The 144,179-nt window shown below is 39.6% G+C and overlaps 1 long non-coding RNA gene across 1 annotated transcript; it reads right to left on the bottom strand.

Annotated features, from left to right (window-relative positions):
• Positions 1 to 21,755: 21,755 nt before the first annotated feature.
• Positions 21,756 to 60,887, bottom strand: LOC129736049 (uncharacterized). Its single transcript, XR_008732210.1, has 3 exons — positions 60,667 to 60,887; positions 32,542 to 32,712; positions 21,756 to 21,940 (listed from the first exon to the last, which is right to left on the bottom strand). It is a non-coding gene; the product is annotated as an uncharacterized LOC129736049 (long non-coding RNA).
• Positions 60,888 to 144,179: the final 83,292 nt, after the last annotated feature.

Raw genomic sequence — 144,179 nt, forward strand, 5'->3', positions numbered from 1 at the left:
ATCTATGCTGAATAAAGATTTTTTCACTGCTACTTGATCAAAAAGCAAATATATTATTTTCTCTGATAATATTTAATATCTTACTGTTGCATATAAGAAATATGAATAGATGTGTTATTAGAGTAACCTAAATACTGGTTTTCTGTGTTCATTTCTGTTACTGGATTTTAAATGTCCATTCAGTGTCTGTCCAGTAGATTCAGGAATCATAGCTGGTTTATTACTTGTTTCTGTTTAAGACCCAGGCTGCAAATCTCTCTCCTGCATTTTACAGAAACATTGCATTATGCTTCTTACTGCCAGTCTTCCACATGCAAGGGCAATTAATCTGTCCTGAGACAATCTAGGAAAAAAGCAAAGTATATTTTATATGTACTTGAATATCTAAATAAGTGTTTAGGAACTATTTTGTCAGAAAGAGCACTGCTTTTCTCAACAGAAAATGTAAATTATATCTTATTTCTCTAGGATTTACCACTTCTGAGGTATTTTTCAAATATTTTGTGAAGCATTAAATGTCTGCTCAGAGTGACCATCAAGTTACTCTGCACAGGATTGCTCATGTATTATGACACATTAAATGAGTGTCCAAGTCTTCAGATGCTTGGAAGGCTGCAGCTGCAACGGGGTGAAACAGTTCATCTTCAGTATTTGCATTGGCCAGGCTGCAGCTGTGTCTGGATCATCTTGCAGTCCTAGATGTTTTCATTCACAGTGTCAGAGTGATGCAAGAAACAATGGTATCTCTGCTTTGTGGGAGGAAAATAAAAGAATTAAAGTTTGATTAGGGGCATCTAAAAAAGAAGTAAGTGTATCTCTGAAAGAGGGCTTTAGGCAACATTTAGCCTTCAAATCCCAAACTGCAATCCTAAGAACCTCTCCACAGCTGCTTTCTCGAAATGCACACACCTAAACTTATAAGCCCCTCAGTCCTCCAGATTCTTAAGCCCTCCTGCATAAACCCAGAAGCATTTCTACTTGGTCAAGTCTGACCAGCTCAGCATCTTTCAATTCAGAGATGAGAGATGTAAGACTTTTGGTGCACACAGATACACACCCCTGCCTGGGATGTGCACAAAGGCTGTAGACCAATGCAGAAGTAGTGCTTCTTGGGTTTGGTTGGTTGGTTGGTTGGTTTGGTTTGTGGCTTTTTTTTTTTTTTTTTAATATATAAGATCCAATGAGTGAGAGCTTTCATCAAATAAAAGCAGAGAAAAATGTGGCTGGGGTAATATGCTTGGTATAAATTTCATTGGCCTTGCTTCACAGTTCTTGACCCTTATTTCCAAATCCACTTTGGACAAATCAGCACTGCTGTGGCCAGCATCAATAAGCTTTCTTCTATTTTTTCAAGCTTCAGGAGGTTAACTTAAACACAACTGAACTTCTTGTGCCTCACCATCATTTATTCCCCATTGATCAACAGCCATGAAAAACATGGAGAAAAAGGGCACATCTGGTTATGGGCTGTGAGATATGTATGCAGGAGCTGTACATGAGTTAGCCCGTGTGTGTATGTGCACTTTCATGACTGATACGTACTAAGGCCTGCAAAATCCTGACTTCTGAAAGACAGAGCAGACACTGAATAATAATTGCGGTTCTTCCTTCCTTCAGTGAAGCAGCAGAGTGACTCAGTTATTTGGTAGTTTCTTGTTACTGTTGTTCCATAACGGGATTTTATTTTTTTTTAATGTTTCATACTTTTTTTCCTATTTATGCTGGTGACTAGCAGCCAATACCCTGACCTACCTAGTTTTGTTGGTTGCTGTATGGAATACTTAATCTCATATTGCCACTCATAACTTTTATAGCAAGCCTAATTCCATTACTGATAATTTTTTTATCTCCTTCGTGTGTTTTTTACCTTGGAGTGATTTCTGGGGATGTTCACTGGTCACTCTGATTTCTTTACTAAAATATCATTGCTTCTTCAGTAGTTTAAAAACTTTAGATAATCAATGAGCTCATGAAAAGATTCCTTCCTCCCACTTTGTTCCAAGCAATTCTTGCTAATATGTACACAGTTTTTGCTCGTGGACTACGGGCATCATTTTTGGTATTCTGACTTTCAACAAGCTGAATAAAAAATCTGGAGCAATCATTACAGAGACAGCAGAGTTTAGTGATGAAAAACTGAGTTGCTAGAAGGGTGAAATCTTAGCCCCACTGAAGAAGTCTCTTAGATGTAGACGTCCCCTCTTATATATGCCTCATTCCAGTGTGGGGGATATACCAGTAACTCATTGTGATAAAAAATTTGGCTTTCTGTCTTGAATGTCTAAAGGCTTAAGAGATCATTTTTTAAAAAAATACATGCTATGAAGTATATAAGTAATGATACTCCGAAGTTTTTCAAATTTGACAGCTTTCTACAGTATGATCTTGAACACCCTCCAAAAATTTATTGGCAGATAGCAGATTTTAAGTCAAATCTTACTCAGGTTCTTTTCTCTGATAGATATATCTCTGGATAAGAAAAGTTCTGAGGGTATGACATTTGTTAAGAAGAAATAGGGGAAATAGCTACTAAAAATAAATCTTCATTGCTATTTTACAGTAGCTACATATTAAAAATATCGCTGTTTAGGCTACTATATGGGTAGCCTTCATTTTCAGAACAGATATCTTTAAGTTTCAGAAACAGAGAAGATATTGGAAAACCGTTTAGAGATAGCACTTTTGTTTTCTGTCAGATAACTGACTCTAAATGGATGATACTGTTATGGAAACATCCTCCTGTAGATCTGAGACATTGTAGAAATACCAGGTGAGCATAGGAGATGATTTTTATCTTTACAGGAAAAAATGGTGCGGTTTTTTCATGTAATTCAAATGAGAAACCATTAAATATATTCTAGCTGTTGAGAGTTTGGGATTTTTCTGTGTGTATGTTTTATGAATCTATAAAATAGCCTGTGCTTTTCCATGTATTATGGTCCATGTTTATGATTACTGAGCTTATTTACTTTCTAATCAATGTGCTAATCGCTTCCAAGGTGGGGGCTATTAGCAAGTCATTATGAGCTAGCAGCAAGTAAATTAAATAGATGTAAAGAGCCACATGGTTCCACATTTGCTTAGAACAGTAGCTCTGCAGGGAAAAGGTGCAAGGCTTGAAGAAGCGTTATCAAAAAGTAATTTTGTGTAATGCTGGACTGCTATGTTGCTAAACTTCTGTTTGGCTTCCTCAACAGCTCTGAATAGCAATGTTATCATAGGTAGCTATGTTGTGGTTATGTGGTGACTGTGCTATGATTGCATTTCTTTTGCAACAGGAATATGTGCAAAGTTAAGTGGTTAGTCTCCAGACCTTTTCTTAGTGTCTAGGACTGATACAGCTGGTTGTAGGTGGGGGTTTTCAGGGTTGAAGGGAAAGCCATATACAGCCTTTTCCCACCCTTGCTTCTTTTTTTTTCCCCTGGGAGTACTGCTTCCTTCTGTACCAGCAGGAAACAGTAAAGAACAAATGAGTTATTGCCAAAATTCATAACATTATAATGTCACACGGGAAAATAGATTCAAATCCAGAAATACTAAGTCCAGTATTTTATCAAATAAACTGAGTTGTTTGTGATTAGAGAAGAAGGAGACCTTAAAAACAGATACTTTTTTTTGATTGCTTTCTCATGTGCTGTCTTTAATTAAACCGAAAGATGTTATTTGTGTGTGCTTTCATATCTTAAAAATATCACTACAAACAGTAAAGGTGAATACTAGATATAGGACAAGCAGTTCAACTGAAAGCTTGCTAACGAGGCTTAACTCGGGGTACCCTGTTACCTGGATTTTCCTAAAGTCTTCTGTTCTTTTTGTCACTTAGCTGAGGATTTTCCTTTAATAACCTTGACTAGATATTAATAAAAAAATAAAACATGGCTTAGAAATATACACTACATGAAATTTCAAGCACAAAGAGATGTGCCTGCAGCCAGACAATGCCTTCAGCAAGCAAAAAGATCTGATTTCATTTGCTCTGATTAACAGTAGCTGTGAATCTACTGTGGTTTGGGGCCTAATTAGGTGATTGTTAGCTGCTTAATGTGTTAAGTAAAAGTTAGTGATACACAAGAGAAGCTTCTGTTGCTGATCTCAAAACCCATGAGTAATCCTCAAGATCAGCAGTGGGACCGTGGCTGACTCAGCTCTACGTAATAGCTATAAACCCATTAGCAATGCAAGAAGCTGATGAATTATTCTGGAGAGAACTCAAGGGGAAAGTGATTTCCTCTGTCATTAGTCAAGGCAGAATGATAAATATGGTCTTACTTTGATTTGATGTCCCTGGTAGACTGTAGGTTTTGTACAGAACTCTTTCACCTTCTCCTTCGATACCTGCTCTGTGCTTACCCTGCCATCGAGTTGCGAGCTAGAAAACGCATAGGCTCAGACTCTTGTGAAAGCAGAGAGCAATGACAATGCATTGGATAATTTGGCAAGGCAGCAGAAGGAACCAAATCAAAGGCCAGAGGAAGTCCAGCAGGTGTGGTAGAACCTTGTTTTAACTGGGAGTCTGAATGGAGGAAGGGCTGGGTTAAGGGAGCAGAACCACTGCGCTGGGCAGAAAACGGTTCTTAGCTGTCCTTGACTGAAGAGCAGTGTAGGATAAGCATTCTCAGTGGTGTTTAAGGAAGAAGAACAGAGTCTGTCATCAAGAGTGACATTTTTTTATCCTTTTTCTCATTTGGAGGTCAGGGGTGCATAAAGCTTTCCAGAACAGAGAGGCAGGAAGAAAATGAGTTGGCATCAAACAACTGTTACCTTATGTAATGCTTGACCTTTCTGCCTTGTATCTAAGTAGCCATTAAGTTCTAATTATCGTCTGACTTATGAACAACAAACTGTTCGAAACAGAAAAGAGCTGGGGTTTGGAAATATCAAAAATCATATGTTTGATGACCTCAGAACCTTTTCTTCTATGTTTTTGTTATTTTACTAGAATCAGATACTTTCTGCCAAGTGCATCAGTTTTGACGGATACGTTTTCCACTATAATAATACTTAAAATTAGAAATATATATCTATAAATCTCTCTAAGCATGTCAGAGCATGTTCTACATGTGAAGGACCATGTGTCTTTTTTTGCTATAGAGATGATAACAAAACACAGATGTGTTGTTTTTAAATCAAGAGGAGGCATACAGATGCTAGCATTCAAATCGTGCTACTTAAAATCAGTGTGCATTTAGATCAGCTGATTTATGCACTCTGCTGAAAATTAACTGTGTCTTAGCACCCTCACTGTAATTTTTTTGTAGGTACAAAACTGGTTTATATACCAGCGTTGGATGGTAGGGCCTGTTGATGGCCTCACAGAGCTGGTAATTGGAATGTTTTTATTTGACCAAAGAACAGTATGTAGTAGCCTACTGTGCTGATATAAAGGAAGTAATTTTCTGCATCTCCATAGTCAGTCTTTAGTAGTACTTATCTCAATTGTAAATGCAAAAGGTTTTGCTGTTTCTTCTGTGTAATTTCTTCCAGCAAGTATCAACTGAAAATTATAATGTAAGACTTCCTACTGCAAAAGTTATTAATTTTCATAATATTTGGTGTTCTGCCAAAAATGGTAGTCTCATCGTGAAGACTTTTACAATTAAGATAGTTATATCTGCAATTTACAATTCAGTCCAGCAAGTATTAGATAAATAATAACATATTTAGATATAAATTTCAATGCAGTATTAGTGCAGATACAAACTGCTCAGTGTGAATAAATGTTTTCCTTGCACTAGAATCAGATTGGAGAGAAATCTTTATCTTCAAGGGTAAGAAAGCTTTTTTTGGTGTGAAGCCCTTGCAATGAACTGTGTAGGCATGTAGGGTGAGCTCTGATGTCTCTTCACATGTGAAACTCTACCTTAACCACCCTGCCAGGGACTGGTGTGGTCACCTGGGCTGGTAAAATTTCTGGAACATGCTTCAGGAATATTCATGTGTTAAGTCCGTGACTTTTTTTTTTTTTTTTAACTAGAGCCCATCTTCTAGAAAAGGAACTCCTTTGTATTTAATGTCTGTAAGTAATGGAGAGTCCTCATGTCCGTAAGTCATTTCAGTGTATTTTTGACAGTGCTAGTCATACATTATTTCCAGTCTAATCTTGTTTGGATTTGGTGTACAGTATCTAGAGCTCACCTGTGTCTCAAAGATCCATCTACTTTTCTACATTGGTCCAGGTTACTTTCACTGAAATGAAATTACCTTCGCAGTATGTCTTCATGACTGTTAAGCCATCATTGCTGCTTCCCCCTCCCCACTGTTTCAAAGTAGTCATGCTGGCTCTCAGCCTGTTACTGCTTTCTTTCTAGTAATACATACCTTTGTGTTGGCTCTGCAATGAATGGCAGGCGAATGGGTGTAACTTAAAACCACTTGCTTTTTGATTTTAGCTATTGTCTTTCAACTAGCCTGCCTAAAAGTGCCTCACGCTGAAAACTTGTGCTGGACCAGAAATGATTGCTCAGCAACAGGCAGGAGGTCTTGTTTCAGAGGCAATATCAGCTCAAAAGAATGGGGAAGTAGCAGCACTGGTTTGCTGCTAGAAGGCATGCTTTTCAGGCATGGAAGATAGTGATTTTTTCTGAATGTAAGTTGGACAGGTCAAAAAAAAATCCACAAATCCGAATTCAAGACTTCCCACAGGCTCATGTGAGAGCAAAACTTCATCAGTTTGTACTTATCCGCTCTTTATTACTTTTAGTGGAGATAACCCTCTACTTGGGCAAATAACTTTTTGCTCGATGATCAGCACAGGTTACAGTGTAATCTGTTTTTCCTTACCCTTCCCTCTCCCATTCTGAAGTATGCATTGCTGTAAGTCATCATCTGGGTTTTCTAGCTTTCTAAAGGTGCCTTACTTGAAACCTACATGAAAGAAAGCTTTTTCATTGTGCTTACCATTCTGTAACACACGTAATCTTTGACCAAAAGCATTGGGTTGATTGTGCTCTCAGCAGCTGTTTCATCTGAACTGCACTTTCCCAGAGATCATTCGGGTCGGTTCTAGCAGCTGTGAGATAAAGAAGAGAGACGCTCAAGCAATAAAGTAGTTCAAATGTCAAAACATATTTTTGAAAGGCAATTAAAACTGATTATTTGCAGTGTTCGTGATCACACTGTGGCCAGCAGTGTAAAAAAGCTACTGAGGTTAATAGTTTTCTCCATACTGTACAAGCTAAGCAATTTGAACATCTCTGGGAAACAGTCCTTTGTGGCTGTTTTAATGAGCTTTCAAAACAATTGCCCAAGTCTCTATTTCAGACACCAGAAAGTCTTCAACTTTACTGCCAATTGAGGGAAATCCAATAACATCAGGTTAAAGTACCCTTGAGATTCTTTGCTGGCTGCCAAAGCTGTTAATATCTATTCAGAGTACAAACACCTGGGCTGTTTTTTTGGTGGGTTTTTTTTGTTCTTGGAGGTTTTTTGGGGGTTTTTTTTGGTGTTTTTTTTTTTTTTTTTTTTTTTTTTTAATGCAAAGCGCTGATAGCATAACTAAAAGAGCTGGGTGCTCAGTATGCCATTCTCATGGCAAAGTGTACAGAGTCATTAATAGCTTATTTTGAGTCACCAAACACCATTTTACAGTGAAATGACTTTTTTTCAGTAAACACCGACTAGATTTAAATGAATTCTATTCTGGTTGCGAAGTATGGAACTTGAAGAGAATGTCTTAGTAGTCACAAAACTTGATTCTTCAAAAAAGTTTAAAAAAACTTCCAAGTCTGGTAAATCAATCAAAAGATGAAAAGAGGATGGGCAACAGGGGAGATCAGTGCAGTCATGCAGCAAGAGAAATACCCATAAAGAGGATTTATACTGCAGACCTGCGTGTACAAAAGCAGTGCTCACTTTCCTAACCAAATTCTTTAACTGTATGTGATCACTGCCCATGAAAGTCGCTGCAGTATTTCTTTCCAGTTCTGCAGTTGCTTTATATGGATGTTAGCAAGGTAAGCGAGGCAAGCAGCGGCCATTTAAAAAAAGCAGTCTCTTTCTGTAGCTGCTTTAGACAGATATATACACCAAGTCCCATTGTCACGTGACCAAGAGCAGCATGAGCTGTGGACCTGACACAAATGCAGTGAGTTCTCTTGTGGGTGGGTGGGAGCTTTGTCCTCATCAGGAACTAGAAGGATATCCAGTGTCACTCTGCTAGTGGCTAAAAACCATGTCTAAGTCCCACTTTGCTTTACTGGGTCAGCTCTTTCTTGAATTTGAACAGCTGCATTCTTCCTAGCTGCACTGAAACAGCAAAATAGGCATGATGCCGTCTTTAAAGGCTAACCAAAGTAGTTTGTTTATACTGGAGCACTAGCGTAACCAAAGTAGTTTGTTTATACTGGAGCACTAGCGTATTTGTAAACCAGAACGTGTTAAATAGACAGCTACTCTGTTTCAGTCACATCCTGGAGAAGCTGTTTCTTGACTAATAAGTTAATTGCAAAGTCTTGCTCATTCAGCTCTTCAGTTGTGTGCTACAGGTGTCAGGATAGTGGATTTTTGTGATCTTGTTTGATGCTTTCTGACATATGCCTTCTGGTCATGTATTTCTAAGTTCTCACAACACTTCCCATGGTTCAGCATAACCTTCTAGGAAGGCAGTATTATAAAGCATATATGCAAGACCTTTTATTCAGAAATTATACTGGGGTATTAATGTTCGCATATCTGTCTTGAGTCCCAAAGTTTCTGTAGAAGTTGAACTGAAGGAAATGAGTCTGCATAAAAGGGGTTCTTCTGTCTTTCGGAGAAATCCTCTTTAATTTGAATGTTGGCTGTGGTTTGGTGCCAGTACATCAAGCTGTGTTGCAACGCAATGACGTATAAAATAGGACTTTAGCTGTATGAAATTGCTCTGACCCCTTCCTCCCACTGCATTGTTCTAAGAAAACTGAATGTGGAGGGAAACTAATTAGTATGAAGAAATGTTGGAGGCTGCTTCTCTGGTCTGTTAGAGCGTTTCAAGATGTGCTTCTCAGAGTAGGGGACAGCTGCTCCCGCTGCAGGTACCGCTTCCTTCCAGCAGAGAAAGGTAACCGAGGCCCATGCTCTTGGTTCTGTTGCAATGTTTTATCTTCCCAGGCACTTTGTGGTACAGCCAGCATAGTGAATAGCCTCAGGATAAAGAATACTTTACAATGTCTGCCTTGATTGAAAAACTGCTTTCTGTAACAACCAACAGCTTGGCACCCGTAGGCATGTAGAAGACCCCTGTTCAATTCTGCATCTGAAGGGCCTTGGTGACACGAATCAGTTCTAGGTGAATGACCCAATTTCTGGGCTATTTAGGAGGTATGTGGAAAGGTTGTTTTGGGGGCCTAAGGCTGAGCAATATTTGATGTCACTTCACATGGGGGAGAGGAGGAACACTCTGAAAGGAGCTCCTGTTCACTCTGAAGCAGAATAACTTCCAGATACCTACCTGCCTTTCACAGGACAGATTCTTCTTTGGTCTAATTTACCCAGTGTTTCTAAAATGCAGGATCTCTGTAGTGTAATTTTTGCCTGTTCACAATGATAAGAAATCTACTACTAGATCTTGGTAGCAGCTGTTTACATAAAGACTTGGAGTAAGTGAAAGTTTTCTTTGCCTTTGAGATAATATTTCTGACAGCTTACAATAAATCTCAGAGAAATGAATGCTTATGTTCCCACAGAGGTCTCATACTATTCATCTTAGGAAGCATGAGTTTGTCATTTTGAACTGTATAGCTTCTGCTTTACCCAGCCAGATTCTAGGGAGCTCTAGGGAATACAAAAGCATTTGCCAAGATATAGAAGTGACATACTGGGAAGATGAAATACCACAGATTTAATGGAGAAAAATATCTGAGTTGGACTTGTCCATATTTTAGATGCCGGACTTGATTTGTTACTGTGGCTTATTTTTAATGTTTCCTAAGTAATGTTTGCACTTGCCAATAAAGTTTATTAAGCCTCAAATGAAGTTACCAGTACAAAAAAATTCTAAGGATAGTTTTTCATTTTTAACCTTTATATTAATGTTTCATTGCTGCCAGATGAAAGTCACCATCCAGTGGAAAAAATATGCATGTAGCAATTCAAAATCAAATCCTGAATCATTATAGCAGGCCTAGAATCAGTGCACAGCTGGAATGTGAGCATCACTGCCATACACTGAAATGTGCAGAGGTGGAAGAGTGAGCCAGGAGGCGGTGTCTGGCTTCTTAGCAGCATACTTTGCATCCAGTGTGATCTGGGCATACCAGAAACCTGGGGGCTGCTCTCTGAATATGCTGCTTGCAAATGTATGAGCACTTGAGACAAAGTAATTAATGGGAGACTAGGATCCCTCTCTCTCTCAAACACTTAGCTTTAATGCACCACATTAACACTACTTAAATACTGGAGATTGGCACTTCATTTTTGCATCCTAGTAAAATGAATTGTTCCTGTGCTTGATTTTATTTTCTTGACTCCTTACCTCTAAGTAGCACAATTAAAACGTAGGGGGAAAAAAAGGGGGTTATGTGGGTGGCGAAAGCCTTGAAACAAGCTGCTATTGCCACTGTTTTGACAGAAAACAAAAAAACATTTTGACATGTCACATCAGCACCTTTCAAAAAAAATTCACTTTGGTAGTTTAGGAAATATTTACAAATATTGTGTTCAAATAAGTTTGTTGTAACAGTAGTAAAATATATCTTGACTATTAGACTCCTACTTAATTTCCTTGCATATTTGTTGAGTTGAACCATCCCAAACAAATCAGTATCAACTTCCCCACCCCAATATAACTTCCTTGTTTCCTTGCTACATTCCTTGTTTCATTTTATTAAAGAAAGAATAAGCAGGAGAATGGGAGGAGGCAGACTGAAATCTATCTTTTAATATTTTGGCCAGGGATATATATGCTACTGATAGAATTTGAACACAGATTAATTCATGAATTTGTCTATGCTAGCATGTAATTATTTTTTTCCTTGACTCACAAGGAAACTCACACTGTGATAAAATATACAGTAAATAACTGTGGTTGTTTTCTGGTTTTTTTTCTTTTTTTTTTTCCCCTCCTCCGCTTTTTTTTTTTTGTGTGTCTTCTTTTTCCTCCAGTACTGTTTCATTTGAAATAGGATTCTACTACTGATAACCTTGACTGCAAGCAAAACCTCCCACTTAGGCCTTTGCAAAGCGCGACTAGTGACATCAGCTTTTATTTAAAGTTTAATTGAGAAGACCAGTCTACTTCCTAGTGAAAACTGAAGGTAGCATCTGATTTTTCCTTGCTGTTAATAGCACCACAAACTGTGTTAGTCTAGTGTTTATATAGTAAAGTTTTGAGTTTTCCAGTAGCTGGAAGATGATGCTTTCATGCTCAGGTCATCTGTTTAATCTCAGCTTCGTTAAACTAGGCAAATGACATTGCAAAAATGTTTCTGTGATGAAAATTGGATTAATAGCTTCTACAACAACAATCCATTATGTAATTGTTGCTAAATGTCAACGTGCTTTGATAACACCTTGTCAGATGTGATGCAATGTTGTACACAATTACCAGCTTTCCACCTTTTCACCAGCTGGGAATGTAAGTTTTGCTACTGTTTTCCCAGCAAGAGAGACACCATCTTGCCATCATCATGGCTTTCTCTGACCTCTTCTCAGGAACTTGAGCATAGAAAGAGTTGCCTGATACTGCTAGTCTGAGTGAGGGAAAGCAACTTCTTACTGAAAATGCTGAGCCAGGAGATTATGACTCAAAATTAATAAACAGCTAGACGCAATTCTGTCAGCTTTGAATCTGGTCATACAATATCAATCAGCTTGTCCTTTACATAGCTTATAAATGCATGTTTTAAGGATATTTTCTGGGGTAGACTTGTGGAAACTCAATCAGTGGTGAATTAAGCCGCTACCTGAGTCTAATTAGCCGTATGAAGAGCAGGAAGAAACCAGATCCCACCAGACAGGTCTCACAGTGAGGTAACTGCTCCCCTCACAAATAGCACCACCCCTTCAACACTGAAAGAAAACACATGCAAATCAGCTGCAAAGTAAAGTCAAGGTCAATAACATGGACTAACTCGCATCAGTGCACAGCTGATGAGCAGTGTATGTCTGTTCCAGCTAGAAGTGGCTAAATAGAGAGTCTCACCAACAAAACACCAGGGGTGGGGGAAAATCCCAGCTTTGTCATTCTCAAGGCTGTAGGCTGAGATGCCACCTGGTCCACAGAAGAGGTATCCCATGCTAATATTTGGTGCAAGAAGATCACTCTGCTCTCTTTTCTTTTTCTTATTAGTAAAATGCTCTGTGTGTTAGGCTGCTGGCAAACACTGCCCCTTGGATGTTGGCCTATCATGTCAAATATTGCCTTGTGACAGTATTGAAAATATGGGTGTTGTGTACGATTTAGCAGGTACTATGGCCTCTCAGGTGGTAGGTTTGGAAGTAATGTGGCTAGATGGTGGGTTTGCCTTGAATCTTATTGCATTCAGCACTGGTGCTATACTCCCTTCCCTATGATGCAGTCTTCCCTTTCAGGTTTCAAATGCAATAATCAGATTATGAGTATTGTTTTTAACCTTAATTGGTTTAATTTAATTAGTTTATCATTAGCTCTAGATCAGGACCTTGCTTCAGTACTCTCTCTGCTATGCTACATTTAATTATATTTAATGCAATCTCTTTGCTTCCCCAGAGGCTAAATAAGCCTGCAGCCAAAGACTCACAATCAATGCAGAGGGCTATTTTCAGACCCTGTGTTTTCGGGTAGGTCTAGAAGAACCAGGCTTAAAACATGCATTTAATCTACTGTTTAGTTCCCCATTTCTCCATAGTACTGCATGACCCCTGAAACTGGCAGCAGGAACCCAACACAATTTAATATGAAGAAATGATTCTTTCTCTCTGTACAGCTAATAACATAGTCTTGTACCTGCTTTTGCTGTTTTTTCTCCCTTTGCACCACTTCTGCCTGCCTGGTCTTTTACATTCGAATGGTTATTTTAACTGAAGACTTTAGTTCTATTTGAAACATCTGCGGGTGACATGTATGGTATTGAGCAGCTCCGCAGAGCATGTGGGTACCCGTTCAGTTCAGTGCTGTAATTGTTGGCTTCCTAAAAGCACTTTCTAGAAGTATCCAGTTTATCAGTTTTCTTTCCATTGTCCAGCACAAGTGGAATTCTACCATTGCCAATGAGTTCCTGTGTTTACCACCATTGCTGTGGCTCCCTTTCTCTTACAAGAAAAGGTAGTTTTCATGCCCTGGGGGCTATCCTGCTGTTTCCTAGGATACTTTTCACAGAAGCCCAGAGATGCATCCTTCAGTAAAAGAAGTATTGCTGATTGCCTACGGGTAGGGTGAAAAGGGCAGAGAGTAACAGGTTTGAGCTGAAGACAGTGTGAGAAGCAAAACTGACAGAATCTGATGCTGGGGAAATTTGCACCCATCTTTCTTTCCATGTCTGCTTTTTTAGAGCAGCACCAGCCCCTATTTGCCTATTCTTACTACACACCCCCAACAACAAGAGAGTCCTGAATGGCAAAGTATTTCTTCAGGTTTCATGGCTGGGCATGTTGCAGGGTAAGGGGATCACTGTGAATCAAGCTTGTCAGGAGCAAAGCAATTATCAAGTGAACAAATTAACATTTCCTCAAAAACATGGAGACTCTACAAGCATGAGAGGTGTGAAGACTAATGGAATGTAACTGGAGGTGAAGGGAGAATATAGAACTTCTGTTCTTGCTGGGCCAGATGCTCAGAGGACAACTGAATTCTCTCTACTTTAGGGAGGTTCTGGCTTCCTAATACATCTTATGTGTCACTGTCCTCTAGTTTTGCAGGTGGGTTTGGTTCAGTAGTAAAAGGCAGCAATGGATTAGGTAAGAGTCTGGTTAATACTCCTCTCATACAGAAGAATGACATGTTCCTCTGAATGTTTCCGTAGTGGTACCAGGACATTTTGCCCAAGCTTGCATTAATATAACCCTGTAATAGCACATTTCACCCAGAAATACCAAAGGGTTTCATAAAATCAGCTCCACAGTCTTGCTGTGATGTATGTTAGGGATTTATTATAATTAAAGCTGATTAAAAATGTTGCATTCAAATTCTTTTTCATTAGATTATGTATACTGTGCAACATTGCAATGTTTCCTCTTATTTTGCCCCAGGAGCCTGGGGAGCCTTGAGGGAGAAGGCTGCTATGTGGTGTAGAGCTACACTTAAGCATTCATATAGCCCTTCTCCAAAGCAAAAATCTTAAATGGCAGCCCAGGAGGACTTGAACAAGACTGCCAAGGCTGTGAATGTTCTTGGCTGCATGGAAGGAAACCTGAAGGTAGAGTCTCCAGGAAAGAGAGATCACTGTCATTTTGAAAGGCTGAAATAAATCTTTTGCAAGTCTCATTTTGTCATGACAGATTACAGTGGCCTTTCTGAAGAACAACTCTTCTTTCGTTCTTCTGGAATTTCAGACTTGTTTATTCCAGCCTACCCTCCTCCGCTGCTCATACGCAGAGGAGTAGAGACGTTACAACTGTCTTTAGCCTTTCCAAAATCTCCTGGGAAACATAGGATATGACCAGCAATAAAGACCAGTAGTGTTATCTTTGCTTTCTGTTATAGTAAGAATACAACCCCTGACACTAATTTTCAAAAGGCTACCTCCCTTCCATGGTGTGCTTAGAAAGGTGCTTTTAATAAATAGATAAGATTATTCAGTAATGATTCTTGAACAGAATTTCCTTTGCACTAGCAAACCACTTACTCCTTTCTACTGGATTTTATTATAGGAATGAGGACTTTTAATTTGCTAATAGGTGACTAAAAATGCAATTTTTTTAGATGTTCACAGTTTGAGTGTATAGAATCATACTCTTCTCCTTTTTCAAAGAGACATTGTGTAATACTTGCCTTCTTCAACTTCAGTAGGGTCACTCATGACCTTACATCAGCTCTCAGAGTATGTTGTACTACTCTGCTGTAACTAATAGCATTAGTAATAATTATGACTCATAAACCCACAAATTTCTACTAGAAGCAAGGAACATTCATGCATTTGAAAGCCACTGTGCTCGGACATACTTTAATTATATTCACGTTTTTCGAAATCAGCACTTCACTAATATGTCAGTTTAAAAATACTAATCATCACGCTTTTATTTAAGACCTACAGCAAGCCAGAGTTATAATTGACTATTTTCAGGCGTCTGGGAGCAGCTATAATAATTATAAGGAACCAGAGCAGCAAGCCCTATTTATAGACATCAATTCAAAATAAATACAGAATAAGAAAGAATTATGACTTTGAGAACTGTTGCTTTTAAAACTATCTATGGAAGCATAGCCTACTGCTGAAATGATAAGATAGACTCATGAATATATTGCATGCTATATGGCTGAGCTGAAGTCAGTACTTGGAAATAATTATTTTTTTAAAAAATGCTACTTTTGGAAAGAGAAGTTGCCTGAACAGTCTTTAAAAACAGGCAACATTTTAATTCTTTTAAAACTTAGGAACAAAAATGTGTTTGACTGAATCCTCTTTTTCACTCTGTTTTCTTTAAAGACTTCTATGCCATCATAAGGAAAAATTTACTTTCTTGTATCTGAGAAAAGATTTGCAGGAAAAGATTGAAAAGACTTTACAAGTGTGGGAAGCGTGATACGGAAGTATAGAGGCAATAGTCAAAGTCATCCCAGTGTAGTAATCACGGTTAAATATATGCTGAATTTTAAGCAGTTAAATTAGTTGGATCAGGATGAAAAGTGGCACATGGAGTGAGTTTGGAATGAACAAAGGAATTCCAAACCTCCTCATACTGTTTGTACTCTAAGAGAAAGTCATAGTCCAATTCTCCAAAAACCAAAGGTGGAAAAGGAAACAATGGCAGAACTTTCTGCTTTGAGCATTACATGGCACAAAATGTTAGACATCCTCCACCAGTAGGGATATGGAAAACATTTGTTTCAGGTTTCCACAAAGCTCTGGAAACTAACTGCTGAAGAAGTTGCAGTGGAAGAAAAGCATGGTGAATGAAAGAAATCATGAGGGCAAAGCATGCTTAGCAGTATAAATCATTTAAAAGGTGGTGGTGTATATCATCATGCATTTAGCGAATAGGTTTTCTTACTAAAATATACTTTGCAGTGACAACTGCAGCATTGCTACAGGAATATATTAGCATTAGGCTGATGATTTAAAGGTGAAATGAACTTAAAACAATATGATTGGCTATTAAAGAGCAATGTACATAAGAGGAAGGAGTAGTAAATTGCCAGAATGGCATTCTCAGTCATCTCAAATGGAAGCTTGTTCAAAGAGAAGTTTACACAACTTTGGCTGTTATTACGAAAGGTAAGCAGAGAAGTCTGGATACCTTCCACGAAGTTAATTTACACGTTTGTGAGAGCTCAGGTAGAGCTGAGGATCTCCTCTCAGTAGATTATGTGCATGGCTGTAGAGAAGAGGAAGGCACATGGGCTTGAATCAAACAATATTGTCTTAAGCACACAATCAGCTGCCAGGCCTTTGGAGCTCTGAAACTAGCAGTGGCTTTCATCTTGCTTGACTTCAGATACAAGACTTGCCATGTAAGCTGGTCATGCCAAGCTCAGTTCAAAGACAGGGAAGACAGTTAGGCACAACTGAGCTGTGTTTCAGCTGAACTCTCTTGGCACCTGCTGTGAGATGAGAAAAGTTGAACCTTCTACTCCAGTGAGGAGGTTGCACTGTACTCTGCTCCCCGATGTCAGTTGGCTGTTTGGCTCAGATGCACGTAGTCCAACAAATCACAACCTCATTTGTGCCACCAAGTACAATTTGGCGTGTCCTCTTGCCCAAATTAAAGATGTAATTAATGAGTCATTAAAATAGCTGGCTCTCCTGTCTCAGGCTGGTGCCCTCCAAAGCCCTGCAAGACTATGCCTGAAAAACCTGATGTTTTGAGGACAGGATATCTGCAAAGAGCCTACCCTGCGGCTAGAGGGGGATGAGGGAGAGGGTCAGTCTGGAGCCTGGTGAGCTGCACACAGACACCTCTCTGCCAGCTTTCCCAGACATATGCACGGGTCAGCAGTGTAGTCTGAGCACATCAACAGGATGTCAGGAAGTTCACTGGACCAAAGATGAAGGCTCTGACAACAGCCAAATGCATACTCTAAGTGTACTTCTGTACTCTTGACTGAAATGTTTAAGATCTGAAATGCTCTCTTCCACCTTCCCTGAGACGTCTTGGGCTGCTTTGACATGTATTATTATTTACTTCAGTTGTATTTTACTTTGCTGCCTATTAAGGCCTTAGTTTATTACATAGCTGTTCTTGGTGAATTGCTGTGGCTCCTTTGTCATCACCTGTATCTGATAAGAACTCCTACACCTACTTTTCATTAGGAGGACAGTTTTTCCTAATTTTGAATATGCAAGTGTTGGGCATTCAATGAGACAATGATGAAAACTTGGAATAGAACATGATGAGGTGCGTGACTGTCTTTATTTTGTCTGGCAATCTTGGTATGTCACTTTAAAGCATTGTTTTATTATAAGATCACAGCAGAACACTTCAAACTTCTGTGTAACAGCAGTCATAGGACAAATCAGCATTAACTTCTTATACTAGTACATCTGCTGGAAAAATGTCTGACAGAATCGATCTTGTCTAATCTTGAATAATCTTCCCAGGCAGCTTGGGACCATTACAGACTTTTCATTCTCTTCTCTATCAAATTAAAAACATGAATAATTAGTTGAGAAGAAAAAAGAAAAATGAATTCTTGTCCCTCTGAGAAGAGCAAGAAAAGGCTGCAGAATGTCAAGACATATTGATATGAGTGCAGAAGAATGTCTATGGAATGCAAAAAAGTCGTATTTTTATTTATCAGAGGCTAAATTTTGTTGCTTGAAAGAGAAAACCCCTGTAAGGATTAAGGAAGGGTGGGAAGACAATACCTCTCTGGTTAGTTTATGTCAAAGAACTTAAAGGATGTGCAGTTGTCAGCTCTTTAAAAAAATGGCTTCAAGAGAGTTTTTAAGCATCTGTTTAAGAATATGCTAAGAGAAACACCTGTCATCAGATTAGTAGCCTAACTCACGTCCCATTTTTGGAGATTACAGTTTCTGGGTTATTTATAATCTTGAGTTTAAGGTATTCTTCAGCCAAAAGCAGGACATATTTTCAGAATTTCTAGTATATCTGTCAGTGTTTGCTGGGCAGAAAAACTTTTGTTCAGGAGAACGGTGGACAGACTTACTGCTAAGATTTGAATTAAAAGGCAAAGAAAACAGGAAGCAAGTGCTATGTGTCCTCAGATCACCAACCATTCACTCTTTGATTGCTGAAGAGAACCACACCTTTAGTTCTATAAAATCTGCTTTGAAGGCAAAAGTCATAGATTATAACTTTTAAGTTTAATCAAAGAGTTTGAAGTCATGAAGGACCTTGGCAGTCTGGAAGAAGGTTTGTCTTGACTGTAGTGACAAATGCCTTTTGGTTCCTATTGTGTCATATCCACAATTGAATGTAGTTTGATTTCTCTTTGTAAATTCCCAGAGTACTTTTTTTCAAATACATTTGCCACTGTCCGTGCTTGGACTGATTACATTCCAGTCCAAGACAAGTATATTCTCTGTCTTGGAGATCTAATTCTTCCTCTTATGGACAGTTCTGGTGCCTGGGGTTGTCTTGGGAAGAACTGATGATTTTTATTTCCATCTGTTAGTCCAGACATTGGTCTCCTGCTTATTATTCTTCTGTTTCTCTAGAGAAAAAAAGTGTCTCATGTATTTTGCCTTGAACAGTACACTTCTCTCAAATAAACCCACATTCATTGCTAGTCTTTGCAATTTTCTACTTGCCAATGTGTTGACTAGTCTTTTCCCTTGCATTTTCCTTCTTGTTGTTTACATCTTCTGCTGGGAATTTTTGAATAGCTTATCACTAGTATTTTCTTGATTGTCTGAGATATGGATTTGCGTCTTGAATGACTTGAAAATGACCTCATCTTCTAGAACTGGTACTATATAAGAACTCTAGATTTTCCTAGCTGTAGCAGATTTGTGTTTTCCTGACTGCTGCTCCACCTCTTATTTTTTATTTTGGAAAAGAAAAAATTAAAATGTCAGTGTCCCTTTAGGTAATTTCTTTCACTTTCTTTAATAATTAAACCTTATGTTGAAAATTATGCAATTTCTCCATCAGGCAGCTAGCTTTACCATAGAGCCCAAGAGGTGAGAAATGGTGACAACACCTCACACTTCACACTGACTGCATCGCTTGAATGTGTGGTGTCTCTTGCAGACAGCTCAGCTTCAGCAATTTTGCAGTAACACTTTTAATGCCAGACTGGATTTTCTCTTTCAGCTTTCCTACGAAGTCTTTCCATTCTGAAGTAGTACTCCTTGCTTCATTTTTTCTGACATCTGTTTTTAAGCTGAATGCCCCTTTGTGCTCTGGCTGTGACTGCAGCTCTCTAGCTGTCTGCTTCTCATTCCCTCATTTCTCCATGGATAGCTTCAGGCACAGTAGCTGAGTCTTGCAGGTCAGTAACTTTACTTCTTACCACAAGAATCCTGAATGTCAGATTGTTCTTCAAAGAATACAGAGCAGCTTGTCCCTAGTGCCTGCTTCAGGCCAGTTAATTTTATATTTCCCAGTACCATTGCTATTTGCCTCCATTTGGGCTGAGAGGCCTCTGTTCAGAGCAAGCTAAAACAGCCTCTTAGGTGAGATTTTGAGAATCGAGAATCAGTATTTACCTTTTAATTTGATAGCTGTTCTTCATTAACACAGTGCTCTGCTTTTTTTCTGCGCCCCCCCCCCCCCCCCCCCAAGCCCTGTGGAGTGTCATAGGGTCAGAAGGACCAGAAGGAATATTACATACATGAGGATGTTCATATATTTTATGCATTCCATTGTGTTACCTTTTTAATGGCAAATTACTGATGAAGTGAGGATGTGTGTCACATACATGTTCTTTAGGGTGTTACTATACCTATAATACCTATTATGGGTAATTTACATATACTGTAGGTAATATAAATATAGGTGAAACCTAGGGCGTTATTGATACCTGATACCTATTACTGAGCCCTTTCAGCATGATTGCTGAAGAAAAAGGTGAGAGAGCAGTAGTGGCCAGATGAGGGAGGGGAGCACCTTTGGGAAGGTGTCTCTCCATGCACCCTGGCTGCTGGGCACAAAAAAATGGGATGCCCCTGCTGTGCTTCTGACCAGAGCAGTCTGTGGGCCTGTAGAAAGGGAACGGTGGTGGGACTAGACCCCTTCCCCTTCCCTGCGCACAAGCTTCCCTTGCCCACAGTGCAGTGGCACAGAGCACCCATATAGTACGTGATCACTGCACTGGGTCAAGTCCAAGGTACAACTAGGCATCCTCTTTTCACTGCATCTGACAAGTCTCTGTCCAGCCTAAGGTAAACAACATACAGCAGATAGCTGCTTATTGAGTATGTATTATACTGCTTCCTTCTCTGCACATGAGTCCGTGGGCTGGTGCAGTGCTGTTTGGACTGAGGGAGAGTATCCCCAAAGTGGTACTAGCCTGGAAAGGAGAGAAAGGTCTCCTTTGCAGGGGTGTCCTTTCCAGTAACACACCTGGGGTCACACAAGCCAGATTTATTGGCAGCATCACAGCCCTTTTAAGATCTTACTAGTACAAAGCAGTCTAGGACAGAGATGGTAAGTCTTTATTACTTGCTGAACACAGTGGGGCCATTTTACAGCTGTAGGTGCTACTTTAGTCTAAGAAATGAATCAACCAGTTTCTTTTTTCTGATATCATTCAGCAGCCTCTCATTACAGAAGGTTCATAGTGCCGTTTGCACAGGTTGTCATCACTAATCTTTGCCTCAGTGTAATGATTCAGTGTCTAGCATTTCTTGGTCTTTTGTCACTAAATAAATCTTAGGCATGGGTGAAAAATTCAGTGATTAATTAAAAAAAAAGACTAATTGTACAACAGTTCCCAAAAAGCAGGTAAAATGTATACATGAAGTACCTTATAAAATTCTCAGATTATCTTGTAAAGACTTCTTTTATTCTTAGGAAAGCCCTTTACGTCACCTATGTAGAACATTTGGGTTCCTTGTTTCTACTTGAGCCCACCAATTTTTTTATTGTTGCTCTCTAGGGCAGGTTAGACAGAACAGAGAGAAATTTGATGATAATCTTGCCCTAAGCTTAGTCTGCTTCTGCAGTATTCGTAAGAACAAATGCATAAATGTGCATGAACATTCAGATTTTAAAAAAGAAAACCTATCCTAGAAATCTGATGAACTTTGAATTTTCATCTGATAAGTCATAAATAGACTATAGAAAATCCTTTATATTCCGATTTAGGCAACAGCTATCCTCCAGCTGATTAAAATTTATGGTTCTATCAGAGGAAAAACTATGCCATGTTCATAGAAATAATAGGTGGATGAAGTTCAAGAGCCACCCAGTGGTATAAATTGCCTGCATATACCATTCAGAGACCTGTATTAGGTTGGGAAAATCTGGATTTATGCATCAATGGGAAAAAGACCAAAAAAGAGTGTATAAAATATTCATAGTTAATAATTAATTAGACCCTACTCTTAATACCTTGAGAAAAAAATTATACTTTCTTTGGTTCTCAGTTAAAATGCAAGAAGCAAATCTGTTTTTCATACAAAGACACATGATGTATTAAGATGACATGTCAAGGACCAACCTACATACACAGTTTTGGGTTTGTTAGTTTTGGCTGGGTTTTATACTCTGTTTTATCTGTGAGTAACTGACTACAGCCACCCTTCAAATGAGTTTTATCACTTTTATGTCTATCATACTGTCTGTGAGGCAAGCGGAAGGGCTGCAGACTCTGCCCTGAGTTCTCCATAGGGAATGCCTGTTCAAGAATTTTGCTTCTCAGTGATCCATTCCTCTTCAGCTTCCTCTGAGGTGCTCAGACTTGCAGAAGGAAACAGACCCAAACCTGTTTCAGTAGGTAAGACAGAACAATTAAGCTGTAACTGTATAGAGGACATGAAAGAAGTCCATCAATCATTTATCCTAGTGAGCTAACACCAAACAGTATTAATCATAGTGCAAGGGCAATATATTTCATTAGTTACTCTTAAACAAAGGAGATTTCTAACCAAAATCAATTATGACAAATTTGTTAATATTCAAAGTTTTTAAGTGTCTCATCAAGGTCTTATTTTCTGTGGGGTTTAATTTGTGTAGATGTCACAATTGATAACCATATATTCTTGATCCTGCTATGATCTTGTTTTCATTTTTTCCTTTAAATGAACGGTATTTCACTGTACCACTAAGCTAAATTGGTGTCCCTATTAAAGCTTTTCTCTCTCCTCCTAAAAATAAGGTGGGAGGGAGATGTAGATTGTCTCCCTTCTGTTTCTTATAACCTCTGATGTTAGTTATGCAAAGATGAATATTCTGAATATTTAAATAGTCACATCTGATATCTGTCTTTCCATGGAAAGGATTTATTCTTTGATAAATCAACTTTTTTTTTCCTTACAAAAAAACAGGAAAGGAAAAGTATGACAGGGTAATTCTAGGACCAGCTGAAACCCTTTCAAAAAAAAAATATTGTTGTGTAGTCATCAGATTTTTCTTCCTTATTCTTTATGCAGTTTTATGAACCACATTAAACTTTCATATCCATTGCAGATATTGCAAAAGATCACAGCTATGTCCATGAATTCAGTAAACTTTGATAAGGACACTGAAACCTCAGGTGTTCTAGAAATATTGAAGTTCTATTAACTGCAAAGAATGTCATTCGTTTTGCATCTGTGATTCCAAGTAAGTACCAGTTTATTTCAGCAAGCTGCACCTCCTTATTCACTCAATGACAGAAATATCCAAATAATTAAGAAATTACAAAAATGGAGGAGTGGTGGGAGGAGTGGGAAAATTAAGGCCAGAGAAGAGAATAGGCAAGAATAATAATTCAAAATATGTATTTAAGTTAAAAAAATGACACAGTGCTTTCTCACTATAAACTAGTTGATGAGTTTGTCCTGCTTCTAGGAAGGGCTGTCTTTTCATAGATGCAATAATAATAAATACATTTTTTATTCACTTGAAGACGCCAAACATTTACAGATATCTTTTTCATTCTTCCTAGTTATTTAAATATTTTTAACAGAAGACCTTTAGTAACTGTATAGTGGCTCATTGTTTGCAAGATTGGTTTACCAAATGTTTCAAGTCTATGCAAAGCACTAAAACCTGGTTAGTAAGAGGATCATACTACTAAAGCAGGAAATAATCTGTAGGGACATGAAAAGTAGTCATTAAGAAAGGGCACTTCAGGGATAAATAGGTTAGTCATGTCAGAGAAAATACATTTTGAGGTAGTCCAGAGGATCTCTGTGGGACAATGAGGGCAAGGCAATAGCCAGAAGCCACAAAGACCCTTTATCCCATAGCTGGACCTTTCTGTCACTTACAGCCCTTTCTTGCTCCAAGAGCTCTGAAGTAGGAAGAAATGTATTTGGAAACAATTAGCTCCACAAGCACCAGAAGCCTGGTGCAGCCCGGCTATGGCTTGTCCCTTAATGTAAAATCTGGTGGGAACCTTGGCCAAAGGCTCTCGGTTCTGCCTTATATTTGTGTGGCATCATTCCCTAAAGCACAGATTGCTGCAGTTGCAAGAGATTGGCCAGCAAAATAACAGTGTTAATACGTACAAGGTGGTGGAGTGAATTTGCATATATTCACACATCGACCTTTTCTCTGCACCCTTTTATAACTTTTGTAGGCATTTAATTATCATTGAGACCTCTGCCCTTCTGATAAAGCTGGCCAACAAGCTCAATGAAATATTTATCTTTTTTTCTTTTCTTTAAGATACCTACAGAATATTAAAATTCTGGCTTTTAGCTGGCTGCAGTAAAATAAAAAAGAAGTAAAATGGTCTGTACTCTCTCTTCAGCTCCTGCATACCTGACCATGACAGATAGTCTTATCAGCAGGTTTGCTGTACATTCACTGGTCGTGTTTCACTCGTGCCTGAAGGCAGTCCCACTTCTGCATTGTAACAGATTATATAACTTCAATTTTCACTGGACATGCCCAAACATATTTCTCCTTTTTGAGAATAAATAGTTCATTTCTTCCATAACAAGGAGTGCAAATGTGATTATAGAAGTGCTGATATGGTCCCGAGAGCTACCAAGAGTAATAGCCTCCTATGATAGGAGGAGTTCTTTGCTGAAATGGCTAGATAAATGCTGGCATTTGGACAGATAGGTAGCTATACATTAATCAGTATAGGTGTGCATCTCTCCAGGAGCTGGGATTTAGCGCCCTCTTAAAATTCATTTTGCATAACACCTCGGATGAAAAACCTCACTTCTTTTTTCTTTCTGCATCACAGATGCACCACCAGATCCGAGGTGAAAATAAATACCATTTGCACATATGCCTTGCCCTGTCTGTTGGGGACAGCAGGCTGTACACTTGTAGGCCTGTTGTCAGCACAGCAAAGTGGCCAGTCTTGCAGACACCAGTGGAACTGGCTGGCTCTCCAGCAGTGAGTGACAAGCTTGAATTAGGAGTTCTGCTGCTGATTAAGCCTGTGGCTGTACTGCAAAGACAGAACGGGAACACTCATCCTTCCATACAAGGACTGGCAATGGCAAAGACTTCAGGTATAAATAACATCAACAAACAGTAGTAAAAAATCTGGGTTTTCTTTGATGCATAATTGCAAAAGGACAAAATGTAGTGAAAAACAGAAGTAAATATTTTGCCAAGAAAGGTCATTGTTATCATGATGACCAGGCTCTTTCAACACACTGATATGCCTGGTAAAGCGAGCTGTCTTCTGACTCCTATTATTCTGTTACCACCTGTTTTTGCTTTTTTCACCTTCATGCAAATGTTTATTTATCTCATAATCTCTTTTAGCCTAAAAAGAAAAAATCACAGCATGTCAGTGTATTAAGAGAGGGTCCATATGATTACCAGCATGGATGGGAAAGGTTCTGTGGACACTCAAGCACTCTTAGGAAAAATTATTTTACTTCCTTTTCTTTAGATCCAGGACAGACTCTTCACATCTGTTAACCTGTAGCAACAATTCTGTTAATTTCAGTGGGGTGAGATTAGCTTTTAGCTGTGCTGAACAATAAAATACTTGACCTTGTTTTGCTTAACGACCTTCTTCCTTTGTGTGCTTCACTATGTACAATCCCTCACACAGAAAACTGTGCTAGTAATACTGCAACACAATTAAATTTGTCATCTGCCACCTCTGATTACCAGAGTTTAACAATCAGTCTAAGGGGTTTAGGTTTGGATTTTTTTGAGATAGACTGCCCAAGGTCAGGTACAAGAAGGAATGAAAGTGCCGTGGAAAAAAAGCTGTTGTGAAGCGACAATTCCAGGGAATGCTTTTGTCAAAAATATAGTCTTATACAAAAGTTAAGACCTAGGGATTTGATCTAATCTTTTGAAATGAACCTGAAATCCTGAAAGGACTTTCTGATGATATTACACAATCATACACACTTCTGAACCTTTGATGGCAGGAAAACCTCAGAGAATCTGTAAAAATATTTAATATCAATTTTTTTATACATTGTCTGGATAATAAATTCCTTTTAATGGAAAGCATCAAGATTTAGAACACACAAAACAAAACTCTCTTCACATTAGATTTCAAATCTGATCTCTCAGAAACTGCAAAAATTGGAGCAAGCCTATCCAAGCCAGCAGTGGTCAGTGTGCTCGTTTGGAAGAGGCCCCATTTCAAATTGCTCTTTTGGACCACAGTGTTTGTTGTGGGTAAAGGAGCCTCAATATCCTGCCTACTTTCAGGTGTATGTATCTGGCTTATACCAGAACCCTATCCTAGAACTGAGAAGCATTCGTAAGGCAAATTAAGAGCTATTATTAAAAGCTATATTAAAAGGTAAATTAAAGCCAGACTTGAGCTGATAACATGCACTCACAGCCCAGAAAGCCAACTGTACCCTGGGCCACATCAAAGGAGCGTGGCCAGCAGGTCAGTGGAGGTGGTTCTGCCCCCATACTCCGCGCCGGTGGGGCCCCACCTGCAGCGCTGCACCCAGCTCTGGGTCCCCAGCACAGGGAGGACACGGACCTGTTGGAGCGGGTCCAGAGGAGGGTCACGGAGATGATCAGAGGGCTGGAGCCCTCTGTTGGGGTTGTTCAGCCTGGAGAGGAGAAGGCCCTGGGGACACCTTACTGCAGCCTTTCAGTACTTAAAGGGGGCTTAAAAGAGAGATGGGGACAGACACTTGTTGCAATAGGACAAGGGGTAATGGTTTTACACTTAAAAGAGAATTTTTTTACAATGAAGGTGATGAAACACTGGCACAGGTTGCCCAGAGAGGTGGTGGGTGGCCCATCTCTGGAAGCATTCAAGGTTAAGTTGGATGGGGCTCTGAGCAACCTGATCTAATTGAAGATGTCCCTGCTCATTGCAGGCAGCTTGGACTAGATGACCTTTAAAGGTCCCTTCCAACCAAACTATTCTATGGTTCTATGATTCTATGAAATGTCAGTGAACTAAATCTATTTTTATAAAAGAAAATCTGGTTGCAAAGAATTTTTGTCTTCTACCAAAATTCTCACAGCTCTAATTTCACTTTTGGAAGAGCTGAGTGCAGTTCCCGTTTACATTATCCATCAGTATTTCTGCCTTACAGCCTTCATTGTTCTGGGCTACCACATGCAACCAGCTATCATCACAGCCAGCCTGCCTTCTACAGAGCAGCAGTGAATAACGTAATTATTGTTCTGAATGACAAAATTACTGCCGCCTTATCTCTATCTTTAATGACTGTGTTAACTGTGGGCCCCTGTCACCCTTAAAGAGAGACAAATATATGAAGTGTCTGTATTTCATTAATAAAATTATATGAGACTTTCCAAAGCTTCATTAACACTGACATATCGTCTGTGTGGCATAACAGCACAGAGGTGCCTAATCCGCTTTTAAGTGAGACACCTGAAGTACTACAAGAAATTTGGTGCTGGACTCAGTATTTGGATAACATTCATGGCTAAGTCGACTTCAATGCTTGTAATACTCAAGCTGACGTCTCGTTTAGTGGATGCCATGCAGTTCAGCACAACTGAATGTATGCCTACCTTTACTGCAAACAGAAAATGAACATTCAACAAAAATCAGCAAGATTATATGAAAGACTATATGAAAGATATTGTACCCACAGTTCTTTTCAACAGGCACTGTATAAACAACTGGGAAACTCTTTGGGGAAATTGTTTTAAAAACTCCAGTATGATCTCCAGGAGTTAAAAAGTGCCCAAGATGGCAGATGGCAGATGCCGTGTCTGTAGCATAAATCTGGTGAAGGAATCGGTGGTGCTGCTCTGCCTGCAGAGCATGCAACTTTGCTGCAGTGCAGAGTCTACTCTTTGCCAAGTACAGACCTGTGACCGAGGGCATCTGATACATGCGACATGCTGTCCTGAACCCACAAGGAACTACTGTCCCAGGAGCACACAGTCCCTTCCCGACATGGCTCCTGCCACCACTGCATAGGAGCAAGCCCAAGAGATGGCAAAGTTGCTGCTGCCTCTGTAACTACTCAGCTGCCTCTTTGCAGCATAGACACAGGAGGCCGCCTCAGTGCACTGCTATGCCTACAGCTTGGTCCTTGCCTTCTCTTGCACCATGGTGCTTACTGGTTTTGCATTCTAGAAGTTAACTTTTCAAGCCCCCAGCACTGAGACTGCAGAGCTGAGTCTCAGGGAATCTTATCAGACTTCCTATTCTATGGATGATGCTGTGTAGGCTAGTTGGTCTTAGTGAAATACTGAAATACTCCGCTGATCTGGAAATACAGTATCCGACAAAAGTTTCATATTCTTCATTCATATGTGTTTTGCCAGCAGTTTCTGAATGACACTCATATCTCTCAACAGCGGCTGAACAAGAACAGGGTAGACAATTCCTAGATGCTTCAGAGGGACCTGAATTTTGGAGGGGTGCGTTGCAATTGGGGACGGAATGACTGGGGAGGCAAAAGTGACAAAAATAATAAATATGAATTTCTTTTTCTTCATTGATACCTGTAGCACACTAACATAGCTTTTAAACATTAGGTCTTAAACATAAATGTTTTGGTAGTGTTCTGTTCAGGAGGCTGCGATGACGACTGATAAACAGGATGCTTTATTCAGGAGAGGAGAATATTCCTTCTTGTCATATCAGATTGGTTTTACTATTAAGAACAAGCTTTGACATGATATGAATTCAATTTGGAGTAGAAATGGAGACTTTTAGTTTAGTTTTTCATTTGTGGAATTACAATTCCTTTGTATACCATAGCTTTCTCCTTATTCTGTTTCTCCCATTTTTCTAGTACCCTTAGTGTCTATACCTAAAACTGAGTGAACCTCAAACATTGATTTCTTCTTGAATTTTTCCTTTTCTTACAGCCTCTTTGTTGGGTCACAGCCCTTTAGGATCTAAGTCATGCAAAGGAACTGCTCAGAGAAGAGAAAAACTTATTGTAGCTTGTGTGAAGAAAAAACCAACTTTCTATTCCGTATCTTCCTGTCATAACCAGGTCACCAGGTGACACTGGGAGTAATTCATTTTCATTTCTGACCAGTGGCCTGGGGCAAAGTTGGTATTAGCCCGCTTGTCACAGCCACCCAGCACAGGAGGGATCTCTTATTTAGCTTGTTTAAAATAAATGCATAAATGAAAGCTTTGGGTTCAGTGCACCTTAAAACAAACAAAACACAGACCTGCAGGGATCAGCTTGGCTGTGAGCTGGGTGGGGAGGTAGATGTTTCCAGGAACCTCACCAGTGTGTTGGTTGTTGAAGCCTCAGCAGCCAGGTGCAGGGAAACAGTTACCAGATCTTCAGCAAATGAGGCTTCAGGGAAACTGAGCTTTCCCACAGCTCAAAGAGCCACCTGTACCTCAGTGCCAAGAATGTGGCAAGATGCTGAATATGACCATCTGAGTGGAAGTCTTTCTTTCAGCTACAGCACTTTTTGGAGAAGCTTCTGGGAAAAAATGCCAGAATGCAAATATTTGTACCCTTCCCCACTGCCTTTCAGTGCAAAGCACAGCATTTTCCAAGGCATGCATGCCTCTTGACTAAGCTATAATCCTGACTGATTCTTTCTTCTTTTCTGTAGTCATTAGTTGAAGTTTAAAAATGCAACTTATTCCTGTTCACGTTAGTCTTATTCCACTCAGAGTCCAAACTCCGGATGGTACTTGCAAGGGGATGAGGACATGAAGTGGCATTAGCTGTCTGTCTGCAACTGAATAACCTGAACCAGAAATCCTCTGTCTTATGCTCCTCTGCCCCATCCTCAAGCCCTGTCCCATTACAGCAATAGTACAGGTCGCTTTCTTCAGCTTTGCTGTGTAGTTTGGCCTTACTGGAGATACTTTTGTCCCAAGATATTCCATACGCTCTCCTTGCTTTACTCCCACTTCCATCACCTTCCGTAACTGGCTTCAGTTCAGACCGTGGCTTTGTGTACACCTCCCCAGGCACTGCTCCAGCACTGCAAGGCCATGCCATGGCACACTGAGATAACCACTGCTAGCTTGGCAGAAACTGGAGTGGGCTAGGAAAATTTTGGTGCTGGATAAACACTTAGTCTCACAGCTAGCTTCTTGATATCAGGAGTAAAAGGCAAGAGGTAGAAAGAACAGCAAACATGAGCCAGGGTATTCCCAGAGCAGGGCCGTGTGCCAGTCTCTACCTTGCAGCATGGAGGAGGCTGAGGAGGTGAGAAGTGCCCTTGGCAGAGTCCCAAAACCCAGGGACCCCACAAGGTGAGCTGGAAAAGAACACAGGAGCTGGGGCCAAACCCAGAGAGCCGGACCAGCTGACTGCTGAAGCATTTCTCTGCTACTGTAGCTGAATGCTGTAGAACAGATTTGTTAGAGAACAATAATGCCTCCTGCCACATTTTGAGAAGTTTGTTGTCCTTTACTATCTGTGCTAATCCAATCTATCTCATTTGGTCCTTACAATATCACCTGCAAATGTGTTTTTCTGCTGTTTCTATTTCATTCTCATTTATCACTAAAAAACCACCTCCTCAGTATTCAGTTCAGCCAACATGAATCACATCATATCCTCTGGCAGATATTATTTGGTTTGCTGTAGCAAAATAATGTTTTTGGAAGAATACAGAAGACTTAAATTATAAAGCATTTCTGTGGTATATATGTGTTGATACAAGATGACTGAGGACTCAGTATAAGAAATCGCAGCAATCAGTTAACCTGAGAACACCTCTGCCTTCTCTCAACATTTACAGTACTGATTTTTAGCTATACTGATGTATTTTGACATCAGAGTCCCAGAAAAAAGATCATTTTAAACAACAAAAAAACAATAAAACAAATTCTCCAAGATGCCTAATATGAATGATGTTCAGATAATAGAAATTTCCAAGTAGGCAAAGTACTGTTTTAATAGTATAAGGAAAAGGGATCTCTGCAGCAGCTTAGATGTAGCTCCAAGAGAGGGCTGTTGTTACATGCAGCTGCCTCGTAAACACCATGCTGAGTCAGCCAGGGTGTGTCCAGGCCCTTAAACAATGACATGACAAGATACAGAGAATTACACAGATAGAGGGCAGCTGGGCTGGGTTTTCTGCATTTCCACCTGGGATCTTGGAGCAAGAAGGGAAACCTTGCACAGAATGGCAACAATGCTAGTTAATTTTTAAGTTGTCTCATCTCAAGAACAACTGAAAAGAGATTTCAGCTCTGTTTTAACAAAATTGCCACATTGTACATATCCATGTACATTCTATTCATAAAGGAGCTGGAGACACACGGAACATTGTGACAATACAATGTATATAGTTTTAAATCTGGCTTATTCTAAGTGCTTCTTTTTCATACACATCGAGTTTTTTACTAGCTGACTAGATACATAGATGCAAGATGGAAAGAGCCTGTTTCAAAGTGGCAAGAATGTTTAAAAGACTGCTAAAACACAGGCAGGATTCTGTGCTGGAATCAGATATTCAGCATCTGAATGAGGCTCTTAGATTTCTAAGAGATGGTGGTCTTAGCACATGACTCTTAATAAAAATGTCTTATTAGGACAGACAAATCTGTCCCTACTAGGACAGACAAAAAGTGTACCAAAAACTTGAATAATATATTCATTTTGAAATGGGTGCTGTTTAGAAAATCCTTTCTAAATATTCAGCTTTAATGACAGTATGCATTAGCATTTAGAATAATGAGTTATTTTTAAGCAAGGTAGTATTTATTAATGTTTACAATAGCTTTTGGGGATCCCTTTACTGTATGAATATTCATAACTTTTATCACATAGGGACAGGAATCTCTGGCTTCTATGTATTAGGCAGATGTGGGTATGAAAAAACTGTGCTGAAACTTTTGAAATTCTTTTGGACTTCCAGTGATGTAAATTAGAGAACGATTCAGGAAAGAAAAAAATGACAGCCTCTAAACTTTTGCACAGTGTATGGTTTGGCTATTGATCAAAGCAACAGAGGTAAAAGAAGGAGCTGCAAGAATGCCAGTGGGCGGGCTAGGGACTGCGCCTTCTGTTGTGCTCTGACTACTGTTATGCACTCTTTCTGAACATGCTTACCAATATAACCTGTCTGCAATATTACTTAGGATTTGACTGACAAGGTCTGGCTGGAGCACATACAAAGAAAACGAGCTTCAAACCTATAAACATTCATACTGGAAACTTGACATACATCCAAAACAAAATAGAGGCTTGAATGGCTCATAGCTCAGACACAAACCAGCATTTTGGCTATCTGATAGAGGCCAGAATATAAACATTCATATCAACTACTGCATGACTATTTTTGAAAGTGAATGCTTGAGAAAATCGCGGCCTACTACCCATTTGTATTGAAGGAGTTCAAATTCCACAGTAAATGACTTATTGTGTACTATTCACCTAGATCTAAAAGGATCTAAGTGGATTAGAACTGCTTATAAAAGGAAATTCACACGATAGTACTTACATAATCTATTGGAATCTCATGAGAGCAGAGAAAGTTGCAGCTATATTAATATTGTATATTTATTAAATGGAAGGACAGGACTGACAGTCCTAGAGAGAAAGATTTGCAATGAATAATTCTTTCAGAGTTAAATGTGCAAATTAGAACAATTAAACTATAAACCATACAGACATATTTCCAGGCTAAATGTTAGCACCCTGTAGGAATAAGAACAGATCAGTCTGCTGAGAGTGCAACCAGTTTTACTTCAGAGTTTCTCAGTTCGTACATCACACAGGCTGCGACCTAAAGCTGATTCTCTTCCATGTGACTAGGTAGAGGCCTTTCCTTTACCCACCCCTGTTATAGCCTACATTAGTTCTATATAGGCTAGATAACTGTAAGAGAGGACTAAGACATTTCTTAAAGCAAGGTATAAAAAGATATAATCTCCTTTTGTTCTCCATTTCCTCCTCCCCCACCCTTATAGCCTATTGGATTACTCCCTATTGCCCTAGATGTTTCTCAAAGTAATTCAGTCAGCCTTTGCTCTGCTTTTCAGTCAGCCTTCACCCTGCTTACCTGCTTTCCAGTCTGCCTTCAACACTCACGTCTTACAGTATCCAGATTGTGGAGGCATCTCTTTGCCCTTACTGTCTGTATACCTGAAGTCATGAAGTGTAGTAGCACTTAAGAGGTCTGTTTCACAACTGAAGAGCTCAGATTGCTCACTGCAATGAAGAGCCTGATCTGCTGTGGAAGAAGTTGGAAATAAGAAAAGTTATGTAACACCTAACTCATTTTTCAAAAGCAAATACCAACAACTTAAAAATGATGGGATGCATATTGAAATAGCAAATAGGGGAAGTGAAATTTATGGTGATGTTCACTGATATTTCTCTTTAATGAAGTCATGGTTGCTACTTAGCATCACTGGCTGAAACTTGCACTGAAACACATTATTTATATAAAAGTCATGATGGTCTTAGTCACCTAGAAATTAGTTAGTGGTACCAGAAGTTTTAGTGATACGCTATTAATCAACATAAGTGGAATAATGAACTTTCTGACTTTCTGTTTTTTTCTGATTTTTTACGTTTGTAGAGGGCAAGTGGAACGTAGCAATACAGAATAATGCTTTATGAATTTCTTCACACTTTCATAGATTTTTCCATTACTTCTTGCTTGAAAAGAATGTACTATGCTCTGTTCTGGCCCAGGAAAATAAGACTGACAATGATTTTCTGTGTCATCCTACCAACCGCTTACCTGACCAATACAGCAATATGCAGAAAAGTAAAAACCACAAAACAACCAAACAACTTCTATATTTACAAATGGAAAACTGCCAGGTAAGTTTTAAATTGAGGAGCTAAAGTAAGAAGTGACTTCAACAGAATCACAATTTTTAAAGTTTTTTTTTCTAAATTTCAGACATTTTCCTGCCTATTTTTGTTGTGCATACTTCACTCAATATCAGTCGAGATGCTGGGGAAGGATCAGTGATCTTTTGTTCTGCACTTTACTATTGCTTGATGAATTACAGGTGTTAAACAAAGAATGGGAGCCATTATAAATACTATGGAGCATTCCAGGACATCATTTTCATAAGTGTTTTGAGTCAGATTAATGGAAAGACTAGGCGGACAACCTATATGGCCTATTGAAATACTGTGACTTAAATGGCCTTTGGATTAAAATAACATAAATAGGTGGTTTTGATTAAAACACATAAAATGGAGGTTTTTCTTTCCAGGACACATCCATAAGTCTGGAGATTCACCCATCCTCCACTAAGTTCAACAGAACGATTCCTATCTATGTCTCTGTATTCCTTACAGGCCTGATTTCATTATTGTGAGCTTAGAATTTTCAATATCCACATTTTCTGTGCCTTTTTTCCCATCCTGTCTTCTGCTTTTGAAATTGTATGTGCCATCACTTCTCCAGTTCTACTAGAAAGCCCTCTCTTGTTACACTCTAATATCATGTTTTATTTTTTCACACCACATCACATTTATGACTGTTGATTATCTTAGATTAGTGTAGCTTGATCTTTTTCTGTTTGGTGTTTCCAGCTAATGTGCTTATCCCACTTACAGGAAAAATTTTTACTCTTAAACTCATGACATTGCATGTAACATTCTTTACATTTCATTTCTATTATTTTTGCCTCTGGGTCATCTAGTTCTTGCAGCAGGACACTATGATGTTCATCCATGTTCCCAGTGTCTTCCACCTTGTGTCATCAGCCAGTTTTATTCCCTCATTTCTAATGAGGCCAGGGTCATTAATGAAAACAGTAAATGCGCTGGGTCACTATAGGATTCTGTATCACCATTATGCTCTAGATGAGCTCTTTTTTTTTTGCCAGTCTTGGCTTTTCCTCTGCTGTTAGTCTTAATTCTGTGAGAAATGCTGACAGCTACAATTTTCTTTTTGTGAGTGGAACTGTCTAGAAGGTAGCAGAGTCTTGGTCAGGGTGCTTTATCAGAACTGGATATCACAGAGACAAAACAGAGTCCAATTTGACTCTTAACAAGTTCTGCATTTTTTTAATTCAAGTGAAAGAGCGTTTGTACCTGTTTATTTCCTATCCCTTCCTTTTGATGCTAAATGATACAAGCCTTTTTTCTCTCTGACAGTCCAAGCACTTATAAAGATTGACCTTTACTTCGTTGCTGACAATAAACAAGCTCTGTTTATTTTCTTAGCTCATAGACACCCACAGGGACTTCATACAAAAAATAGACTGTGGCTCTGGAAATTGCACAGGAAGAAATGTCTAACTCAAGGTCTTTTGATTTTACTTGCTAATCTCCATGGGGAGGAACCCCTCTCATCTCTTCTGGACAGAGAATCAAAGACATTTCTTCACTTTGTATGTGAGATGGTCATAGAAGTTGATTATCCCAGCCTTAAAGCTCTAAAATATTTAGGAAAAAAAATAAGACTGGTTGGGAGTCTTAAGAAAGCACTTCAAAATGTACAATATAATTATATTTTGAAAAATGTCAGGTTTTACAAAATTAATTTCTGGTTGAATAAAAGAAAAAATACTCTTGAAGTACTCTGGGTTTTACCATTCCAGAATAGAATATTGATCTTTCCACTTTGAAACAGCTTTTGATATTTTTTTTGAAAATAAGTATATTGTAAAATGTTGACTACTTATTTTGACTGTTTTACAGCTCATCTCAATTTAGGAAGAAGTGATTTATGACAGACAGGTCATGTTTATCTATAGATACATACTAAATCTTTCTTGTGCACAGAAGGAACTGGTAGAGGGGAGTCTTTTTTTCTGCTTACGGCAGCAAATGCCTTTTGGTCATCATTCTACCCAAAAGCCACTCCCTGAATCATTTCTGAGGTCTGGATGCCAAGGCCGGCTCAGGCTGTCACCTGAAGCTGAGGCTGGAGATAGTTCTGGGTGCTACTGAGGTTTGGAGCCTGTGCTCTCCCTCTGGCTTGTCATCTGTACCCAGGAAACCAACTCTTTAGACCTCCTGCTATAACTGTACCCATAGGCACTCCTAATCTGCTTTCATAAGTGTTTGTTGGAGATTGGCAGTAAAGACAGAAAGGTCTGAATTTATCACGAAACTGAAGAGGTTATAGCATGTACCTCTCCCTCTTGTAGTGCGGTCAAGGCCCTGTTACTTAACAGCGACAGATAAAAGCATGTGCACAAGTTCATCTGCTCTTTAGCTTCAGAGCTCTCAGTACAAAGCACAAAGTCACTGCCTGATGCCATCGTGAACAGTGGGAATTGTGTACAGTCACACTTGGAGGAATTAAATTTAAAAATTGACATGCTGCAACCTTCTATGCAGCCAGTAGAAAATAGGCTGTTAGCAGAAAGGACAGGCTCAAGATGATCAAGTCAGTCAAAAGTGAAATGGTTTAAATGGAATTGAAATGTAGGGGCATCAGAGTACTGGCATTCATAAAAGGTAAACAATCCTTTCTGAGACTGGTGCTGCCATAAGGAGACACATAATGAGAGTTACCTGTCACGCTGAGTTAAGTGCTGGTCTGGTTTATTGCCATGCTAGGAACATGCATCTTTTTGCTTACTCGGAATCTAAACAGATATTTTATCTTAGTTATGTTTAAATGGTCCAAATCATTTAACTGAGAGATTAAGGTTTGAGACACAAACTGGTTTATGTTATCAGAAAGGGAAATCAGGGACTTGCAGTATTATGTTTGTTCTGGTTTTCCTTGAGGTCAAAAGCTACATCTGAAAAATACGCTTTTATTGAAGCACAGTTTTGGAGTGAAACATGAACTCCTTATTGGATTTCTGTAGCCTACAGTATGTAGGAAGTCAGATTAGATAATGGAAAAGGTCCATTTTGAGCTGTAAGAAGTTAAAACTGTCAGAATTGCTCTACAGTGCCACCCAATGACACAGAGAGGTTCATATGAGAGCCTTTCTCAACAGTGTTTTAGCTTGAAAGTCTGCAATACACCACAATCAATACTTTATGTATTTTACAAATATCTTTAAATTGTGTTTCTCCTCTAAAACGTATGAAACCATGCCCTTTTCATTCAAATAGCACTCAAGAAATACAAGCAAAATATATTTGCAAAAGGAAACCTTAGGCATCTGCTATGTGCACGCTAAACAAGCTATTAGTACTTTACCTTGCTGTTGCATACCTGCAAAAGCTATATAAGTTCTTTGGCAGCAAGAAAAACAGAAAACCTGCTATAAGACATAGATCACATTTCAGCATATTGAAAGGAAGTCTTTTGTAATAAAATACTAGTAAGAATACTCTGCAGGGAAGCAGAAGTTTTGTAACATTTCTCTGGGATGCTGCTGTTAGCTACATTCAGAGATGAATACTTTCCATTAAAAATCTGTCAGCCCTGGGGATTTCCCTTGTTAACCTTTCTGGGCAATGTGTCACGGTGCCTAAGAGACTACTTTCAAGCCATAGCAAATAGCCAGAGTAATTTTCAGGTGTTTGTGTTTGGTGTGGTACATCATCAACTATCAGTACTACCATCACCTAAGGACACCTAAGGAAAATAAATGACTTGAAAATGTTTTGGAGTGAAATCAGTTATTTATCTTGCTTCTTCTGGGTTCTGTACATTTCTTGACCACAAGAGAATATTTTTGTCACTGAAGTGGTCTTCCTGCGTAGTGTATGGTGTGCTGAACTGTGAACGTATCCTTTAGAAAAAAGTCTAGGAGTCGGTTCAAGCTTTCTGTAACATTCAGCTGTTTGAAACTGTTTCTGCTCACAAAGACGATGTCTAAGGAGCAGCTGCTGAGACAACTGTTGCACTGGCCGGCTCTTGTCACTACGCTGTTCTACAGTATTTATCATTTTCTGATTTGTGTGTGTGTGTCTTGATGTAGCCTCCTTGCATGGTCAGGGCTGTGGACCAGTGCCCCGGATGGACTCAGGTGGGCAGATTCTCCAGTACATGACAGCGGTGTTGGACACCCCTGAACTAGTTTCCAGATAACAGGTATGTCTGCATGACACAGCAGGGCATCCATTAAAGCCATCAGCAGCTGCCCTGAGGTTAGAACTGCAGTGTTATTGTGTAGCTCTGTATTGGGGCCACTTCCAGAGCAGCTTATTCAGTAGTAGTTGGTCTAGTTCCAGCATGACCTTGGGGACCCCTGTGTTTTAATCCATGCAGACAGCGATGTTTTGTTGGCATAATTAGATGCCACCTTGAAAACCTTTGAGAGCAAAATATTCTCTGCCAGCTCGCCTTATGATTAAATGGAATTGTTAAACAATCTAATTACAAGCACTTAGAGAATAATAAGATGGCAAATCAAGAGCTTAAATGTGTTTGTCAAACCCAAACTCCATCAAACCAGTTTCTTTCTTTACAGGGTAAATAGCTTAGCAGGAAAGGTGGCAGTAACAGACATTATACATTTGGACCTAAGAAGAGGTGCTGGCCATGCAGCAAAGAGGTCTGAACTGAACAGTTATAAAAGAGATGCACAGAGAGCTGTTTGTAACAAAGTGTGATGTCAAACGAGAAGATTCTTTCATGTGATGCCCCAGAAAGGTCCAAACTGGAGTCACATCTCATTGATATTTTCATCAGCAACTTGGACAATAGAACGCAGTCTGATTTATAAATGTTTTAATTGACACTAAGCCCTGAGAAGGGCTTGGAGAACAGGCTCAAAATTCACATGACAGGACGTGGCTCAAAAGCAGCTAGGTGAAATTCAATGAAGATATATGTGAAGTACTGCACTGAGAAATGAAATGCTAATAAAAATCAGCAAATGTTATAACCAGATGCATGGATCTAAGCAGATCCTCTGAAATCAGGAAAATTCTGCCCAAGTAACCTGTTCAGCTGGCTACACAGACTAAGTAAGTTCTGGCCAGTGGTAAGAGAGGCTGATGCTTGAATTACTGGACACACATGTGAGTACAGCATTTGGTATACCCCCAGATGAAGGAAGCAACAATAAAGCACTCATTCTCTGTGAAGAATGAGGTCATAGCCTGTGCTTAGATATCCTTCCAATATTTTGTTACCTCAGTTTTGACACAATCTGTGTGAGAATCAAAATCAAACTTCTCATCTGGTGCTAATTTCTTTTTGCTGTAGTTGTTGGAATGGCAATTCTTATTCACTTTATCAGCCTGATAATTGTTACAAAGAAAAAAGGAAGAAAAAGAATTAAAAAAATAATATTCACAGTCCTCTTTCCAGTGATTTTTTTCTATCGCTGTTCCTTCGGTTAAAGGTCTCATGGAAAGTGATTATGTAAATACCAAAATCTGTTACTCAACAGATTTGATCATTAGTAAGTTCAAAGTTACTTCTTAGTCACTTCTTATGAAGGTGAATGAACAGAACTTGTTACTTCTTATATATCAACAGAAGTGTTTCCCAAGTGCCAAGCACTTCCATAGGCACAGTACATACTGGGAGCATTATGATTACACAGGCTCGATCATGTATAAGTAGAATCAAAGGCTGAAGAGCCTGGATTAATTTCACTTTCTTTATGGCCTCATCATGTTGGTGCTTCTGGCTGAACTAGAAAAGAGATGAGGGTTTGATTCATGTGACCTAGTTTAGACACGCACTCACGGTCGAGGAGCACTGTACACTTGACACGAACGAGACCAGTTTGGTCTGTGTTGGCTTTAAAAGGATTCCAAGGCAGCTAGTTCAGATGTAGATACTTGAGGCTAGGTGGAGATGAACCCTACCCAGGCAGATGTGGGTTATCTGTGGAAGAGTCAGAACTCAACTGGAATTTTCAGGATTAACCAGTAGAATATTTAGTTATAAATGGAGAAACTTTTTAATTAAAATAATTTAGAATTATTAAATATGGCTCCTAGCCATAAACTTACAAGTCAACACAAACACATCACTATAAACACAATACCAGGAAGGGCACTGCATAATTTTGGTACATAGTATCTAAACAGACATCTTCATACATGCTTTGCTGACTACAATTGATCGGAAACTATTGCAGTAACATGAAATACATAGTTATAGTGAAATTTCAGAATTTCAACACTTGTGACAGAACTGTCACAGAGGTATCTGAAATAGTAATGCTGTGAGGGAGTGATCAGGTTTAGCCCAACAAGGCATTATAGATGAAAGATCTGTTGTCAAGCATTCCCCTTTCAACAGTGAGTGCCCTCTTCTAGGTCTCCAGTAAGATAATGGTGACTTTACTGGCAATAGTTCCCAATAGACTCAGACATTTGGTTAAATGTACTGATGACCTGTAAGAATGAAATTAAATTAAAGGAATAAGTAGCTAGGAATAGAAAGATATAGATACAAAACCCAACATGGTTGAAAAGACAACATTTCTGCATTTGGATAATTATTGTTTTGTCCACAGAAGCAGCCCTTTCATAAAATCTGTATCAAATGCCAGAAGTTGCCTCCCCACTGTAATTGATGATCTGTTGATGCATTGGTGAAAAGAGAATGGTCTTTCTAATGTTTATTCTTTAAAAAGCCCTTATTAGTAGTAAATCTTAAGACTTAGAGGATAGAATAGCTCCCAAAGCTTCAGTGGTCACTGAATGTGAAGTCATGGGAAGGAAACATTAAATATGATTTCACAGAAACTTAAACCACAGTATTTTTTTATGACCTCTGAATTCAGTGATCCTGTTAAGGAAAACCACCATATTTTATATTAGCCAGTTCCCATTTTGTATGGTAAATTGCTGCCTTTTATGTTGATTTGCATTTTAATGTAGCCAAATCCCTTTGGTGGTATAAGTTAAATAATAGTTTTGTTGATTATCTGAAAGCTGGTGTGTTTTCCATTGTTTTGTCTCACCTTCTGCTCCTTCTATGCTTATTTTTTAATAGATAATTCCAACAAAACCTTTTTAACCTCTCATTCCTCATTTTCCTTTGAACAGCAGCCAGTCATCATGAAGACTGATACTGTTTCATGAAACTGTGGGTGGTTATTAATTTGTAGATGATTTGTAAGACAAGTGGAAAGGTCAGAAAAGCTTTATTTTCTTTGGCGTATTGGGTTGTTTCACTGGCATATAAATGCTGCTAATCACCATTTAAAATTGTTCATGGTTTTCCATTCATGTGTAATTACCATTTTAAAAACTAGATGCTATGTCAATAAGATGCAATAAAACCTTATTACAATATTGTTTGGTGCCTTAGAGGACGTAAACTCAAGGAGTGAGAAGTCTAGTGGAGCTGTGGCATTTTGTACATTAAAAGGGGCAAGGACAATTTGTTTTAGGAACTTTTCTAGGAAAAGATCATTCTGAAAGGAATAAAAGTCATGTCTTTCATATAAACAAACAATTGTTTCAACCAAGCCATCCAACATCATATTAAGTGCCATAGAGTAGTATCTAATTAAAACATGTAATCTCACTAAATTGTGTTTATTTTGGAAACTGTATTGCTGCAGCACAACTTCCTAATTCAAGTTAAATTATTTTAATTAATGGGTTTAATTTTGGAAACATTCAAAGTGAGTGCTGAATCTTTTGAGATTTATGCCAGTTTACTGAATGAAATTTGGTTATTCAGAGCTGATGAGTCCAAACTTTAGGTATTTGTAATTGCCTTTTCCATGTTCTGGAATATATGAATATGTACACTGTTATTACAGTGGGCTCAAAAGAGAAGAATAGAAGGAGAAGATGAAGCTATCATTGTCCTGGAAATGGGACTGACTTTTCAGTAGATGGAAGCTATATTCTTCCCTGTAACCACTTGATGTAGGACCAGCAATTCTCTCACTCCCTTCTAGGGTGTGATCAACATCATTACCAGCTCCATGAAATAAACGTACTGAAACAAATTGCAAAGAGACTTTTTTAATGGGAAAGCAAGAGGTCTAAAGTAATAGCAATAAGATCACCACTGTTACATGCTTACTAATCAGGCTCCACAAAGAAAAAATAATTAAAATTACCTTTCTTGGAGTCCTACCGTTTGTGTTTCCTTTGGGCAAAGACAAGATGCAAGATCAAGGCTCAAACGTTTCTGCAATATTTTTGTCTTCACCCAGGAAGTATAAAAAGTTCATTATATGTTCAGAAATATAGGACATGGATTAGATTAAAAAAAAAAGTGTATATTTTTACATATAGTAAATGGCTCTGGATATTGCACTTTTTGTGAAGTTAAAAAAGAGCAAAAAACCAACATCAGAATTTCTCAAACGACAAAGGGGATAATGAGTGCACACATTATTAAATAAACTTGTCTGCATAGTTCGAGACTGGGAGGAAGCCACCAAGAAAGCTTTTTTCTGTTGCTTTTCTGACACAGACAGAAATGGCGAAGATGTCTCAAGAGGTATATTTCCTGGAGATTTCACCTCAGCATAGAGGAAAGAATGTAGTCTGATAAATCAATTATTTTTGGATTGTAAGTTCATAAGTTCAGACTTCATAAGTCTGTTCCATATCCTGCTTCCTTCCTAATTTCAGATTGGTGAACAAGTTGTTGATTTGCATGTTTTGAGTTTATTCTCCATATAGCCATGTGCTTAGAGTACACATAAAATGGTACCTTACCACACACAGCAGCACACGATCGTGGGTGTCCTTGCAAAACTTTAGCTCTATCATGAAAGCCACTTGCACTACATAATTTAAATTACAGCATATAAACCATTTTCCTAGCTTTCCTATCGTGGACCAGAAGAAGTTGGCATCCATCTTGTGATGTACAGTGGCTGCTATGCTTACAGGGGTGTCATGATTTTTCTGCATGTTCAGACACTATCTTGTTCTAATCCTCAGAACAGGAGGCTGTAGTTATCAAAATGGAGCAAACCCCTGGAGTAACGCACCTCACCAGCAACAACCTCAGAAACAACGCACACAGAAGAAACAGGCAAAAAAATCATGGAAAGAGACCTCACTCAGACACCAGATTTCAAATAATAAAAAAAAAAAATGTAGAATTTGAAGTTTTTTGTATAACTTGCCCAGCTTTAAAACTTATTGCCAAAATTTTAAATTCTGCCAGTTGTAAGTATAAAAGTAACTGATGTCTGCATTAACCCTGTCTACGTGTAACGTATTGGCCATCCAGAAAAAAACAAGTAGATTTAAAAGTAATAGGTTATTTTCCCAGTTTTGGACTTTCCTTTTGGCTAACTGAGCTCAGTTTTAGGGAGAAAGGAATCATTGGACTAGAGACCTGAATAATGCAAAAAGAAGCAGAAGTGGTTGTAAATCGGCAGCAAATAGATATGTCAGAAATCAAATTACTTCTGTACTGTGGAAAGCACAACAAACACCGACTAAAGGCCTCTGGTGCCTATTGCCGTCCAGTGAAAGAACTGACTGACACCACAACCCATCCATCTGTTGGGTTGCCAAGTGCATCATCAGGAACATAAAAGTATGCACAAGCATTGCCATTTCCAATGCAGTGTGTGCAACACATCTCAAAAACTTACTGACAGCAGGTATTGTTCTTACGTCACTGCAGCTTCAGAGTCTAGCTAAATGTCTGGCTAATGGGAGAAGCCCTCATCTGCTCTGATGTTTTATTATGAACTTGATGAGAAATCCTGATTGACCTGGCCACAATAAAAAAAATCCTTGACTTTGTGTAAAATTCAAATTCATCTATTTGCGTTAAATCTCCCAGTGTGTGATGATTTCTGACTTTTGAGGTTTGATCTTCAGGTTATTGTGATATTTAGTCATCAAGCAAATTTCATCCAAAAAGACTGGAAAGGGAAGAAAAGTTAACACAGAGGAGTAATAATAAGAAACCTAGCTAGTGAGGTTTACAGTCAAAACTCAGCCCCAACTTTTCTATAGATTATAATTGTGCCTCAAATTATTCTGTTAGTAACAAATTGAAAAATAAGGACAGTGGGTAAATGTAGAAAGTGAGGTTTTAATAAACTGATAGGAAAGGCTTTTTTTCCAGCAGAGTGATGGTGTAGTTACACATTTACATAGTTGTAACCCTAGGTGTTTCCATGGCATTTGTCCCATTCCTGTCTGCTCCTTCCTAAATTCCAGGCATGATAAATACCTCACAGAAACACGTATTTAGCGTCTTTGCCTGAGTCCCACATTCTTTTCTTTTGTATCTCATCAGAAGAATAAGAAAGATTTAGCTACATTTCCATATAATGCATCAAACAAAAAAGGAATACTAATTTAGTCCTGTTCTTCTGTCTAGTCAGTATAAATGCCAGGCAAAGATCTCATACAGATGTCCAGGGCATAAAAGATCTGGAACTAATAGACACTTAAAAGCATAGTGGAGACTTGGATCCATCTTTGTATCCTTTTTCTTTCCACAATTGAGCAAAAATTTGGTATTTCCACATGAGATGAAAAATAATTCCTTCAACATCACATACTGTTTTTCATAGTCAGTCACTGCTGATTATGCAAGTCTACAAAACATGCATTTATTTAGCTTTTTGCAATGTTTTCATATAACATGGGAACAACTTAAACTTCATGAGTGTTTCAATATGTTTAAAAGCATTAAGTTTGGAAACAAGAAAATAAAAGTAATTTAACTTGTACACCCTTAGCCAAAACTCTACTGAAGATCTCTAGCACTTGGACTACTTCAAGAGCAGCTGCCAGCCCGTTCTGCAGAAGAATCCCAAAGACAAGCCCCCAGAAGACCCAGTTTTAATAAGGACAATGGCGAAATGTGATTCAGGCAGGTGGAGTTAGGACAAGCTGGAGTGGAACAATCACAGTAATGAATATGGAGTAGACACCGTGTACCAGCTGCTTGCCAAGGTCTGGAATTATCAAGGAACTGAAGTGAGATACCCACTTTTATTACCCTAGGCTTATGTTATCGTTGCCTGTGGCAATATTAAAGTAAATAACTCTCTATGTTGATCACTTTTCTCTTCACTAATAGATAAAGGCAACCCAGTGTGACTAGTCTCCTAATTTAAATATTAATTATCCAAAGGTAAGCAGGATGAATTGGGGCCAAAATCTCTTCTCTTCCCCCCCCCCCCCCACTTTTTTCAGAGTTGAAGGGGAGATTTAAAGGTAAAAAGGTAAAAGTGTTCATGAAATTTTGTGGAAGAACCCTCCTGTACTTAAAAGACAACACACAAAAAAGATCAAAGTGTTTTTGTGGTAAAACCTGAATACAAGACAATTAGAGTTCAGAATCTTTGGCAAAATGAAGGTGGAAGTGGTCTGGAGAGAAGATTATTTACTCAGTTTCTAAGAGATGACAGCCCAGATGGGACTAAGTCTCCAAGAGAGGAATAAAAACCAGGAGACCGCTGCAGGAAGTTGAAGAGGTAGCCATGTAATTCAAGCAACCAGTTTGATTTGTGCAGCAACAGTTTGAAACTTTTCACAGGAGAAAGAGTTGGTTTATGCCAAAGCCAAAAAGAAGACTGTGGGACTGCAAAATTCAAGATGCAGATGTCTGGGCAAAGAAGTAGTGCTGGCTTTATGTTTTGAATAGGGAAAAAGATCTGTTGGATAGGGCTACAGTTCTGAAATATCTCTTAATTTTCACATAGAAAAAAACACCAAGAAATTATGTGTAAGAAACTTTCTGCACAGATAGACAGCTCGACAGGTACTAGACAACCTGACAGGTCTCAATTATAATCTTTTATTCAAACAAGTCTGTATTATCTCTACTCCAAAATAAAAGCAGCAGTGGTTTCCAAGCAATAAGGATTGCAACTTCTTAGGTCTACATAAGCCCTGGAGTTAAACTGAGGACAGCTTCCACAAAAGGTATACAAACAATTTCCTGTAGTTTCAGAATATGTTGGTGCCTTTGAGTCATTTTTTTGGAGTTCCACTCAGACAGCATTTTGATTTAGGGCTTATGGACTTTCCAGCTCTGCTGGTGGCAGGAGTCAGCAGGATGACCTAGCTCATCTGAAATAAATCCAAAGGAAACATTTGATCTTGAGACAGGTTTATTTAAAACATAGGCAGCTTTTACTGACAGGTATCATCCAAATTCATTACAGCAGCGTTTCAAATGAAGAAGCTAAAGAATCTGTCAGCTGCCATGGAAGAACTGTCAATCAGAGAAAGGTCAGGAGCCATATTAGTGAGAACTAAATGGCTACTGTTGAGTGTGTAAACACAGAAATCAATATTGTCCTTCTGAACTTATTGATAATATGACAGTTTGTGTATGAAATAACAGGCACTGTGTCGAAAGCGCAAGTGATCACACCACTCTGGTTTTGAGGAATGCTCTAACAACAGGAAATAATGCTATTTCTTTACCTATCTGTATCAACACCTCTATTTGACTACACTGCTTTAGCATGTGTATGACTATTTATGGTGACTAAGCCCTCATTTTCATGTTAATAGCATGGTAAATTGGGCTGAACATACTGCTGCAAATAGATACCAGAAGATACATCTTTACCCTACACCCTACTTGCCTGTTTATAACTGATCACCAAAAAAGATTAATCTAATGCAGCTTGACCACCTCTTTCTTTTTATGTCTTAGTGTCAAACTGGATTATTACTAGATTTGTTCCATCCAATCAAACTACATCAGTTAGCATTTACAGATCTTAAATCTGCAATACTTTAGTAAACAATATCTTGCTTAAATCTATTTTATAACACATGCTTTGTGACTTTATCTGTCACTCCTGATTATGTAAATGTAAGTTTTTGAAATTGTTGCAGTTAGCAAGAAAGATTTTGGGAAGGATTAACAGTACTAGAACAGCCGAGTTCTTCCCAAGTAGTAATGAAATGGAAAAAGGTCTGACAAGGGCTGACAAGTTTCTTTTCAAAATGTCCTTAATCTAAGGAAATAATATCAGAAAAGAAACTGGCTGTAGTTGTTATATTCTTGAAAACACAAGGTCCTGAAAATAATGTTTGACAAACTTCCTATGCATATAAGTCCATTTTAATAAGTCAGTAATTAATGATTATAGTAAAGGCTTTAATAATGCAAAAATCCAAGAAGAATCATTGCATTTTTTATTCAGTGAAAAAGCAGTGTGAATCAGAAATGACCTCTGGAGATCTATAATCCAGCCTCCCACTTGAAGAGAGCGTGCTGAAAACTAGATCAAGTCAGCCATGGCTTTCTGCACTTATTGCTAATAATAAGCATTTTTCTGTCCCCTTAAGTTTTTAACAGTAACCTAGCAGAAAATATCATTATGTCAAAGATCAGATCAGCTAAAGCTCTGCAAGATACAACAGACGTAAACTGCATGAGAATGGGTTTGTCCATTTAGACAAGCACCTCAAACACATGTACAGCTTTTACCAAAGAAGCAAATCTGTTCCTATTCCAATGTGAAAGATATGAATATAGTGTTTACCTTACCTTCTGTCTTTCACTGATGTAGGTCAAGATTAATCACACTATAAAATCGATATAATTGAATGTAGAATTATTGAGAATATGCCTAAAAATACTCTTTTTTGAAGACCACATATTTCAAGGTAGAAGCTCTTCTGGCCAAACTTTTGAGGTCTGTGATGGAGAGTGCCAGCATTTGCTGAATTAGCATTACGAATAAGCTCTCATATTCTTATGGCTTAGTGAAGCAAGAAATATTGACTTCAGCATTCAAAGCAGTTTAACCTTGTATTTATAGAATCATGCCTGAGTTTTTTTCTCCTTAAATGGCTTTCTGTTTCTGCCATGAATGTGTTCAAAATTAAATCATATACCTGTGACCTGTTCTGCAGCATAGACATGTGTCTTCACATCTTGGTGTTATGCTTCATCCAATTCTGTTTGAAAATTCACCTGCAAAGATGTATTTCTTCCAAAATAGAACATCTTATCATCCCTGCAGGTTAGCCTCTACTTAGAACAAAGATTTGATTCAACATTAAGGGAAGTCACAATATACTGACTGAATCATACTGAATCCTACTCTTGCGATATGAGTTCATGTTAATAAGCAACTGGCAGCTTCTCTAACCTCAGTGAATTCACACCTGTGTACTCCAAAAAACAACCCCCCTGAACAAATTAGAGGTTCCTTTTCATTTATATCCAATGCAGAGATGTATAATAGTTTTCCTAGTTTTCTAACAAAATAGATTAAATTGCTAAAATGCAAAGGAATAAAATGAAGGATGGCACAACCATGAGATAAAAAACCTCCTAGCTATAATGTAAACAGACCTGTTGGCTTCACAAAGCATAAGAAATTAATTTCATCATGCTGAAGCAAACATTTTTCATGTGAGCAAGTGAATCAGAGGAAACTATTATGGTCCTCTTCATCACCATAGAGAGGTAATTCTCACACTAGTATGGTGTTAACTCCCCCCACAATAGTTTGTGTTTTCATTGACTTTTATTACATGCTACACGTATTCCTTAAGTTCTGTCACATTTTAGAAAATCTGACATCTTCACAGTAATTTTATCCCCCTCTGTCAAATTAATGAGATTTCCAGGAGTGTCTAGGCTCTAAAGTGATATTTACAGCAGAAGAGTCAAAAGTTAAGCATTAACTGTTAGTCATGAATATTTAATGTAAGTGCTTTTTAAACAGTTTTTAATAATTGAATTCATTAAGGTGTGTGGATGGAAGACATTTTGTCAATCACAGGCCACATTTTAACTATTGCTTTTTTTTTCCTGAAATAATAAAAGTATGGCCAACTTGCATAAATCTTTCAGTATTCTATAGCTGCCTAGGGTCAGAAGAAAGAAGCTCAGAATAGTGTATGTGCCTGCTGCTTACAAAAAAATTTGTCTCAGATTTTTTTACCACTGTAAAGCAAAACCACCAAGTGGTTACAGTGCTATTTCCAGAGGTACCTTTGAGGTTACACTTCTGAAGATTGACTATGCCTGAATATGCTTATGCTGGAAGAACTAATAAAGAAGCATGCAAATAGCAGGCGAGCTTTAATTAAAACAGGGTAAAAAGGAAAAGTAAAATTTTAATCAGTGTTCCCATGGTATGGTAGTGAACAAAATTGATTATGTGAACTGTAACACAGTTGTTAAAGATTTCTTATATTTAAATGCTTTCCCAATTCTTTTTCAGTTAAAAAGTAAATTAATGTATTTTGGTTCGTTTGGAGTTTTAAGTACTATTCTTCTTTTTTCGGTGCTCCAAAGTGTGAAAGAGTAGATCATCAAAAGGACAGCCATGAAGAAGACAAAGATTTTTTTACCTAATTTTTCCTAAAAATGAATTTTTTCATGAAAATGCATTTCAATAAAAAGTTTTTTGTTTTTGAGGTTTTTTTTTCTTGGGAAAGTGGAACAGTTTCTAGACAGGAAACAGCTGTGAAAAGATTTGATTAGATGAAATAGTGTTTCTTTCAAGCCCATGGATTTTTCTCTATAACTTAAAAGACATTATAGTTCCATTGCTATGCAAATACTTCATGGGGTTTGTGTTAATGAGTTACTTCAGAGATATTTAGCAGGCGTATTTCTTCCTTGTGGGATAGCTGGTAATTTTGAGTTTACCTTTTATACCCAGTGATAACAATGACAATTTAAAGTGTAGATTAGAGGAGGCCCTGAAGAATAGTGTATGACTGCATAGGTGTGCTCGTTTTGGCTGGGACAGAACTAATATTCTCCATAGTAGCTAGTATGGGCTATGTTTTGGATTTGTGCTGGAAACAGAGTTGGTAATTCAGGGATGTTTTAGTTATTGCTGAACAGTGCTAACACAGAGTCAAGGACTTTTCTGCTCCTCACCTCACCCCACCAGTGAGTACACAGAAGGAATAGGAACAGTAGGTGTAGAAGGAGTTGGGAGGAGACACAGCTGGGACAGGTGACCCAACTGACCAAAGGGATATCCCATACCACATGGCATCACACTCAGCATATAAAGCTGGGGTAAGAAAAAGGAATGTGGGAGACATTTGGAACGATGGTGTTTTGTCTTCTCAAGTCACTGTTATGCATGATGGAGCCCGGCTTTCCTGGAGATGTCTGAATACCTGCTTGCCTAAGGGGAGCAGTGAATGAATTTCTTGCTTTGCTTGCATACATAGCTTTTGCTTTACTTAAACTGTCTTTATCTCAACCTACAAGTTTTCTCATTTTTACTGTTCTGATTCTCTTCCCCATCCCGCCAGGGTAGGGAGTTAGCAAGTGGCTCTGTGGGTCTTAGTTGCCAGCTGGGGTTTAACCACATCAATAGACAAGACTACAAACAAGTTTAAGAAGTTGATTTTCCCTTCTGTTCAGCACAGATGAGACCACATCTGGAGTATTGTGTCTAGTTTTGGGCTCCCCAGTACAAGAGAGACATGGACATATTTTTAGCAAGTCTGAGAGAGGGCCACCAAGATTATGAGGTGGAACATATGATATCTGAGAAGTTGAGAGAACTAGTTTCCTTCAGCCTTACAAGAAGAAATCTACAAGAGTATTTTATTGATGTAATCAACTACCTACTGGGAAATGATATAGAAGCTGAAGCCAGACTCCCCTTGCAAGTGCCCTTCAGAAAGGTAAGGGGCAACAGACACCAGGGTTATGTGTGTCACAGTTACTGGGCTTTGCGCTGAAAGTTAAACATGGAGATCCTCAAATGAGAAAGTCTAAATGACTTTTCATAAAGGCTGCTATACAAAAAGCAGAGCTGACCTGTAAGGGGCAGGTAGGAAATCTGCATTTTCTAACCTCAGCTAGTCAATTTGGGTCTTAGGAATCACAAAGCAGATACTAGAGGTTTATTCTTTTCAGACACTCCGGGTTTCTCCTTTCCCAGTTTCTGTCACACCAGGGGATTCTAACCATTTTGTATCAGTGGATGGTTGTTAACCCTTCAGACTTCTTCACTAATCCATATGAACCCTTTCCAGCCCTTTTGACTGAAGTCACTACAATGATATTAGAATCCACCATTTACCTTCGCTACAGTCTACCATCAAATCATGAACCAGAATATGCAAATCTCTGCCTACACAGTATTTAGGTAGTAGAGCTTTACTTAGTCCCAGTTTGTCAAATTGATTGAATAGAAAAAACCCACACCTATTTATTGAAACCAAAATGCAAATTTGCTTTCGCACTTGGAACTCTTTGCTCTTGTTTTCGAAAGTATTCATACCACTGGATATTTATTTGCATAAATGTTTCCCAAAAGGGTCATGAATATTCATGTGTGTCTGTGCTTTTCTCTTGAAAGTTCTTAGGAGTTTGGGGGAGAAGGAAAAACTATTCCGCCTGAAACAAAATAAAGTCATGTGGCTCTGGCAATTAGTCACAAACTTACTGACTACAAACAGCCAAAATGGTGGTGGGAGCTTGTTTGGGAAGCTAAAACTTCTCCTACATGTCATTTATCAGCTTCAGAAAAATGAAGTTTATCTGTGTTGTGGTTTAACCTTGGCCAGCGACTAACCACCATGCAGCTGCTTGCTCACTACCCCCTCACCCCGAGGGATGGGGAGAAGAATCATAAAGGAATGTAAAACTCAATGGTTGAGATAAGAATTTAATAATTGAAGTAAAATAAAAATACTAATAATAACCATAGCAAAACCACTAACAGTTATAATGAAAAGGAGGGAGAAGGGGAAAGGAATTAAATCCAAAGGGAAGGAAGAAAAGAAACCAAGTGATATAAAACACAATTGCTCACCACCCGCTGATAATGTCCAGCCAGCTCCCAAGCAGTGATCAGCAGGTCCTGGCCGACCTTGTCCCAGGTTTGTATACTGAGCATGAAGTCCCACAGTAAGGAATACCTCTTTGGCCAGTTTGGGTCAGCTGTCCTGGCTGTGTCCCCTCCCCATTTCTTGTGCCCCTCCAGCCCTCTCACTGGCAGGGCCTGAGCAACTAAAAAGTCCTTGACTTAGTATAAACATTACTAAGCAACAAATAAAAACATCAGTGTGTTATCAACACTGTTCTTACACCAAATCCAAAATACATCACTGCACCAGCTACTAAGAAGAAAATAAACGCTATCCCAGTTGAAACCAGGACAATCTGTAATCATAAACAAAGGTAACAGCTAAGTTAAAGCTATAAACTCACGACAATTTTCTTGCTCCTTTCTCTGTTAATTGGAAGAAGTGCCGAATACCCTCAGCAGGTTTAAAGCTGCCTTCCCCACCTGCGCATTTCAGCATGGCCACTCCAGAAGCCAAAGGAATATACCTGCGATCAGTCACCAGTCTTGGGCCTATTCACATACTCAGGCATGGACAGCCATGGGGCATGAGTAAGTCTTGGTTGGGAAACCATATGGCCATATACATGTCAGATTGTGTCTGATCAAGTCCATCTGAAAGACACAACTTAGTAGATGTCTACAGTTATGTGTAGACTTGTCCAGGTAGTGTTAAGCCTCTGGACATGCAGGGAAAGCCAGGACATGACCATCTGCAGCAGCTGGTCCCAACCTCCTGTATCTCTAATACAATGTTTTTATAATAGACATTAGTTTTCTAATGAGGTTATAGTATTCTGCTGCAACTAGTCAGGCTGAGCTGAACAAAGTAGTATCAAGCATGTATATACTTAATACATGAAAAATAGAGAGGAAATTGAATGTTGTTTATTGCTGACACTGCTCTCTGAGTTTTGACTTTTTCAGTTCAGCATCCTAGATAAAATTATGCCCGGAGCATTCAATTCTACTCCCATTAAGCAGGCAGCAAATGGGCCATTAAGTACAGAGCTGTATGAAAATCCTTAACGGAGAGAATTTTCCATGGGAAAAAAAAGTCATTCTCATGCAATCAGATTGCCATTTAGAAATCCCTGGTAAGCCAATTCCTTCCCATCTCCCATTTCTTGCACCAACACCTATCTTCTCTAGTTTATCCAAGAAGGTGTTCCATCTGAACATCTTAGCAAAAACTTTCCTCAGACAGGTAAGATGCCAACATATCTGTAATATAAGTTACCATATCAGTGACATCATTATCTTGGATCTTAATGCTTTTTTACTTTAACTCCATGTCTTCAATTAACCTTCCTTCCAAACTGTGTTTTAAAGCAATGTATGATATTGGAACTAGATAAAGGTGCCTAAATTGCTTTATCCTCTTAAAAACAGCTGCGGCATTTGCTCTTTACCAGATACGTGCTCCAGCTCTGACTTGGTAGATTTCTTTAAAATCTTTGCTGTCAAAGCTGTTTTTACTGTAGTCTTCCAAATTCTGGGCTGGAGGTCATCCAGTCACACCAGCATAGGCATAGTGAATTCCAGCACTTGTTCTTCCATCCTGTAAGTGCTTGTTCCCTTTCTTACTCCTAGCCTGTGTCTCACCCTTTGCCCTTCTGCCCACAGGAACTGAAGCAAAGCATTCACTTATTCTGGGTTCATATTTAGACTACTGTTTATCCTATACCATCCTACATGCAGAGAATTTCTCTATTTTTTGATCTAGATTGCTAAAGATCCTCTTGCTACTTGTTCTAATTCCATTCAAAAGCCTAGTACAGATTGATGTTTGGCAGCTTTCCCTGCATCCAAATACTTCTGCAACTATTATCTTCCTTACTTCATAAAACATAGTTTAAAAAATACCACTGAACATTGACTCAGTAACTGAAAATGGAATCTGTTGGTTATAATATTCAGAACATATCTGGAACTTAGCATTGTTAGTATTACTTTTTCCTCTAATTTGTGTCTGAAAGTTTAGAGCTTCCTATAATGAAATACTTTGCAGTGGCAGTTATATTTCTACTAGCATTATAGTTAGATCTATCTATATTCAGAACCAGACAACTCATACATCCCCAGGAGATCCTTTCTTAATGATCCTGCCCTAAACTGATTTTTGCACACACACAAAAAAATGTTATCTATGTAATACATTTTTCTAAATATGGTCTATTATAGCAGTAATATACAATGCTAATCTACCTTTAGCTTTGTTTTCTGAATGTTACTCTAATAACCATTCCTTAATTTTTCCTCTTCTTCCATGTCTGTTTTATCATTTACAATATCCATTTTCATGTCCTTCACCCCTCCAGCTCTTATCTATGTTCTTCAAATTTGTGTATGAATTTCTCAGCTGATACTTACTCATCTCATTCATCTTCCTAGCCAGATGGTGGTACAGTCCTATCTCTGTAAGTATAATTTATCTGATTTTTTCTTCTGCTATTAGCTTCTTTCTCATCCTTTCATCTTGTAGAGTTCCTTTATTTTTCCTTTATCTCCTTTCACTGGAGAGTTTTCTCTACTGTAAAAATGGGCTCAGAGACCAGTCTTTCATATTCTTCTTGTCTGAGTTTAAAACTCATTCAGTCACTTGTGTCAGCCTTGAGTTCAGAAAAACATTCTTCCTAATCAGGTGGAGTCAATCTACTGAGCTCTTCTTCTGAATGCCTCCACATGCACAAATATTGATGGATCTCTTACAGCACTAATTCATGAGCTGAGTGTCCATAAGTGTATTTGTGCCAAAACACATAATCACCCTTGATCTACTCAAGTGGTTAGTGTCATTTATCTTCTTGTGTATAATATTAGTTCACAACATTATAGTCTTTCAGATTGGAAATGGAGGGATCTAGGCGTGTCTGAAACGCTCCCACCTGATCATCAGCTGCTGTCCCCAAAGGTATCCTGTAAGTCCTTGGTCATATCTTCCAGCCTGTGTTCATGTCTCAGATTTCCTAGCATGTCTCAAATCAGTAGCAGTCACCTACATTCAGGTGACCAAATAGAGCCATCATGTTCAGTAAAAGTTGAATATCACACCTCGGTGTTGTAACCACGATACCGAAAAAACAGGAGGGGGGGAAGCCCTCTAAGACTTTACTTTGCAAGTTTAGAGGGAAGGCATCCTTTACTGCAGTGCTGGATGTATGGAGATTAACATCTCAAATCATCCACACCAATCTGACCAGCATTCCCCAATTTATTGCAAAAAAGCAGACATATTCATCATATTCCTCCCAAATCTAAAATCTAATACATATTATAACTAGTTCCCCAAAATTATTTACATATGCATAAGCCACTTGTGTATGCACACTACGCTCCTGGGAGTCTTTCTTGGGGTCTGTCAAGACCCCTGATGGTCAACAAGTAGGTGGACTTCAGTTGAACTTGAGGAACGTGCACACTACTTGCATTCTTACATAACTTCATTTGTTCTCTGCGCTATATGGTTTTGACTGCAACGCTCTGTTACCCCCACTTCCCTTGCCTGTTGTTATACCTCAGATGTCTCAAAAAGATTGTTACATCTTAGCAAGCTTATTCAATAGGTAGAGTTAATCACTGCTTCAGTTTCACCTGCTGTTACTGATTCTTTATATTTTAATTATATCAGCTCCCCCCCTTTTTCTTGAGGCTTTGGATATCAACCCAGAGCCTCAATAATCATATTTAATTTTGTACCAAAATTGGCTACAACACCTACAACATTGAATTGTCAGGCAAGCAATAACACAGATACAAACAGCAAGAATAATGATAATAAACATGTTCTTTAACCAGCTCAGATCCAGCAGCCATGAGGTAAAGTTGTTCCATATTTCTTTAAAACCCCAGGATGTATGTCTTTTGTACCCTGATACAAAATTTTTGTTTGTTCCCAAATCTCTTTTAAGTCAGTAGAAATTCTGCTGCTTTGGTCCACATACATATGACAACTGGTATTAATAATTTTGCAAACACCTCCTTGTGAAGCCAGAAGTCAGTCAAGGGCCATTCAATTTTGTAACACTACCAGAGATAAACTAGGTATTTATTTGAAGTGCATGCATAGCATCAGTGGTCTTGTTTTCAATATTCTCAATTACAGCTGATACATTTACAATCATCTTTTCTAGTTGGGCTACTCCTAACCATGGGATAAACCATCTAATAAAGCTGTGGAATCTTGTGGGTCTGTCTGCGATAACATTTTGGCTCTTTTGGGTTAATTTGAGGAAAGTTCTAATCCACCTGTTTTGTCGGTGTAGTTTAGCAATTATTGTCATATTGGGGATCAAAGCTCCTTTTCCAACCCAGGGGCAGTACTTTTGAAGTTTGATTATCACGTGACCAATACCAGTCTGTTCCTAATGGGACTAGGAGGCCAGTGCAACCACATTTGACAAAAACTACTCACATGGGTCATATTAGGGGAAATAGTTGCATCACACCCCTAATATTGTCCTAGAAATGTATGATTTCTGAAAGCTCTGTAAGCAAGGGCTGTAAGTACTGTCTTCTCTTAAGATGGTTATTTGCAATTCACTTTTCTATTCTGATCTAGGATTCTTATTCATGGTGGTGTTTGTCCAATATGCAGCATTTGTCCAGGAATTATTGGAGGAAAAGGGAACTCCTATTAAAGGCATACCTTCTCCTGAGGTTGGCATGTGGGTACAAATCCAACAATCATTCTTGTGAATTGAGTGATATTCTATGCCAAAACTAAATGTATATTTTGATCCAATCCTAGAACTAACCAAGCCTGACTCGTTGCCACCATAAATATTCATAACAAATCACCAAGTTTCATCACTATTTCCTTAACTTTAGCTTAAGGGGATACTGTTGTTCAACAGTCCAACTGGGAGCAAGGGCTTTCTTTATCCTGGAATAATGAATCCACAGTCCCTTGTTTTCCACCTATATTGCCATACAAGCGATCAGTAATATCTGAAATGGTCCTTTCCACTTCTCAGCCAAAGGTTCCAAGTCCAACGTTTTGACATACACCCTGTCTTCAGCCTGAAAAGAGTAAGCAAGAGTATCCAGTCCTAGGGATCTTTTACTATGCATCTCTGAAGTTTCTGTAAAATTTTCCCTAAAGAAATCAAATAATTGTTAATATCAATATTCTTTTTAATATGTGGATCTCCAGGAATGTGGGAAGCCTGATAAGGATGTCCGTAGTGCAACTTATATGGACTGAGCTGGTTTTTCTTGCAAGGCTGTATCCTAATTCTAAGTAACACTAGAGGGAATGCTTGCACCCATGTCATAGATGTTCTTGACAAACTCTGCTTAATTGCAGTTTGAGTATAATTCGTTTTCAACTTTGCCACTGGACTGTGGTCTCCATGGAGTATGCAAGTCCCAGGTTATAGCTAACATTTTTACTCAGCTGCTGTACTATCTTAGCAATAAAATGTGATCCTTGATCTGATGACATCCCTAAGGGAATACCAAATCTTGGAACAACTTCTTTCAACACCACCTGAACTACCTCTCTTGCTTTGTTGGTGCAACTGGGAGAGGCTTCTGGCCATCCAGTAAAGATATCTACTGATATCAGTGTATGTTTGTATCTCTTTTCTTGGCAGTTTAAATCTATTTGCCAATAATCTCTGGGTGCATTTTCTTCTTTAATAGTTCCTAATGCAATGTGGTTCCCCTTATTTGGATTGCTTTTCTAGCATGTTTTTTCATTTTTCAGTGATTGATCTGATTATTTGCCTGCTTATAATAATTTTACAGAGGTATTTAACCAAATTTTCTGAGTCCTGATGAGTTTTGTTATGTTCTCTTTCTGCAATCTCTCTCACTATTTGAGGGGGTGCTACTACTTGTGCAGTGGAGGTCACTGCCCATCCACTTATTTCCCTGTGTAATTTTAATTCATTAATTACAATGCATAATTGCAACTGACTGGTTCAGTCAACTTAGATCAACTTGGGATTCCACTAGCCATACCAGAGGGCCTACTGCATCTTCTACTTCAAGTGTTTCTTCCTTTGATCTCTGTATTCTTTAACCTAAAAATCTCTGCTTCCACAGCTTTAGATTCAAGTATCAACAATTATGCTTCTCCATTAGTAAAAACTATCTGTGCATCTAACTTATTCAAACTCTTCCCATCAAAGGCATCAGGCATTTGGGCATATATACAAATTGGTGAGTTATCCGTTGTTTTCCTAACTTAAAATTTAAGGGTTGCAGGAAGGGTCAATTCTCACTTTTCGCTGTGGCACCAACATTTACAGTTTCTTGGCCAAGAGATCCTTTACAAGTATTGAATACAGAGTAAGCATATCTTACTCTATCAAAAGTTCTATCTCATCACTCCCCAGCTTCAGTATAACCAGGGGTTCAGCTGTATTTCTCCTCTCTGTATGTCTTCTCAGAACCTCTACTCAGGCTCCAAATTGAAGGAAATATTAAGCTGTCACTGAATGAGCTGAGTTTTGATGGGGTTACCTGAGTGTTCGAATACTACCAAATGAAGACATACATATGTGTAATTTACTGACATTAATTAAGCTGAATGTTGACATTCTGGTTAGCCTCCTTATTAAAAATAACACTGATATTATTTCTGCATGTGATACAGGTGCAGCTTGTTTGTTTCTATAAACAGTAGTAGTGGGGACAGAAAAAGCCTGATTTTTGACCCATTTTCTATGAGCAGAAATGTGTTCTTAAATTGATCACTAGTAATATTTCTGCTTCTTATTATTTAAGCATCTCCTGAAAAAAATACTCAGAATTGGCCTCTTTATATTCCTGTTCCACAGAAAGAAAGAGCACACAAATTACAGCCAATGGAGAATTTTACAGTTTTACACTGAAGGGTTATAGCACTTGAAGAAAGTACCTTTACTTGTTAATTCATGTCAAATGTCTTGAACTGGTTTAGAAGACAGCAGACTTATCTTGAGCTTGTGATAAGCCAGATTTCTAGAGATCAGTAATTTATTGAAATACAGATTGTAACTTCAAAATAACAGCTTCTTGGATATCAATGGTGTGTGTGTGGACAGAATCACTAGCTGTCTATAATAAGATTATTCAAACATTTCAACCTCTATCTTCACTCTAATTCCATTCTGCAGCACTGGTATTTGGAGAGGGTTTTTTACTTCCTTCCAGGACAGATAATGTTCTTCACAAAGACCACTATTATATCTAATAATTTCATTTGTTTGGGTATTTGACTCCAGTGTTAGGGCACAGCAGAAAGAAAGCAAGCTGATATAACATGTATTTGATACAAGCTAAACTTCACTCCAAGAAAAGTCTCTTATTTCTCTTGCATTTTGGTGGTGGTAACAAAGTTAATATCCGGTACCACTAAATAATTTCTTAAGAGTTAACTGTTTATTTTTTTCAGATGCATGTACCATGAAAAAAATCATTTCAACATAGCTACATTTCAATTATGACTACATGTTATACTACTCCTAAATTTTCCACCCACTGCAGATTTTTCTCCTATTAAAATCAAACAGGTTTCATATTAGAAGTGTCATGAAGGGAGGTTTAAGCATGTTGGAAACTAACTTTGTCCACACTCAGGACTTTAGCATCCTGACACACACAAAAAAAGACATTTCAGGATTTGGCACACTAGAGATTTCTGTCAGTGGGAAGTGGCATAAATCCTCTGTTCACTCCTCTTGATATACTTTCAGGGATGTTACATGACTTTTTTCACCATTATGAGATCACTGTCCATTTCTGCCTTTAAAAACAAAAAATAATTACAAGGCTAATGTTCCTGTGGCATACCACTAGTTTCCAGAGTTAACAGACCCCTAAGGTAAACAGGAACTCTGAGTTGTTTCAGGCATTCTGTTCACACAGTGATGATGAAAAGACTGAATCAGTTTATCTTTGAGTAAAATTGGGGAGCCTTAATTTTGACACACATTTGAGCTATTAATGGTCAAAGAACTACTGAAAATATGGAGCATTAATGATTCCTCTACAATTTATCAGGCACATGTTAGAGCACACTGCATATGCTTCTAAGGCATATAATCTGTGAAGTAGATGAGTTTCAGTGCTTTCACTCAATTCAATTTTCTTCAAATTTATTTTCCACTAGATTAGTGAGAGTGTTATAAAACTAAAGTTATAAATACAAAAAAGGCTGTTCTACCATCTGAATACTTTCATATTCTAATGCTTTCCTAGTAAACATATTAGAATTGGAAATAAGCAACTTCTAAACCAGATTATTTCCTTTCCTTGCCATGAATTAAAACAAAACCAAAAAAAATACATTAACATATTACTGTTTTTTTTTAAAAAAAAATGAAGCTAAATGTCATTATATGCACTTTCCCTAACTTCTCATCAGGAAACTTAAAACTTACTTCCATGTAAACCTTTCCTCTAGGGAGAGTTTTGTACACTTTGAAGCTTATTAATCATAGATGTCATGGGGTGAAAGCAAAAAGGCATACAAGAGTCCTTCTTGCCTTAGCTGTGCTTGGCTTTCACCTTTTCACAAGCTGAGCCTCAAACTGAAAAAAGAAGGAAATTGAGTATAAAACTTTCATTTTACTTCTTCCCACACAAAAGCTCTGAAGGGAAGGTTTCTGTCAACAAAGCCTGTAAATCAGTTCATTCCTGGGCATTTATTGATCATAGGAGATAGTCTATTACCAGCTTTCATCCTTTGGATGTAAGAGTCACCATATTCAAGAATATTTGGTTATGGAGTGCCTTCTATTACTTTGGGTATTTTTTGCTTCATAATTTTCTCCATGACTGACTGAGAAACACAACTGAGAATTTATCTCAATTAATCTCGAGTCATTATTCTTTCCCTTTTCCAGTCTGATGAAAGGGAACATGTGTTCTTTTTCTTAGCACATTTGTCTTAGTTTGTAGCAGGGATCCTGCTATAGTTCTGTGGGTTTTGGGAAAGAAGAAAAAGATTACCAAGGACTTTATGCAATGGTGGCATATCACCATTTAGTTTATAAATAAAAACAGTTAACAATGACTTTGTTTCCTTCTTTATGTAAAAAATGAAAGTGTACTTTTTTCATCCCTATATATTTTACAGAGCACAGAGGAACTTTTTCAATAGCTTCAAAGACTCCAGAAGTCTGAAAATGCCTGAGGAGAAGATAAAATAACTGTGTAGGGCTTGGCTAAGTGGAAATCTACTCTGGATCTGCACATTTAAGATGCATGTGGCTTTCATTAGCCCATAAGCAGGCTCTAACATTTACTAGGATTGAAGGAGGCAGAACTAAGCACAAGGGACTGAACATCCTCTGTCCCCTTAGATTTAGAAGAACAGAGCAGCATGGGATTATACTAATACTAAACTCTCACATAGCTCTTTACTTTTGCACAGACTAATAGGCTTTACAAATGAAGTGTGTAGAAGTATCCCATTTTTATACGGCAGAAATGAGATGCTGAAGTAGCAGGCCCTAAAACAGCACCCAGATTTCCTGACTCTCAGCACTTTGATCCCAGTTTGTAGTTAAGAGCTTAGAAAATGCAGTTAAATGAGAGAGAAGCTACTGAAATTGTCCAGATTTGCTGTAGGTGAGCAGAATTTATGAACTTACCAGAGAAATCCTCATCTCTCCTATGGCACGCTGGAGGAAAAGCCCATGACAGGTTCCCTGGGGGCATGCCTGCAGCTGATTTTTCTAAGGTTACAAAGTCTCGCACACTCTTGTAGTCCAACTCAGTCAGCCTCACACTGGGCACCAATTGTTGTAGCACAAACTAGTAGGCTATAATAAGGCTTTACCATTGGTCATATTCCACTCTGTGCTGTAGCTCCTTCCTCCAGAGGCCAAACCACACTGATCCTCTTACATCTGACACCCCCTTCTACAATCCTCAGGGCTATTTAACCACTTAGCAGGAACGAGCTACAGCTGCACATCATCCATGTTAATCAACCCCCTGCCTCTCAGGCAAGGCCACAGCTGCATGTTATCAATGCTAATCAACCCACTGCCTCCATTCCTCTACAACACACCAACTGTTTTTCTCTCCATGTGCATTTATCTTGTTCCTTTGAGTGCACATGTCAGGGCTCCGCATGGGCTGGTGGCTCTGTGGGCTTATGGCTCGCTCTATGGGGCCTCCCTGGAGGGCAGGGCAGGGCCTTGCAGCCAGACCCCATCCCACCACCCCAGCTGAGGAGCCAGGAGGTGGGAAGGCAGTCAGGGCTGCCACAGCCGCCACAGCCCTCAACATCGGGCACCTCCCTGGGGATGGGCCGAGGCTAGGCTGGGACATCAGCCCATGGGTGTGCCTGAGTCTGGTTCAGTGGGGCCCATGATGGACCCAGGCCTGACTGCAATGTGGTGGGGCTGGAGTTCAGGGATGTCGCCAGTGGGGACTCAGCCGAGAGCAGCCCTCATGGACTGGGGGTTGGACCTGGCCAAAACCTCCTCATCACCTGTCCAGGAGCTTCTCCCCAGGTCACAAGAAGAACAGGGCCACCCTGGGCTGCCTCAGCGCTGAACAGGCCCTGCCCTGCAGCCAGCCCCAGCAGGGGATGCGCTCAGGGTGCTGACAGCACATTGCCAAAAAATTCCTGACAACAAGCTCGCTTTGGACGCCAAAGAACAATTTTGTAACAAATCTGAGACAGGGTTGAAACAATCCAGGGCAGCAAAGACCCTGCAAGCTGTGCAGTACCAACGGCTGGGCAGGGCAGGGAGATCTCTGTGTCCCCAGGGCCCTCAGCAGGGAAGGGCCAAACAGTCTTATGGCTATCTCCTGTGGAGAAAAGTCTTGTCAACCTTGGAAATACATTATAAAACTGTGAATTAAAACTGATAAAAATACAGCTTAGGTACCACTTTCATAGGTGTTCCATCCTAGGTCACACTGAAATTACGAGAGCATAGTGACAGTAAAACCTGCTCAAGAACTCAAGAACAGCTTCCTCACAGAAACATTTCGTTAAGCATTTGCAATATATTGTGGTCCCCACAGTAGGGGACAGTACAAATTATGGCATTGATTTGTGTGAATTTTCACTGAACACAGTAAAAAAACCCCTAAATTACTTGTCTTACAGATTCCTGTTGTGCCTTGGGGAGAGCGTAGGCAGTTGTACACAAGTTACGTGGGTCTCTCTGTGCTTGATAGAAGACTGACATTTATACTTTAAGCAGCTTTAAACTGTTGTACTCATGGGTTAGAATTGTGTTGATATTCAATGAAACCTGTTTCTGCATCAGTACAGATTAACAGCCAGGGCTCAGTCACTGCCTGAAAGGAGAAAGCTCATGCAAGGGCCATGCAGTTATTCATGTTTTCTGTACAAGCTTAATCTTGATTTTTTTTCCAGGATCCTACAAAACTTCTGCTGGTGTTATCATTGCAAAGGACAGGATTTGTGCCCACATACACACAGGGGAAGAAATAGTCTGTTTTGTTCATGCCTCATAATCCTGCCAAGGCACCTAAAGAGCCTGGTAAACAAAAGACTAGTGAAAGACAGACCAGTTCCTTGCTTTGGCTCTGAAGTACTCTACCATGTCCTTCTGCTTCCTGACAGCACGTCTCCAATAAGATCTGCTGCCAAAATTGACTTAGTTATGTGATTTCTAGTGTCCTTCCTCAGCCATGCAAATGGGTTTGTAAAGCTAACAGAACCTGAAGATGATAACTTTACTGAAGATTTTCCTTATGGTTGGTAAATAACAGGTTCGTGAGGCCAGAAAAAAGTAAGGACCTTAACTCTAGTTAGAGTACTAAGCCAAGAATAGAGAGGCTTCGATTTTTATCTCTACTTTCAGGATAATTTCAAGTAGTTTTACATTTTGTCCAAAGATTTTTGAAGCTGAAATCAGTTTTGTGAGTATTTATAAGTATTACAAGCTTGTACAACTGGTACTTCTCAAGGGCCATTTTGCCTTTGGAAGGCAGGTCACTGATAATATCCAGGAAATGTTACAGTGGTTAATTAATTATTATAAAGACTGCAGTCCCTTGAGTAAACTGCACCAATAAGAAAAAAGAAACAGTCCATTAAATGTGCTTTTCTTGCAGCATTTGGAAAATCCTGCTCCTTTTTTCAAGTAAAAAGTTCAGTGTAGGCGTGCATTCATGTAAACTAGCCACTTCTTTCTCTCAGAGATATTTTGAGACTTAGCTCGGTTAACTATTTTTGTTCTTGTTTTTGCAGGCTACTTAAGAATAAACTACTGCTTTAAAATATAATTAATCAGCAGTAGGAAATGGTGATGCCCTAGGGGTATATGAACACAGGAGGGAAAGATCCGGAGCCTCTACCACAGACACAATGTGTGGTCATGGATAATGTTTTTGTTTCCTGTTCTTAACACTGGGAGAATGCTTATCTCCTCACAAGAATGTCCTTTAGCAAAAATTACTTTATTTTAATAGTTTATGCAATGTTAGGCTTGCTTTCAGACATTATGATTGATAATGCTGTTTTTCTATCACAAGTGTCTTTAAACCACTGCAGTGAAAAATCACCTTATTCTGGTTTTATGGTGGGATAGCTGGGTAGCTAGCAAATAGCGTAAGATAACAAAGTAATCCAGTCAAAACACTTTCAAAGAGATTAAAATTTCTGTAGAAAGAAATTAATTTTAAAGTTTCAGTAATAGAAGGAGGGTTTGCCATTATAAAGAGCTATGGATACATCAGTGAAGATGCTAGTGCTTTTGGTGAGAATGTTACTGTGGTCATGCACGAAAGCTGTTGTGTGTATATTGGGTTAAGATTAGAGGGAAAAAGAGACACAGAAAACTAATCTCCCGGTTAAACATGCCAAAAGAAAGAAATAAGTATTCAAGCAAAGCCAAGCAGGCCACATGGTGCAGTAATTTAAAACATAACTAAAAAGAGCAAAACCACTGTTTCAACAGTTACTTATGAAGGCAGAAAGAATCCACTGGCAAGATAACATGGAAATACTGCTGGAAGTTTTGGGCTGTAGGAGAACAGAGAGGAGATCAGCAAAGGGAAGAGTTTAGTGTGGAGCTACTCCTGGTTTGGTCAGGTCTCTGCTCAATATAAACAGCAGGCCAATTGCAACTGTCATTCCTAGTTTAAATGAGCCTCTCTAAGCCCTCTGACAGAAAAGTGATAACTGTATTCATAAGGTAGACACAGAAGGGATCAATAGCAGAACCGGCAGTAAAAACAGAAAATCCTTATTTCCAGAATTTTTGTTCAGTGCCCTTTAAGTAATAAACTCTGTATACTGTTGCCCACTTTTTGGGTTGAGAACATTTGGCTATTCCACAGAAAATTTGTCTTAGTTCTTATAAATAATATGTGAAAAGGTCTGCAGATCCAGGTAACAATATTAGGAGTTGCTGAAGATTTTAGATAACTGATTTAATACCCATTTTATACTATCAGATCAACTCATTAGTCTTGTTCCTGCATTCTGAGTATCAATTGTAGTTAAATCATTCAGTAATCATTAGAAAAATCAGCTGATACATTTTAAAAATATCACCACCTATTTTATTGTAAATTTCATCTTTGTCAACGTCAACTGCATTCTAAATTGGGATAAAATGAAGCAGCTTAGTTCTCAAGACTTGATCAGAATCTAACCTTAGAGATACCTAACCTAAATCTTCCTCCTTGAAGCTAAATTTCAAAATGAAGCCTTAAAATTACTTTCCATCAAAACATCTGTTTACATATCTGGCTGGAGCTATGCAGATGATGAGGAGCTGCAGCAGAGATGTGTCCCCTTCCAAAAAGCTGCTCTGGGTAAGAATACCATGTGAGGCCAACTAGCTGCTACTGCCATGGAGGTCTTTGCCAAGACACATATCTTCAGCGTAATCCTGCCATCTGTAGACAAATGTCTCTTGTGCTCTGTGTAATAACCCTTCTCTGGACCCCAACAAAGCAATTAAGCCATGGATAGGAATAAAAAGTTCTTTGTAAATATTCTGCTTCTCAGCATTTATAAACCAGGAACTGCAGGTAAAAATCTAAGAATTGTCAACAATCTAATATAAAACACAGAATAAAACATCTGGGTTGGAAGGAACATAAGATGATTACACATATTTTGAAGTAATCCAACCTCAGACAGGCTTTCTACTCCTGAAGCTACCCTCACAACAATGTACATGGCTCAACTGCTGACCTTTCTCCCACATTTTCCATGTTGCAATCTTTTCATGTTGTTCTTCACTCCATGATTTTAATTTTTTTCTTTGTAGGACAGATTTTAGGTGCATTTAAAACTAAAAAGCAATTCCTTCAGGCACATTTCTTAGAGGAATTGTAGATATTTTTACAGAATCACATTACTTAGCATGCTCTAAAAATAAGAAAGTTGAGTAGTATTCTGTTCAGTAAGTACAACGGTTTCCCCAGTTACATATTCTTTGAATGCAATGAGTTGACCAAAATTGGAATGATTTCTCTGTTGTTGTTGTTGTTATTTCTTCTTCTTTTGATGAGAGTTAGTTTGAAAATTTCCAGAATGGTTACTTTCCTTTAGACGGTTTGTTGAACACTTCTTACTCTTATACTCTAGATTCATATAAGGTTTGCAGGCAGTTTTATTGTGCATTTCTTCCTTACAGTTTTGAGTGAAACCAAAGCCTTTCTTGAAGGCATTTACTGTGATCTGTTCAAGGGTGCAAGTATCTATCTGGGAAATCTACATTTAAATAACATTTTTTTAAAACCTCAACCTTAATAAAGTTTATACATTTTTGAAGTTCATAAATATATAAGCTTAATAAATTTTTAAAATTTTCAGTCTACTCGGTACTGCAGAGATGGTGGTGTATCAGTTCCAGATATTCCATACAGCCTTAAGTTGTCATTTCCATTGCTGTGGAAAGTTCAAAACAAAACCACTGTAGCTATCTGGTGGGGGAAAAAAGGAAAAAAAAAAAAAAAGAACAACATCAGCCACTTGGTATTTTTTACTATTAAAATTAAAGATTAGAATTATTCTCTGTTTCAGCATCTCCAGATATCTAGCCTTCTGGGAAATGAGGCAAGTACTATGACCTTTCTACTTCGGAATTGTGTCAGAGAATTTATCTTCGAAAGCCTTCATCTTGATTTCTTGATTAAAGCCAGAGAGCAACATCTTGGGAACACTTTTCCCCTGGCAAATGCTGAGATGACACATTTAAAACTGTCAGCTGAGAGCTCAGCTGGTGGAGGCTGATCCAGGAGTGTCCCAGGGAAGGAGCATTTGGAGGCACCTGCCATACGGATGCAGGAGACTGAGGCCACGGAGATCTGTGTACTGGTGGAGGAGAGCTATAGCTGACAAAAGTGCTTTCCCTCACTGCATGAAAAATGCCAAGAGGGAAAATTGCTTCAGATGAGGGGTTTGGATGTGGAACAGATCTGAGTGGGATTGTTTAGACAGAAAACTTGAGAGCAAATTCAGAGTTCTGTAAAACATCCAAGAGTCAATATAGCGTCTGCTGTCTGTAGCTGCCCTCCATAGAGACAGAAAGAATTTGCAGGCCAGAAGGGGAGGCACCCGTGTCCCTTGAGACTTGACTCTGTCATTTAGGTATCAATGGTGCCCATGTGCCTTGTGACACATTACAGCCCCCTTCCCTAATCTTTGCTGCTCACAAGTTCTGTGAATGCTCTTTGCTACCCATGAAGTCAGTCTCACCTTTGGAAATTAAGTTAATTTTGTGCCAGGGTATGAGCAACTAAAAAGATGTTTTCATGAATCATGTCAAGTTAATATGATCTAGAAGGCATCTCAAAGGCCTGCAGACTGGTGCCTTCCAGATGGTTTGAACTGTTCATATGTCCAAAGAGATCACTGAAAAGATCTTTTAGACAGGATATTGTGGAAGGAATATCCAGGACTCTTATTTCCTGTTGGTTTAACACAGTTTCGGTCAGTAAGACCAAGTTCAGAAGTTTTCATTTAGAAAAGGAAATCCAGATGCAGACACAGACATGTAGATGTACATGGACATGTAATTTAGCAGCTTTGCAAGTCGTTACTGTTCTAAGGCAGGAGTATTCTAAAGCTATTCATTCTGTTAAAGCTATTTGACATTTTAGGGGCTCTTTTTCACCATTTTGTCATTTAGTTATAGCTGTGGTTTAACCCCAGTCAGTAATTAAGTACCATGTAGCCACTCGCTCACACCCCTCTCACCCAGAGGGATGGGGAGAAGAATTGGAAAAGAATGTAAAACTCGAGGGTTGAGATAAGAACAATTTAATAACTGACATAAATAAAAACAAAAGTACAATAGTAATGATAACAATAACAGTTATAATGAAAAGGAGGGAGAAGGGGAGAGGAATGAAATCCGAAGGGAAGAGAAAAAAGAAAACTAATGATGCACAATGCAATTGCTCACCACTCGCTGACTAATGCCCAGCCAGCTCCCAAGCAATGATCGGCCGGTCCCAGCCAACCTTGTCCCAGGTTTGTATACTGAGCATGAAGTCCCACAGTACAGAATACCTCTTGGGCCAGTTCAGGTCAGCTGTCCTGGCTGTGTCCCCTCCCCATTTCCTGTACTTCTCTAGCCTTCCTGCTGGCAAGGCCTAAGAAACCAAAAAGTCCCCAACTACACTGTTCCTGCACCAAATCCAAAACACAGCACTGCACTAGCCACCAAGAAGAAAATTAACTCTATCCCAGCCTAAATCAGGGCAGATATGAAAATCACTGTCAGAAAATTCATTGGTTTATAGCAGCTAAAGTGTATAAAGTACAGGGGGTGCCATTACACATTGATAAACAGTATTGTAAATAAGTGTATTTTTCATAAAACTGTCCTTCTTTTCTTATGGCAATATTAGGGATCCTGGATAATTTTATTAGATTTTTTTAATTATGTGTTATTTTTTTAATTAGAAAATCATGAAAGAACAATATCAATATTTGTTTAAAACAAAAGAATAAGTCATGGGAAGAATTTTTGAAATTTAAGAGCTTAGACTTTGATAGTAACCTGTTAGACAACAGTACCAAATGCTTTATAACAGCAGCAGTTTCTCTTATGAAGACTATCTTTTTTGATGCCATACAACTGATTCAGGGGACATATAAATGTTGCAGATCCATTATGCTTTCTTCATAGCCTAAATACAGAAACGTGTTTCCAAATCTACCTTTGTGAAATTCTGTGGGAAAGGTAATTTATACCAGTAATCACATACAAACTACCCTGACATCATAAAAATTAGGTAAAAGATATCTTCAAAGAAATTTTTAAAAAATATGTATCCTTTATATTTGTCATATGATTGCTCATACTCATATTTGTGTCTAACTGCAATGTTTAAATTTAGATTCAAATGTTATATTTAAAGAAGGTATTAGCATTGATATTTTTTAATTGCTTCGAAATATTTGCCAAAGAAAATAGTTATTTAAAATGTACTGTTGTGCTGCTTGCTGCACAAAAGCAGCATCTCAGCATTGCTCTAACCTTTCTTCAAAACTCTAATTAGAGTTATTTCCTGCAGACTACTCAGCATGCTGAGCTTTCCTTGTAGCTCATTAGGCACAGAGGCTTTTAGGGTGTATAAATGGGAAATCAATGGAAGCTCCTGACCTAATTATCTTTTAAGATACGGACCTCAGAGTTTTCTGTTGGGTCCGTGACAGGATGTTCATTCTCAGATCTCTCTGTTGTGAATGCCAGTTTGAGAGGCAACACTTCCATTTACAAACTGCAGCTACTTCAGAATGGTGATCTTTAAGCTGATTTGCCTTGAAAAGTTTAAGAGTGGATACATGCTTCCCATCTATGGCTATGCACAGTGCAAACTGGCATTTGGCCCTACGGAAATAAAAGTGTGGCTTCTGAAATTCATTGCATTAAAAGCAAATGATAGCATGTAGACTAATGACAAGTTGTTAGCGATTAGGTCACCTCCAGAATACATTGTTTGTACATAGAAATGGTTTCTGGGCTGTTCCCTTGACAAGAGGCATATAACAGAAAATGTGACATAAAAATTTATTTGAAGGACTAATTTCAATAAAAGTTATGGATATGGACAAAGCTAATTGTTATTTTGCCTTGGGCTTTAACTTCATTCACCTATTAATGAAAAATTATCTGGGTAGCTGTTAAAATCTACTGGATTATAACAGTAGTAAAAAAATACCAGTGAGGGGCAAAATTCAACTGTTTTTCTGAAGCTAACTATTTCATCGTGGTTGCTACAGCTTTGGACATCTGTGGAGAAGAAGCAGAGGGTAAAAGCCAATTCAGTTACTCACAGTTTATAAATGCCTTCTCAGCAGGTGCATCACTAATTGTAATAAAAAAGAATTTTTATACATAGGCATTTTAATTTCCAATATTAACAGCCAGCAATAATTGCCAAAAGGACACAGAAGCTCTAAAAGCATTGCTGCTCCTGATGTTCTTGCTTCCATGAGCACGTATTCAAGAACAAGCTCACATCCTGCACTAATTTTGCATGACTGGGACAAAGCAGCAGGCAGTAGGCTGAGGAACAGAGAAACAGATTTTTTTTCCACTGATACCATGAATGGGAAACCAAGGTCTTGAAGTTGGAAGATGAAAAAACTGCAAAAGACTAAGAGAGCTTAGTTTAACATTTATTATCTATGGGAAATCCTGCTTAAATATGTGTGAAATATCTAGGAGGTGTGGATACACTGGAATGCAAACCACCTGTCTATGTAAGACATAGTAGTCCCTGATCAGAAAAAAAATTAATCAGCTGTTATGGAAATATATGGACAGACAGTGGCCTTACGTCATGGGAAGAAGAAGGCATACTTGAAGGTTGCTCTGTCATCAGAGGTGAAAGCAGTATAGTGGTGGGCATGACATTACCCCTGTCCTCAAACTTCGTGCAGGTCTGAAACAGGTTCTGCCTTTGTTGCCTCTAGAGAAGGGACAGGAGGGCACCTTGGAATTAGTATAGTTTTGGGAATAGTACTTGTGCTCTGCAGTCCTAAAAATTGTTTCAACAAAGAAATTATTAAAGAATAAAATATATTTCCATTTTGGCAAGAGACCTAAATATTTCCATTTAGAAATATGGCTACAGTGCCTTAGGAGTGCTATATTTTTTGTATCTTGTGACTTCCTTCTCACATTTTATGTTGTGGGTGAATATATTCCCCACAGACTTATTCTGAAAAGGGTGGGAAATAACTGCATTTTACATTCAGATTTTGCGAGCCTAGACTTCAAATCCAGTTGCATTTCATTCCTGTCCTTCAAACTGTAATATTTTGTTTGGGGTTGAAAGGAAAAATTTATTCACAACATAGAGATCATTCCTGGCAAATTTTAGTATGGTGAGAAACCAAAATATTCAAACTTAGTTCAGGCTAAGCCAACATTATTTTCGTTTCAGCTGCTGTGAGCTGAAAAAGCAATTATCAGCATTGTCATGTTACAGACAGCTAAACATTTAAGATCATAACGTTAGAAGCTTGCCATGATAAACCGACTCTATTGAAGACTACAATAACAATCCTTGACTTCAAATCTCTCTCAAGGAAAATGCCAATGTAAAATTATTCATTGAAAACTGGTTCTGTAAGTTTGCGCTTTTTTTGTCATCATGTATCTTTTGTGTCTTCCTTGCATGTTTGTCATATGTTGTAAGCAAAGGGTTGCAATGCCACAAACTTGAAATGTCAGTATCTCTTGCAAAGCTATAACTGCTCTTTCAAGTATGTTGTTTCCATGGTGAATGACAAAAAGGCCCAAAGACAACAGCTGAAGAGAAAAACATTGGATGTTTTTTTTAATTAAAAAAATATTTGTATATGAAATGTAAGTGGATGATGGCTGTGTTCTGTTACTGTACCTGTGCAGTGTCTACAATTAAAATGGAAAGCAGAAATACCTAAGCTGATTTCTGAAGCACTGCATACAGCATGTCAGAGATGCTTGTTTCCTAAGGCAGGAGCTCTCGCACCTTGCTATGAAGGCAACCCTGTAATTTAATCTAACCACACAGATAGAGTGAAATTAGCACATAGGCATGAGGGAATGTTGTCACTGAGTTTGTGTTTCACTTTGTCTTCTGAAGTCGGCAGTGTTAATAACTACACCCAGAAAGGCACAGGAGCAGGAAATACTTTGGCACATTGTTAAGTGGTTTCTGAGAGAGCTTTCACAAGGTTGATTTTCATCAGGTATTGCCATTTTCTGCAATCATGTTACATGAGTCACACCAGCCTTCACTTAGAGCTGTGTGTGTAACTATGTACAGACCATGAACATCTGTTTCTTCAGACACTACATGTTCTGATTCTTGAAACCCCACCAGGTATGTTTGCGGGGGGGAGGGGGGGCTTCCTATTTTCCATTCTCTTTTCCTACCTGTACCAATGTTTTGCTGTCAGCTTTCAGATGAGCAACTGCTATGACCGCACTACTGTGACCTTCTTCCTGGCCAAATGCTAATCAGATTTTCTCAGTGACCATGAAGACACTATGACGTTGTTGCTGGACAGGTTTACAGATGGTACAGACAGATAGAGCAGTAAATAATGCTGTGGATCATTCGGTAAACAGAACAGTGTCAAATGTGTTTTATTGTACTCAAACTCATACCATTACAATGAAATTATGTAGATTACACTTGCAAAGAGAATTGGCTGTGAAAAGGACATTGTGGTCATGGTGTACAAATGTATTCAGTGTAGGCAGTTTGCTTAACACTGTGACTACGAGTGCTAAGAGTCACCAGCATGCACAAACAATTGGGATCTTAGAAGTGGTACTACTGACAAGAGCCAGCAAAGTGCCATCTTTGTGAAATATAGCATATCTGGACCCCTGTTATTATTAGCAACCTCAAAAAAAGTTTGATGTGGGATCCTGTTCTCTAGCAGCTGGAGATTTGCAGAAGATTTTGCCATTTTGACTGCAGAAGAGTGAAGGTCATTATGCAGTAGCTGTTTGTTGCTACTGGCCATGTCCATGCTTTGGGTAAGTCAATCCCTTTAAAAAGTGAGCTGAGGGACAAAACCTTTCTGTGTCCTCTGAATTTTGTATACATGTCATCAAAGTTCACAAATTTATTCTTACTTGTTTGAGACTTGACTGGTGTCCCAAGGTTATTATTGTAAGTTTAGAATATCTCCATACATCTTTCAGGTGAGGTGTGAATAGGGCTGTCTAATCAAAACAGGAAAGGTCTCACTGTGCAGACACCGCGGAGCTCCATCAAAAAACCTGAGAACTCCAAGACTCCTCGTTGGTGGTAGGATAGCCCTGCACACACCCTACCACAAAGATGCACACAGACATTTACCTGTGAAGATATCAGTGCTTGAGATAGGAATCAAGTGAAAGCCAAACTGCTGTCAAATGCAATAGAACTGTCAGCTGATAGTCTAAATACCAGTAAGAACTACAATAAATTATGTAATTACAGTTTATTTTGCTTCCTTCCACTTTGTTGCTATTAAATTAATTTTATATATTTCTTCAGAGACTCCTCATAAATTTCTTCTGACATGAAATAAAAATATATGTAATTTTCTTTCCCTAGGGATGAGATTTGCTATCAATAATTAAAACCACCTGGTTTAGCACTTGCAATATTCTTCATTAGCCACATCCAGACATTCTACTTTAAATCAATAATTCAAGTTCAGATCTGAAACAGAATTTTTCATACATTTGCACAGACAATAATTATCCTTCTTTTAATGCCATTACAAAGTAGCTTTATAATATTAAATTCCAGCAGAGCCACCTGAAATGTTCAAAAATTTATTCAGTCTCTTGGTAACAATAATGGTAGTGTGTTTGGTTTGAGTATGTCAGTAGCATAATTTATGTGTAAATAACTTTTACATTTTACAAAGCATTGAATATAGTGAACAGAAAGGGTCCATAAAGAGCACAAAGAACAGATCAGATGATTATGCTACTGTAAAATGTTGTTACAATTCTGAATAAGATGATTTAATTCTCCTCTTTTCAGAAAGCCCCGTTTCATTTTTCATACGTAACAGCTTCAAACACTTTGTAGCATTTATTAGCCAATATACTAGGAAAACTATTCCTTGGAGTCTGACACTTTTGAAGCAATGAGAAAACAAATAAAGAAATTGAGGGAGAAGCAGTGTAAGCAAACCCTGCACTCACTGGGGCTGCTGCTGCTTCCCCAAAGGGGGCATGCTGGGCTGGCGAGGAGCTGATCTGACAGCTTTGCTCAGTGCTAGATGCTCAAGAGGATAAGCATGAAGAGAAAGCCTCCAACAGAATTTTGAGACTGCCTGGAAGAACTGCCATAAGTCAGTGTCCCAGCCTGTTGTATTTACTGATGTGGCAGGTGATGGGGGATGAGGGGAACTCCAGAGTAAATCAGGAGCTGAGGTCTCACTGTGGAGGGCTGTGGTTAAGGTCCATCTCCACACATGTTGTTGAGGAGCTGTTCCCCTCTCTTCTTTTTTAGTCTATTCAATGCACTGGAACACACCAAAATTGCACAGATATATTAGGAAGAAAGGTGAAAAAAAAATTAATAATTAAATTTAATAATTAAAACATTCATTTCATGGGCAAAATATTCCTTTCAGGTATTACTAAGTTTTGGTGACAAATTTAGACCCTGCCATCATCAAAAATCTCACTAACTGGTGTGGGCTTCATGGCTCCATGCTCTGGAGCTACGGGGTATCACTGAGAAGGATGGGGTAGAGGGAGCAGGGAGAGGCACACAGTGCCCTCCTTTGACGTGCCTTATGGATGGAAAGATGAAACCCAGCCAAGAGAAATCCAAATTTTCCAGTTCTGGCAGTTAACATGAAAATGGAGGAGTGACTCAGTAATTACAAACTCAATTTCTCAGCTGGTTCTATCCAGCGAAGACTTTTATTAATGATTGCTTTAAAGAGCTTATCTTTTCTTCATATAGCCAAGTGATTTACAATGAACTTTTATTTAGCTGTGGAGTCTTGGATAAAAGTTATGCAGAAAAAATTGCGGCATGTATATGAATTTTGGAAGATGCTAGTAGCAGAAAACACTTCCTAAATTAAGTGTTTAATTAATGCCTTCTAGTGCATCTTTGAACATAAAGATACAGCAGAAAATCAGAGACAATGGTGTAGACAAACAAGATGAGATTCTTACAAAATTAAGCATGTTAAGAAGCCAGCCTAAAGGCAGAGACCCAGCATTCTCAATGACCTTGACAACACCACTGGAAAAGTGGTTTTGTTAGGTTATCTGCTTCTTGCAGTTTTCTTCCAGTTTCTTATACCAAAATGTGCTTTAAATTAACAGTTTATTTTCCCTCATATCTTTTTTGTTCTCTTCACACATAACTTTTGTGGTTATTAGGAAACAAACACCATCAAGTTATTCATATCCAAAGTGACTAAATGTGAGATCTTGGGCTTCCCTTGTAACAATTCTTTTAATGCTGGATATAATTATTGAAACATTAGGGTCTCAAGAAAAAAATTACACACACATGACTGTACATATATGGCACTGAGAGAATTAAATTATGTCACTGAAGGATGTTGTATTCAGAGGGAGGAGAGAGAGAGAGAGAGAGAGCGCGAGAGAGCGCGAGAGAGCGCGCATCCCAGATGTAGGAGAGGCCCTAGGAAAAGCAGAGGGAGGAAAGGGCCCTAGATGATGAGAGCCTGGCTGGAGGAGGAGCACTGGATGAAGAGAGAATCTGGATGCAGCAGAGGCAAGAAGCAGCGTGGACTGACCTGAAGAGGATGAAGAAACAGCACGGAGAGTAGATGAACTGTTGAAATCTTGTGTGGGATTGATGGCTGTGCTGGGGCAAGGCGTGGGAGCTACTTATTGAAGTTAACCTGGTATGGGGTGGTAAAAGCCTTGTTGCAGCTGGCTAGTCTCGGTAGTGCTGTGACAATAACAGACATTAACATGTTTACAACACAATATATCCCAGTTATTGTCCCCCACTGGCATAATGATGAAGATGTGATTATACAGATCTACATAGTAATTAGCATGCCAAATCAGGCTGAAGAAGAATTGTGCTTCTCACTGGACACCTCACAAACTCTGCTGTATGAGTGCTCTAAGCACCTAATCAGCAAAATGATGAAGCTTAATAGTGGTCTGTGGTTGTTATAGTCTATGGACATCTGACATCTTTTAAGTAAGTTTAATATACAAATTTAAAGTGAAAAGGAGAAAAAAAGGCGTGGTCTAAAAAATTATATAAACCTAGAATCTTGTGAAAAACACAAAGTTACAATATCCAAGCCAGATGTTTAACAAGCTGCTTCTAATTTACCTGGACTTCTTATGAAGTCACATTTAAGTGAAATCCTGCTGCTTCTCTGCATGCCAAACTACCATTCTTCCATTCCATTGCAGAGCAAAGATAGAAGGCAAAATACCATTTCACTTCATTATTATAATTGACTGGCCTTTCTCATTATAGCTCCCTTCCATTTTTCTAAATGGAAACAATGAAAAAGTTATGTTATGGAGATATTTAGCAAGTATCAGATTAAAGATCAAATTAGCAAATATTTCTTGACATTTCTAAAGCAGGGAACAGCTCCCAGAGACATTTGAATTAGATCAATAGAATTGAATCAACAGACTAGTAAATGTTTATTACCAAATCCTGAATGACTAACTGAACGGATGATTGTAGCTGTTAATGTACAGTGATTTCAGAATACAAAATATTTAACAGATTACATAACAATGCACCTTGTTAAAAGCAGTGATTTGCTTCAGAAAAAATATAAATATTAGTATAGCTAGTGTACATTTAACTGTAGTCAACTTGTCTACAGGCTTTTCTGCAGGCTTTGCTATCAGAGGACAATTTCTACACTAATTTGCAATTTTATTTACACATTTGCCACCTCATAATATCAAGGTAGCCTTCACTAATCAATAAAGAATCAAATTATTATCCTGAAAAATTAGTAATGTCTCAAATCCATCACAATGGGAAGTTTGGCTAGCTACTCATCAAGAAAACCAGGGAGAATATGCAACAGATTGACAGGTATGTAAACTGAGAAATGACAACACCAATAATTACGAGTAATTTGATTTGACATTTTGAACCTTTATAGTTTAGACTTTTCTATGGAAAATGATTCCCATGCACAATATTTATTCGTACCAGCCAGAATATGTGCTAAAACAGTGAAATATCTTGTCTTATTGTCCTGGTTTTGGCTGGCATAGTGTTGATTTTCTTCTTAGTAGCCGGTACAGTGCTGTGTTTTGGATTTAGTATGAGAATAGTGTCGATAACACACTGATGTTTTCGTTGTTGCTAAGTAGTGCTTGCCCTAAGTCAGGGGCTTTTCACTTTCCCGTGCTCTGCCAGTGAGCAGGTGCACAAGAAGCTGGGAGGGAGCAGGGCCAGGACAGCCGACCCGAACTGGCCAAAGGGATATTCCATACCATAGAGCGGCACGCTCAGTGTATAAACTGGGGGAGTTGGCCAGAGGCTGCTCAGGGACTGGCTGGACACTGGTCAGCAGGTGGTGAGCAATTGTATTGTGCATCACTTGGTTTTCTCAGGTTTTATTCCTCTCTCTCTCTCTCGATCCTTTTCATTACAATTATTGTCGTCTTTATTTCAATTACTGACTATTTTTTTTATCTCAACCCATGACTTTTACCTTTTTTCTGATTCTCCTCCCTACCCCATCATGGGTGGCTGGGGGACATGGGGAAGTGAGTAAGTGGCTGCGTGGTACTTAGTTGCTGGCTGGGGTTAAACCACAACAAGTATTTTAAAACTAAAGTTAATTTAAGAAAAGAATTTACTGTGGACAGATATGTGCAGCACATGTCTGTGCACTGGAGAATCTAATGCCATTTGTGCTTTTAAATCTATCCTGATGTTTGTTTACCAAAGACAAGTCAAAACTTAGAACACTAACATCTACACCAAACTTGTGTCACTCTCTCATGCCCAGGGAAGGAGGAATGGCTTAACACATTCACCGTTTAACTTTTGAAATACTGAATTTTGCTGCCTCACACAAAGTACAACCTTGGTGTAGTTTTTTTCACTATTTAGGTTCTGAAATATTTAGTGTCATTATAGTCAGTCTCTCCCAAATTGTTAAGAAGTTTGTTTAAAAAGAGATGTTTGACTTTAAGTCTAGAAAAGAAGATTTGGCTGCTTATTAATGCAGATAAAAGAATAGTGCTGTCACATCCATATTGACAAGGTTCCTCTCATTGTATTCAGTCATTCACTGGGACTTCTTTGTGCTCAGTGCCTCTGCAGAAGTGCCTCTTAGGCACAAAATATAGATGTAGACAGCAGGCTTTGGAAGGCAATTTTAAAATGCAAACCTATGGCTATAATATTATCGGGCCTGTAAAAGAAACATGGTTATTTTCCAACCTGTTAGTTGGCTACTGGTTAGAGAAATGGAAATACCACGTTTAAAACCTGGCAGCTTTAGATGTTTTGGGGCTAGGAGACAGTGCTGTGCCCTCTGCCGAGCTGGGGAATTCTCTCTGCAGGGGTGTGTAATGTTCTCATTATTGACGCAGCAGGGCCAGAGCAGCTTATCCAGCTACAATACAGCAACAAACTGTCCTTGTAAAAATGTCAGAGAGAAACCCATGCTGGGAAAGGGAGCTACAGCAGCTTTACCCTCCCACATATTAATACCGCTACACGTAGTGTGTGCTTTTGCCACCCCACAAGAAGAGGCTGCCCAGATGCTTCCCTTTACCTCCAGTCAATGTGGAAGGCCTGTATGTGTCTCTAGGTGACCATTTCCACTACCTCACATATCCCTTGTGCAGGAACTTGTACAACTACCCAGGAACATCTTAGAATTAGTTGGGATGCATAGTTTTGAAGACCCTGGAAATGAGTGTGGATAGGTAAATCTCTTAAACATTTGTGCTGTGTATGATTGCATGTATATTAACGAGAAAGTCTATTGTTTAACTCAAAAAAAGTAAATTTAACTAGAATATGTATCTAGTCTTATGTGTAAGCTATAGAGTTGCTAAATGCATCTTAGTTTTTTCCCTTTGTCTCCTTCGTAAACAATTCAAACAGGAATGAGTTGTTATATATGACAAAACTGTTCAGGTGTTAAAACTATCAGGCAGGACTTGAGGCTTCTGAGCTCTGAAGAGGTAAGGTATTGCGAGGAAAAATGAAAATAAAGTTCAGGAAGAGCCTTACTTGGCATTTCAGTAGTCAATGACAGGGAGTGAATTATTCTCTTCTATCTTTAGTATTCTGTGGTACGGTTAGGGAGATCTGTGTGAGTTTACAGATTCCCTTTTGATCAGATACAATTTCAAAAAATGGTGCTGAATTAAATTTATCACAGATTAGGTATTATTGTAAAAGTTTCTTATCACTGATTTCTGACTAACCCATGTGTACCCCACTTTATTAATACAACACTCACTTGCACTGGAAGCAGCAAAAGTTAACAAGATGCGTAGTGTAAGAATGGGGGAGGAAACTGGGATTTGGAAGCACATGCCCTATTAAAGTGTCTCCTGCTGGTACCTCATCATACATGACACACATGATGTCAGTAAACAGCCCCTGCATGCAGTACTCTGTTTTAATGGCCATTCAGGGAAAGTCATGCATGGCTCATGCAAGGATAATTAACAAAGGCAACAGGAGTGGATGTTTTACTATTGTTATGCCAGGGTCTTAATGAATATTTTGCTACCTGTACTGTGAAGCCTATTGTTTACAGAGAACACCTTGGTCCTTGACACTGAAAAACAAGTGGTTTTTTTGTAACCTGGTCACAAATCTAAGATAAGGATGGTGCTAATTAAAGGTACTACTATATAAACACTTGTCTTGTTTTATAGATGATGAGAATTTCTGTATATGGCACATCAATGGATATTATTTCTTCAGAGTACTCTGGTGATACACATCGTGCTTTTTTGATCAGAACCTACTTACAACTAAGGCAAAATTATGTTCAACGCATATTAGACTAGATGCATAAAAGGAAACCTTTTGAAGAATTTTCTTTCACTTCCACACAACTCAAGTCATCAAGCAGCATATTACAATGAAGACTGGAAAAGAGGTCACAATACTCAAAAAAATATCTGAACAGTATAGCTTGAAAAGACATGTCTCAGTTGCTTGGAGATATTAGTAAGACCACAGCAATATTCTTTCAGTTTAAATCAAACTGTGTATTAGAAAACCCTATATAAAACAGCAAAGAGCATGCTGCTTTTATACTGAAAGAGACTGTAGATGTTTTTTTTCTTTAGAAAATCAACAAACACCATCTTTTTTTAGGTCAAGGGTTTTTTAATAAGTTCAAGAGTAACTAAAATTTGGAATTATGCTGGAGTGCCTTACACCTTATGGAAAAAAATAGCTGTAAAAATAGATGCTCTAAATAAAAGTGAATGTTTGATAGCTAAAATACACCCTCGCTCTTTTTATTTCTTTTAATCATTTAATTTCAAACTTCTTCTTAGGGTAAGTCATGCATTCAAGGAAGTTACATAAAATTCAGACATAAGTCATAAATCTTCAAGAGTGAAAAATACAGTTATACCAAAACGTGGAACCTCTAATTTTTTTTGAGCTAATTTAGGTATCAGTCAAAAGCGTTGTTACTCTGGGTCAGACCTGTCTACTTACTTCAATAATATACTTGATAATTGCCTTCTGACAACTGTTTCAAATACACCCAGTAGTATTTTGACAAATCTTCTTCTTCTTTAGTATCTGGTTTGGGTTTGTGGGTTTTTTCCCCCATGGTTACTCCTCTGAATTTGTGAGAAATTTTTTTATGCAAATGTGGGAGAAGACAGTCATTTTTATCTAAACTTAATTTATATCTAAATTTAATGCACTTACTAAAGGTGTGCTGTTTCACTTGAAGTATGGAATAATCAGTCAAGCTTCATGTATCATCATACAGAAAGAAACAGATGAATACAGCAGGTAAGGCTTATCTTTTTGAAAGTCTCTTCTCAAAGTGCTCAAAATTGTTCCAGAGACCAATATGCCATCAATATCCATCAACCATGGAAGATATAAACATGGCTTGCAGCCTTTGCCATGCATCCTTTGCTCTAAATCATACAGAGAGCAATGGGAACATTGCCCAGTGCCTGGAGCAACAACACTTTGCTTTTATGCTCTTATATTTATCACAGCCATTCCTTCTGGCCTTTTTCCCTATACAACTAAGAAGACAACAATTAATTTGTTAGGAAGTAGACCTGTGTCCTTAAAACTTGCAAGAAAAAGACTGACTTTTAGTCATTGGCAAGCTTGTAAGTGGTGGGCCATACCAGAAGGTTCTTGCTTTGAGTTCTTCAAGCACACTGGTCTTTAGTGATTTTGATTTGGCTCTGAGAAACCAAGTGCTAGCTCATCAGTCCATGGGAATGGGGGGGGACATCATGCACAGCTGTCTAGGTGCTATATAGTGTACAGGATATATAGGTCACCATTGATCATCTGCCCAAATATGATCAGCTCTTTGGAAAGAACAGTGTCTCTAAACTATAACAGCAATTACACTTTTGAAATTGCTCTTCCAGTTGGTGCTGGAGCCATAAAATTCATGCACAACTGAATGAGAAACAGTCCACAGTGAAGATAAACAAGGAAGGTAACATGGACTAACCTCTTTTTCATTAGCTTTTTGTATTGGGAAAATAACAGGAAGAATACATTTATAGTTGGCCATAAGATTCCCTAGTATGCCAACTACAGCTTTGCTTATCCAGCATTAAAAAGCATTCCTCTCAGAAGGTAGGCTTTGATGCTGAAAATTGGCTAATGTGGTTTCCATTTTTCTGTTCTACATAATGACATCTTTAATGGCTACATTTTTTCTTTTCACAGTTATGCCCTGATAGAGATATAAGAATGCTATTTTCATGGCTGTTTTAGTGCAGCTAAGGAAAAAGAATGTCAGTTTCTTCTCTGCTTAATGAAAATTAAATGCTTGTTCTGAGCACAATGTCAACTATTGATCAAGAGTTTGCTGACAGCACTAAATATGAGCAGCCAGTGTAGGAAAACCATCAGATTTAAGGGATGAAATGAATATTCAGATGGAACTTGGTGAGCAGACAATCCTCCATCCAAGCGTGCCTAAGACAAAGAGATCCAATATCTAGGTGGTGAGAAAAAAATACCCCTTGACGATGGAGGCAAGAGAGATCAGTAAAACAGACACTTGTGGAGAATTTTGAGAAAAAGGCTTCTAGGAACAGGAAGAATTGGACAGCAGTGGTGCCTGAAGCAACAGGACAGGAGACCAAAACCAGAGACACTGAAGACAACTGGGTGTAGCAGCTGCAGAAGGCATTATCTATGGGTAGGATCTGATGGAAATGATTTCTACAGGGAAGCAATGTTTACCAGCAGGTGGAGATGCAACTGCGTATTGTGGTAGAGCGCAGACCGGGCTTTTAGAGTGATGCAAGAGAGGAGAGAGTGCATGCACAACCCCAAAGTTGCTGAACTCTAAAATGGGTTTTCTGAACATCAGTGTGAGAGGTGTAACAGCTGCAAAAAGATGTTAGTGTAATTGACGTTCAGCAAACAAAATACCATATCATATCGTTGTACTTAGCAGTATTTTTGAGGAAATGCTATTAATGAAAAATAGCTTCCTTTTTTTACTTTATTAATGACATGACTTCTGTATAAAGTCTGACCCAGTTAGACAACCTAGTGCCAATAAGACATTATTAAAGACAGAAGGACTGAAACTGAGCTGTCTTTAGAGAATCCAAATCTTTATATTAAAGGTCCAGTACTTTTACCTTTATCCATTTTAGATGGTGCTTTTGGAGCAAGCAATTCCAACCATTACTGGAAATGCTTACAGAATAAGATTCTCCTAAAGTTGAATAAATGTACAGTTCAATTCATATTAGCATATAAGGATAATTTAGGAATATAACTCTACCCTTCAGAAGGACATTAATTCAGTCTACATTATCTTCATATGTTAAAAAAAGGCCTTTACCTTTTGTCTTGAACAAAGGTGACATCTGCTTATAACATTTGCACTCAAATCATTCAATAAAAAAAAAGCTGGCTTTTGACCTTTGCATTGTGTTTAGTAATATGACCAAAATAATTAAACAAAAGGTAATTTCTAACTTCTGCTGCCTGATTGTAAACCATGAATAACAGATCAAAATCAAAAAGCTGATTTGGTGTGGCAAGGTAAATGATAACAGTTACAGGAAAAAGCTGCTTTGTTTATTGTTACATCCTTCAAAGGAGCAAAGATATTACCGTTAATAAAGAGATAACTGCACAATTGCAATAAACAAATACACATTTCTTTATTCAAAGGAATAATAAGGATTTCCATATGGAGTTAATAATTTTGATATTCCTTAAAAATCATGTTACAATTTCATGGATTATTGAAAAATAACATTGCTGAAAAACAAACGTTGCCATTCACAAACTCCTTGTATAAATCCAATAGTGAAATAAAGGTAACTGAGGAACTTACTCAAAGGGTGCTCTGCAACTTTAATCCTCACTAATAATTATAATAAAATCAGAGGCATTGATAATAGCTTCTTTGAAACTTATTCTTAGAAACTTTTCCATATAGAAACGAAAACAGGTGAAAGTAATAAAAACTTGGAATGTGACTAAATTTGGTGTTCAGGGAAGACAGTAAAAACAGCAGTCATGCAGTGATACTTCACTGACACAGTCTCCTAGCATCTATAGATTCTAAAAATAGAAATTGTGTCATTGAATTTAATTGTCTTTGATAGATAGTTCCTCCATTAATAGGTCTTGTTTTTATTTCAGTCAATGTCTGAAATTCACAAAGTGATCCACAGCTTCTATCTTCTGTGAAAAAGACTATGGTTTGAGCCTGATGCCTGGTATTTTCATTTGAGATTACTTGGCTCATGTATTATGATGGACAAAACCCAACTGTCTCCTAGTCATGTTCCTCAGACTACTTGTGGCTTGTAGACCTGTATCATGTGCCCTCTCAAGTGTCTTTTAGCAGGGCTGAGAAATTCTAGTCTCTAATCTTTCCTTACGCACAGCAAATACTGTAATACAGACATGGTGGCCTGAGTTTGAGCCTGTAGGTTCAGGTTTGTCAGCACTACACACCATCAGCAATCCTTCATAGCTGCTGAGAATAAGTAGGGAAATCTGAAACAGTCAAGGAGTCGTTTCACTGCCAGAGCCTCATTTTCTACCCACAAAGCTTCACAAGAAGTGATCAATAACAGGAAAAGTGAGGCAGAAAAGAACTGCAATGTTAATTGCTAAACAGAGGAGTGGTTAGACAGAGGCAGCCATATAAGAGGGAAAACACTTTCTTCCTCTGCCATTCTCACCTTAGATACTAATAAAAATAGGGGTTTGCAGGACTCATTTGTTTATCTGGCAGATTGAAGGACAGGTTGCTTTATCACAGAACACCAGGTGGTCAAGCTTCATCAGTTTTATGTTACACTCCAAAATACAGCTTGGGAGCTTCACCAAGCTTGGTATCTAACTTACTTCTGTGCTGCCCTATATTCCCTCTGTGGTTCCAGACAATAATTTTCACTTATAAGCCTCTTGAGGCAAGATTCAAAATAAACCTTAAGGGAGTTACCATCTACACTCAAGTACTATCCACATTCTTTCCCCAAAGTCTGGCAATGAAAGCAAGAGTAGGGCACATTAGGTGGATCTCTTCTAGCTACTGAGAAGGTGCCATTCATTTTTGGATGGGTAATTATTCTGCCATGTAGCTCTCCCCGGTGCAGTTACTGTATCCTTCTCGCCTGTCATTAAGAAGGCCAAAATTTAGTGTTTCAGAACATCCTCCCTTTACACTGTGAAAGCAAAGTGTTCTCAGAGGCGTGTTCATTCCTCCAAGAGTGTTCATCAAAGTCTACATTTCTGAGATTGAAGGAAACAAAACCTGCACCCCTTTAATTAAGGCATAAAGCTTTTATTGACTGACCTCCAAGATATGATTGCACTGGGCTGGTGGGGGCATCCTGGGTTAAGACTCCCAGAGCGCCAGTCCAATAAGCCTGCACTGCATCTCCAACCCTACCTTAAATATTGTCACTGCTACCATTTAATCTAAAGGTCAGCTAATACCCCAGGTATTCCAAATGTAAAATTGTTGTTTACTGTCTTTAATATAAATTTAAAGGGTACAGTAAAACAGACATGACAATTGTTTGGCAGTGGAGTGAAAGTCTGGACATGGCCACACTACTTTTTTGGTAGGGATCTGACCATTGCAGTTTCCCATTCAACACTCAGTATTTTTATTTGGAAGAATACTGAGAAATATCTGTTTCTGCCACCTGAAGGTCATGCCTTTCCACTGCTAATAACTTGTAGTATTTCTGGCATCTTCCTATCGGGAGACTTTATTATTAAAAAGTAGCTGTAATAAAGTTTCCAGGAAGGAGTCAGAAATATGTTTATTTTCTCATTTCCTTTAAAATGAATTGGCAAGGCTGGCTATTAAAGAGGAAAATAAATAAATATGGAAACCCAAAACCAAACTGTCATAATTTAACCTCAATAATTACTGAAAAAATAAGGAAACTCTCAGACAAAGAGATTAAAGGAAGGAATCCGTAAGTTGTTTTGTGAAGTTATGCAAGAGCTTATGTAAACTGGATGAAACGTGGATTCAAGGAGACATTTAAACAGGATGATACATGGTGTGGAGGGTTCCCATTTATTGGTAAATAATTATGGTTTTGGCTGCTTGACAGACTATGTATGGGGAAAAATTCCACTAGGAACATTCAAACCTGGAAGTGATAATGTAATGGAATTGCATACAAAGAAAAATAATAGCTTATCTACTTTTCAAATATGTAATATATTTATTATGGACATATTCTGAATTATTTGCAGTATTGGAATCAGATATCTGATTTTAGAAAAGTTCTTGTAATTTCATCTGACAAAGCTTTGTTCTCCCATGTTAGGCTGACAGAGCTGGCACCTGCCACTGGGGCAAGGCTGTAGCCTGTATCTGCTGGAATATGGAGAGATGCAGATTTAGCTGATCCCAGAACAGACTGAAAATGATCTACCGTTTTTCAGGAAACATTTTACCTCCATATGCAAAATGGAGAAAATAATAGGTTTTTTTCTACTTCTTATCTGTTTTGATTGTATATATCAAGGGACTGCCATTCAGTATTAACAACCTGAGTATGCAGAAAAACTGGACCATCACTTCCATAATGGTTTTGGCGTACTGTCATGGTTTAAACCCAGCTGGCAGCTAAGACCCATAGAGCTGCTTGCTCACTCTCTCCTGGTGGGATGGGGAAGAATAATCCAAAAAGTAAAAGTGAGCAAATTTGTGGGTTGAGATAAAGACAGTTTAATAAGTAAAGCAAAAGTTGCACAAGCAAAGCAAAGCAAGGAATTAATTCTCCACTTCCCGTGGGCAGGCAGGGGTTCAGCCATCCCCAGGAAAGCCGGGCTCCATCACGTGTAGTGGGGACCTGGGGAGACAGACACCACCACTCCGAACATCCCGCCCTTCCTTCTTCTTCCCCCAGCTTCACATGCTGAGCAGACGCCATACGGTACGGGATATCCCTTTGCTCAGCTGGGGTCACCTGTCCCGGCCGTGTCCCCTCCCAGCCCCTGTGCCCCCCCAGCCCACCCGCTGGTGGGCTGGGGTGAGGAGCAGAGAAGCCCCCGGCTCTGTGTGAGCGCTGCTCAGCAGTGACTGAAACATCCCTGAATTACCAACTCTGTTTCCAGCACAAATCCAAGACATAGTCATACTAGCTACTATGGAGAAAATTAACTCTATCCCAGCCAAAACCAGCACAGGTAGAGTTACAGGACATAACAGGTAAAGAGCTGCCTTGTTTATCCTTGTCTCTAATATATCAGTGGTGCCCTTCTCACCTTTGTTTTTTTTAGAAGTATGCCAGTCCCTAGCAGACTAGAAAGAATGAGGGAGGAAAGAGTCCATTCACATAGCCAAGCTATGGCACAGATGATGCTGGGTATGCTTTCTCCTAAAAGAATTAAAAATTACTGGTAATTAGAGTCAACTAAAGGCCTGTAATGTTGCACATGTGGGCTGTTTCATTCCACAGCTAAGCTGAACCCTGGCAAGCTCACATCCCAGAGCAGCAGCCCACACAGCTGCTTGTATTTGTGCTGCTTGCTGAGCAGAGACATTGGGAGGAAAAAGGTTTTAGTCCTGTTCTGAATTTAAAGAAAGGGAATTGGTCGAAGGGTAGGAAAAGTTACTATCTACAAAAAACACAAGAGTATTCATCAAAGCAAGGCATCTTTCTCATTCTGTTCTTAATGTTCTAATGCTTCATTTATGGATACCATTGTTATTTCCAAGGACTGTCCACTCTCTACCCATCAGAATTCAGTCTTGTATCCAAAGAAATTATTTTGCTCCAGAAAAAAAATTTGCCTCTATATAACATAGTAAGCACATTTGAGACTTTTTTTTAATGAAAAAAGATAATAAATTATAACAATACAACTTGCCACTATCTGGAACTTTATAGTATCAGCATTTTGGGGAAAATCTATCAATGAACACTGCAAATATATGTTCAGTCAAGCTCATTACTGGCCAAGCCATAAATGTACTTTAAGTTTATGTGAAGTTGTAATGTTTGTAGAGAAACTGGACTTCGAAGTGATTTGGCCACTTTAGAGAACAAACATTGAGGACCACTGGTGTTGGCTTAGGTGGTACAGAGGAGGAGCTTTGGACCATTCCAAGTGGAAAGCATGGCTTGGCTGCCTGCCACATTTATGCTAGCCTATTTTCCCTGGGAGAATATTCTTTCTTTTAATCTCTGCCACCTGAGAGAATCTGATTCTTTCCAAAGATAAGCCATTCGATCCTTAAAAATATTGTAGAAGCCTCACTGATGAGCTTTCTCAGAGGAATGCTCCCAACTCTACCTTTGCTTTGGAAGAGGAACCATCCAGAACTTCCTTTCAGTGCACTGTTCACAAGTTCTGATTTAAGACATCATAGGCTGGCATTCCCACTGTTCAGTATGTGCACATTACTGCTGTGAATTTATGGCACTGGTATCAACATTCCTATTTTAGTTTCATGGCTTTTACCCACAAAAGTCATGAGCCTTCAGACTGGGATGCTGTCCTTTGGGATTCCTGCCAAAGGACTTTGGGTGAATCTGACAGATCTTTCAGCCATTTAAACTGAAAGAGTAAAAAGGCTGGTAATATTTCACTTATCCTTTTAAAATTACTGATAATTTTTGATAATGCCCTTTTGATATTTTCAAAGACTCAGGGTAGGCTTGGGAAAATCTTGTCTCATACAAGTGCTGTATATATAAAAGGGGGTTTATGGGCACATGATGAAACAGGGGAAAGCAGCTAGGTTTGAATGGTCTTGGGCACCAAGCTGAGAAGAAAGTGGCTAGTGGGGCTAAGGAAGAGAAGAACTCTCAGGACAGAAAAGGGAAAAACTGAGCAGAACAATGAAGTTGATGCAACAGAGTGAGAAGGATAAAATGGGAGTGACTGAACAAAGGAACTCAGCTGAGCTCTATGGATGGAAATGGACAGCCTTAATGACAACTTTGCACAAAACTAGCACTCTGGGAGAAAGGAGATAGACTAAGGAAAACTGCATTTATATTTCTTACAATTAACATTTCTTTCCCAGCTCCCCAGTTAAATTGTGGCTCAGTATTCATTAATTAATGATTTCAGGAGGACAAATCAGCTGAATCTCACAGGTTTGTGAAGACAAGCACACCCTGATATTGATAAAGCCCATACCTCGAATTAGCTTCTCAGTGGGAGCCTGCTTGCTTTGCCTAGTTTCACAGTCATGGGGCCTCTCTCTGTCTCACACTCACTGATGTTTTATGGTGATACCACATAAAGGCTCCTGCAGTAATCTCCAAGACCTCCCATCTAGAAGCTGACCTCTTGTTCAGCTACCATCTATGAATTTTCCCAGCCATTGCTGTCACAGTCCATTCAAAAAATACATTTTCTGAGGATTTTTGTGCAGTTAGTGACTATTGAGCAGATTAGAAAAGATAAGGGATTCATATGAGGTGGCCCTTATTTGCTTTCATTTATGGAATTCTATTTTTATTTTGTTTGCCATAGTTCTTTAGATCCAAATTCAAAATGTAATGTGACATTTGTTGAGGGTTTCCTCCCAAAAAGCTTAGGCACACCTTGAGCCAGCCAATATCTCTGCTGGAGGAAATGAAAGTTCCAGTTGTAGATAGCAAAGAGGGAAAATAAAAAGGGTTGATCCAACATGAGTCAGGACTTCATGTTGTGCTTCTGGTTCAACACATAAACTATACAACTGCACCCACTGGAAAACACCTAGTAACAAGAAAACATGAACTGCCGAAAAAGTTTAATTTATTTAGAGAGTTCGGATATTACTGTTCTCTGTTGTAAGATACAGGAAAAAAAAGTATTCATCATGAAAGCAATTAAATATTTGAAGAAGCTACCCAGAAAAATGGTGAAATTTCCCTCACTAGAAGTACAAAATACTTGGATTGACAGGGCCCTGGATAACCTAAACTAAAGGCTCCAGGTGCATCTAAAAGGAGCTCCTGGATGAGTGGACAGGTGTGGGTGGATGTCCCCGGTGAGGCTGGTCAAGGCCATTAGGGCCTATTGATGCCCTCAGCGTCCTGGCAGATTCTGTGATGTGTAACATTTCTAATAAAAATCCGTATTTTCAACCATGCTTAACCTGTCATTAAAGATGTTGTTCTTAAACTAGTTACTGCTTTTGGGTTTAGCCTGAAAAGTTATGCAGACATGCCTCAATACTTACAATTTTGGTGGTGTTTGAGTTTGATTGAGTTATGACCATATCCTTCTTGCCAAGCCCCATGCAGTAATGCCAGTGAATCCTTTGCATATGGAAGGGGAAGACCACCTAGATTCTGCCTTGATTCAGCCCTCACCATTTTATGTGTATAGTCAGGATACGTAAGTTATAACCCTATCCACCACCTCTATAGCTGATAGAGGGAAAGGTGCATGTCTAAAGGGTATCTCAGCCCAGGCAGGCTCTGGATGTGCCAAGGTAAGTGTGGAACATATCCAAACCATGTGTTCTACATGGATTTGTTCATGCTTTGCATATAACCCTTAGCTGTCATTTTGTGTATGACATCTTAGCTTTCAAATAGAGAAATTCAGGCACTTAGCAAAACTATTGGTGGTGTATTAATCAAAATATCTGATAAATAAGTCAGGATGGAGACCAGCTGTGTCATCTAGTCATTCTTTCTGCTACCCAACTGATTCCTGAATTAGGGCCACAGACTAAGCTAGCAATGTTCTGATTATATCACCAGTTGCAGCCAAGGAATTACAACTAGTGAGCAATCTCTTCTTGGTGTTCCTTACCATTTTTCCATTTGCATAAACTTAATGGAACATCTGGTTACTAATTTACATCTACCTGCTTCCATAGTCATTTAACGACTTCTAAAGTGTACTGGTGGTATTCAGGGCTGAATATTGCCCGAGGCCAAACGTGTTTAGTAGAGGAACAGGGAAAGCTCATAGCAAAAGCAGCCCAGAATGCACCAGGAACAATCTTCAGATAGAATGAGGTTGACCATTCTTATGTTAATACTGCCATTTTGCATGAAGTAGCCAAGCACAAGCTGTATTGACTTGGTGCCTGTCCTAAGGTCAACCTATGGTCAGGAGAAGGGCCTCAAATGTAAGGACTGTTAAGTCCAAGCTGCTTTAGAAGTTAAACTCTGACTTTTGTCACCTGTGTAATATAGATTGCAAATGTAACTCATGATACTTCATGATAAAAAAAAAATAAACGGGCTGCCACCATTCCTCAGTTAGATGGAATATGTCTTGGTCCGTTTAAGCAGATGTCAAGGGCTCATGTCTCGGGCTGCTTGTCCAAAGACAACCTGGGTCTAAAGATCATTGGTACGTACATGTTTCTGAAAAACATCTTCGATACTTCAACTATATCTTCAGATATCAAAAAGTTTAAAAATTCATCTTGGGATGGTATTCTGAAAGTTATTATTCACAATCAGTGTTCAGATTTTCAGGAAGAGAAAATTATTTGAGTCAGTCAATAAGCTCAGATAATATGAAATTCAAATTCTTTCTAAGTCACTTAACGTTATTTTCCACGTATTGAAAACCCTCAAGCAAGCATCTCTTATTCGGTGTGTGGGTGTGTGCATTGTGTGGGCTGTAACTGTGCTGAATTTTCTTTGGAGTCAACTGTTGCCTAGAAGCAGTAGAGGAGACAGCATTGGTGGTTAAGCTTGAAGCTGCTTAGCTGAAGAAAACAGCCCACACCTTTTAACTTAGGACCAAGAAGATTCCAGTACTCAGGTAGAAACAGCTGAAAGTAAAGAGCTTCATAAAACCATAATGGTGCTGATCTCATTTATTGGTTCCAGAAAATTATATTAAGCTTCCATGGACATATTTAGAAAGCCCCAAACTTAGGAAATACTTGCAAATTTTGAGCTGTGCCACAGGGACCACTATAAAGCAGAGAAAAAAAACCCTTAGCTTTCACTGCAGGGCAGGTATGATTTCAACTCAGCTGCTGTTCCAGCAGTGCTTGTCTCTGCATCCACTTCTGCACTAGCTAGTCAATGTATAATGTTCCTAACTAAAGTCTGGTCGCCGAGGTAGCAACAATCCTCTAACCAGCTTCTGCCCAGCTCTCAAATCTCACATGCACACAGCAAGGCTAGCTGTGCTCTGCAGCACTCTACAGCTCTCTTAAGAGGTCTGCCCTACCACAAAATGTCCTGAGGCTACCACAGACATCTAGAATGAAATTTAGTCAAGAGGTGGTTATCTGAAAGCTGAAAGTAACTTGTTTCAATTAGCATTAAATAACAGAGTCATTAGTGGTTTGCATTTGAACTGTAATCCTATATCATCACATCATGGGAATAAAGAACAAATGGAACATTTCCTAACAGGTCTGGAGCAAAATTTAGAATCTTTGGGACAAAATACTTCCAGGGAACAAAACCTGAGAAATATTTGGAGTGAGTTCCAAATAGCTAAGGCTTATTTCTTTTCCATTTATCCTGAAATTTAAATTCAGATTTAAAAGTTAGGATGATCAGCTCTGAGTTTTATCATCATCCATTCAGTTTGGATGACTCATAAAACCAGAATTTCTAAGGCCACTGGAGATAAAAAAGTGGGGAAAAATATACAGTCCTAAAGACAGGGTTGGGTTTTTTTTCTTTTTTACTATCCTAAAATTTGTTTTCTGTTTCAAATCTCCTTTCAGCCCTACCTTTACTTGAAAAATATTGTTCTTGTGATTCAGCACACTCTGCTGGTAGACCAAGAGAATGTGATTGACAGCAAAAAAATTAATCCAAAAATAAAGTATGACATGCAATTAAAAAGTAATTATTTGTATCTTCTGAGAAAAGGAAACAAACTGCAATAATACATAAACCACAGCTCTTCTACACAGTGGAGTTCATTGGTTGATGCAGTTTGATTCATGTAACTATATTAAAAAGGGGTTGGTTCATACCCTTAACACTGTATTTAAGACAACTGTTTCAGAAGGAAATAATTAGATGCAAAGCAATTAGACCATGGAGTGTTGTCACAAATGAATGATTTCAACTGCTTAAAGAATCACCATCAAAGGTATTAGCGAAAATAGTTTTAATATGAATTTGTGGAAGTGTGAATTCCCAAAGTTCAATGGCAAGGTTAACTCTATTACTTATTATGTGGATAAAGCATACGAAGGAAAATTGAGTTAGTATAATTTACACAGAGACCAGAGATGAAAACGGTAAAGGACACCCTCCCGCTGAGTCATGAGTTCAAAGTACACCCCCTCCTTTCTAAAGCCTTCATGGAGTTTAGGTGCAGCTAGGTCGAGTCTTCATCTCAGCCCTGGTCAACAGCTTATATCTAAAGGATGTCTAAGGTTTATTCACAGTTTAAAGTTGATCACAAGATTTTAGCGGCATTTAGTGATCCATTAATTTAACATTTACAAAGTAAGGTCAATAAGATTTACTGCAATTGCAACAGTGATTTAATTACGGATATAAGATGGTAACATTTATACTATACTTGTTATGAGGTATCTAAATTCACATGCACACAGGCACAAAGACATAGATGTATACACATATATACACACATGTACATATGTGTGGTGGTTTGACCCTGGCTGAATGCCAGGTGCCCACCAAAGCTGCTCTATCGATGCCCTCCTCAGCCAGACAAGGGAGAGAAAATACGGCGAACAGCTCATGGGTCAAGATAAGGACAGCACGATCACTCAGCAGTGACCGTCACAGGCAAAACAAACTCGACTTGTGGAAAATTAGTTTAATTTATTACCATTCAAATCAGAAAAAAACCCACCATCCTCCCACTCCTCCCTTCTTCCCCTGCTTAACTTAATTCCCAATTCCTCCACCTCCTCCCCCTGGGCATTGCACGGGGATGGGGAATGGGGGTTGTGGTCAGCTCATCACACGTTGTCTCTGCTGCTCCTTTCTCCTCACACTCTTCCCCTGCTCCAGTGTGGAGTCCCTCCCATGGAAGACAGTTCTCCATGAACTCCAGTGTGAGTCCTTCCCACAGGCTGCAGTTCTCCATAAGCTTCTCCACGGGGTGCAGTCCTTCAGGAACAGGCTGCTCCAGCATGGGTCCCCAGTGGGGTCACAAGTCCCACCAGCAAACCTGCTCCAGCCTGGGCTTCCCACAGGTCACAGCCTCATGTGGGGTCCTCCCCAGGCTGCAGCTGGAGATCTGCTCCACCATGGACCTCCCTGGGCTGCAGGGGCATGGCTTGCCTCCCTGTGAGGGGCTGCAGGGGCATGGCTTGCCTCCCTGTGAGGGGCTGCAGGGGCATGGCTTGCCTCCCTGTGAGGGGCTGCAGGGGCATGGCTTGCCTCCCTGTGAGGGGCTGCAGGGGCATGGCTTGCCTCCCTGTGAGGGGCTGCAGGGGCATCTCTGCTCCGGCACCTGGAGCACCTCCTGCCCCTGCTTCTCCTCTGGCCTCGGTGTCTGCAGGGCTGTTTCCTCTTCTCTGCTGCAGGTTTTTGTGGGTTCCCCCCCTCCTCCCCCTTCTTAAATGTGCTATCGCAGAAGTGCTACCACTATCACTGATTATCTCAGCCTTGGCCAGCGGCAGGTCCATCTTGGAGCCGGCTGGCATTGGCTCTGTTGAATGTGGGGGAAGCTTCTGGCATCTTCTCACAGAAGCCACCCCTGTAGACCCCCGCTCCCAGTGTAAGTGCAGCGTAAGCCTGGTGAGCTCATATGGCTATCACAATACAAGCGCTATCAATTTTCACAAAACTTTCAGGAACTTAATTATCCTGCTGCCATGACTAGTTGAAATTGGCCATCAGGTTTAAAAGATTCTGCAAAAAAAGGTGCAGGAACTAATGGATTCATAAATTAGTTAGAGTCAGATTAACCAAAGGGAAATAATAATGCAGATTCAAGTAAGTCAGTAGGCAAGGAATGTTTTCCTTCATTTACATAATCAAAAGAAATCAATAGCCTTTGGATTAGAATTATTCACTTAAGATGACAATAACTTGTCTATCAGAAGAAATTATTTCACCTGATTTAAAAATGCCATAACTTTAGTCGTGATTTCAAGTGCATCAACCAGTTCCCTAAGCAGCACCAACTTCCAGCTCTGTTTACTGCAAAGCCAGCCATTGTTACCGTTAACATTTTCCTCTTCAATCACAGTCTGTAACCAGCCACTAATAAAAATTAATGAGGCAAATCTGCTTTGATTTAGTTTCAAGGAACTTGCAGTTCTGTCTCTTGGGAGGGTTTCACTTACTCACCACCTGTATCCTAAATGTGTTTTCTTAATTTTGGAAAACCCAGCAAATGTGCCAGTCTCTTTGCTCTGTTGTTGCTGTTCCTTGCATCAAACTCTGCATTCCTCAGCGGCTTTCCTGTTAAAACCTCCTTCTGTATGCAGCAGACTTCTGAAATGCAGACCCAGCTTCTTAAATCCCATGGACTCTGGAGGTCACACATGCCGCATGTATCCTCTGGAGTGAATAATCTTCTGCATCTACTGGAACTTGCCAAATGAGTTCAACTGCTTCCAGCAGCTGGTCCAGCCAGATAATGTGGCAACAGTGAAGAGACGCGGTGCCACGAAGCCACTGCAGAAGGATATCAGGAAGAAGAACAGGCATTTTTTACAGAGTACAGAGAATGAGGTATTCCCAACAGAAAAAAGCAAGGTTACTTGAAAAGATCATTTTACGTTAGTAACCTTTCAAGTAATTCAGGGAGTCACTTCCTCAGGTTCATTTATTGTTATTACCATTTTAGATGTTTTTTATTTGTATAGCTGCCTTATTTCATCTTACATCTATATGGCAATCATATAGAGCTCTGTCCTGGCAAAGCCATCCCTTGCTTGGCCGTGGCAATGATTCCTGCTGTAACTCAGCTGCTGAGTAGGCTTCATTGTCCTAATCAGGTCCTGAAAACATTATAAACACTTCTTTTTTTATGTGCTCAACTAACTGCAAAGATGTCTGTACTGTTAATGTCACGAAGTTTCTCAACTAGATGATGAAATCTTGAAATTGGAAAAAATAAAGCATTGGTTGGAAGATGGACTACACATGTCTACTAGGAAAAACTTCTTTTTGAGTGTTATAGCCTCCTGCCTTGTCAACACAACAGAATACATCACATTAAGGCTCAGAGGAGAATGCAGGAAAGAATGTATTTTTCCCTGATGTACATGATAGCTCCTATAAGTGCTAATAGTATTTACATGCACATTCAGAAACAGCTGTATTCCATGAACTGAAAACAGATGGTCAAGAGGGTATTTAATAAAATTATCATTCACTTTAAATACACTCTTTACAAAATGTTGATTGTTTTCATTTTTTTTTAGGTCAGAAGAGATTAAATAACAAAGGCAAAATGGAAGCAGAAAATTAAGAGAATAAATTAGTAATCAATGCTTTGGAAAAGCCATACTTACTGAGGAAGTGCCCTTGCGCTATGGTAGGGACTTTTCAGTTAAAACCAATAAAAGCAGGAAGGCATTTTCCCAGAACATTTGGACAGAATTTTATTTCAGATCTAATCTTTTTAGTGGCAACAAAAAAAATCCCAGAGCTAAGTGAAACATTAAATTATATGGAATTGTGAATGGAAAGATATGCTTCTACCCTTCACCTCACTTTCTTCTTTTTCAGTGAGGAGAGGAAAGATAACAAAAAGAGAAACAAAGGCGAAGGGACTCACACCACGCTGCATTGCAAATATTTTTTTTAAAAGATGGTGTGAAGCAAACACAGTGGTTTTTCAGATAGCTTTGTGCCAGATTTGTGTTAATAAATGGAATACTTATTTTTAGTTTTTAGTTGTCAGGTACTGAAATGCCACAGCAATTGAATTGCGTTGCCACAGCAAGTGAATTAAATTGCAATTTGGTCCTTGTAGAAGAAAATTGAAGGCAATCGTTAGAAGAGGAAAAAGCTTGAATTTTTATAATTCAGTTAGATGTTAAGGAGTTCTCTTTCCATTACAATAAGTTTTAAGGCTTTCATTTCAGCTATAAGTTTATTTGTAAATCATTTAAGTCTCACTGCAAATATGTGTAGCTTCAATACATACATGTAAATATGAAAATATAGTAAAATATAGGATGCATATAGCAAAGTCAACTAACATAATATGTTATCGAATGGATGCAATTCCCTCCTGAGCAATGTCCCTGAAAATAACATTATTATAAACCACACAGTATCCAGATGATTATTTTATTGACAGCTTTGCACCTTTGATGTCTATTCTTGAAATTGTAAATCTGATCCCATCAGTCAGGGTTGGTAGGAAGCTGTGGCATTTAACTTCATACATTCTCTTCTTCCAGTTCACCAGTCATCTTCCCCTGCAGCGCTCTGGACTGCAGCTTAAATTTAATTAGCCATGAAGTCTTTTCTAAGAGGAGAGTGAATCTTGCATCTGGAAGGTTATACAGCTTTGAATATAAGTCCATATTCCCTGTCTATGGATCTACTATATGATTAGCATATGCTGAACTTAATCAATATGCTGAAAAGGGTCCCACACTCCCTTCTAATGCTAATATTCCTACGTTACAATGTGGTGCTGTCTGTTTGCCTCTGGCTTTTAATTCCTTTCATAAAATGATAATGTGTCATGTTTTAATATGGTGGTTGTATAATCGTCTCTGGATGTGACTAGCAATTCCTCTGCTATGATTTTTTCCTAACAAAATGTATGTTTACTGAAACCTAAATTGTTCATGAAAATCTTGCAACCTAAAAAAATGGAGAAAATGTCAGAATACAATGAAATGACCCTTTTTCAAAGCCAAATGTTAATTTTCCACTTGAGAATGACTTCTTTATGCAGCACAGTTGATTTATACTAAAAAGCTACCACTGAAAACACACAACAATTGAAACAAGATGTTTTGATGTGTTTAAATGAACAATTTGGCTTAATTCCAGTTTTATTCAACTGAAAAACATCTCAAGAGTATCTTTGAGATTTTTATTTTCTTGCGTCAGCTGACAATGAATGATAAACCTCAAACATTCTGAATGGGGAACCCTCTTTCTTATCAGCCACTACGTGTCCTTATCCTTCAAGTCTCCTTTGATGTGTTTAATGTCATCCTTTACCAAAATTTCATTACTGTGCAAAGGCTGGTGCTGGCCTTAGTTTGAGTGCCATGTCTGGCCATTGCCATCCTGTGCTTGGACTACTGAACACTCCTGAATTTTTATCAGTTTAACTTGATGCCCCACCATCCCCCCTCTACTCCCTTTGACCTCAGTAGGGACCAGAGTAACCTGGGATCTTCCAGATGCTTTGATTTCTTTCTAACCTTAGTTATAACATCACTGGAAGATGTAACTGACTTCTTTTCTAAGTAACACTTGCGTGCATGTGAACTACAGAGTTAAAAAGCTGTTTTCTTCACCCTTGGTTGCAAGATGGAGCTGTAGTTTCTGCTCTTCTTGGTGGACATCATAGAGTTTGATCACAGGTACCTGTAGCTCAGACACTGTCCAGGAAAGTTTCAGATCAGGAAGGAGGTGAAAGCAGTAACAAGAGGACTGGTGGTAGCAGTTGCAACATTCAGCAGTAGGCTCATAGATCTGTCAGGGGAAAGTACCTTGATTTCAGTCTGCCTCAGCAACCACCTAAAGATCACTGACTGACCTAACCCTTCCCACCTTTCCCCAAAATCCAGTGCCCACTAACTTATTTTACCCTCCAGAGTCTGTCTCCTGGTAGCCAGACCCTCACTGTGACCATTTTTGCTGAACATGTAGGATTGACCCTGAAAAATATATAGGCAGGAATTTTGACATTTAGTTAATATTTTAAGGTGAATTGATTCAAAAGAAACTGATCTGCTAGAGAATCAGAGCCATTCACAAGATCCACATTCTCTAATCTGAGATACCTGAGCCTTCCCAAAGCTGATCACTGTACTATTAGCTACTACGTGTGTATTCAATTTAACATCTTCGGTATGAACTACTTAAAACATGACCCCTCTTTCCCTGCAATAATAAGCTGTGTGCAAAAACTGCAGAAACTTAAGAGTCTGAAATTGTTTGCTGTCTCCTCAGGGCACATGTGTGAGTGTTCATTGATTTGAAGAAGAAAGGATAAAACACCTTTAAGATGCAGTTGACTGATTCCATAGTCAAAATGCGCCGTTTTCCAATGTCCTTATATTTCTGAATTGACATAGCTGTCAATATAGAATAGCCATTTCAGAAATTAGTAGCATTTAGAGACACTAAAGGACTTTTCTTTTCTTCATTTTTTCTTTGATGCTGTAGTTTCATTTGTGATTGTTCTTTTTTCCCTTGGTTGGGCAGGACTATTTCTGCTGCAGCTAGAAACCTTGGTATTTTTGCTGGTGTTTGGAGTTAGGTGTCTAATGCTTTATAACACAGTTTTCACAAAAGTCCTGAGCCCAAACCTTATTGCACCTGCAAGCTGACCATCTGAAATTGCAAGTTATTGAACTGTTCGTCTGTCTCTAAACTCATTGCAAACCTTTCAACTTTCTATGGGACTGGTGTGAGAGAAGCCCATCTGGTTACACAGAACAGTACGGAGGACTGGGCTGCACATGGAACACCAGGAGTCCCTTTCAACAAGGAGACTCACCAGGAGACAAGTCACCCTGGGGGCATGTGATGCTATAGGCTGTTGTCTTCTAGAGCATGAGTGAACAACATTAATTATTTGTGCGATTAAGCATCATCACCACTCTGGTTACCAAGGCAATGCCTTCATCAGCAAGGAGGGAGGTATTCACGTGACCCCAACATTAGGCACAAAAAAGGTTACTGCTTTAGTGTCCCTGATCACCATGTATGTTCAATAGCCAGAAAGTCCTTCGCAGATCTAACACAAAATCCCAAAACCTCAATTGCCGCAGTTCCCTGGGGCTTGGAATGAAGTTCCAGCACAGACTCATAGCCTTGGCAGGCCATGCAGATGTGGCCTAAACTTCTGCCTCCCTTTATAAATAACCCAAAGACCCACCATTGCTTACAGAGGCTTTTCTGATTCTCTGAAACTTTGGGGGGGGGGGGGGGGGGGGCGTGTTCCCTTGCAGTTAAAATATTTTGCAAATTTGTTTCCTCCTCCATAGAAGATATCCTAATGACTTCAAGGAAGAGTGCTAAAGACAAAAAGCCTCAAGAGAGATGAGCATATAAAGAAGTGCACCTACTTTGCTGAAGTACAGCAAAACGTGACAGGAACAAAACACGGCTTCAGTGTGAGCGTAAGGAACCGGCATATTTGTGAATCACTATGAAACTCAAAACGCTGGGCTTGAGGGTGGTGAGTAGTCCTGGTTTTGGCTGGGATGGAGTTAATTTTCTTAGCAGCTGGTGCAGTGCTGTGTTTTGGCTCTGATATGAGACCAAAGTTGATAACACACTGATGGATTTAGTTGTTGCTGGGTGATGTTTATACTACATCAAGGACTTTCCAGTTTCTTGGGCCTTGCCAGCAAGAGGGCTGGAGGGGCACGGGAAACTGGGAGGGGACACAGCCAGGGCAGGTGACCTGAACCAGCCAAAGAGGTATTCCATACCATGGGATGTCATGCTTGGTATATAAACTGGGGGAGTTAGCTGGGGGTGGGGGTGGGGGGATCGCTGCTGGGGGGCTGTCTGAGCATCAGTCAGCAGGTGGTGAGCAGCTGTGCTGTGCATCACTTGTTTTCCTTTCTCCCTTTTCCTTTGGATTTTATCCTTTTCCCCACCTTTCCATTATAACTTATTATTATTGTTGTTGTTATTGTTATTATTGTTGTTCTTACCTTTTTATTCTGTTTAAATTATTAAATTGTTCATATCTCAACACTCGAGTTTTACATTCCTTTCCGAAACAGACGAACACCCCTCCAGGTAGGGGGTAGTGAGACAGCGGCTGCATGGTGCTTGGTTGCCAGCCGGGGTTAAACCATGACTGTAGTGTTGGATGGAGATTAATAAAATGAAACATGATTGCTTTAAGGCTTAGAAAGTGAATAATACATCAGGAAGTTCAATATAAAATTAATCTCGTACACGAAACAAGGAAAAGCAGGAGCCACTGCATAATAGTGAAAGTTAACCATGAATTTCTCCAAAGTAGTTCGATGAGGTGGTCAGAAAAGGTGATAAATAGTCACGGGAACTCCCTTTCCACCTCAGAGGAGTGCTTCAGGTCTGGTTTTCCTCAAGAACAGTCCATTAGTTATGTTGGTGATGTGAACTTTAGATTAAAAAAAAGGGCTGTGGTGTGGATGGGCTGGCCGCACAGCAAGCCACCTGGGCAGCAGCCAGCCCCCAGAGCTGCAGAGCAAGGCCTGGGGGACACAGCCATGGCATCCGCAAGGGAGAGACAGGAAGGGCAAATGCCCCCACAGCCATCTGCAGGCATCATCCTGCTCCTCCCGCTGCTCATGGAGGCAGTTTGGCTCCTGCTCTGGTGCACTCTGCGGTTGCACAGTCAGTTTTCCTGGATCCTTACTGCTGGCTCAGTCATATCTGTTTGCTTCTCTCTGTGGCCACCTTCCTGAACCAGACTTCTGTTTAAATAGAAGAAAAACGTACGAATGGCGTTTCAGAGAGCCAGGCAGGTGTAAAAGCATGTAGCTACACACAGCAGAGGGGAAGGCAACCTGTAGCAGGGGGAAATGCCTGCAGGAGGCAGGACGTGACTAGAGGGACCTCTTACAATCTGCACTTCTGAGATGCCAAGGCAACTAGATGACTAAAATGCACACTAAGCCTAGCCTGGAGGGCTCCCGCTGGGCTGGTGCTGTACAAACTAAAACCAACAGTCCTGCTCCCAGAGTACTGCCAACTAAAAAAAAAAAATCATCTGCAAAGCTCCAAAGCAAAGCAAAGTAATATATTTTTAATATTTTGAGTCAGAATGACAGGGCGTTAATTGTGGTTATGATTTAATAGTAAATCTTTGGCATGGCATTTGACTAGACTTTAAAGAGATACTTGTAACACCTATTTGTCCTTCAAGCCCCATTAACAAGTCTGTTTCTATAGCACACACGTTAACAAAGGACCAAGCAGCTGTTACCTCTCCTGGTTTGAATTTCCTCTGTTATCTTATCCACACTATTGACTAGAGAGGACAGCAATGCAGTAAGAAAGTGCTGAGGGCCACAGATTTTGTATTCCTGACCTCACTTTCACAAAGTAGTCCTGCAGGTACCAATCAGTCTTAGAACAAGTATCTGTTATATAAAAGGTGCTTTTTTTGTGTATAACTCATCATTTCAGGTGCTGACAGTACACAGCCTGACTTGCTGCTTGCTGCATCACCTGTTTTTGTTGCTAGGAAACTTTTGAACAGGAGCCAATTTACCATCCAGCTATTTGCTTCATGTGCAGTTATATGGAAGAGGACCTAAACTGATCGTTATTTTAAACAATGCCCTCCAGGTTTTTTACATGGCACTGCTAGAAGCAGGGGATACTTGCTATGCAATTAGCGCTAGTTATGTGCATGATGAAGATCTCCCAAAGTTCAAGAAGAAAGGCAGGTTTCCTATCTAGTTTGGATTCTTGCACAGAGAGCTCATTCATCTGGAAAGCGAAAATGCCTCTGTATTGTGCTTAGCCTCTCCATTTGGCCAGCACTGTACATTTTGTATTTTCATTATTTGTACTCCAGTAAGAGGCATAGCCCCAGGCAGAATCACCACTCCACTGCGTTTCCGAGCCCTCTCTTTAAAGAGCTCGTAGTCTGACACCATGCCTCATGACTTTTACAGACCTACTGAACAGAACTGGGCTGGTGAATAGAGAAGACAAGAAACCATTGCTAACAGGGAGCTTGCCATGCTCTGGGGACTAGAGGTCTCTGGCTACTAACCTCCAGCTGCAGTATAATTTCCCAGTGGTGTTGCTACAGGGCTTCCCAGCCAGAGTCACCTCAGCTAGCAGGAAAATGGTCATGCTGAGGTGCCAGATACCCCATACTCATGAGGTGGTGACCATCATGAAGACCTCCATGCCTGGTTGTGGTCACTAAGAAAGCCAATAGTTTTGTGTTTTGGAGGATCCACACAAATTCATAACTGTAGTTAAAATTCCTGTATATTTTTCACCCTAAAATACTATCACTGATTTTGTTTCACTCCTTGGGAAAGGGACAGTTCCTGTGAAGCTGATTTTAAGACCATTTGAATACATCTTGTGCTGTGAAACAACTGACTTTCAAAAATAGAGGAGTCTTCCCCTAAGCTCATGTATGCAGTGATGGCCCAAAAGCCATAATAGCTCCCTGGTAACACATAGTTTTATTCTGAGTGCTGCACTCCAGGAAGGTGGTGGAGAAGGAGGGAGTAAAACCAGGCTTGTCTGCTCCACAAATGTGTGCAAGTTCTGAAGATTTTGCTCTTCCAAAATTTGGGTGAGCCTGGTAAATTCAGTGAGGTGAGATGGTGTAACCTGTTGGTGTGATGATTTGGGTAATGCTTCCTAACACTGTCACCATGCCTTCTGTTCTAGAACAAGTCTTCAAACAGGTCACCAGGTGTGGTGACTACTGAAGCCAGCAATCTCAGCTGTGAGGAACTGCTTGTCTTGGAGCTGGTTTAGATTAAAGGAAGAAGATTTCTGTCCCCATCTACCCTTTGTTATATCCATTCCAGGTGTTTGATTTCATACAGTTGTCAGCCATTTCATCAGATGTCCTTGACCATGTACTTTAGAATATCCAATATTTTCAGTATCTGTCCTGAGATGCTCACCTATCCACAGAGACTATAAAATTTTGAGATTCACTGTAGATGCTGGTTATTGATAAATTTATTGATTTTTTTTTCTTTTTCTCTTTAACTTTGTCTTTCACACCACCATGACCATAACATCAATGTGCATGATACATAAATTTTGAAAAAGCACCTACAAGTACATGGGGTTTTTATGTTCACTGTCTCACTGTATATATATAAAATTCTTCTGAAACAGATGTTGTTGGATATTTTGTGTGTTTTACACCTGTGTTTAAATATTTGTGTTACACTGCACTTAGCAAGATTTGTATGTGCCTTCCTCTCAGGGAGTATAATATTCTGTTGCCTTAATACATAATAACGTATTACCATTATAGCAAACATCTCTGTAGCAACGTAACCTTGCTACATACTTTGTATGCTAACGGTGTTTACTACAAAAACCTTGCAGACTAAGTAAGATAATGCAAGGAAAAGGGGGGATAGAACTTGTGCACTAACACAGCAAGCAAATGCTGAAATCCAGTATCCAGAGCTACTAATAAGGCAAGAGAATGAACATTAACTGGGGGACGTTGTTTGCATTCCATACCAGCATTTCAGAACCACTTTTTATTCTGCACTGAATTTAGAAAACAATAGAAACAGAATTTTGCTGAAAAAAATATTTTGCGATTAAAAATTAATGTTTTGTGGATGTGAAAACTTGATATTAAAAAACAGCCTGTGAAAGCATGCAAGCATTTCAAGTATTTTGCTTTCGCTAAATACTCCATCTAGGTCCAGTGAAGGCAGGGCAGCACAAGTGGAGATGTCCATACATCCATACAAATGGAGAGGATCTTACCTGGTTCAAACTTCTGCTTGAAGCAGGACTATTGCCAACATAGGGTAAGATTAGATGTAGCTTAACCTAGACTACTCTTGATGCCTTCCAAGGATGGAGATGTCACAGCTTCCCCAAGCAACCTGTTGCTGCCCTGTACTAGCCACCTAGAGGAAATATTTTCCACATGACCAAGGAGAACCTCCTGATCTCAATATATGACTGTTTTCCTGTGCTATGTCATCTGGCACTACCTGGTAGATTTTGGCTTCTGTATCTTCATAACTACCTTTCCAGTAGTTGTCGTTGTAGATGGCTGTTAGCTCACCTCTTTTTCTCCTCTTCATCAGGCCAAAGAACCTGAGCTCCCCCAGCCTCTCCTTGCAGGTCATGTGCTCTCAGCTAGTGACATTCTTGGTACCTATCTGCTGGAGGCTTCTGCTGCTTCACCACTTACATCTTGAATTGGGTACCAGAACCAGACACAGGTGAGTAGAGTGGGATAATCAGTTCCCTCGCTCTTCTGGTCACCATCCTTCTATGTAGCCCATACTGGTACACAAGTACTCCCTAAAGGGTCTTATAACCCCATGATCTCTGTTGCAAATTAGCATCATCAAGGAAAACATTTAATAGCATAGGCAGTTGCAGAGAGCCTGATTTTAGTGGCTCAAAAAGTCCATCACAGCTTTATGATCCTCTGTGCTTGGTCTCCTTTCTCTTCGATTTTCTCCTGAGTGGCAAACTACGTTTGTAATGTTACATTTTAATAAGCTTCTTTTTCCAAATGATAATTTTAGGTTCCTATGTGTTAGAGAAACATTAAAAACCACAGTGGAGAAGATCATAGGTGTTTGAGGTGATTCATTGATTCTGAAGAGGTTTTTCCACCTGCTTAGATTGTTCACATTTTAGCTTTAATAAAAGATGAGTAGTGTGAATGTCAATAACTGTGATGAAGACCATTTGAAGGTTCCTTTTCTGAAAGAAGCAAAATCTAGCCTGTAACTACAGGCAGAATTTTGATTCTGGCTTTACAAATCTAAAATAAAATCCCCCAGGGCAAGTAGCAGATAGGATGGCTGGAGAGAGAGCAAGGCTCAGGGGGCTGGGGAGCTACTTTCCCCTGAGTTCTATCCACTCAAGTAGTCCAAGACAGGAATGGCAACTCCACAACCTCAGGGCTTGTCAACTGGAACACAAATGCTTCCAGTCCTGACCTCTGAGACTACACTGTTAGGATATCAAGGATCTGAGTTCAGTGAAACATTTGGGCTGATGGCTCATGAAAATCCTGCTCTGACTCTAGATGGACGGGATGAAGAGGAGGTGAGTGCGAGACTGTTGAATGCTTCCTTCAAATCAATACTGAACTTTGCAAAAAACATCAAACCCAAAATGTTCAGTGTGGCAACACACCTGTGTTGGGATGAAAGGTCAGAGGAGACCCTAGCTGATAGTATGAAGTGAAGCATCAGTCTTCTTTGAGCATCAAAACAGAAAAGAGAGGAAAAGGTGGCAAGACACCCATCTACTCTTTAACTGTAGTTAAGGAAATTTCATTACATAAGTCATTGCCTTAAATCACTGTCATCAAAGTCATTAATTTATTCTTTCACATATAGAACATGTTATTAAGTATATCACCCTTATTTGCTAATCGCTTATTGGAAGGTAAAATTGATGGTTCCTGCGTTGAATCCTTCAGTTTAACAAGCCCTATAATCTTCTCAGTAACAGGTATAATTAGTGTAGCTTGGCTTCATCTTTTCCTACAGGAAGACCAAATGAATCACACTGGACAGCAAAGCTCCTTGAGAATGGCCTGTATATACATCACCGGAGATAAAAGCAACATAGGACTTCTGTGATTTTTGGATTACCTCAGTGTGTGAGAAACCTCAGATCGTACAGTCTAAAATATTAAATAAGCTATGCACAGGAGACTTTTTCAGACATTATGCTAACTGAATAAAACATATTCAACTTCCATTACATTTCTAACAATAAGTAACGGTAACTTCAAGTGCAAAAAGACTTAGCACATTAGTTCTACATAAGTATGTCAGGAAAGAGAAGTGACAATGGAGAGCGTGCAGGCAAAGCTGATGTTTTACAAGGCCACCCTCCAGAGTCAGTTGAGCGCACAGGTGAGGCGCACTCACTGCATGGGGTCTCTTCCAGGTGCGATTGCTGTCCCCTGGAAAGACAGACTTAACCCCTGCTTCTGCTATAATTCTTGTTAAGTATGCCTAAAACCTTATTAAATATTCATATTTGAATATCATTGTGAAAACTGTTGTCACCTCAGATACTTCAGTGGCCCTCATATTTAGTGGGGAGATCCGCAGGTGAAAATAGGGTGAGCTCTAACCACTCATATGAAAGACTTTGAATTATTTAAGCAGTCAACTGAAAGTATCACGTGACAGCAGCCCTCACAACATAACCTCCAAAAAAGAATGTTGTTTGCTTAATTAGGACCTACATGGATGCTACAGGCTGAAGGATGCAATTAACTTGTCTAGCTTTTCTCAACCTGCATAATTTCTTTCTTTCATATTAAAATGTCTTATGCATTTCAGCTAATGGCAGATAAAAGAAATCTACTTTTTTTCCCCCCTTCCAGGGAGATAAGGTCTTGCAATTCTAACTGAAATCAAGTGCTCGACAGCTCACAAAAATCAAGCCAGTGACACCTCTTAACTTCTTACAGAGCTTGTCTGGGACTCATGTTCAGAAAGCAAAAATTTCAGTGGCAGCAGTAGAGAAATACATCAATACAAGTGGCAATTATTCAATAGAAACAATATATATCAGTAGCATTTATAATATAAATAGTATTTACGGGGAAAACAAACCCACAAATATTTCAAAAAACAGCTATGTACCATTAAACAGAATGAATGTGTTGGTATTGCTATCATGCAACATCAAGGGTTCATTTAACTGCATGGTCTATGTCTACTGTGAAATTTTTGGGGCCATAGGTTGAAATTTGAAGATGGCTTGAGAAAAAGTTAGTATTTTAATTATGAATAGAATTTATTCTGTTATATTTTTAAGGCAAGGACAAGTCAACTTACAATGAGACTCTTGACAGGCTAGAACACAAGACCAAAACTTCAGAAGAATTTAAATGCAACAGCACAACCTAGAGTCTGAGAAGGTCCTTGTGTAGCTGCATTGAGAAGACTGAAAAAATAACTGAAATTTAGGAAAGGTTAAAAACTCAAGAGCAAAATGTCAATTTTAGTTTCAAAACATGGAGCTTTCTTTTGAATATTTACTTTATAGCAGAGCAATATTTTGTCATTTAATATTGCATACGTCAATTAATTATTATATTATGATTTCAGTTTTTTATATCTGGTCTTCATTGCAGCTTCTGCAAACTGGGCTCAATATGTCCTCTGCAAACACAGAGTTTAATGAAAACGAATAATTAGGGAGCTAGGAGTGTTTAAAGAGGTATGACACAGTAGCTAGTCTCAAGTGGTTTTTCCAAGTGATACATCCCAGATATAAGAAAAAAACCTGAGAGGAAACCAGAATGGAGTTTGAAATCCACTGTGAGGGTGGGATCCTGCAGTTCACTGCACCAGGCAGGCAGTTAAGGTTATTGTAGGGAAGTGACACACACAGACGCAGGTGGAGAACACAGCTTTTCATCCTGAGGGACAAATCACTGTCTCATGGCCGAAATGCTGAACCAGAGGACCTCAGGAGATGCAAAGATGTGCTGTAGAGCAGTTCCATGCCCAGCTCATTCATCTCAAAGGCTTCTGTGGAAAAAGAGTATTTTCTGGGAAGAATCAAGGTGGAGAGCAGGGAAAACTTCCTCTCCCAGGATGATGCTTATGAGCCCTTTTGCAATGAAAACACCCTTTCAAGGCCCATGATACCACTGATGATAGAAAAACACAGCCAATGGTGACAGAAGCTTCACTTTTCAGACACCTGTAGCTAAAGTTACGATGTCTGCAGACTTGAGTGCTTACTACAAAACTGTTGGACTTCTTGAGATGTCTCCCAAAGCATCCTGAGCTAAAGCTGATTGTCAGAGGTCATGTGGATTGCAATGTCAAAGACAGGGAGGGGTCTGAGGTTCTTGAGGCACAATGGAGCTGCTAGGTAGGGTTTGGGATCAACATTTCCACAACAGCATCGCTGAAATGCTCCTGCATCCAAGTGTAAGCTCAGACAGGAGAAAGATGAAGCACAGACAAATGCACAATTGAAAGAGCAATTGCTGGGAAAATAGTTTAGATTTACTAGGAACTGGAAAAGATTGTGGATACATGGAGTGTATGCAGCTAAAACAAATTCAACCAGTCATGAGTTATACCAGGACTGAATGATCCCAGCCTGCTTACTGGATTACCTTGTATTCTTCCCAGTGCAGTCATTTTCAGCTTGGCTCACAAAGTTTTAATTACTGGGCTAGCCCTCCTGGCCTCTTGTTAAGTGAGCCAGCCTTTACTCAGGCATTTTTAAGTGCTGATGGCTCTATTTCTAGCTTATTGTGAGTCAGACAGAACACCTCCTGCATAAGCAAGTTAAAGTTCTCATAAAAATTGATCTTCTCAGCCTCAGGAAGGCAGTTAAATGTTAAAAGTTGCATAAAGCTACATGTGAGTTACACCCCAGTCACTATGGAGTTAAATTTCTTGAGTGAGCCAGATTTGAGCACTGTAACAATAACACAGTGTTTCTACTGACCGCATTGTGTTCAGCTGTTTATAAGCAAAACCATGCACTTCAGCCATGCATTTTAAATATCTGAAGCATCTTAAATGTTATCTGTGAGTTGGTTCAATTTAAAATAGGGAAAAAATATATAAACAAGTTTTGAATCACTATAATGGTGCCCATGAGCAATGAATTTTGAACAAACCTTGTAATTAGTAATTTTGAAAACACTTTGTTCCTCACAGCATTACTTTAAAATCCTGGGAAGACTGCTGCCACCAGAGTGTGCCCTCTTTCCGTTCAAGCTGTGTAAAGATGGTCCCAACCAAAGCTCCAGCAGTTTATGTTTGCCTTTAGAGAACAGAGTGATACCATCCAAGCAGAAATGTGAGAGAAATGTTAATAATATATGAACGTTAAAAAGCCCCTGCTATTATTTTGCAACTGTGCTGTTTTACATAAAACTTTCATTTAATTCAACAGTGTAGACGCATATGAGTTTATGGAAAAGACGGTATTCTTAATGTAGCAACCTGTGATTAATCTAAATTTCTCAAGTCAAAACTGGCAGGACTCGCTAGATAAATTTTGAGGTGCAGGGAAGGAATGTATTTAAATATGTTTAGCTCAAACACTGCTATGCTGCAATGTGGGATTTGTCACCATTGCCTATGGGTAAAACTGTAATAAATGAATAAATGCTGTGCACTTTAAGCTAATCAAAAGCTATGGCATGTGCAAACACCTTCCAAAGATGGCAACAACATTTCCACACACGTCTAGGTGATTGCAGTGCTTCTTCAGAACCTGCAGAGCTTGAAAGTCTTTACCACACAGGTACAGCCCCCGTTCCCACCAACCACTGCAGCCAGCCGATGGCTTGGCACTTACCATGTCTGTTATGGTAAAGGACCCTGGCCTTCTCTTTTCATTCGACTCTTAAAAGTACTTTAAAGACTAAAAGTCTACCTGTAAAGGTAGTGGGCTATGACAGGAAAAAATTAGTAGCTTGACATTTGTGAAGGTGTTTTTTTTTAGTGGAGCGTTATCTTCAGTGATTTATTTTCTAATTCTCCTCATTAGTATCTTCATGCCACCCCAAAATCAAAATTTCAGCTGTGAACGTGATGTGGGTGGCTGATTAAATAATCTATTTTTACCAAGTTTTTGATAATAAATCTTCAATCTTTATGTTCTAGGTATCAAAGAGGAACCGTCAAAAAACAGAAGAGCATTAAGAAGAAAATGTATATGTTAAAAATATCAGCAAGAAAATCGTTCAACCACCAGCTCACTAATAAAACTAATAACTTTATTATTATTCAGGGAGGACTGAAAATCCTGCTGTTAATGTGCAGGCCTTGTTCTGCATCTCTTAGCATGGATCAGAAAGGATATGCATACTATTTACAGCAATTAAGCATGACGGGATCAGGTTCCACTTCCCTTTTATCCCTTATTTATTAAATGATCCTACATCTCAAATAGACTTCTGAAGTCTTAAATAATGTGCAAAATACCCAGGCAAATAATTTTTTCATTAAGTGCAAATGTATTTCCAAATGAGGAATAAATTTCTTCCTGAAGACCAGTTATACTAAGAGTGTTGTTAAATGGTGTAAGTGTGTAAACATGGTTAAAGCGCCAACACAAGCCAGCAATGTAGACGAGAGTTTGAATGCCCAACCATGAATTGGAACAAAGACTGAATCAAAGTCTAACCTGGAATTCAGATACACATTTTGTAACTGACCTTCAGCCATTTTTAGCCCTTCCTGCTTTCACGTGAGTTTAGTCATTTGTGCCTTTACTTGTGCCCTGCCATGGCTTGCTGTTGCAACAGAGACATGGTGGGACAACTTAAGCGAATAAATATTATTCTAAAGGGTATCATTTGTACAGAAAGTAGAAGCAAGGCAAAAAGGAAGGAGACTTAGCCCTTTAAGTTAAAAATACGTACAAATGCTTTGATTTAGATAGTAGTGCATTTGCTAAAAGCTTCTTAGTGATGATTAAAGAGGAAAAGACACATTTCATAATGCTGATGAACATATATAGAAGAATACATGCATGAAGACTTTTGTAAGCTCTTACAGACACATCCCTAATGTACATGTTGTCATTAGGGGATATTTTCATTATCCAGATACCAACTAGACATGGTGTACAAACTGTCCATCAAATCTCTGAAAGGTACCAGTAATAATCTGTGATGCAGTAGATGGAGAGAGCAGCCAGAAGAGACGGTATTCCACATACAATTCTGAAAAAAGGGCAGGAAATGCCTCTCTCAAAGTAGAAGGTAACTGAGATGAGAATGGTCATTAGATGACAAACTTTGTGATTATTAGGATAAGAAAAATGAAAGAAAAGCTAGAATTATAGATTTCAGAAAGGCAGACACCAGTAAAGTCAAGATAATTTGTTGATAACATCTTCTGTCAGCACTAAAGAAAAAAGTTAAAACAAGCAAGAATATTAATTAGTTAATATTAAGGACATGAGCTAATTATCCAGTTGTGGAGAGGGCATAGGAAGTATAGTATAAGATTGCTTTGACAAAATAATTAACAATCATGTAGTTCAGCTATAAGACAGAAACAAAAAGAAAGGCCAAGCTACCAAGGATGAATACAGAGGTATGGCATAACTGCTTTGAAAGACAAGGAATAGAATGAGCTGCAATTAACACAAGACATCCAAAATAAAATTCCATCTATGGTTTAAGGGAAAAATAAGACAAGGATTTTCACTAAGATAATCTTCACTAAAAAGAGCACTATCAAGTGAGGTAGCATAATTAATATGTAGCAGAAAAGAAAGACCTCAGCTTTCAGTATGTAATATGCTTGAAAAATCTGGGTCTGATGACTTCATCCCACGATACTTTACAAGGTTGGATAATAATTCTCAGGACTACTAACTATTATTTTTAGTTATTCAAGGAAGAAAGAGATATTCAGCAACATACAAGAGGCTTGCCTTTAAAAAATTAAAAAGGAAGAACTGGGGAATCAAACCCCCTGTAGCTTAACTTCAGTTAACTTGAAAAAATGCCAGTCATGTTCCAACAAACTGCTTGTAACTCTCTAGAAAAAAAATAGGAGACAAATTACAATTAGTATTAACTAATCCAGCAGCACACTAGGTAAGTATAGCCCAGATTAAACTATTGAAGGGTGAGAAGAAAGCCATTCTCAGAGTAACTGTAAGTGATTAAGTGTAAGAATGGAAGACAGCATTGAGTGAGGTCCTGCAGAGGTCTCAGCTGCATCCAGATATCCTCAATATCATCAGTAGTTACGTAGATCTGAAAACACAACCACTCTGAGAACAGCTCCAGTCATGCTGAAGATTAGAGTTCAATCATTTCCTTAAAAGTTGGAGATAAAGCTCAAAAAAATCATGGTGCAGGGACAAGAACAAGGTACTTCATTTGGTCCAGAAAAATTAAATGGACAAGAGGTGAATGACTGTCTGCTACACAGAAAAAGAGAAGGGACATTATTGAATGTGGAAAGCTGAATAAAAATTAAAAATATTAAGGAAATGCAAATACTACCCTAAGATGAATAATACAAGCAGAGCTAGCAAAGCATGTAAGTCAGTCCCTCTGCTCTGCTCAGAGATGATAAAGCCTCCATCAAAGGGATGAGTTCAGTCTAGAGCACTTCAAGGAAGATGTGGACCAACTGGACAAAATTTACAGGAGTATAGTGGAAGAGTAAGGGAAAAAATGCGTCTCTAAGTCCATAGTGACAGGACATTGAGCAAGAAAGACTGAGTTTAAAAATTGAAAAATTAAAAAATACAGTGCTGGATATGAAGCCCTGGAAGAGATTGTTTGAAGAGGTAGGGAAATCTTATTTCTATGTCTCCTTGTCTCATCACTTGTGTTTTTCTCAAACACTTGTCAGGAATGACAGAGAGACAGCTGCAGAACCAGGTGACCTTTTGAGATCCCTCCCAGCCCTATCTTTCCATGCTTCAAAGCTCTCAGCCCTGACTCTTTCCTGTTACGTACCTGTTATATCAGGAGGCCTGCATGGATGAACAAGGAGCTCCTGAAGAAACCCAAACAGAAAAAGGAAGGCTACAGAGGATGGAAGCAAGGACAGGCAGCCTGGGAGGAATACAGGGAAATTGTCCAAGCAGCCAGAAATTAGTTTAGGAAAGCTAAAGACCTGGTAGAATTAAATCTGGCCAGGAACATCAAGGGCAACAAGAAAAGCTTCTATTTGTACATTGGTGATAGAAGTAAGACTAGGTAAAATGTGGGTCCTCTCCAGAAGGAAACGGAAGACCTGATTACCTGGGATATGGAGAAGGCTGAGGTACTCAATGACTTTTTTGCCTCAGTCTTCATGGGCAAGTGCTTCAGACACACCACCCAAGTGACAGAAGGGAAAGGCAGGGACTGGAGAATGAAGAACAATCCACTGTAGGAGAAGACTTGGAGAAGAACATCTAAGAAACCTGAAGGTGCACAAGTCCATGGGACCTGATGAGAAGCATCCGTGGGTCCTGAGGGAACTGGCAGATGAAGTGGCTAAGCCACTATCTATCATATTTGTGAAGTCATGGCAGGCTGGTGGTGTTCCCACTGACTTGAAAAGGGGAAATATAACCCCCGTTTTCAAAAAGGGGAAAAAAGGATGACCTGAGGGAGCTACAGGCCCATCAGTCTCACTTCTGTGCCCAACAAGATCATGGATCAGATACTCCTGAAAATGATGCTATGTCACATGGAAAATAAGGAAACATAGTGCACTAAGGGGAAATCATGCCTGACAAATTTGGTGGCCTTCTATGATGGGATTACAGCATTGGTGGACAAGGGAAGAGCAACAGATGTCATCTACCTGGAGCTGTGCAAAGTATTTGACGCTGTCCTGCACAACATACTTGTCTCTAAACTGGAGATACGTGGCTTTGACAGATGAACCACTTGGCGGATAAAGAATTGGCTGGGTGGTTGCACTAAAAGAGTTGCAGTCAACAACAGTGACAAGTGACGTTCCACAGCGGTCAGTATTGGGACTGATATTATTTAACATCTTTGTCAGCAACGTGGACAGTGGGACTGAGTGCACCCTCAGCAAGTTTGCCACTGACATCAAGCTGTGTGGTGTTGTCAACCCACTGGAGGAAAGGGATGCCATCCAGAGGGACCTTGAGAGGTTTGAGAGGCGGGCATGTGTGAATGTCATGAAGTTCAAAAAGGCTCAGTTCAAGGTCCTGCATCTGGGTCAGGGCAATCCCAAGCACAAATACAGGCTGGGCAGAAAATGGATTGAGAGCAGCCCTGAGAAGAAAGACTTGGGAGTGTTGGTTCATGAGAAGCTCAACATGACCCAGCAATATGTGCTTGCTGCCCAGAAAGACATCTGTATCCTAAGCTGTAACAAAAGATACATGACCAGCAGGCTGAGGGAGGTGAGTGTCCCCCTCTCCTCCACTCTCATGAGACCCCACCAGGAGTTCTGAATTCAACTTTGCAGCCCCCAATGTAAGAAAGACATGGACCTGTTGGAGTGAGCCCAGAGGAGGGCCATGAAGATGACCAGAGGGCTGGAGCAGCTCTCCTATGAAGACAAGCTGGGAGGGTTGGGGTTGCTCAGCCTGGAGAGGAATCAGCTCCAAGAAGACCTTCTAGCAGCCTTCCAGTACCTAAAGGGGACCTACAAGAAATCTGGAGAGGGACTTTTTACAAGGCCATGTAGTGACAGGACAAGGGGTAATGGCTTCAAGCTGAAAGAGGGTGGATCTAGGTTAGATAGTCAGAAGAAATTCTTTACTGTGAGGGTGGTGAAGCACTGGAGCAGGTTGCCCAGAGAAGGTGTGGATCCCCCACCCCTGGAAGTGTTCCAGGACAGGTTGGATGGAGCTCTGAGCAACGTGGTCTAGCAGAGGGTGTCCCTGCTGATGGCAGGGAGGTTGGAACTAGATGGTCTTTAAGGTCCTTTCCATCCTAAACCATTCTATGATTCTATGATGCTATCAGAAAGCAGCAAATGCATTACTTTCATTACTTGCAATCGGTATGCTTCCTCCTTCATTCCCACTGTGCATGCATGGTCAAGTTTCCAAGAAAATCCTCTCTTAAAAAATTTCAAGCTATATTTCATATGACTTCTTTTCTTTTGCACTACAGACACCGTGTGGTGTTTCTGATAACTACACGGTCTCTGATAGCATTTTGCTGTTAGCAATACAGCAGGGTTAAAAACAGTGAAGCTGTGCAAGTACATTTTCTGTACATCTTTGCATGTCAGGAAGGGGAATTCTTCAAGTAACCATCTAAGACTGGGAAGGTAATCAAAGGTAAGAATCATTGTATTTGCCAGGAGAGTTAAATTTGTAGAATTTGAAGTTATTCTTCGTTTCACAAGTTACATGGTTTGTGAAAAGGCTGAAATGTTGGTTGTAACTTCAGAGGTGCTTACAGTCAGTCTTTTCTTTCACAAAATGCATTTTTCTCTGACATTTAAGCTCTAAAACTAGTAGAGTATCACCCACGTTTTCCTTAAATTACATCCTTCCTTAGCCAAACCTCTGATTTTACAGTTGCAACAGAATGAAGAAATCATAGTAGTGCTAGGCTTTTGATCTCTTACACATAAACCCATGTAGGATTTCTTCATTTTCAACAAATGATGCATTATTTATCTAGTTCACTAATGACTTAATTTTTCCTAACTTATTAAATATGAACAGTTTGATGTTACTGCAAGAATGCTATTTTGTGTATCACACATTTCCATGCCTTTTTTGTTCATGTATATGATGTTTATATGAAGTAAAGACTGAAGTAAAGAATTGAAGTTGTATTATCTTAAATAGATTAGTTTTGATTTCTTTATTAAACAATTATCACTACTGATTTGTCCATAAAAGGCTTAAAGTGTAGCACTATCCTTGTTTTGCAAAGAATTCTCACTAGTCACACAGGAAGGCTACATATTTTTGCAATGAAAAAGTAACCTATATTTTTCATTACTGCAAATATTTGTAACTGTATGTTTCTGTCATGGTGCTGGATGACATCTAGCTCTTTATTACATGAGTTAAAATCTGGAACAGCTCCAGTGATTTGTACCAAATTATTCATGCCTGGAGATAAACAGAAAAATATTCCAGACTATGATTTCTGCCATAATAAATTCCTTATTTATATCTCTATGATTTTCACTAGCCCATTACTTGAGATTGGTGCTTCGTACTTTACTTTTGTTAATACTCCTCGTATACAAAGGAAAATCATTCTCAATTATCATAATTTTACATGATGAAAAGGAGGAAAATTACTACCTTTATGAGAAAAAGCAGAAAACTGAACATTAATAGAGGTCTTTCTCTGTGTGTGATAGTTTTTTCCTCTTGAAGCTGGACAAACAGACTGGTTGCCTTTGAAGGTACATTAAGCCAGAAGCAGTCACAGCTGCAAAACATTGAATTTGTTTTTAAAAAGCAGCCTTATCAGTACATACATCCCAACAGCAGCTGTGCTAGTAGGGAACTTGTGTATTTTAAACCACAGCAATATGGACTTCAGATCCGTTAATATCTGATGACACTCAGAGAGAAAGTGAGCACTCTGTGAGCGAGTACCTACTAGCCCAGATGCTTCAAATCTTTGTGAGTTTGCTGCCTTGGAAAGTGCAGGGACAGCAGTTCTGGAGGACAAACTTCTGTGTATTATTATTGTGTTAATAAAAAGGCCTCATCTCATCCGTGGTGGCCATTGTTGGAGGCTAAAGAAGGCAGCTGCAATAGCCCTCAGGGGCACATCACAAGCACGTGTTCGCAGCTCAAAAGGCAAGATTGCAACAAAACTGCACACAGGTGGAGGGAGCTGTGTTCAACCCCTCTTAGCAGAGCTTCCCACCTCTTCTCAAGGCACACACTCCCCTTCCTTCCTCCTGCAACACAGACTTCAGAGATTTTTATAAAAAAGTGTTATAATGGTCAGACATGAATGGGGCTCTGAACTTCACGGTCACCCAGTGCCCAGAGCTTCCCCTTCTGCCATCTTACTAGAGAATTAGAGATACTTAGTCTGGCAGAGCAAGGCCGCTAAAGGGCAAACAGCTCTTTTACAATAAACTCAGGCTAATTAGAGATATCTGGGCAGCTAGCTCAGCAAACCACTAGCTAGTTTTCAGCTTTCACATCCCTGATCTTGTCCATGTGAGCCACATGAGGGCTAGCGCCAGCAGAGGGAAGGAGGAGGCGGAGAGAGAAGATCTCCCTTTTAGGGAAAGAACAGATTGACACTGGACAAAAGTGATCATGGGATCTAGAGATCAACACTGAATGCCAGAGCACTTGAATGTCTGCAGTGTGCTTATCCTTACCCATAACCAATATTGTATGGTAGACTTATTTCCATTAAACTATGATCTTATGCAATTGCTTTTTCTGCATGTCTCCCTCTAACCCAAATAAATTCTGAACTGGTAACTAATTTCAGCTAGATCTGATGGAGCAGCGGCTATCTTAGAGAGACAGTTCCTGAAAACACCAGGAAAAGAATTTGGACGGAGAATACTCAAATTAGTGCCTTCATGGAGGCAGTAACACCAGGAGGGCCAGTCAGCATATCCTGGCTAGCCCTGTATACATCGAGAACTACTTTGCTTCTTGCGAAGGATGTGGAGACAGAGTTATTGTGGTGTTGGAGATGGGAGGGCATGGGCAGAACTTACAAAGTGAGCAGAACCTAGTCACATCTATTCATTATAATGTCACTGAAGCACACCAGCTCAAGACCAACGGTACTTGACCTATCATTGCCAAGAACAGCAAAACCTAAACGCGTAAGAGAGGAAATAAAGTAACTTTAAGAAGAAAGTAACTTGAATCAAAATACTTTATCAGAGAAATAATTTTGAAGAATTGAAAATTACACTCCAAATAAATTTGTTGTTCATTCTAAGGAAAAATAGTTTACTGAAGTTCTTCTAAGTTTTCCAACATTTTATAAAATAATTCTCAAGTTTTTCTGCTAGCCCACACAACATTAATGGGGTGTCATTCATTTTTGTGCTGCAATTAAAGAACATAATTTGTGGCTCATTAGATGCCTGTAGTGGAGACATCAACACTGTCCACAGTAAGACTATATCATATCTTAATGTATTTACTGCTAAGTTTAATACAATCTATTACCCTGCTACAAAGATGATTACGGAACGCAATCATTTTGACTTGGAATTAAAGCTGTCTCTTGATAGCAATTAGTCAGAGTACGTTTCCCAGTTTAAGAGCATGTACTGGCATGGTAAAGGTTCAGAAAAGTTCAATTCCAAAAAAACTCCTGTTTTTAAATACTCTTGCAAGAATAAGACTATTCCATGTACTGTTTGTTTCATCCCGTACAGAATAAAGGTTACGCCTTGCTACCCTGGTCTATGGATTAGAGACTCTTTTAGCGTAAATCACAGATTTCTTCCTGCTTAGTCCTTCTCATTAGGTGTGGGTCAGTAGGACATGTCCAGACTTTCATTCTTTCAAAGAATCAACACATGAGCAGGGCCTACATTTAGTCTCAGAAGCTGAGGTACAATTATAGATGTGTAAGATGAAAGCACTGCATAGGATTCCTTTTAATTTGGACAAATGTTTGGATTGACATGAGATCAAATGTTTTATTTAGGTTTTGGACATTTAAAAATTCCTTTCAAATGAGGAAATTTTGATGTACAGTTTGAAATACATTTAGTTTTGAAGTACTGAATGATTTTTTTCTCCTTTTTCAGATATTTTGCTAGTTCTTCCTTCCATTTTTTGTCAAGCTGAACCATCTGATGAATCAAAACACTTTCATAAACTGTTGTGATCATGTGAAGGCTTCTTGTTGCAGAACCCCCCCACCCAGATTAAATGCTGAGCAGCAGAATCCCCATTATTCAGACTTGTGGGTAGTATGTTTCTTTCTTCCCTCCCTTCTTCCCTCCTTCCATTGCCTCTAGATGTTCTTTTGACAAATTTCTTATTAGCAAACTAAGATATAGTCAAGCCCTAGATTTCCTTAAGGCGCTCCGCCTCTTTTATTTTTCTTTTTGAGTGGGCTGAAATAGCCCTGGGATTCTGGCAAGTTAACACAATTTACTAAAACCTTCTGTCCTGTTTACGTTTAAAATTCTTGATATAATCAAAAGTGTCCAAACATGGAGAGAGATACTACTGCACTTCTGCCTGGGATCAAACCATAAATGCTGATCATACTCTTAGAAAAGCTATTCTCCCCAAACCTGCTGTCCTTTGAAGAAGCTGGGCCCTCTGAGGGGCCAAATTTCTGACTGCAGAAAGCGAGTGGAAGTGCCAAGGCAGTACCCTGTGCAGGAGGGGAAGGGCAGCAGTGCATGCTTGTCCCCTGGCCGAGGGTTCCTGCTACAGATGTGTGGGTGGGGATGAGGTATGTGGCAATCGTAGCCTTGACACTTTCAGCCCTGCCTCTCAGCTCCAGTTTTCACCTTCATTTTCCCTTTTGTGAGCCTGGCTGGAGCCCAGCTTGCAGCCGTGCTATGCTCCCCTCCATTTCTCCTCCAGCACATTGGAAATCCTCTCTCTCTTCCATCCCTCAGATGACCCAGGAGCATCCTAATTCTCCGTTTTACCACTCCTAAGTCTCTCGGTGAGTCCATTTCTCTCCTGCTGGCCTCCAACTCAGCTCTCTGGCACAACAGGTCCTGATCCTCCTGCCCAGAGATCTCAGCTGCTGCCCTCCAAGCATCTAGTGGAGAGAGGAGCACAGGCTGCTGCACAGGGAACAGCAGCCACTGGATGCTCTCAGACAGGCTTGAAGATACGTTTATTGAAGATGGAAACTTTGGACCTTCTGAAGTGAAATTCTTTTATTCTTGCTACACTCAATATCTTTTCCACTTTGCTTTAAAATTATTAGCTGAAAAAATAGTGACAGATTTTCTGTGGAGATGTTGAAAAACACAGCTTTCATTTTCTTTCGAGCAGAATGCCTAAAAAGACCATTCAAAAATACCTTTCTCATTTTATCTATCAGAACAGTTGAAAACTGGTTGTGCTGACCTATAGTATTCAAGCAGCATTTGATTTCTTTCTCTGAAATGCTTTTTAACCCCCAAAGGGGAAAAAAAAAGAAATATATAAAAAAAAAAAGGAAACAGAAGTAGAGCTATTTAAGGGAGAAGACTGCAGAACATTGAAAACCTTGTTATGCAGATAAAAGGCATTGCTGCTGTGGCGGGTGCAGGCTGAGGACACTAGATGGTCCCTGTGATCCAGTTTTACACTTTAGAGCGATCCATCGTTGACGCAGCAAGTACAATTATGGCATGTCCTTCCAGCCAAGGGGAAAAAAGCAGTGCTGGCCATCGGAAGTTACCACCCAGAACCACATCAAGAAATGCAAAAGTAACCATGATGGTTTTCTCAGCCTTTAAAACTAGAGAGCGACGTGGCACTCTCAGTCTCCCAAACAGAGCAGTACAGTCCCTTGGAAAGTTCCTCAAAAACAATTGGCCAGAAGTTTTTCTCTGAATTTGGATACACCCTGTAATACAGAGTGGTTGTTATACTGAAAAAGAAACCTACATGAAAAAGAGAATATAAAAATAGAGAGGTCTTGAAAGAAATGGTATGTTGGGGTTTTTTCCTCTCTCAGATGAGTAAGTTTGAGGCTGTGCTGCACAAAGTAAGGGTTTATTAAAGGCTTATTAAAGTTCCTCATCTCATTTTTAGACTTAAAGCTCTGAAATTCATGAAACAATCAAATGAGCCTAATTTACTGTGCAAATAGTCTTTGGGTCATGCTTTCAAGTCAGATTTATTTGCAGAGGTCCCACTTGAGTTTGAGAATACTTCTTCTGATACCACCAGTTTTTCACCATGTGAGAAGTTAGAAAAGATTGTTATTTTTCAAAGCCACAATGTTCATAATAAACAGATATATTTTCCATTCAAAGCTACGCTTCATCTCAGTTGCATTGTATGTTGCAGACACTTTAGATGACTTTAAAGGGTTAACAAGGAATAGGTATCCTAAGTCAACCCTTACTGAAGTTTTCTGGATATACCAAAGTGAGTCCTGTCAAAGCTAAATGGGTCACCATCAAAATTAAAGGAAAAATGTCAGGCAGGAGGAGCCTGGAAAGAGGTGGAAAAGCCTGCTGCCTTGCTACTGGGGAAGCAAAGGAGACAGGAGCTGTAAATCATACAAGGATCCAGCTGACGTTATCAGTAAAAAAAACATTTGGCTGTGAAAGCAAGTTCCCCCTTAGCTTGCTTGGGAGCGAGGGGACTCAGGGAATGAAGCGAGATACTTTTCTCTCCATGAGATGTGAGCATTAAGAGCTCTACACAGGGTGAACGCCGCTGTCAGCCCTGCAGCCTGTCCCTCCCCTGCCTTCCTGCCTCCCTGTCTGCCTTCGTCCCTCCTGCTGAAACCAGCCCCCCCACCATGGACACGCTGGTGCCTCTCCGCCTGGAAAGGAGGAGAACTGGGCACCAGCCATGAGAGCTGGCTCCAAAATTCTGGATTTCCTCTGGTGCAGGCTGCAGCCAACGTGGATGAGTTTGACGCGAGCGCCACAGGCAGAGGAAAGCCTCGCCTGGGAAGAGCTGCACCGTTTTGCCACAGCATCCATGGCCTCACTGACAGCACAGTGATCCCAGCTGGAGTGCCTGTGCTGCACATCTGTGCTGATGGGTGCCTTCAACAGTACAGGTACCAACGGCAGCTGGGATTTCCCTACAAACAAGAGGAAGGTCCCTCTGAACTTGGGAGAGGAGAAATCGCTTTGGTCTGTATTATGTCTCTGCCTCTGGAGAACTGGAAACTGTAAGCCACAGCCTGCCACCCCTTGTATGACCTGTCTTCACAAAAAGCGCAGTCACAAAGAACAACCTACATCTGTGAGACCTTCAGATGATCATTTTGGTCATATTACATACACTGGTTTTTATGTTGCAATCCTGAGACTGTGACCTGTTCTGTTCTCTGCCCATGTCACTTTTCCTCTGATTATTTCTTCTACTGCCTGAAAACCTTCTTTAGCAGAAGACTTGTCTACACACTGCTCATGCCTTCCATCAGCACATTGTCCGCCTTTGCTAATGAGCTGTCTTTAACACCTCCCTTCCCTGAATCATGCTGCCATCATAGTATCCTGCCAAGGGTCATTCTTCACCCTCCAGGTTTGTTGATTTTCCTTCCCCCTGCTGGGTTCCCACACCCTGCCTTGCTCTAGTCCTGATTGCCCTGATATTGAACATCTCTGATTTCTCATCATCATCCAGAAAACAGGTAGAAGGCCCAGCACTCTGGGTACCCTGGTTGAGAATGGTTTGGTTGCTCTGAAGGTTGTCCTCACTGCATGTTGGGTAGGAGCCTGGGAAGCCTGGGGAGAAGACACTTGTAACTGTATCTCTGATCCAGCACTACTTCGTGCAGGAATTTCAGGTTAGGAGCAGGATGATGAACTACAGCAGAAGCTCAGGTGGTGCATGGCATTTCAGAAAGAACAGGCGAGCCAGACAAGGTGAAACAACAACTGTCAATATTTATTACAGCTGGCAGGTGTTCACATACTCACAGCAAGTCTTTATCTACACTAAATCTACATTTGGTGTATAAGTGCACCGCTATCTGCAGCTATTTAGGATATACACACGCTATGGTGCAAATAGACTCTTTCACACATGGTTCCTAGGAAAACATAGATGTTTTTATGTGTATGTATAGATATTTTTTTGCCTACCAGGGAAATTGCTAGACTACCATTAAGAACAGAATCAGCATTTGTAGGCTTATTTTTAGAGGTTTTATTCACATACAGTAGAGGATATGCAGTCTCAAAACATCTTCCAGAGGTGTTCAGCTCTGTCTCTCATTCACATACAAGCTCACACCATACACATACAGACACGCACAAAGATACACCAACACACTTTACACAAAATTCAGATAGCTACATTTTGTGGTAAAGGCTTTACATTTCATCAGACATACCCTCAACTTTTCCTGTAGCTATTAGTTTCTGACACCGTTGTTTCTTCTGATCCACGGGACTGCTGGACCCTGCTTGCCAGGCCCTGGGAAATGGAGGGAACCAAAACTACTGACTTGGTCCTTCAAGGAGGGGCTCAGGCATCACAGGAAAGGGAACAACACTCAGCGACTGGAGGAGTTGATTGTAGGAAGAGAGGTACAGGCGAAGCGGTGGAACGAAAGCCAGAGCGGGAGGCATGGGATCCACCCTGGGAAGTGCCTGCCATGAGAGGAGGGGGTGACGGACAGTCCGAGCACGGCAGAAGCACCACGCCTGACAGAAAGACATTCAGCAGCCTTCAGCCTACTTTGCAACAGGCCTGCAAACAGGGGATCAGAGGGATCAGGAAAGGGTGCCACGTACCAGGACTTGCCCCAGGCTTCACAACTTGAGCTTAGATGTTGCCTCCAGCTGTGCACTCCCAGGATGTTACAGCTACTGGTCCCCAGGAGACACATACCTGCATCTCTGTATTGCACTGCCCTGGGTTCAATGGCATTTTCTTTCTGCCATCTGTCATTATTTTACCCGAAGATGAATGTGTGGATGTTCAACAGAAATCTGTTGAATGCTGAAGGGCCTCATGGCTGTGATATTGTAACACTTGCAGAGTGCTGTCCAGCGCCTGAGAGGATCCAGTATGCTACACCATTCAGTTGGTCCAAGCAGATGAACTGCCTTGCAATTATATGTTATATATATAATAAGTGAGTGATATTTAGTAATAAATCAATAAATTACTCCAGGAATCAGCTGATGGGTCTATGTTGAAAATCAGCAAAAATTTCACTGTACTTAAAAATAAATCAATGAAGGCAAAATATTGTTTTCTGATTTGTGGCAAAGGCTCAACTCAAAACTTATTTAAATAATAATATTTTTATTTTGCAGTGGTATGCTAGAGATATCAAAATGTTATATGAATGTGGACCTATTTTTATAGGTTAAGAAAAAATAGGCATGGGAAGTTTTAGTGCCCTTTTCTTCAATCTAGGCTCGACAGGCTGTTTTTGCATCTTGACCTGCCCCAAGGCTCATGGCTCTGGATCATTTCACCAGTGCTACCCGTCTGTGGTTTCTTTGACCAGTTTGCTCATTCATGTTCTTCAGCCCTTGCAGGTAAAACTCCAGTGGAGGTCAGCGGGATCTTCTTCTAAGGAAGAACAGCAGTTTCAGTCCTGAACAATAAATGAACTTACATGGTCTCTCTGATTTCCCAAAGCTTGGAAACACTGTTATAAAAATAAATGTAAAAATTTGAAGCAGGGATATTATTAGAAAAGTAAAAAGAAGAGGTTTAGAAAGTAGCCATTCATTCTCTTAGAGTGCCCCTGAAGCACAAATAAAAGTACAAAATGCTAGGCATAATTCAGGATTAATGAAAGCCATTAGGCTTTACAGGGAAGGAGATGGAGACCTCTAAAACCAGTAACTTCCAGTATGGCACAGGCTAGGGTAACTGATTTGATATCTGATGGTATCTGAGTCAATGTTCCTGTTACCACCAGTTAAGCTCATTAACTAGATGCTGTGTGAGGCCTTAGCACTGTTTTACAGTCAGAGAGAGAGATGAAGACTCCTACAGAGATACTCTGGCTGACTGCCCGGGAGCAGCTCTGTAATGTAGCTGGTCTCCCCCAGTACTGGCCTCTGCATTTTTCCAGCATTTTCTCTTCCCTTCCCTTCCACCACCTACTCTTCTCAGTATGAGTTCTGTTATCTCTATTATGTGCTCTCTTTCTTTCTTGCTTTCCTCAAGCATTTTTTTAATTACAGTCTGCTGCCCAGGGAATTTCATCACGCCCTCCCTCCCCTTTCCTCATAGGAGCCTAAGGTGGATAGGACCTCTTTAAGGGCTGGATCCATTTGGTATGGGTGTCCCACTTTTCCAGTGGAAAAGGCATCATCCTCTTCATATATAAGCGCTCCCTGAGGTAGCTTACCCCAGCTGCAGAGAGAACTGACCTGGGATAAGGATGGAGGAACAGCTGCAGGAGGATTTGGGAACAGGAAGGTCACCTAATTCCACCAACCATGGCAGGAATCTTTTAGGAAAATTAGGTGGCCCTAAATCTCAAGTTCACTTCACTTTTACAAGTGAATTCTGCTTATTTTAGACCAAAGTGGGTCCCTGATGAAGATATCCTGTTGGCTATATCTTCCCAGAAAAAACAAAGCAGCCATAGCCAGAGGGCTGAGTGCTTCTGATTTTCACTGCTGCAGGGATATCCTACAGAGACAGAAAGAATGTGATGCTTTGAAACAACTTTCCTCCCCTCTACCTGCTTTTCCCTTTCTCACAATTTCTGAGAAAATTCTGCTGTTATTTGGTAATCACTTTTTTTTTTTTTCCCCAGAGCCTGATGATACTCCCAGAGTTGCACCGAAAGCCCTCTGTATCTGATAGCACATTATCAATCCTCTCTGTGATACTTGCCAAACCATTACACTGTTCTTCCTTTTTGGCACCTTCTTACATCCCTTAAATATTTCACCAAACATCCTGAAGAAAATCACCCCCATTCCGACAAATCTTCAACAGGCTGGAGGGCTCTGTTGTGCTTCCACACCACACCAATGAACTCCTGGCATAACCCTCTCATCACAGATTCATGCCCCACAGTCATCCACAGTCCACTTCCACTCATACTCTGCTTTTCCAAAAACAATTTCCAAGCACTCTAAGATCCCTATGCACATTACACGCATTTCTCATTTCAGCATGCAGCACACACATTTTTTGGTGTTGACACTGAGCCAAAAGAACAGACAGTAACAATTAAAAATGCTTTTAGTGCAACACAACCACTACATAAAAACTTTCACAGAGATGTGTGTGTGTTTATGATTAAAAGCCAGGCTGATTCCCAAGGCATCTCTCACCTTGGGTAAGCTGAACCATATCAAATTATGTATCAGCTAATCAGCAGGATCTATCAGCAATGGGATATGATCTGAATTTCTCAAAGATACTAAGGGATTAGGTACTAAGGAGAAATGTGAAATGATGCTAAGAAAATGTTCCTGCCACACAGTCAAGCTGAAATGATTTGAGGCTGAAGATGTAGGAAATCACTGCAGTTCCAGTGTGGTAAATGCTCATTTGAAGATTCATTCCTTAAATTCTCTCTCTTCCCCTGGTAAATGCAGAGCTGTGAGACGAATTGCTAGAGCTGAGATAGCTTTGTGAAAAGGAGAAAAGCTCTGACATCGGACTTGCTTTTCTGCATCCTTTGCCCTGGCTCTCCTGCACACAGTGTCCACGTAGTCAGTGGGCTGTACACCAAAAAAAAAGAGGGAGGGAGGGTGAACAAAGGGAGGAGCCCAAATAGAAGGTTACTGAGCTGCATAATTTTTCTTCACCCTGTTCTAAGGACAATGAAAGAAATTCAGAAAAAGCTGCATGAAGCAGGGCTAACCCCTCTCGGTGGTCCCCACTCCCTTGCAGGCACAGTCCTAGCAGTGGGCCAGCCGCCAGCACCAGTGTGGCCACGGGCTCCCCTGTCCCAGCCCCTGGGAACAAGATAGCCTGGAAACAGGGGGAAAACAGTGGTATGTGTAGCTGGGAAAATAGCTCCAAATTCTGTCTGCAGAGATCTGGCGTCTTTTCTTTCTTCCCCCCGCCACCCTTTTCTGTTTGCTGGATCCCAGTTGATGCCGCCTTCTCAGCCCCTTTGTGCCCTAGAGGAACGTGCTGGCCTTACAGCTCCTGCCTGTGGATTTGTTTCTTACCCAGATTTCTGTCTGGGATAAGGACCATGAGGAGAGTGATGATTTTTCTGTTAATAAAAGAGGAAAAAAGAATGACAGTGTGTTGCTGTTTGGGTGATCTATTTCCACAGACACAGAGCCAGCCCCCTTCTACTGCATGAAACAAAAATGTCTGAAGAAACGGCGCACACACAGGTGTAGTTTAATGAAAAGCTGCAAAAGGGAAAGGAATTCCTTTCTCCCCCTGCTTCCTCAACCATGTACTCACTTGCAAGTGATTACAGGCTTGCAGCAGAGAGGTGTTTTCATTGGGAAAGGTCCCAGCAGGCTGGTTGGGTGGGCCCTTACCCTTTGAATAAATGCCAAGTCCAGCAGTCTAGTAGGGAGGAAAATTTCAAAAAATCTGTCCTGATACAGGCACAAAACACCAAAAAAATGGAGTAAGACATCATGAAGGTAGAATTGACTGGGTCCAGGAGGGAAGCTAGTTGTAACCAAGATTTCTCTCCACTCCCCTCCTCATCTGAAAGCTCCTCTTTCCTATAAAAGTCAAAACTGTTTTGCAGGGGTCTGTTTCTTTTGCATTCAGCAACATTTTTCCCCATAGAAACTGCACAGTGGAGAGTCTGCTAGAGCTCAGAGGGAGCGCATGTGGCATTCGCTCCCTCCGCAATCTGCCTAATGCTATAGCTTGGCTCAAAGCATCCCTTGGCTCTCTGCTGCGTGCCTCTTGCTAGGGAACGGTGAAAAGAAAATACGAGTGGCTAAGTGAGCAGCAGCTGGGGAGTCTTGGAAGGAAAAGACTGACCACATATTCAAAATGTGGTAAACTGCAATAATTAGCAGCAAAATTATTTGTAATTTATTGTTCTACTCTGATTCTAGACATTCTCACATCACAGGAAATGTTGTGGACCATCAACTGACCTGCTTCTGGTGCAGTCATTATTTCAGCCTTGAACAGTTTATTTAGACAACATGGCTATCCTGCGTCTTGCCTAGTCAATTAATTTCGGACGGACAAGAAACCAGTTCACAATTCTTCCTATGAAGGTTCAGTGTTTGCTATCAAAGATGCATTTCTTTTCCTAACATCCTTAAATACAGTCACCTGTGGAAAAGGGACTGTTCCATAGTCTATTCAGTAGAGGCCAGCACAAAGCAGCCGTACACCCACATAATTATAGGTGAGGGCACATGTATTTATAGGACTATGCAAATACCTAGGACACATTCTCATAAAAATTGCATTTCTCGGTTGTTTGTTCTTAGAACTTGAGACAAAGGTCATTCTGACTGAGACTACATACTTTTTGGAATATGAGCCAAAATAAAAAAAGATAAAAAATTGTCATACAAAATCTGCAAGTAAAGTTCAAGGATGGCATGTTAAGTTGTATGTCCCTATAACCAGAGTCAAGGGTCTTGATCCTTGCTTGCCTTGAAGGAAAAATCAGTTCTTACTGTAGTTTCATGGCATTGAACTAAGAAGAAGCCACTTAGAATAGGGTAGAAGTAGGAGCATGAAGCAGAGCTATTGCACTTTTTTACACCTTTTCTGGATTCCTACTAATTTTAGTTTCTTTCTACCAGAGAAGCTGGAGAATACATTGCTCCTGAAGTCTGCTTCAAGTAGATTCAGCTGCTTTATTTCTATCTCTTTTGCTTTTCATCTATTATTCTTGTTCTTAAAGGTCACATAAAACCTTCAACCTTTAATGATATTTTAAGTATTTGAATGTATATTCTCCATATATAGAGAGAAAATTGAAAGACAGCCCTACTGAGCACCTGTCTTTTTAATGTTGATAAAAGCAGTGAGTGTGCCCTCCTTCCTATTATTTGTCACTAATTACCTGCTTTTTAAATGACGAAAGGAAACTCTGGTCTCGCTGCAGAAGTTGCACAACACAGGTATAAATCCTTGGCTTAGACTTAGTGGGTTCACATGAGTTACGTACTGTATTGCCTGCTGAGAAATAAAAAAATAGGAACTCCGTAAGGCTTCTGGCAAACCACCTTCAAGACTGCTATGATGCAGGTGCTGCATACACATGAACCGTCCCACCTCGTTGCAGGAATGAAGCAATGTGTTTATGAAGGTGGGTGAAACAGGCCCCTTACCCAAACACGGAAGAAAAATTTGAACGAGAGGAAGCTCCCCACTACTGCTGGTTTTTTGGTGAGTCTAATTGCTATGCCTTGCATTGCGGTCCAGCGAGATCTGAGCAGACTGCCCAGCGTCTATTTGGAATTCCCACTCTATCATTTAGAAGAACTTTATTTGTCATGCCGGGGCTGAGGCTTGAACTCCTCTGGTTGATCCTAAATATCTGTTGTTACTGACAGCCACGTCTCTTCTCTTACCTCAGCTTGCATTTTTTAATTTCAGATAATTCCCTGTCATCTTCATCCCACAGATCATTGCCTTGTTTCAGCAAAGCACTTGAGAAGTATTTTCCATGTAGGTCTGTTTGCATTAGACAAAAGTCACATCTCTAAATTAGATGTTTGATTTTGCAGTGAGCTTTTCTTTAGAAGCACTGAAGTAACTTCTATACTAAACAGTCTACACAAGGCTAGCGCTGAAGACAGCCAGTTCTGGAACTACTATAGTAAGCACTGATATGCACGATGAATGCATATAAAACAGGAGAGGAACGATCCTCTCAGGGTAAAATTGAAGTGTTTTTAAAGCTGTGAAATATGAAGTTATTGCCTGGGTTTTCAAACTGTTCCTTTGTGAAAGACCAAACTTACATTACAGCAAAGTAAGTTATTTTGGCAGCATTTCACTTTCTACATTTCTGCCAATAGCTGAATTTAATTACTGTTGCATTTATGGAAATACTTACCTAACTGAAGGAGCTACATATGAATTTCATCAGTTTCATGTAAAATGAAGCAAATGCAGAGACACTGGCCTGTAGAGAGAATGCGAAGTTTAAAACAGAGAGATTTGCATAATTGCCTCTAGGTCTCATTTCTTTCCCTTTCTGGTTCAAAAGAATTTTAGCGTGCCTGAAAAATGCAAGACTGTGGCTGGGGAAGATGAACTCCTCTGTATCTGCAGCGAAGTCAGCGGTCCCTCCCATGCTGTAAGAAGTGAAGTCACTCTGGGAGAAAAAGGGGCTGAGGTTTTCAAAAGGAACAAGGGTGAATTGCACCTCCACTTGCAGTGCCTCTTGGCTGTAGTTTGTGCAAGGAGCGCTAAGAGGAGGCGTCTTGCTCATTCATCCTTAATCCAAATGCAGTTGCATCATCTCATTTCCCCTCCCTTCAGAAGGTGGAACAGCTTGTGCAGAGCCCCACAGCCACAGTTCTACCACCTAAAAGAGAGGCTCCTTGCAAGCTTCTTTCTGTTAAGGTCATATGTTTCTTTCTGTTAAGGTCATATTTTTGTCAACTCCTTTTTGTTCTCTGCTCATCTGGCATAACTCCACAGCATGAAAGCACATGCCCCAGCAGCACCATGCTTTGGGGGAACAGCAGTCCTTGCCTTTTTATAATACAGTCAATTATAGCTGTTCATGGAAGACCACTGCACAATGAAATGTACTGCAGTACAGAACCCCCTGGTCTGAAATCTACAGGAAAATTGACATGGAAGATATATTCATGTGATGGCCTAAAAAGTGTCTAATTGCACAAAGCTTACAGGCCTTCCAAACCTGTGTTCTCAGTCTGTCTCACAGCTGAGTCTCTGCCTTTTTATTAGACTCCAAATTTCTCCTGTGCTTGACCCATACATTGACACAGTTACCTCCAGGGAAGGGAACAAGGTGAACAGAAGCAGTTTTATTTCATTTAATTTCATTTGTAGTATTAGTGCTCCAACCAATAGCTACTTGATGAAGAAAATCCTAATGAAGATGCATTTGTGGATTTAGGGCAGGACAGATGGTACTCCCTTGTCATTTAAAACTTCAGTGGAACTAAGGCAGGTTGATAACACAGTTAAAAATATGATTTGCATTGGTGGCTCGAGTTAAATTTATAATGGACCATTTATCCTAGGTAGTGAGTCAATAGAAACAGTGAAGTCCTAATATCTTGACATTGATTTTAGCTGGATTTAAATCAGACCTCTAAGCCAGGACTGCAATTCATACTGGAGTGCAGCTCAGTCACTCTGCATGAAGCCTGGCAAATATTAGAGTCCTTGAAGCAGTAGAAATACCATTTTTGGTGTAATTCTACTATCACTTCTTTCTGTGAGAACTTACTTAAAATGCGCGACTGAACTAGTAGAAGAAAATCACTGAGCACTAATATCAATAGATGTGAAAGTGCTTTACAGCAGCAAAAGTTTAACAAAAAGATTCAAGACAGGCTTTTGGCACCTTTAGGAAAAGTAGTGGAACTTAATCTACTGTATATCTGGGAGCTATTACACACAAAAACACCCACAGAAGCAGCAGAGAAAAGAAAAGGTTAATTATTCTGGTAGTGAGATGGTATAGCAAAATATACAGGATTGGACTGTAAATGATGATACTATAATGGAAACGTAATAATAAAACATTTTGACTGGATGAGGTAGGCGCTAAAATATGATCTCCAATGTAAATTTCTTGATAACTTAGAATATTTAAGATGATGCACAGGTGACAAGTTGGCAAGCAAGTTCTCTTTTCTCAGCTTCCAGAGATAGGAATTAAAATATTTCCCACCTTATAAGAGTGAACAAATTCTTCTGTTGTCAGAAAGACTGCAGGTAACAGTATATGTATACATTTCAGTGTGGTTGAACTTTAATGTGTGAAGCTCTTCCAACTGTCACTAAAGAAAATGTAACTTCTCAGATCACTATTGCCACCTTAAACACAATCTACTGGTAACTATCATTAGGAATTTCTCTCTAAGGTTCATTAAGAAAAAATCAACTGCTTTCATTTAGATAAATCATTAAGTAGCACAATAAAAGTGTTACTTTAACTAAGAATGCAGAGGACAGTGTTTTGGGCACACAAAAAAAGCCATCCTTCCAATCATGTACATATATATATATAAGGAAGATGAACATCAGAGAGTAGACTTGCTATTTAACCCTGTAAATGATGTTGGAACATGAAAAAAAAAATGGGTTTAAATGACTTATTAATAAGCTTAACCTGGAAATTATCATGCTTATAACCATCAGACCAATTAAGGTCAACATTCTGCAGTTCAGTAAAGCTATTTTGGAGCCACAGCTACAGCTCCCCCTTTTCTAAACAGATGGAAACAAAGGCATAACAGAAGCATCCTCTGTCTTGCAGTAATGGCCACTGAAGAAATCGATAGCAAGTACCATGGGACAGGTCACATTTAGAGTTAAGGAAGGTTAAGTGAAGCTGTAAAGCTGTCAAACCAAACTCACTTCACTTGTGTGCTAAGCATGAATCATCCATAAGAACTATCAAAGGGGTTCATCAACCCCCATTTCTAGAAACTAGAAAAATACTCTCCCTTTTAGTGGACAGGCATGTAAGATACTCCCTCTTGAAAGGTGTCTTTTCAGGTACTAAATTCATGTGTACATATTTGACTTTGAAAAGTCTCAAGTTAGGTGAGTTGAACTCTGTCCTATGTGTTATGGTGGCCCCATCTTGAGCTGAAGAAAGTATTAAAAAAAGATGTAGCCCAAATTTTAATTTTTGAATGAATGGAATACTTGTGGATCTCACATTCTTTTCCACTAGCTTTCAAATGTTTCGTGAAATCCCACACTGAGGGTAGGCCGTTGCTTATCCTGGCTTGTTAACGTGCCACCTTCATCTTCTTTTCTGTTAAGCAGGTGTGAGCTGAGAAGACCTTTCTTCAGCAGCACATATTCAACATCAGAAAACTGGAGCACACTCCCTTCAACTTTGTGCGACCAGGAAAAATATCCCCAGGTTTAAATATGGAGACTTGAGTGACATGTCAGTTTTCTCTGGAGACCTCACTGAAAACAATGCTCAAAAATTATTTTCAACATTGCTTTAAAGAAGAGAGAGGGGGCAGGGGGAGAGTGTGAGTTTTGGGCGGAAAGGACTGAGACAGCTGCTGGACTGGTTTCAGGCTGGCAGTACAGCAGCATAACTAAAACCAGAAGTTGCAGGATCTGGGGAAGGCAAAATGTGCAAGAAAAAAAAAAAAAGAAAACACTCTGAGAGCAGGGAAGGCTTTGCATTTATTACCCAGGTGTGTTTTATCATATATCGCTTGGCAACATTGGAATTCACAGTGTAAGTGTAGGAAAAATGTTTTCACCATAGAGCTTTGCTTTCCCAGGAATGGCAAAGGATTTTATAGACGTCACAGTTATTACCATTCTGGTTCCTAAAATAACTGATGAATAGCCCACTGAAATGTAAAAGGTCCCTCAAAGTAAAGAGAGCTACTGATGTGTCATCATTTTGACAGGAATTTCCTTATGCAGAGGAGATGTAATGCCCCTTCACCAGGGTGGCATCAGGCTGCTGCCAGTCCCACCACACAAGGTAGCAAAGCATGCTCAAGTCCTACCAGGGAAAGGAAAAGCCTACCTTTTGAGAGTCACAAAAAACCCTACTTTATTTCAAACAGAATTTAATGAAGGCCACCAGGTTGCCTAGTGCCATCTGGACCCATCCAGTGACTCCAAAGTCTTAACAGCGTTGCAGGAAAGGGCTTCATCTCACGTGACTGCAGTGTACCATTAGTCACTTACTCTTTATTCCCAGAAAAAAAATTAAGTGGTAGTATAGACAAGTTCACACCCTTCTTCTTGGGCCCTCTTAATTTTTAAAATTTAAACTGGTGAATGAAAAATTGTGTTGCTTTATTGGTGTGAAAATATCAGCCATCTATTTATTCTTAGAAACAACAACTATTAATGGGGCATGAGTTAACAAGAATGAGCCTAAAAAATATTAATATTGAGGAAGTTGCAGAATAAAACTTCAAGCTTTGCAAAGTGTTCACAGGATTCACAGTTACACAAGTGTCAGTCTCCTAAGGGATTACAGGTGGTCTTGCCTGAAATGTGAACATTCCTAAAAAATCTCATGACAATCAGGTGGGATGGAAGGAATTCAGGGTATCTTTGATAGTTCTTTCTCCTTGTTCTCTTCAGTGTTTCTACCCTTCCGAATTTTAAATGAGCCTGACAGTTTTATTGTGATTCCTTAGAACTGAAAGGGTCTTTACGCAGCCATCCTATGAAACAGGGTTTATAGAGGAGTTAATATCTTTTATTAGGCCAGGCAATGGAGCTAGAAAATGATGGGATCTTTTGCAGCATTAATCCCCTTTCAAAACTGAACTAAGGCAGTAAATACCAGGACAAATACAGGCTGAGAAATGTAACTTAATTAAGCAATTTGAGGAAAGAGGGATAACTGGTACCTGTGGAGGAAGAGGGATGTTAGCAGGGGAAGAACGAACGGTCTTTTACCTATATGGAGCACAGGGAGCGGAAAGGAACAGATAATTATGGATCAGTGAGGAGTTAAATACATGTGGAGGATAAGAAAAATTATAACATGCTTCAAAATCAGTATCTCTACTGAGTCCTTGAATATGACAGACAGCAGCGTTATGTATGGTAGTTCCAAGGCTTGTCTTTCAAGGAGATTTTTGTAAACGTCCCCATCAGTCCCTCTCAATGATCGGAACTGACAGATCAAAGATAGAGAACCTATTTTTTGGAAAATATTGTCCCACTGGCTGCTGGGTATTCCTTTTCTTAGTTCTCTGAGTGGGTTCATGCTGTTTAGCGTACAGCAATTGCTTGGTGTCCAGGACAATGTCCTATAAGGTCATTTAGGGCCCTACACAGAGTACATGACTCTCTAAGGAACTGTATGTGTTTTAGCCATGGATTTGCCATCAAACACATTTCATGTGTGCCATGTGTGTCATATTTCCATTTGTTACTGGCACAGAGCCACAAATCTCCTCTGCTTTGCAGCACTGGGGTATGGTAGATGCACAGCCGTGCTTCCACCACTCTTTACTGCAGTCTGACAAAGGAAGGAAGTAAATCCACACAGCAGGATGCTCACAATTCAGTTCAAAACTCATGAATGCTTGTCAGCAAAATCCAACAGTGTCCATATTTCTCTTTGAGGTGGATTAGTGAGGCGATTTTCCCAGCCAGCAACAGCAAGCTCCCGGCCATGTTCCAAACCTAATGTTCTTTAAATGTGCTCCACTAGGTCAGCACACCCATTTGCCCCTGGGGATGAGAGAAGGTGTGATCTACATGGATCTATAGGCTAAGCTTAAATGTCTTGGAGTACATTAAGTACAAAAGATCGCTCCTTTCATCACAGATCTACAACAGTACATCTGTTATAGTAGGTACCTTCAAGAAATGGTCCCTAAACAAAATTCCTTTCTTCACACTTCTGTTGATTTAGAATATATATGTAGTTTGTCCTATTTTGGCCAATATTGAAAATCAATTGGTGTTTGGAAAGATATTAATATTTTAAATTTACTTTGTAAAAGAAATCAGTTTGTTAAAAAGGCAAAAAATGCTGGAACCATCTCAGCTAATAAGGCAACCTGTTGGTGTCCCTCTCTTTCTCTCCCTGTTTCTATAGTTTTTGCTGAAGGAACTCTCCTGTACATTTTCCTTCTCCGACATTCTGGGATGTATTTCCTGGTCTGATGTTCTGGGATGAACACTGTGAACATTTTTTTTTTTAATTTTGTCAACTATCACATTCACTTTACAGTCTTTCCAATGTTTAGACAATTTCAAAGCCTCTGACATAGTCCTGTCATAGCTGATACTTTGATTCAGCGTGATTATGTAGTGATATCATGCTGCAATGCAATGTCAAAATACCACCCCCAGATGACTGACTAAATCTCCTTTCACTATTATAGCAGGATGCCTACTTCAGATACAAATTCCTTTGTTGTTGACATCTGCCTTTAGAGAAATGAATTCTACCCTGGAACTTCCAAATCAGCAAATGTGCTGAGTATATATAGGAAAACACAGGATAGGAAGGGATCGTCAGGTTCAATGAGTCCTGTTGCCAAAACATAAATTACAGTGCAATAGATGTCTATTTCAGGAACAGCTGCAAAACACCCGCTCAACATGACCCTGCTAAGGAAAGCATGTCCTACTGAATTTTCAGGTCTTTCAGCTGCATTATCTCTGCAGACATTATCTTTCAGTATTTCAAAAGCAATATTGCTGACAAGCATATATGTGACAGTCTTAAAAATAAATTCAACTATTCAGGTTTTTCCATTGATGAAAACCACTTTTTATACACCTTGTAAGACTCAAAGGGCAGTTCCACCTGCATTGTAATTCTGTTATACCAACTATGGTACTGGAAAAAGACTTTACAGTGTTTTGAGACTTTTTTGTTGCAACCTAGTTGGATCCATCTTCAGCAGCTTCTTCTTGTGTTGCATGGAGCTTCAAAAAAGCTGCAGATCTCCGTAAATCTTGCGGTAATAACATGTTGCAGGTAATTGTTGGTGTCTTGGAATGCAATTGCCTCTGCTTCAAGCCATAATTAAAGGAATCACATATACTTTGGAACAGTCTTTGGAAATCTGAAAATAGGAGTTTAATTTACAAATGTTAGGGTGGAATAGGAAAAGAGTGAGCCAAAATCAGCACACTACCATGTTCATTTGCAATACTCTGAACAAGGCATCCCTTTTGTTTTAGTCACCAAGACTTGTCCGAGGCATCTTGTATATATATTGTGTAGTGAGAACAGCAGGTCCTCTTCGAAAAAAGCGGAGTACATTTATTATCAAGACAGGAAGATACCGCTTGAAACTAAATGAGAGGCTACCTTCAAAGAGAGAATATTGCCATAGGGAAAACAAATTATTAGAGACAAGGCCTCTTCTTACACGTGTTCATCAGTGTTGCTCACCGACTAGGTGCTCAAGTCCACATTTAACACCAGGCTCTGGGGGCGTTTTGTTTTAAACAGACACCTTCAGGGCTGTGAGAGGATTATGTGAAAGGGTAAGGTTTATGTTGTGCTTTCTGCACCTATGCCTCCTTTGTATTAGGTGGCTGACTTTTGGACAGAAAAGTCTCAAAACTTTGTTAACAGACCCTTGGCTAAACCCAGGTTATAGTTTATCAGGTGTACTTATTTTTATTGAACTGCTCCTGTAGTTTTGCCAGCAAGGATTACTCCAGGATGTAGTCCTGATATGATCAGTAAGGTCAGTCTCAGCAAAGATTCTTTGGAGAGTCTAGTTGCCTACATTAATTACACTGAAATGAGTTCCTGTCCCGCTAGCCGCTCAGTTACCAACATGACCTCAGAAGTACACGCCACAATTTTCTTTAGCAGAAAAAAAAGAAATCTTTTTGCTCTTTTTCCAAAGTTATTAAGATATGCTCTATGAATATTTCCCCCTTAATAAGTGTTGGGTTATATTCAGTTCAGAGAAAATGTTGGCAACAGTCAGTTTTACAGGATGGTCTCTGCAGACCTGGGAAGGTTCAGTATGAGATTAGGTGTCATGACAAGGCAGGAACAGAAATACAAACAGTGCAAATAGCCTGGATTGTATTAATTTGGATTTTTTTTTTAAAAGTTTTAGTGTCAACATGAAATTGTTCTGAATTCTCAGTAAATAAAATTTTAACTTTCTTAATGAAGAATGAAGCAAAGTACTTACCTAGATTTTTATTTACAAATAACTCCTCTCTCTCTTTTGTCTTTCACCTCTTTCTCACTGTTTAGCAGCCCATTTCTTCCTTCCCCCTGCTCTCTTTCATTTATATAGTTGGAGGACATTTTAGCTTTTTTTGGGGGGTCTACCTCATTTTGTCTTTGCCCTCCCACTCCACCGCTCTCAGGACTTTGAGGTCATCTTTGAGGTTCAAATCAGGAGCCCTGTGACACCATGATTTCTGCAGATCTCTGCCTTGCAGTTTTAAATAAAGTCCTTTAACTTAAAGATTCTTCAGAAATCTCTCAGGGTCCCCTCCCTGCCACCACCCCAGTTCATTCAGTATATAGAAGCCCAAGTATTCATTTTTGTCCATCCCACTTCCCTTCACCTTCTTTACAGGATAAATGTTTCTTTTTGCATAACTTTGATATAATTAATTTTCATTTTAATTATCTACACAGTCTCTTACCAGTATCTAGGATGAAATACCCCCTCATCCATCAAGCATCTTCTCTCATACTATAAGAATCTCTCCCAACATCTTTCTGTAAAAACATTTTTGCTCAGAAATTTAGGGGGCTCTTTGTAATAGAAACATGCACAGAAAAAGAAAATTTCTATCACTTTGTCTCAACATCTTGCTTTTCCCTTATTTCCTTATTTCCTATTCCCTGTGACAGGAGACAAGATTAATGGCTGAGCACTGGCTGGTTCCCAGATCTCCCATTTCCTTCTAAAAAGGGATGATTTAACAGAGACAACCAAGAATTTGGGGTGTTGACTTCCAACACCTAAGTCTTTGTTTTGACCCTGAGCAAGAATTTGAGTCTGTGTATCCCACATCACAGCTGAATGTCCAACTCCACAGGATTATTTTGGAGCGTGCATCTATTCTTGTAGCATCTTCTTCCCTTTCTCCCTCCCACTTTTGCCCTGCACATTTTGAAGGGTAATTTCTAGAGTTCTTCAGTGACATTGAAAGAGAGAAATAATGACTCACCTTGTCAAACATCCTTACTTGACAGGCCTGAAAATTCAAATCCCCTGATTCTTCAGGACTGGAAAAACAGTCCCCACACTCAGCCGTGCCTCATTCCTGACATGAAAATCTCATCTCTGAAAAAAAGTGGGTAACCTAGGGCAATCCATTCCTGAAATGGTGACAGGACTGCTGGTTCGGTTGGCAAATGGCCATTGTTGCTTGTGGCTTTCATGTCTGTCCCAGAGGAACTGCATAACTCTGCTCAAATGTAGAAATCTGTGTAATCATTTGCTTACATGATTACCAATACCTGATTACAAAGGTTGGGATGATCCCATCAAGGTAATTCGCATGAAGCTGTTTGCAAGATGTTTTTTACTTATTCAGAACATATTCCATTTCCTTTGGAAAAGCATGAAGAATGGGGGAATAAATAAGCATTATGCTAATAAGCTTATTGGGCCTACCATTTACATTAATTACATGTTTGCCCTGCCTCCTTTGGGTGTGCTGACAGAAATACATGACTTTCACAGGGAATTTCGCCTCTATAGGGAACAACAGATGTTATGTGAGAAGCAGGACTGGAAAAGAAAGTCGGAATAAAGAAAACCTCTACAGTTACAAACTAGTAAAATGGGAAAGGCTTATGGTTTTCTCCTAAGATTCAGGAGCTCTGACACCTCCACACGCACCTCAGGGTGCAGCTCTCTTACATCAGTGTCTGGAAAACATGGCATTTTCATCCGTTATATTCAAAAGATGATGAATGCTGCTGCTCTTGGAGATTTTATCAAAGAACTGAAAACAGGTATTCCTAATCATTCTTTGGAAAACTGCTCTTATCAGAATAATGATAGTTAATGACTGTTTACTTGTGATTCTCTTTGTCTTGGAAGGGTTACCTCCTTCACCAGTTTCTGACTGCAGTTCTGACCTTGGCGATTTGTCTCCCATGGGTAAACAAAATTGTACAGCTGTAAGAGAAAATGAATCCAGAACTCCACAGCATGCATACGTGAATTCAAAGCAAGTCTCGTTTCTCTCCTGCTTGCTTTGGCGTCACTGTATTACAATCCTCTAGGAGTCTGTATGGAATGAATGCTTTCTATTCCTAGTTCCTCAGTGGTTTCTGCAGGCTATTATTAGGGCATGCAGAAATTCATCTTGCCTTGCACCTTCCTGAAGCCTCTGGGCTCCACCTTTTGTGATCCCCACTTTCAGTCACACAAAGATTTTTCTCCTTGCATCCCTACTTTGCTGCAGGTCTTTTATGTGAAATAAATAAATAATAATTTTATCTGAAATAAATAAAAAAAAGGACCAAAAATGCTGCCCCTGTTCATAGCTTAACCTCGTCTCCGTCTGAGGGGTTAATGGTTCATGCTCTACTCATGTAAGTAGCTTTACTGATTTCAGTGGAGCTACTCATGAAAGAGAGGAGTCCGATACTCTGCCATGTAGAAAGACATCTGCAGTCAGTCCCATGTGGTCAGTCAATTAATTTTCTTCCCCATGTTTTCAGGCCTCTCATGCTGTTGTACCTCTCATGTCCCTTCCCATTTGGGTTCTTTCACTTGTTTTGTGCTCTTTGTTAGCAAATTTAGAGAAATGTAATAGAAACAGGCTCTTATAAACCCTTTTCCCAGTGCTATTGCAGGCTGTGTTTATTTTTCTGCTGCACCTGCACCTGGCCTCAAGCAAAATCTCTTCAGACCCAGATGTTCAATTTTTAATGGTGCTCAGGGCAGGAAGCAATACTTTGACAGCTGACCCTTTGGTCCCACCACCGTTTCTGGATAAATTGAGAACTGCCAAACAAAAAAGAAAGCATTAGGGGAGGAAAATGAGACAATACCATAAGCAGTTCCAAAATTCAAATAAGAAAAGAAGTTGGGGATTGTTAAGTGGAAAGAATTGATTGAGGTATACATCTTAAGCTAAATATATACATACATGGAGATCTCAAGGCCAAAACAATACAAAGGCTAATCCCTGTTAGCAACACTTTAGTGACTTAAGGCAGCAGGAGGCAGAAAACCTATTTGTTTCTCTAACAGAAATGCCAGGCAAAATCCCTCTATATGATTTTTCCATAGTCCTTGAGGAGACAAAGGGTGAACAGTAAGTGCAAAGAGCCATGGAAAATAGTCACCTGTGCTCAGGCAATGCTCACGTCTCCGCTCTGTGCACTCATACAGGTTGCTGCCGGGCACAAGGTAAGGCAGAGGCTGCTGGCTTGGCTGCTGCCCACAGCCTCCTTCCCTTCTTCACTCTCTAGGGCTCCTGCCAGGTGAAATGGCAGAAATGGGTCAACTACATATGATCTCCTATTTTCTAGTATATAGTTTATGATGCTATAGGGTCCAGAGAAATTAATTAATCCATAAGAAGCATAAAACTGTGCTGGGGACTAACAGATAAATTTTAGTTAGAGAGCTAGACCTGTATTTATTTGATCATAATTGAAGTTCTGCAATCATTTCAGGCAGCATATGCTTTAGAGGTACAGAGCTTTCATAGCTATAGCAGTTCCATTCCACACGTGCAACGCTTAATTTTGTGTAAGCCTTATCCAAGTGTTAATTAAGGAAGCCTCACAATACCTTTGTGTTTAGCTTGCCTGACCACAGACACTTGCAGAATGAGGGACTGAATGCCTGGCCAAGTCCACAGGGTACCCCAGTGGCAGAACACAACCATTACTGACACCAGTCAATGTACCGGTCATTCCAATTTTGTACTGGTTTTTATCTTTTAGACCCAAAAGCACTGAAAAAACTGCACAAATGTCACCTCTCTTTTTACAAACAAAGAAAGGGGAGCACTGCAGGCCTGCAAGCAAAGCATCCCCAGCAGTGGAATGCAGCACTAACACCGTGTATGGAAACATAAAGTGAAAGACCACTTCTATGTGGTCTTTGCAGGTACCAGGAACAGTGTCTATGAATTCAGTAAAGTCACTGTCAGTAAACTGTTTGTGGTGGTGAAATGTGATCAATGGATATTTCTGTATAACGTAATTTCTCTTTAAAATCAGTTGAGAAAAGTGATTCTAACTTTACAGTAGGTTAGATTTCCTGCTAGACAGTTAAAAGTGGTATGAAAAAAATTTGGTCTTTAGCAGAATAGTAAAGGATGAATTTTTCAGACATTTGCATCACCAGATATGCTAATCAGAAGGAGGTCCTATGAGGGGTTTAGGGGTAGTTAGGAGAGGAGGACCCTGGCGTTATCTAGCTGGCCATAATTGCTGCATTTAAGGAATACATTGGCAGGAGCTACTGGGAGGAGACTGTAACCACCTGTCCCACAGTTCTGATGGCTGCAGGAGGAAAAAGGCTACCCACAGACAAACAGATCTGTCGGGGGAAGAAGCTGGAAAAAGAAGCTGGAAAAAGATAGATCTTAATTCGTAATCTGATTCTTCTGATCCTCTACAGCGACTTGCCTTTAATGCGAAACTATAGCTCTGTATTTTACGATGTCAGTATCATGTTCTTACTGTTGTTTTTTGAGGTAAGAAAGAAGCTAGAATTTTCCAGTGATTACATTGGGGGCGGGGAGGGGGAAGGCAGAGCAAAAGTAAAGCTATTTGAACTCTAAAATAGTGCAGGGAGCTGCATTGGGAGGCACTACAGAAAAGATGATTGGAATTGCCTTCAGGAGGGAAATGGGGGGAGAACTTTGTTGCTTGCATATTCATAAGACTTAAAAAGTGGGGGGTTTTGATTGGCTTTAAAGTTGAGTTTGATTGGCTTAGAAACTGTAAAGGGGAAAAAAAAGTAGAAATTCCATCCTGCTTTAATCACTGCCCACTCCAAGCTTCCTTAATGACTTCCAGATGCATTCTTTTTATGCTATTGTTTTGGCACAGTTTCCAGACAACTTTTGGGCCTGTTAACACACACACAAACACACACACATGGAAAAAAGAAAAAAACTTACTCTGCCCTCCTCTCTCTTCTAACAGAAAACAGATTTCACTCTGGTTATATAAATGTACGATGAGCTGGAGAAACAAAATGCCTGTTCCTGTCTCTCTTCAGTCTCCAGGAAACCTTCTGATATAAAGTGAAGGGAAAATATTCACTTAAATTCCTTGTAGGGAAAGAGGTGAAAGCAGATTCCATAGAATCTATTGATATTATATAAAATAGCATGAAGTTGAATATAAACCAAAAAACCACTTACCCTACAAACCTAAAACTCTCCACCACAAAATTATTTTCATGCTGCTGTCTGTGTCACTGGCCTGTTGAGCCATCTACAGTAAATCACCTTGCCTCTTAATGCCTCAGTTTCCCACTGTGTGAAATGGAGATGGTGGTGCTCAGCCATAGTATAAAAAACTCTTATGACCGTCAGATGAAAAGCACTTTGCAAGGTAGGGTCAAGACAGCTTCTGACTCACTTAGGGGACGACAGAAGAATCATGATGTGTTTGCTAAGCTGCAGAAGCAAAAACTGCAATGGTGCATTTGATACCCATGCAAGGCTGCCATGTATTTCTTTATATTTGTAAGGTACTCTATTCCCTTTTAAACAAAGTCACATATTAGCGCTAAGAACTACTGTCTTTGAAAGCCACCAAGCCACCGAGACCTGCCACTTCCTTAGGTACCTCTCCACCTCCCTACCTTTTCATAAGATAAAACTCAAATTGATCCAGGCTGTATTTATTCTATATCTTTTGAGGGAACCCAAACATTCCTTTTTTCCAGCCTTCTCATCCATGACAAGGGGAGAAGATGTTGTTACACTCTGTGAAGATGCCCTTACATAAGTCCTTGACTTCTTCAAGAAGCCCGGCTTTCAGGTGCTGGCACCTTCTGCACCAGCAGAAGTTCAGTGGCTACCGCCTGGCCAAAACCCCATGGAGTTTCTGATTACATCAGTAAAGATGCTGAACTACCTTTGCCTTAAACATATGCAGGTTGCAACTCTTTCCACCCTAGCCCAGCCTGTGCCCCACATCTATCCCTTCATATTGCTCCCAGAAATATTCCTGGTGGTGAAATTTTGCTTATGAGTGACAAGCTGGTACTACCACGCACCAGGAAGAATCACTACTAGGAAACGTAACACACACATGAAATGGCTGCTTCACAGTCTTCCATCAATGATGGTTTTCTACCATCATGCCATGGGCTGAGCATATAATTGGCATGGGCAGATGAGAGAAAGGGTACAAGGCCTGCTGGTATAGCTCTGCGAGCTTACAAACTGCTCATCAGCGTCTGGGTTTCCCTAGCCTTGAGGTATCTATGTGATCCAGTCATGGTATGGAGACTCCTACATTAGAACTAGTTACCTTGACTCCCTCATAATATATGGAGAAATAACCATCATCACTGCAGTCAAAGGCAAAATTAATTATGTCCTAATAAAAGCAGAAAATAAAGGGCAGTCAAATGCAAACAGTTATGTCTTATGTGCCTGAAATTACATGAGATGGTTCTATCCATAAGGTTTGATGGGATCACAGTTACCTATAACATGAATTCAATTGTACATCAAAAAAAAAAAAAGAATTTTGCCATTCATTTCACTCTGAACCAGAAAAAGAAGGAAATGCAAATTATGGCCATGGAAAATATATTGGTTCTTTTTGCTATCACAATGCTAACATTTCTGGCCATTAAATTGAACAGGTTTTATTGTTTTACTCATAGCTGTCTAACCTAGTATCCCAAGTAGACAGTTGCCTTGCCAAGAAAGAAAGAGAAATGTGATCTGGTACTGTGAATGCATAACAGGCAGGCCTTGCTGAAAGTTCCTAAGGAGGTCAGCTCCCATTTTCTTAGGTCACCTGGAAGATTTCCGCTAAGAAGGCATCAAGCTTCAACTGCAGATATGTACAGATAGGTAGGTATTCTGGAGGAAGGCACCATGGCAGATAACTAATGGCAAGTATAACACTGTTGTCCTCCATCATTTTGTGTGAGTGGGTCCTTGCTTGGAGTAGCAAAGTAGATTTCACTTTGTCCAAAAAAGATCATAGAATTACAGAATAGTTTGGGTCAGAACCCCCCCCTGCAATGAGCAGGGACATCTTCAATTAGATCAGGTTGCTCAGAGCCCCATCCAGCCTGGCACTGAATGTTCCCAGGGATGGGGCAACCAGCACTTCTGGGCAACCTGTTCCAGTGTTTTACCACCCTCATTGTAAAAAATGTCTTCCTTATATTTAGTCTGAACTTACTCTCCTTTAGTGTAGAACCATTACCCCCTGTCCTATCCCTACAGGCTCTACTAAAAAGTCTGTCCCCATCTTTCTTACAAGCCCCCTTTAAGTACTGACAGGCTGCAGTAAGGTGTCCCCAGGGCCTTCTCCTCTCCAGGCTGAACAACCCCAACTCTCTCAGCCTGTCCTCACAGGAGAGATGCTCCAGCCCTCTGATCATCTCCATGACCCTCCTCTGGACCCACTCCTACAGGTCCGTGTCTTCCCTGTGCTGGGGACCCAGAGCTGGGTGCAGCGCTGCAGGTGGGGCCCCACCGGCGCGGAGTATGGGGGCAGAACCACCTCCACTGACCTGCTGGCCATGCTCCTTTGATGTGGCCCAGGGTAAAGTTGGCTTTCTGGGCTCAAAGTGAGCGCACATTGCTGGCTCGTGTCCAGCTTTTCATCCCCCCAGTGCCCTCAAGCCCTTCTCTGCAGGGCTGCCCTCAGTCCCTTCAGCCCTCAGCCTGTATTGATTTGACCTTGCACTTGTCCTTGTTGAACCTTACGAGGTTCATATGGGCCTGCTTCTCAAGATATGTAATTTTCCTAAGGCAAATTCCTTTCTGTTTCAGAGACACTTTAATCAGTAGTAAATTAAAAAAAAAAAAAAAGACCAAAACAGAGATTATTACTATAAATGCACTTACAAAATACAGGAAGTATAGAACACTGCACATAGACTGGGGTTTTGTTTGTTTTATTCTATTAGATCTGACATCAAAAGTGTTATTGAAAGAAC

Source organism: Falco cherrug, chromosome 4 (genome assembly GCF_023634085.1).
Source record: "Falco cherrug isolate bFalChe1 chromosome 4, bFalChe1.pri, whole genome shotgun sequence".
Lineage (NCBI taxonomy): Eukaryota > Metazoa > Chordata > Aves > Falconiformes > Falconidae > Falco > Falco cherrug.